At 35.8% G+C, this 144179-nt stretch overlaps 3 protein-coding genes and 1 long non-coding RNA gene across 8 annotated transcripts; 3 read left to right on the plus strand and 1 right to left on the minus strand.

Moving 5' to 3' along the window:
* Positions 1-40937: 40937 nt before the first annotated feature.
* rtf2 (replication termination factor 2) lies at positions 40938-66715 on the plus strand. Its single transcript, XM_058779258.1, has 9 exons — positions 40938-41107; positions 42336-42430; positions 43045-43138; positions 45281-45420; positions 48690-48768; positions 59771-59884; positions 60095-60146; positions 62956-63030; positions 66037-66715. Exons 1-9 carry the CDS (start codon positions 41039-41041, stop codon positions 66234-66236), a joined length of 918 nt encoding a protein of 305 aa, XP_058635241.1. The 5' UTR covers positions 40938-41038; the 3' UTR covers positions 66237-66715.
* Positions 49673-59753, minus strand: gcnt7 (glucosaminyl (N-acetyl) transferase family member 7). Of its 2 annotated transcripts, none has more exons than XM_058779257.1 (4): positions 58986-59753; positions 53049-54035; positions 52806-52901; positions 49673-52390 (listed from the first exon to the last, which is right to left on the minus strand). In XM_058779257.1, the coding sequence occupies exons 2-4, from the start codon at positions 53998-54000 to the stop codon at positions 52143-52145; spliced, it is 1296 nt and encodes a 431-aa protein (XP_058635240.1). In that variant the 5' UTR covers positions 54001-54035; positions 58986-59753; the 3' UTR covers positions 49673-52142. The 2 variants fall into 2 exon arrangements, with proteins under 2 accessions (XP_058635240.1, XP_058635239.1); XM_058779256.1 differs by having other exon boundaries at positions 56875-59753.
* A 1638-nt stretch (positions 66716-68353) lies between the features above and the next one.
* tfap2c (transcription factor AP-2 gamma (activating enhancer binding protein 2 gamma)) lies at positions 68354-80801 on the plus strand. 3 transcript variants are annotated; one of them, XM_058777783.1, is made up of 7 exons: positions 68354-68499; positions 72864-73319; positions 73403-73454; positions 75936-76158; positions 77921-78039; positions 79127-79268; positions 79469-80801. In XM_058777783.1, the coding sequence occupies exons 1-7, from the start codon at positions 68470-68472 to the stop codon at positions 79761-79763; spliced, it is 1317 nt and encodes a 438-aa protein (XP_058633766.1). In that variant the 5' UTR covers positions 68354-68469; the 3' UTR covers positions 79764-80801. The 3 variants fall into 3 exon arrangements, with proteins under 3 accessions (XP_058633766.1, XP_058633764.1, XP_058633765.1); XM_058777781.1 differs by lacking the exon at positions 68354-68499 and adding an exon at positions 71222-71547 and having other exon boundaries at positions 72861-73319; XM_058777782.1 differs by lacking the exon at positions 68354-68499 and adding an exon at positions 71222-71547.
* A 42328-nt stretch (positions 80802-123129) lies between these two features.
* On the plus strand, positions 123130-135581 carry LOC131541858 (uncharacterized). 2 transcript variants are annotated; one of them, XR_009271604.1, is made up of 4 exons: positions 123130-123384; positions 124160-124251; positions 129839-129972; positions 134831-135581. It is a non-coding gene; the product is annotated as an uncharacterized LOC131541858 (long non-coding RNA). The 2 variants fall into 2 exon arrangements; XR_009271605.1 differs by lacking the exon at positions 134831-135581 and adding an exon at positions 133519-133939.
* Positions 135582-144179: the final 8598 nt, after the last annotated feature.

Below are 144179 nucleotides of genomic sequence, written 5' to 3' on the forward strand. Positions count from 1 at the left end.
TGCTTCACTCTACTGGTCATCTTCAGCGCGCGCAGCTCAAATGCAGAACATTAATAACTACTGTCATGTACATAACGTTATAATGAGAGCACCACTGTTGTAAAAAATGAATTCTTAGGGTTTCGCTGACATTTAATGTTAACTATCTTTAAATCAAAACATAAAACATTATTTTTGTATCTGCGAGGCATCCGTTACACATTTCCCCTGTGTGTTAAAGTCAATTTTTTTGCCCCGCCCCCAAACATATGATTCGACTATCAGTCGAGTATCGGCATGATTCGAAAATTCCGATTCGACTGTGAAAATCCTTAGTCGGGGACACCCCTAATAAATACTATAGCAACTGTATTGCAATGTCTTAGCCACCCAGAACAACATCAGAACTGCCTAGCAACATGCTACAATCCACCCAGAACACTTTAGCAACCACATAGCAACACCTTAGCAACTGCAAAACTTAATACTATAACAATTGCATTGCAATGTCTTAGCAATCACCCAGAACAACCCTTAAAATGCCTAGCAACGTGCTACCAACCACCCAGAAAACGTTAGCAACCACATAGCAACATTCTAGCAACCGCAAAACAAAATACTATAGCAACCACATTGCAACGTCTTAGCAACCACCCAGAACAACCTCTAAACTGCCTAGCAACATGCTACAATCCTCTCAGAACACTTTAGTAACCACATAGAAACACCCTAGTAACCGCAAAACACTATACTATAGTAACCACATTTCTGTCTTAGCAACCACCCAGAACAACCTCGAAACTGCCTAGCAATATACTACAATCCACCCAGAACACTTTAGCAACCACATAGCAACACCTTAGCAACCGCAAAACAAAATACTATAGCAATCGTATTGCAATGTCTTATAGCAACCACCCAGAACAAACTCAGAACTGCCTAGCAACATGCTACCAACCACCCAGAACACCTTAGCAACCACACAGAAACACCCTATCATCGTGATGGCAGGTTTTGCACATGACTTGAAGTGGATGTCATAAAGCAGATTTCCTTTAATGTACTTGAGTCTCAGTGCTGCACCAATAAACACAGTAGAGCCCTTCCCAGCACTAATAAACTCTCAGTCTGTGGTGGTTCTGTGAGTAGTTCAGCTAACCCCTCACACACCGGCCGCTCGTCTCTCAGCGCCCCACCAGTGCCCCTCTTGTCCATGGAATGTGGAAATCATTTCCCCCTTAATTTTATAATGGAGGTGGAGGGGCGGCCTCCCTTTGGTTCAATTTTCACCAACACCATAAAACGCAGCGGTCGTAAGAACAGCGCCGACATCTGTTTTTTCCATCGCCGGGACTTTAATGATCAGGTAATAAAAGTTTCATTTGACAGAAATTACAACAGATGTTTCAGCCGATAAAGTTCAGATAGAAGCGATCTCTCCGGAGACCTCGCTGACCCGACAGGCCCACCTTCACTACATACCTCCGCAGCAAAAGCCACTGCGGTCACATCCAGTTTACTTCCACTTTCCAAAATAGCGATTTTTGCGTGTTTGTTTTTTAGCTTTGGAGTTTAAAGGGATAGTTCACTTAAAAATTTAATTCTGTCATTATTTACTCACCCTCCATTTGTTACAAACCTCTATGAGATTCTTTCCTCTGTTAAACACACAAAAAAGATATTCTGAAGAATGCTGTTAACCAAACAGTTGACGGTAGCCATTGACTTCCATAGTATTTTTTCTTCCATTCTATGAAAGTCAATGGCTGCCGTCAACTGTTTGGTTTCTACGGTGGCCCAGTAGTGCACAACACAACAAAATCTCCACAACACAACAGAAACAAGACGCAACACAACAAAATTTGTTTCCTTCAAATGCCTGCAAGAATGATCACTGTGTGCAGCGTTCTGAACAAGTTGCTGTAACATTTTAGCATTGCATTGCTAAATGTTTACAATGCGATGTTAAAATGTTACAGCAAGTTGTTCAAGAAGAGAAAATTACTTACAAACTAAACAATGGAAACCTCATTTAATCTATTGATGCACTGTGCACATTTACAGACACTTGCACACTGTGATTTGGGCTTGCACTGCTGTTAATCTGAAGAGTGGCTTCATAAACCTTGAAAAATATCATTGTGAAACATTTCTTAACCCAGAGTTTAAAATCCTCTTGTCAAGTCAAGTCACCTTTATTTATATAGCGCTTTTACAATACAGATTGTGTCAAAGCACTTAACAGTATCAAATTGGAGGATAGAGTGTCAGTAATGTATAATGATAAGATTAAACACTCAATTTTCAGTTAAAGGCATTTCATTATTGAATTCAGAGATGTCATTGTCTAGCTCAGTTTAGTTTAAATAGTATCTGTGCAATCAAATCGGCGATAATCGCTAGAAATTAAGTGTCCCCAACTGAGCAAGCCAGAGGCGACAGCGGCAAGGAACCAAAACTCCTCTGAGACATAATGGAGAAAAACCTTGGGAGAAACCAGGCTCAGTCGGGGCCAGTTCTCCTCTGACCAGACGAAACCCGCAGTTCAAAAGTTTATATTTCTATTTTAATTTTGTTGCAATTTCTAACAATAGTAGTATTATGTAGTTAGGTATTTTATTATATTTTAGTTATTTTGTTATTTTTGGTTGATATATCTGGGGATATATCTCTGGGGGTCATCCGGCGTCCTGGTCTCCGCCGACGATCAGGGCCGCAGACGTCACCTCCCGCGCCGACCCACCATCTGATCGGACACGGACCGAGAAACAGACTAGGAAAGAAACAGACAAACATTAGCGCAGATGCCATTCAACTTACGATGTAACGAGTACATCGTGTGTTATGGGGAGTGTTCCCGGTTCCGGTTGATCTAATTAATGCAGCCTAACAACTTTAACGGATTTGAATAATAGAAGCGTATTAATGTGTTATGTGTAAGCCAGGCTAAAGAGATGGGTCTTTAATCTAGATTTAAACTGACAGAGTGTGTCTGCCTCCCGAACAGTGTTAGGTAGACTGTTCCAGAGTTTGGGTGCTAAATAGGAAAAGGATCTGCCGCCCGCAGTCGATTTTGATATTCTAGGTATTATCAAACGGCCAGAGTTTTGAGAACGCAGCGGACGTGGAGGACTATAATGCGATAAGAGCTCGCTCAAGTACTGAGGAGCTAAACCATTCAGGGCTTTATAAGTAATTAACAAGATTTTAAAATCTATCCGATGCTTGATAGGGAGCCAGTGCAGTGTTGACAGAACCGGGCTAATATGGTCATATTTCCTGGTTCTAGTAAGGACTCTAGCTGCTGCATTTTGGACCAACTGTAGTTTGTTGATCAAGCGTGCAGAACAACCACCCAATAAAGCATTACAATAGTCTAACCTTGAGGTCATAAACGCATGAATTAACATTTCTGCATTTGACGTTGAGAGCATTGGTCGCAATTTAGATATGCTTTTGAGATGAAAAATGCAGTTTTACAGATGCTAGAAACATGGCTTTCAAATGACAGATTGCTATCGAACAGCACACCTAGGTTCCTGACTGATGAAGAAGAATTGACAGAGCAGCCGTCAAGTGTTAGATAATGTTCTAGGTTACATGTGGGGTTTTAGGTCCGATAATTAACACCTCTGTTTTTCAGAATTTAGCAGTAAAAATTACTCGTCATCCAGTTTTTATATCGACTATGCATTCCGTTAGTTTCTCAATTTGGTGTGTTTCACCGGGCCGCGAAGAAATATAGAGCTGAGTATCATCAGCATAACAGTGAAAGCTAACACCATGTCTCCTGATAATATCTCCCAAGGGTAACATATAGGCGTGAAAAGTAACGGCCCTAGTACTGAGCCTTGAGGTACTCCATACTGCACTTGTGATCGATATGATACCTCTTCATTCACTGCTACGAACTGATGGCGGTCAGATAAGTACGATTTGAACCATGCTAAGGCACTTCCACTAATGCCAACAAAGTTTTGTAGTCTATTCAAAAGAATGTCGTGGTCGATAGTGTCGAACGCAGCGCTAAGATCCAGTAGAACTAATAAAGAGATACAACCACAATCAGATGATAGAAGCAGGTCATTTGTAACTCTAATGAGAGCAGTCTCAGTACTATGATACGATCTAAATCCTGACTGGAATTCCTCACAGATATCATTTTTCTCTAGGAAGGAATATAATTGTGAGGATACTACCTTTTCTAGTATCTTTGACAGAAAAGGGAGATTTGAGATCGGTCTGTAATTAACTAGATCTTTGGGGTCAAGTTGTGGTTTTTAATGAGAGGCTTAATAACAGCCAATTTGAAGGTTTTGGGGACATATCCTAATGACAATGATGAATTAATAATAGCCAAAAGAGGATCTATGACTTCTGGAAGCAGCTCTTTTAGTAGTTTAGATGGAATCGGGTCTAACATACATGATGTTGGTTTAGATGATTTAACAAGTTTATACAATTCTTCCTCTCCACAGTAGAGAATGAGTGGAATTGTTCCTCAGGGGTCTATTGTGCGCTATCTGATGCGATACTGTAGTTGACGGCTGCAGGATACAATTTTATCTCTGATAGTATCGATCTTGGAAGTGAAGTAGTTCATAAAGTCATTACTGCTATGCTCTTGGGAAATGCCAACACCTGTTGATGCTTGATTTTTCGTTAATTTAGTTACTGTATTGAATAAATATCGGGGTTATGTTTGTTTTCTTCTAGAAGAGACGAAAAGTAATCAGATCTAGCAGTTTTAATGCTTTTCTGTAGGATAGGGTACTTTCCGCCAAGCTAAACGAAATACCTCTAATTTAGTTTTCCTCCAGCTGCGCTCCATTTTCCGGCTGCTCTCTTTAGGGCGCGAGTGTGCTCATTATACCACGGTGTTGGACTCTTATCCTTAATCTTCCTTAAGCGTAAAGGAGCAACCGCATCTAAAGTGCTAGAAAAGAGAGAGTCCATAGTTCCTGTTACATCATCAAGTTGTTCTGAGCTATTGGATATGCTGAGGAACTGAGATAAGTCAGGAAGATTATTTATAAAGCAGTCTTTTGTGGTAGAGGTAATGGTTCTACCATATTTGTAACAAGAAGTTGGCTTTACAGCTTTAGCTATATGGAATATACAGGAGACTAGATAATGATCTGAGATATCATCGCTCTGCTGCAAAATTTCAACGCCACTGACATCAATTCCATGTGACAGTATTAAATCTAGAGTATGATTTCGACAAATTCTTTAATAAAGTCTGTATGGTGCCCTGGTGGCCTGTATACAGTAGCCAGTACAAACATCACAGGGGATTTATCATTAACACTTGTTTCTTTGGATAACGTTATATGAAGCACCATTACTTGAATCTAATTATACTTGAAACCCAACCTCTGAGAGATACTGAAAATATTTCTATAAATTGTAGCAACACCTCCCCCTTTACCTTTTGGACGCGGTTCATGTTTGTAACAGTAATCTTGGGGTGTAGACTCGTTTAAAGTAATGTAATCATCTTGTTTTAGCCAGGTTTCTGTCAGACAAAGCACATCTAGTTTATGGTCAGTGAACATATCATTTACAAAAAGTGCTTTTGAAGAAAGGGATCTAATATTTAATAAGCCAAGCTTTATCATGTGTTTATCTGTATTATATCGTTTTTTATTTGTTGAACATCAATTAAATTGTTACTATTACTTTGGTTTGGATGTTTTCTGTATTTTCTAGTTCGGGAACAGACACAGTCTCTATAGTGTGATATCTAGGTGAAAAGTTTCTATGTGCTGAGAGTTAACTGACTTTGGTGGCGTGAGGCGGCTAGCAGGCGATCGGTTTAGCCAGTCTGTCTGCTTCCTGACCTGGGCTCCAGTTAGTCAAGTACAAACTCTAAGACTATGTGCCATATTTCTAGAGAAGAGCGGCACCACCCCAAGAGGGATGAACACCATCTCTTTTCAACAGGTCAGGTCTGCCCCAAAAATTCTTCCAATTGTCTATAAAGCCTATGTTATTTTGCGGGCACCACTTAGACATCCAGCCATTAAGTGACGACAGTCTGCTATGAATCTCATCACCACGGTAAGCAGGAGCGGACCAGAGCATATTACAGTGTCTGACATCGTACTTGCAAGTTCACACACCTCTTTAACATTATTTTTGGTGATCTCCGACTGGCGAAGTCGAACATCATTAGCGCCGACGTGGATAACAATCTTACTGAATTTACGTTTAGCATTAGTCAGCACTTTTAAATTTGCCAAGATGTCAGGCGCCTGGCTCCCGGTAAACAATGGACTATGGTGGCTGGTGTCTCTATTTTCACGTTCCGTACAATAGAATCGCCAATAACTAGAGCACTTTCATCAGGTTTCTCGGTGGGTGCGTCACCGAGTGGGGAGAACCTGTTTGATGTTCTGATCGAACGGAAGAGTGGTGTTTTGACCCGCGACTATGCCGCCTCACTGTCACCCAGTTGCCCTGCTGCACGGGCTCAACCGAAACCGAACAATGTACAGGACTCCTTGAGCTAGTCGCATCCAAAGCAGTATCTACAGCCCTCACATTCTTACTATCCTCAACTAAAGTTTGGATGCGTGTCTCTAGTTCTAAAACCTTCTCTGTCAGCCTAACTATTTCCCTGCATTTATCACATGTGAATCCCTCGCTGCTGACAGAGACAGATAAACTATACATGTGGCAAACAGTGCAAACAACAATAGCAGGAGAAGAAGCCATTACTCACCGTGATTGATGAATGATACCAACTTAACTTACCACTTACCACTGTTGTTTGATGAGCTCATGAAAACGGAGCGAGGAAAAATAAAATAATAATAGGCGCGAATAGAATGCAAATGGAACCACGAGTGACAAGCTAACGGGCTAACAAGCTGCACTCGCGGTTTTTAAAGGAGAACGATCAAATTAGTTAGATTAGTTTGAAAGATAACACCAGAAATATGGTGGGAATTAAGTTATATATTATCACTTTAGACAAAAGGGATTGAAAGTAAAGTAGAGATTCAATAAAAAGCGAAGGTACACGGAGCTACAAACACAAACCTCTCAGCAGCACAACAGACTGAAGCCAATGGGTTTGTAATGGGTTTAAAGGAGTAGTTCACCCAAAAACGAAAATTTGCTGACAATCTATTCAAATTTGGCATTACATCACTACAGTGAATGGGTGCCGTCAGAATGAGAGTCCAAACAGCTGATACAAACATCACAATAATCCACAAGTAATCCACACCACTCCAGTCCATCAACATGCGAGTCCATAATCCATAACATTGCTTCCTCCAGTGAAAAAGTCACCTGGTCTGAATCAGCAGAGAAATCTGCATAGATCAAACACCATTTACAAGCAAAAACAGTTCTAATCCAATATGTGGATAGATTTTGATGTGAAAGACAACAGGGGATGGACTTTTTCATGGACATTCTGACGGCACCCATTCACTGCAGATGGTCCATTGAAGAAGCAAACTCATCTACATCTTGGATGGCTTGAGGCCGAGTACACGATCAGCAAATTTTCATTTTTGGGTGAGCTGTTCATTTAGGAAATGTATTTTTCTCAGAAATCTGAGTGAAAGGTGTGTACAAATCTTCCGGTATGTAAAGCTTAAAAACAACTGAAGAAACGTTTCCAAGTATGCTCTGACAAAAATGCACTGATTCAAGAGTGCCTTGCAGGAAGGTATTTGATACAAACAGCACTATTATCCCATGAACTAATATTCAGTCTTGTCTTGTCGACTGATGTGAAAATGCCAGTCTGGAATGAGTGAAACATCGCGAAAAACAGTGCGGCTAAACAGACACTAAACAGAAAAATTACATTTGATTAAGGCTGAAAATTAAAACCTTAATCAATGTCAGACGTCAGTCTTAACTTTTGTTAGGCCTTCAAGTGGATTTATTGGCATGCTACACACTGTAACTGTACATTGCCAAAGTTTTATTAATATTACATAATATTTTCAGTAGTTTTAGGACTTTATTTCTTTAATGTTGACAATGTAGTTTTAAATGTACATGAATGTATAATAGAATGTTATTTCTTTGTCATTTTCACCATTTTTATCACATTTTATATCACACATAGCGTCTTCACTAAATGTTTTTAAATAGCACTGCAGAGAGACAAAGTCATTTTTAAAAGCCCAAATGATCCAAATGAAGTAATAGTAGCATGCACAATCATTTTAAAAGAGCAAAATGCTGTTTAATATAGTTTTAGATGCAGTATACATATCTATTTGCAACAATTAAATAATGCAATTAAAATAATGTTAATAATAAAATAAATTACTGTAAATATTTTTTTCAGTGCTTTAGATGTTTTGAGCATTTATATTCTGTTGCACATGCAGTGTCTTTTTTTCCCCCCCCTCACATTTAATGGCGACATCATTTGATTGGCACCTGTTCTGACCCGTTGAAATGAACAGGCCCCAGATGATTTATAATAAAGCCGGGCCACGAGCAATCTGAACGCTTTACGACAGATCAGGACTGTGTGAAAGTGCGAGTGTGTGTCTTTCACAGCGCGTCTCTTCTCTTTTCCCAGCCCAGCCCCAGAGGTGAGACAGATACGTTCACACATTTCATTTTGTGGTTCCCACGGCAGTCAAAAATGCACCTGACCCCAGGGCTCATGTACTGGGGGATTTTTTTTATATTTTGCTCTTAAAGGAGCAGCCGTGACTAATGCACATTTTACTGTCTCCATTATGCTGCTGGATATTATGAAGTTTCATGCAACATGACTGGATGTGTGTGTGGGGGGGCTCAGCAAAACACATCCTCTGTCACGTTTGTCCATAGGTGTACAGATATCTATGCATCCCTGTGGATGTGTGTGTTTTTATTGACTGTATTGTGGGGGCAGTTTACCCAAAAATAGCCATTTCTGTCATCTGTTCCAGTCTTGTATAATGAAGTGTTTTCATATAACTTCACCTTTTGTATTTGCCGTGAAGAACACTGAACCAGCTAACAGGGAACGTTCTCAGAACATTCTGGCAACGTTAAAAGAACATTAATAGAGTATTCATTCAAAGTTATCTGACTCTGCTTTTAATAATATTCTCATAACATTAGCACTGAAACAAAGGTACAAAAAAAAGTTTTATTTCAGAAATAATTTAGTTTGACATTTGTCTCAAGTTTTTTTCTACTTGTTTTAAAGTTTAAAAGTAATGTTCCCAAAATGTGAACAAAATTATTAAATGGAATGCTCTCTTAATATTTGCTTAAATAAATAAATACATTTTATAACACTTTACTTGAAGTTATATATATATATTTATTAAAAAATAATATATTAATTTATAATATATATTCTATATTTATTATTGATTAATTGATTTTTTCACACACAAACACACACCCATAAATAAACATTTAGATTTATATGCATTATATAATAATAGTATACAAATGTATTATAAATATAAATGTTTTTAATGCATTGAAAACATCTCATGAATAATTGTAAACACCGTTATATGCATTATAACACTTATGTATTCATTGTTACACCTTTAGAAAGTGTAATTAATTAGAGTAAATGACAAACAACCTATTTCAGGTGTAACAAGGAATCTGCGAATATTTTATTGCATTTCACTTAGTTACAAAGTTATTCATGAAAAGATATAACGTACATTATTAATACCTTTCAAGTGTTATCAAAAATTTTGAAAACATTTAAAAATGTTTTGATCATTCAGAGAACACTCAGAAATAACATTTTTTATAACTTAATGGGAATGTTAGTAAAATGTTCTTAGAACGTATTTTTGTTAGTTGGGGAAACTGTACAAGAGGGTGTGTAAATGATGATGGAATTTTTATTTTGTGTGTGTGTGTGTGTGTGTGTGTGTGGATGTATCTGTATCCTCCCTCAGGCAGAGGCGACTAGGAAATGAATAGAGGCTGTTCTCAATAGCTTTGTGTTTCTGTTTGTTTGTCCCTCTGTAAGCTGGGTGTAGGTAGGAGGGTCTCTGAGAAAGCTGGTGTTTCGCATGGCCACAGGCACTGAAGCATTGTTAACCAAACAATACAGCAGGTCCTGGCATTAACACGTCTCTGTTTAAGAGCTGCCAAACAACAGTTGCCTTCCCAACAGCAGCGCAGGACTGCAACTGAAACTTGCGGGTAAACCTTGATTTAAGAGCTCGCAATCTACTCACAGAAATACTGTTATTCAATACGCTGAAAAACAGGAGCAAACACAACAAACATGTAATGCTGCTCCATTTTAATATTAGATAAATGTTATGATAAGGTGTCGGTGCATATTTTTGCTGAACAGTTAGATCACATAGGAAATTAAAATATTTTTTTATTTTATTTTTATTTTTATTTTCTATTGTATTTTTGTTATATTTATTTTATTTATTATACATTATAATAAATAAATAAATATTTTATTAGATTTTTTTACTCAGAGGTTGATCTTTCATTGTTCAGAAGATTACTTTATATTACATTTAATTATCAACTTGTTTATCATATTGATTGATTATCCCTACCGATTATCAGTTTGATCTTTGATGATTAACTCTCAAATTTTTTAAATGTCTCTTTTTTATTCATTTATTATATATTAAATTATATTATGAAATAGATACTTTGTATATGTAATTATGCAGATTATGTATAAGTAATAATAAAAGGATTTTTATTGCATTAATTGTGCCTTGTAATGCACCTTAATGCATTGTATGATCTCATGAATATCATAAGTGTTACGATAAAGTGTGGATGCATACGTTGAACATTTGGATCACATAGGAAATTAAAATAGTTTTATTTCATTTTGTTTTTCATTTTATTATATTTATTTCATTTATATTATATTTTTATTTTATTTTGTAATAATTGATTATCGGTTATCATTTTTGATGATTAACTCTCAAATATTTAATAATGAAAAAGAACCAAAACTAGACACTTGAGACAACAACTGTCATCTAGTAATAGTACAGAGCTGTAAAATGAATGTAGAGCAGCTCAGATCATTAGATGAGAAATTATTGAGTTCACCTGACTCTGACTTGGGTCTCTTGATAACATTTGAGATGTCAAGGAGATCTAATGGGAAACTCCATATGAATCATGTGAGATACTATGGTCTTTTTTTTTCTTTTTTTCTGAGAATCAAGAAGATAAAATCTAATATCTGTCTTAGAAACTGTTGAGATATTAAAGAGCTCTTTCTTCTTTCACACAGGCTCTCAAATTCTCCAGAGTTTTGGATCGGTTCTATGCACTTTAGGAAGCCTTTAGTGGAGAGATGTGACGAGGTAAAAAAGAAACACAATCCTTATTGAATAGAAATGGTGGCGAAAAATGTTGGACTCAAACTTTCAGTGCTGATCAATGCCAAATTTTTCACTCAAATGTCAAAATCCTTTCAGCCTCTGTCAATACCAACGCTACTAACGGTGATCTTTGGCACAGCGTCCTTATGCCGTATCAATAACCTGACTGCACTAATAGAAAGACCTGGACACTTTAAACCTTTTAACTAGTCCTGTAATTAAGTTAGCCTGATCACAGTGCCATGAATTATTGATAAGTTATTGGATTCCTATCACCTTTGGAGAATTATTAATAATAGATCACCCATCTGGCAGCTGGAAACAGATGTAAACTCTCATTTGTTAACAATCTCTCAGTCCTTCAACATGAAACAAATCAAAGGGAGAATAAAACGCTTCTCTTATCATTTGTTTTCAATAGTTGTTCATCCAATAAAACCACATTCTTGTTCTAATTCATCTGTTACTTACTTCTTCTGACTTTTATCAATTTAATTAAGCAATCATCAGAATAAAAAAATCTACACGATTTCACAATATATATGTATATTAATATGTAGTCTAAAAAATAACTTTTGCACAACTTATTTTTACCTAATTTTCTTTCAATTTCAGTAGGCTGAATCACTATTAAATCACCGCTACTAATTATATATATTTTTCTCAGGATGTGTGTAATAATAAAAAAAAATATATATATAATATAATTTATTAAATTATATTATTATTATTTATTACACTATTTATTTGTATATTTCTGTGCCATTATAATAATAACAAAAAAATGATGTATTTTTAATTTTTTAAATTTAGTAGATGTGTAACATATAAGTCTGAGTCTGACAAATGTTAACATTTCCCTCTTTCTTTATAAATGAAAATGAGATGTTTAACTGCTCTCATTAAATCTTCTGTGTGAGGATTGACGGCATTTATGAAATGTGTGGTGAACCAAAGAACAAAGGAAAAATCTTTAAATAAGATAAGTTGACTTTAAAGAAATCATAAATTGTGTTGGAGTTGTGTCGGTCATTGTAGTCTTGTTCTAATTACATGTGGTTTGACAGGCGTTCCGGCATCTTCCCTCACACACACACACACACACACACACATAAAGTCACAGAGCGTGACCGCAGCTCCACTGGAGACACATGCCCGGTTAAAGCTCAAAGGACAAGCCGTGTTTGAACATGGAGGTCAGAAACTACACCCCTGACTGTACTGTCTGACTGACTGTACATTTTGTACATATATGGACTAATTTACCCATCATAGTATTTGTTATACACTCTCAGAAAAAATGTACAAAAGCTGTCGCTGGGGCAGTACACTTTCTACGTTTACACATTTGTGCCTTATTTACTCCTAAAGGGTGCATATAAGTACCTCATAGATACATATTAGTACCGTGATGGTGCTGCTCCAGTGACAGCTTTTGTACCTTTTTTGCGTTTTATGTTTGTTATACAGTGTTGCAAGCTTAGAAGTAAGCCAGTGTGATTTGGTTATCTTTTATTTGGGATCGTTTGTACATACAGTATCTGAAGGAATAGTTATGATTAAGAAAATAAAGTGAGCGCTCACTTTTTTTTTTATCTGCTTTGGTTCCGGTATTTCATTACATTAATTTTCTCCATAGGAACCACAAAACAAACAATAAAACCCGCAATAAAAAGTTTTAGGACTTCAACCAAACCAATCAGCTGTCGCAATCTTACAAACTTTAATTTGAATTAAAAAGTATATGAAATTACAAAAACAAAAATTAAAAAAACAAATACACAATATTTGAAGTTTTTGTGTCTATACGCTTTTGCCAAGGTATTATTATTTTAGAATTTTTACATTATTAGTATTTTACATTCATATTTTACAATTGAATGAACTCCTCCTCCTCACATTATGCAATGTTGATGTCATAATCAAATAAAAATATTGATACAATATAAAACTATTGACTTATTTATTATAGGCTATGAAAACAATAATTTAAGTTTATTAACTGCTATAAATATATCTGCATGGCTTTTTTGTTTTTTATAAATGTCAAATTTTATCAAATGAATCAATTATAATTATTAAGTGAATTTATAATTAAAACAATAACAAATATCTGCCAATGGGGTCAGAAAAAATAAGAATTTTCTGTTTGAATTAAGTTTACTTTTAGATATTTTTGTCTCATATTAAATATTAACTCAAAACAACACTTATACCTTGTAATTTTGTTTGAAGTAAATGTACTGATTTAAAATATTTAGATATTTGTACTGTAAATCAAGTCAAAAATATTGAGCAAGAAAATATATTTTTTGCCATGTGCACTGGGAATTTCATGATTCCAACATTTTAAAAGTATTTAAGTTGAAATACATTGACTTGTGTCTTCTGCAGAAGCGTACATCATCATTTAATAACCGCAGAGCTTCTTTATGGAGAAAATGAATGGTTTTACTTTGGGAACTCTGTCATGCTCTAAATACAGACAGAGGAATTTATAATGCAAACTGCAGGTGAAAGTGACGAGAAAGAAAGTACCTGACACAGGTTCTCATGGTGTGCAGGCATTGATAAGCCTCAGTGGGAGGAGTTTTCACATAGGTTTGAGTGACAAGGAAAGGCCAGAGAGAGAGAGGCAGAGTTTGGGAAATCTTCAGCCTAGAGCCAGTTGGCGAACAGGAGAGGAAATGCACAGAATGTCTTTTTCTTTTTTTGTTCTCACACCTTCGTATTCTCTCGTCACCCCGGGCGCTGAGAAGCGTCGAACACCCCCGCTCACCTGCCCAGCCCTCCCTTGTGTGTGAGAACAAAAATAGTCTAAGGTCTCTGTCTTTCCCCCTTCCTTGAGTTTCTCTCAGGCTCGCGCCAAAACCACCTGAGGCACGCTTCTTTATAAGACACTGTCAGAAATCAACTTACTCCCCTGACTCTCCAATCTGCTTTTGAGATCAATATTAATGCTTTAAGCTAATGACCTCCACGTGGCCTTTCACCCCCACTGACCCACAGTTCTGACATATTCACTAGTACTGACAACATTAGATCTGCTCCCAAACCTATGAGCTGCATTCTTACTATAAGCCATCATATGAGTTTCCAACATGAAGGCAGTCTCAAAAAAGACTTATTTTTTATATTTTTTTATATTATATTTTATATTTTTTTATATTAACTATTTTATTTTATTATTTGTATTGATAACTATTTATGGAAGCCCATTTGCAACATGGATCTGAATTAAACAAATAAAATAAAAAGGAAATTCTGAGGGAAAAAAGTTACATTTTTATTTTTATTTTTTAATTTCATGGGTAAAACAAAAACAAAACAAAAATAGAATTGCAATATAGAAACTCGCAATTTTGAGGAAAAAAAGATCTATTCCACAGTGGAAACAATCTTCTAAAACTGTATGTATATCACGTTCAAAGAAGTACCCATTAAAAAAGTTTAGAAAAAATAGTTTAATTAGAAATATATAAAATAGTAATGTATAAATTAATAATAAGTAAATTATAATAAATCACAACCCATAGTGTGTGCTATGTATTTTATATTATGTATATACTATTATAGTTTTAATATTGTGAATTTTTTCTATTTTCACTTTTCATTCTAATTTTGGTTTTAGTGTTATGTTCTTTTGTCATTTTTATTAGTTTTTATATTCCTGTTTAGCTTTATTTTTATTTTGTTTCTAGTTTTTTAGTAATTCAACTTCAAATTTTTATTTCAGGCAACATTTTTTTCTATTTTTTTGTTTTTACATTTTTAATAGGTTTTTTTTTTTTATTATTATTTGAGGTTTTTCATCGAATATATATGTTTCTTTATTTCAGCTTTATTTAAATTAATGAAAAATATTTTAATAGTTTTATTTTAGTTAACAACAACAGTAACCCTGCTGCGTATTGTAATGTTTATCTTAGCAACTGCTGCAAAAAATTACGAGTTTCCTACTCAGGATGCTCCCTTAGAAGGTACAATAGCTGTCTATACAGTGCCCTCCACTAATATTGGCACCCTTGGTAAATATGGCGAAGGTGGCTGTGAAAATAAATCTGCATTGTTTATCCTTTTTATCTTTCATTCAAAAAATTCACAAAATTCCAACCTATCATTGAAGTAAAACAATTGAAAGTGGGGGGAAAATCTCATTGTGAAATAAATGCTTTCTCTAGTTCACGTTGGCCACAATTATTGGCATCAAATTATTGCAACGTCCTTTTCCGAGGGTAACAGCTCTGAGTTTTCTACTATAATGCCTGAAGAGTTTGGAGAACACCTGACAAGAGATCAGAGACCATTCCTTCATCCAGAATCCCTCCAGATCCTTCAGATTCACAGCTCCATGTTGGTGCTTCTTCTCTTCAGTTCACCCGCTCATTTTCTATAGGGTTCAGGTCAGAGGACTGGGACAGCCATGGCAAAAGATTCATTTTGTACTCAGTGACCCATTTTTGTGTTTATTTTGATGTTTGTTTTGGATTGTTGTCCTGGTGGAAGATTCAAACACGGCCCATTATAAGATTTCTAACAGAGGCAGTCAGGTTTTGATTTTTTATCTGTTGGTATTTGATAGAATCCATGATGCCATGAATATGAACAAGATGTTCATGACCTCTGGCAGAAAAACAGGCCCACAATATTAAAGATCCAGCAGTATATTTAACCGTGGACATGGGGTACTTTTTTTATCCCTGTTTGTACTAAACTCATCTGGTGGGTTTGCTGCCAAAAAGCTCTTTTTTCAGTTTCATCTGACCATAGACCAGTCGTGTCTGATAACTGAATATGCTGGAGTTTGTTTTTGGATGAGCGAGGAGAATTTTTCTTGAAACCCTCCCAAGCAACATGTGGTGATGTAGGCGATGTTTGATATATATATTTTTTAGGTTTCTGACCCCAAGACTCATCTCTACAATTCTTCAGCTGTGATCCTTGAAGAGTCTTTGGCCACTCAAACTCTCCTCCTCACCGTGCATTAGGACGATATAGACACACGTCCACTTCCAGGCAGATTTTTAACATCTTTAGTTGATTGAAACCTCTTAATTATTGCCCTGATGGTGGAAATGGGGATTTTCAATGCTTTAACTCTTTTCTTAAAGCCACTTCACTAATTTGTGAAGCTCAACAATCTTGTTCTGCACATCAGAACTATATTCTTAGGTTTTACTCCTTGTGATGGATGATTAGGGGAATTTGGCCTTTGTGTTCCTCATGTTTATAATCCTGTGGAACAGGAAGTCATGGCTGGATAATTTCATGCTCCTAGTCACCCTGGTGTGCTAAAAAAGTAAATATGAATGGGAATATTTTACTCATAAGAATTTCTAGGGGTGCCAATAATTGTGGCCAACATTAATTGGAGAAAATCAATTATGTCATCATGAGATTTTCTCCCCACTTTCAATTGTTTTACTTCAATGATAGTTTTTTTTTGAGTGAAAGATCAAAAGGATAAACAATGCAGATTTATTTTCACAGCCACCTTTATCAAGGGTGCCAATATTAGTGGAGGGTATTTACTAGTATTTTTCATGTTTCCCACTGAAAACAAGTCTTGTTATATAACAGTTTCTGTATCAAGTGTTGGAAAACAAGACAAAAATAATGATTAGAAGGGATTTTTTGTCTCGTTGTCTCTCCTGTCTGACTGACGTTACCACAGCAGACGCTGGACTATCAGCGCATTTTCATTTAGATGAGCTCACAAAGGGAGTGCCCTTCCCTTTCTGGCTTCACAGTGAATTTAATTTCCTCAATAAAGACGGCTTATTTTCATATTTTGCTCCAGACATAACAATAAGTCGTTACTGTATGAGTTCAGTCAGGTCCAAACCATCAAAACAACTTTTAATTGTTTGCCAGACTAAGCGGCTGGTGGACGCAGTCTGAGCGACCTCTCGACCGCAGTTCACAGCTAGTAAAGCTTTGTTTTCCAGAGTGTTTGCAGGGTTTGATGAACTCGAAAGAGACCAGTGTTTTTCGACCTTCTCCAAAATGAGCAAAAATCTGAGACAGTGCAGAGATGATGTGGATTTAAGAGAGAGTGAAAGACAGGAGGGTGGAGTGTTATCATCTCAGTGGAGATGTTTATTCACCTACAACCCCTGTGCGGTTCAAGCCCTGAGATGGAGAAAGACCTGAATTCTGGGTGGCTATTGAAGAAAACAAAGGTTTTTGATGTTTACTTTCATTTGGACTCATGCAGATATAACTGAACAATCTTTTACTGCACACTTCATTCCCATTGCACTTTTTACTGTCCATTTGCCCCAAAAACAGTATTTTTGAGCATCTTTGTTTTAGTTGTGGCTGATGTTAACTAGTACTATTCTCCTTCTCCTTCTCGAGTGACTATCATTATGTCCAGAAGAAAACTTTGGGGAATTTCCCCATTGTTATGCTGTCATACACAGAATCCTGGCCGTGTCCCAAACACACAAAAGATGTTTTACGACACGAGCGACTGGGAAAATACCCACAGGAAAGAACAATCACACATGAGGTTCTGTAATATCGCAGCCGTTTCGTCTAGACAGCAATGAGATTCAATGGAGAACAAATGGAGACTTGATTCTCAGACGTTTTTTATGAGAAAAAAAGTCTAATATGTATCTCCTTTAAAGTTTCAGATCTCAACAATGTGCTCAGATTTGTCAAAATACCAATTACTGCAATAGCAATTTGAGATCTCAATATGATATTCATAAATCTTTGTTTTGTTGCTCTCTTTCCTTTCTTGCTTTTCATCCTCAATAAGCCAGAATTGTGGCTCATCGGGAGAAATATCAGCGGCTGAAGTCAAGCGAAAAGGAGCTCAGTCTGGTTTAGGTCTGTTATATTGTGTTACAATGTTTTCCACGTTTAAATGTTCTTGTCAATCACAGCAGCTGTATGTTGCGTGAAATGTTCAGCTTTACATGTCACTGTCAAAACAACTTATTGTCAGACAAGACCAACAGAAACATCAGACTTCTTATTGTGCCTTTTTTCTGTAACAACATTTAAACGTCCTTTAAACAAGATCAGCTTACTTGAGAAGTAAAACTACAGGAGAGATACAGAACTTTCAGAGACTCTGTGATTTAAAGGGCCAGTTCACTCAAAAATAACAATTCTGTCATCAGTTACGCACCCTCATGTTGATCCAAACTGGTATGACTTACTTTCTTCTGTGGAAAGTCAGTGGGTGCAAAAACTCTTCACTTATATTGTGACTGAATCCTAAAACAAGGTTTGTGCTTCACTAGCAAAAAATATCATAGTGATACCATGTTTTTTTTGGAGATGTACCATGGTAATTGCATATTTCTTTTGACATAAATGTGACTATTTGAGACATGTACTATGGTACCATGTACTGTATCATAACAGGCTATATGTGACCCTGGACCACAAAACCAGTCAAAAGGGTCAGTCTTTTGAAATTGAGATTTATACATCATATGAAATCTGAAAGTGAAAATAAATAAGCTTTCCATTGATGTATGGTTTGTTAGGATAGGACAATATTTGGCTGAGATAATCTGGAAAATCTGGAATCTGAGGTCTTTAAATTGTTTAAATTGATTGTCTTTTAGCAATGCATATTACTAATCAAAAATTAAGTTTTTATATAATTTATGGTAGAAAATTTGCAAAATATCTTCATGGAACGTGATCTTTACCATTATATCCTAATGGTTTTTGGCATAAAAGAAAAATCGATAATTTTTACCCATACAATGTATTTTTGGCTATTGCTACAAATATACCCGTGCTGTTGGTTTTGTGGTCCAGGGTCACATATTAGGGCTGTCAATAGATTACACTTTTTAATCGCGATTAATCATGATTAATGATGCAATTTCATGTGATTCAGTCATTTATGCGTTAAATGAATTAATCACATGCATTAATGTCTTAACGTTGACATATATATATATATATATATATTTATTGTAATATTGTGTATTTCTTTTTCCTTTCACTTGTTTTTATGATAATACAATAATAATACCTTGGAAATAGTGTATAAACAGAATAATTCCAATAAAGTACCTTAAACCGAAAAAAAGAAAGAAATTTGTAACCATAAAGTATCATGGTTTATATCAAAGTGTTGTCATTTATTTTACAAGAAAAAACACCTGTCACACCAAAGACTGAGCTGTAATTGCCGTTCTGATTATTTGACTTCCTCTTGAAAAAATGAAAAACTAATAAACAGAAAAAGCAAACACAAGCGTGCTAAAAGGCATCACTTCCACAAACACAAAAACGAAGACTGACAGGATGAGGAAGAGACCAGAGGGGATGAAGAAAAATATCAGAACGGTATTTGGCAAAGCAGCTCTTAAGTTAAGCAAACACGGTCCGTCTGAGCAGAACCATCTGTGGAGAGCGAGCGCTGGCATCTGGAGCAGAATAAAACGCCGCGTAATAGAAATAATAACCGGCAGGGTCTTCCATAAAGCCTCTGGTAAGGAGCTTTCCAGGCGGCCCATGTCACCACCCTGACACAGGGGATGATGGGATGAACGCACCCCGGTTCTGCCAAACGCACCGCTCGGGTAAAGTTGCCATGTTGGTTTTGGCGCAGCGCCCTTGAAGTCAGCGCCTCGGCGCTCCGCAATCTGGGCACAGGACTCCCGTATGGCACAGAAAAGCTTGCTCGCTCCATCACGGCGAGCGCCAAACCACGGCTGCTTCTCTGCCTCTTGCTTCAGGGCTGTTATTTTCTCGTTTATCCTCCTTACTGCACGATCACTCTCCTCCTTCACAGCTCACCTCCATTTATTCTGTCTCTCTCAGATAAACAAGCAGGTAAAATTCACTAAATTCAGACTGAAATATGCCCAAATTACAAGATTATTTAATCTCATATAAACGTTTACCATATGGCAACAATGGTTTTTACCACTGTTAAACCATAATAAATACATTTGGGATTTCTTTCAATGTGTAGCTTCCAGAATCTTTGTGGAAATTATGCTCAACTTTGTACATCTTTCCAAAGAGTACCATGGTATAACAATGTCTCAGATGATAATGCTATGGTATTTTGAAATATAGCCTTTTACATGTTATCATATGGTACTGAATACGATGGTACATTTTGAAAATACCATGGCAGTACCACAGCACTATCTGGTACTTGGTCAACATTTGAAGTGGATCAGAACCTAAAACCCAAAACCAAACTGCGTTATAGTCTCAGGACAACTTTGATGAATTTTTTTGATAAACTTAAAATGTTGACGATTGTATTTTAGGACATGTACCATGGGTTTTTGGCAGTGCATTGAAGTGCTATAGTACATGTATTTCCGTACCACAGTAAAGTACCATGGTATGACCATGTCTGACATCTGATATCATTACTATACTGTAATACCACTACTTACAAAAGGTACTGTTGAGGTGTTTTGGACATTCACGGTACTGGCATGCTTTTATTGGAAGTGTAAGTATAAAAATGATGGTACATGAATATCAGTACCATGGTATATTTCAGAGTGCCATAGTATGTGACCACCACAGTATTTACATAGTACTCCAAAAATAACATGGTATTTTGATAGTGCACGGTCCATTACTGTGGTAATTTATGTTTTGGTAGTTACTTTGTCAATTGACTCATATAAACCTCTGAGGCCAAGCCATCCTGAACATCTTGGGTCCCTCATCCAAGACACAGGAAGGAGGTTAATTGTCACTTTGTTCATATATTGACACTGTAGAGGGGAGGAGGAAAGAAAACATGTTGTTGGTGGTGAACAGTGTTTATAAAGTAATATAGTGAATGAGTAAAACAGTGGTTTTGGTTTTGATGCGTTTCAGGTCTTCTCAGTCCCTCAAAGTGTCTGTCTGCCATGATGGGCCGAAGGCCAGAGGCTTCACACTCCTCTGATGAATGAGAATGAAAACAGAAAGAGAGAGACATCAGACTCATAACTCAACATCATCACAACAATCTGGCTATAATAAAGCACCCTCCTCTGAATGAACGTTAGGAAAAGACAAAGAGAAAGGAAGATGACACAACGACTACAAGATAAAAGAGAAGTGTGAAAACATAGACAGACTGCAAAGAAACACCAAATAATGTGAGTCATGATATTGATGATGATTTTACAGTATATTTAATATTTATATTTATATTTAATTACAGTTCATAACGACCACGAATGTCAACAAAGGACAAAATAATACCATAAAGGCAATCTCTACTTCCTCACATGTATGATTTTTGTATTTCTGAAACCAGCAGTCAGGATGAAAGTGATGATGGTGTAATGGATCCGCCTCGTTCTGCTCTGCTTATAATAAATGTTATTTTTCTGGGGACAGAAACAATGTCCTCAGACACTCCAGATTTGTGTCTGTTCCTAAAGCTCACAGCTCTGTTTGCTCTGAAGGATTGTTTTAAGTTTTAAGTAGGGAACAGATTTGTAAACACTTCTTTAGGAAGAGATGGTGTTGCTGGTTAACGCCCATTTTACAGCCCCGGGGTAACGAGAGGCACAGGGTCCATAATGTATATTTATATAACAATAGTTTTGCTCGAGGTTACAGCAACAGAAAGTCCCTGCACTTTTGCCCAAATAATGGATGCAAACACATTAAGGATAATTCTAACAAAAACACAGTTCAATGTATATATATATATATATATATATATATATATATCAATGTATATAAAATCATAAAATGTATTTATTAAAATGAATACAAGACAGAAAGGAAATTTCTTTTCTAATAGGAAATGCACAGTGACTTTTATCATAATATATACAAAAAAAAAAAAAAAAAAATCCATTATCTTATCTTGTGATAAGTCTCTCTCATACACGTCATCATGTGTGGCTTGTGCTTAACTCATGTGTGCCCTTAATAAGGCCCATAAATGCCTTGATTTGAAACCCCAGAGCAGCAGGTCACGATGTAAGTGTTCGTAACGCCGCTGAAGTGCCTCATTCTGCTGGAAACACGCTCATGTGGAGTTGATTAAACTTGTGCTCCTTTTTGCCCTCAGTTGGGCTCTGAAATTCACCTTGATCCACGCACACACACATGCTCAGCCCCTGCCCCGGGGCAGTGTGATTGACAGCTTGGGGTTGTGTGGAGGGATTAAGGGGTGGGCGGGTCAGGAGGGGAGGTGGGATTAGGAGCGGTGAGCTTCATTAACCCGATTGTTTACACAAGCAGATCCCAAGCAATGAGAGCTTTTCCTTCCCACAAGATTCCCCTTCAAACCTCTGCCATTGTCCCGTCCGGGACTCGTCTGTGGGCCCATACACTAGTGTGGATGAGTATTTAATGCAGGGACCAATTAATGCAATATTATTCATTCATTAGATTTCACATCAATGTGACAAGACTTTAATAAAAATTCAGGCCATTTTCACCATAGTCGCACTGCAAGCTAAAGTACCCATTACAGATTTTCTGCTTTCTGATGTTTGTTTTCTGATTATTTTTAGGTTGATTAATTTTACATGTGACCCATATCATGCATATGTTTAGCACCATAAATCTGAAATCCTGATAAATTGTGAGAGGCATTAAGATGAATGCCAAAATGTTGCTCACCTTATATCATATATTTATATACCGTGATTTAATAATAATATTTATTTATTTCTTTATTGTTTGTTTGTTTACTTGTATCATATTATATAAAAAGAATAACACTTATTACCATTTTTGTGGTGTCTAAAACCATGCTATTTAAAAAATTATGGTAATTTTTATTGTATTGTAATTACTTCACATTGAGCGCTTTGTGTAAAATATTTGTTTTCTGTGAACATTATTAATAATATTAATATATATTTTTAAATATAATAAATCGATTCGTTAATTGTGTTTAATGCCATTGCTTTTAACACATTAATTTATGTATTTAACTCATTTTCCTAATTTGACATCAGTTCTGTGATTTTCTACAAATAAATCACATTGAAACATGTCACTGTGCAAATACAAATAGCATCATATAGGCAATTCATATTCATTCAAGATAAAGTGCTAAAAAATGATGTAACATTAAGCAAAAGTGTTTGAATGTTAAAAGGTCCTGAAAGTGTACATTACAGGCAGCTTTATTAACCCAAACCTATCCACACCTCCTCACAGACATCCCGGGCCTCTTTATATGTCAGTGAAAGGGGTAAGGAGAGATGAAGACAGCCATAAATCGAGCCCCATCAACCCGTCTCGGACTTCAAACGCACTGATTCACTCTCTAAGCGGGTCCAGCGCAGAGCCCCGGGGTCCTCCTGAGCCCTAAAAACAACACTGGGAGCTATTTACGCTCCGTCATACAGAGAGAGAGAAAGAGACAGTGCACGTGCATGTTTGCTCTCTTGCTAAATAGGCTTTATCTGAGAGCGTGGAAGCTTTCAGAGGTGCTGCTATCACCTCTCAAGTGGCTCTTTTGTTTAGGCACTGCAGGGCTGTTGTTTTCCTATTGCAGTGAAGTGGAAAAGTAAATTAGTCTTCCCTCCTGGCTGAAGGAGCGGTGTGAATGGTGTGTGTCGACAGGCAGGGTGTTGGACAGCTTTGGGTGGGCTAATGGGCCGATTTGCTGTCTCTTTGGCAGGAGCTGATGCATACTGTCAGCCCTTATTGAGATGTGCTCGGCTTCAAAGAGCTGCATGGCACTGATGCATGGAGGCACTAAACGTTTAATGCATCCTCCTCCGGGTGTTTTTTGTGTTGGTGTGTGTATGCACTCTACTGGCATGTGTGTTTGACATGTATCTGTTTGAGAAACTTTGTATGCTCAAATGTTTGTGAGTGCGTGCACGTGTAAATACAGCAATGCATAGAGACACTACACGTTTAATGCATCCTATTCTGGATGCTTTTTCTGTTATTAAGCATATGTATGCATTTCATTGGCTTGTATGTTTGACGTGTCGATTTCAGCAACTTTGCAGATGTTTGTGCATGCGTGAATGTTTAAGCGCAGCTATGCATGGAGGCATTAAATGTTTAATGGATCCTCCTTCAGGTTCTTTTTGTGTTAGTGTGTCTATATTGACTTGTATATTTGACATGTATCAGTTTGAGCAACTTTGCATACTTAAATGTTTGTGCATTCATGCATGTGTAAATGCAGCAATGCATGGAGACACTAAACTTATAATGCATCCTATTCTGAATGCTTTTTGTGTTAGTTTGTCTGTGAATGAGCTATATTAACTATCTGCTCTATATGCTCTATATTTGACATGTCAATTTCAGCAATTTTGCATGCTTAAATGTTTGTGCATGCGCACATATGTAAATGCAGCAATGCATGGATACACTAAATGTTTAATGCATCCTCGTCCAGGTGCTTTTTGTGTTAGTATATGTATGCACTTTATCGCCTTGAACAATATAAGTGAAATGTGCCAGTTTGAGCAACTGACATGCATGTCTCATTTCACACCCTCACTATGTAACAGGTTTTTAAGATCTCATCTAATTCTCAACAGCAGACCAAATCTCAGAGATCTCAGCAGATCCCAGTCCTCTTGGAATGTGGAATTCCAGACAGGAAAGAGGAATGGTGGAAGAGAAAAAAACCGCTTTAGGGACATCTGGTGCTGATTTGGCAGGGGTGCTGCGGACATGGCCGGGCTGGCGTGTTTTGACTGGAATACCAGGAGGAAGTTGCCATTGTTTGTTTTTGAATAAGTGAGGTCATTAATCGATGAACGTGAGGGAAGGAGCCTCGGTGCGAACTGAAAGAGCATAGCACCTCAAACTTGGGTTGACTGCCACGGAGGGTGGAATGCAAACAGCAGGGTACCCTCGTCCCCCCTTTGGATGAAAAATAAAACCCCTCGAGCTCAGCTAGTGAACGCACATCACAGGCCATGAGGATGATGGTCTGCTGGCAAATGCTCTTCATTCAACACTGAAAACAGGCTTGCTGCCATCAGCGTGTGCCGTCTGATGAACCTCACAGATGTTTACAGAGAATGAAAAAGCAAAATTGACCTTGTTTACTTTCTTAATAAATTCAGTGCAAATTATTATAAAAATACAAGAAATCATAATCTTTCAAATAAATATGAAATGTTCTCCACCTAAATTGTATTAATGTTAAGTAATAATGTAGCCGATAGCTTCTCATGCTCTAATCTAATCCTGATGGGTAAAATCAAATTACTAATGGAAGTATGTCATATCACATTTAATGCTTTGTACTGATGCTGTGAAATATAATAAATAATTTAAAATGTACTGATATTTAATTTAAAAAGATTATTTTCACCTAAATTGTTAAATAAATATAAAATATATAATCATGAATACATAAAAATATACAAGAAAAATAGATCTAATAATACAAAAACATTCAACTGGTTTGCAAATGCTTTTTTGTGTTAATTCTTTGAAATATTTTAAGAATCATTTTTAGTAATATGTAGGTTTTGTTGACATTCATGGGTTTTGGAGGGAAATAATCTAATAGCGTTGTTTGTTTGCACATGCTGTCTGTTGTTTTAGCACCCTATTGACTAAAGGAATTATGCAAATCAGGTGACAGTGCAAACACACCCACAAAATTAGTGCTGAATGCAATTAACATGACACAGTTACTCATCTTGCAGACTGGCTCGCTTCTCTACCATTTGATCTTCTTTTGCTAAACTGCTACTGCGATGATAGAAACAGAAATAGAAAACTGGGGCAGCCTAAATGTGCTTTATTCATAAGGGCAGTCAATAAGTCTCATTTACACAGAAGACATTTTCGTTTGTTGCATTCCTTGTTTGTATGTAGTTTTCAAGAAAAGCATCTGCTTAATGAATAAAAGTAAAAGTAAGGAATTATAATTTATGAAATTAATGACATAAATACTCACTGTGCTATACCAGCACAGAAAGCAACAAATTTAGTGGGTGATTAGTGAATAAAATGCATGTTTTCACATTTAAAGGTGGGGTATGTGATTTCTGGTAGCCAATGTTGATATTTGAAATCACCAAAACAAACACGCCCTACCCCAAAAGGGTCTCGCCCCTATTTTGATAGCTCCGCCCCACACATACGTAAGGCAATGATTAGTTTTGTGAAACAAAGCAAAACTCATTATAATCAGTGATGCTGTCTATACTGGATGGTGCGCTGCGCAGCGCGACATGACAAATCCCCGACAGTAAATTGCTTGCTCGTTCTATTTATAATGTACTGACACAAATTTCAAATGATTTTCAATGGTCGCTTTGTTGCGTCCAGTGTAGAAAGACTTTAGCTGTTGCGGTGCGGCGTCCAGTGTAGACACGGTGTAAGCCTTTTGATCCGTAGATGTTTTCCTCTTTTGTTTTTTATCCGCCATCTCTATCTTTCTGTCGTCGCTCGGCTCAGCTAATGTCCGTCATGTGCACTGATGAGCGCTCTCTTCTCTGCATCATGAGTAGACACGCCCCTTACTGCTGATTGGCTGCAAGTTTGTTTTGGTACTGGGCCCGACCCAGTTTTCTAAAGCGTTTTTAAAAAAATACATACCCCACCTTTAAAAAGCATGTGCTAAAGCATTTAGTGAGCTTGATTAATCACATATTTTGAACTCACTACTAAGTTGCATCTGCATCTCAGAAGCTTCATAATCAGTGTTGTCTTATTAGTATGTAAACTTTCATTTTAATTTGTTTTATTTTTTATATTAAAATTTTATTTTAATAACATAAACTTCATTTTTAACAACATAAACTCCACTAAATGTTGTTAAATTTTATACTGCATATATATATATATATTATTGGTGTCAAAATTAGCACATTAACGCAGGCGATACATTTTTTTCAGTTTAACGCATTAAAAATATTTAACGCAATTAACGCTGGGGCGGGGCTAGGGTTGGCCACCCCTCTCACAACTGCCATTTCTATCACTTTTTCTCTTGACAAGAAGTGCATTTATTCAGTCGCAGAATTTCTTTATGACCACATCAAACCGGAGACGTTTCAGACGTGCGCTCCAACTTCACTTCAGCGGCAGGCGAGAGTCAAACGAGCGCGGAAATGGTACTGCATTCGCAGTAAAAACATGTCTCTGAAATGGTTTTCAAAACTGTCCTGGAGCATCCTCTCATCTGTCCTCTCCCTAACACACTTGATTCAACTCGTCAGTTCATTAATGGAGACCTGAAGTGGGTCAGAAATGGTAAAAAGAGTTGAGAGAAAATATAATGCGTGTCAGATCCGCGTGATGTTCAGCAGCATCAGCTTTCAAAGAAATAGCAGCCAAAATAACCTAATAACCAGCTGCTGTGATTTCTGTTCATCAAAGGACAAAGAAAAAGAAAAAGGAAAAAAATAACTTTTATTGCTTTAAGGATTCATCTATATTTAATTTAGTATTTAGTGTTTGGTAACTTCAGTTTCAATTTCTGTATATTTCTGCTGAAGGGCACAGGTAAATATGACATTTATTATAATGGGTTTATGTGAAGATTGTTTTAAGTTCACTTAAATTAGAAGTTTTTTTTTTTTAAGTCTAATAAATGTTAAAATTGATATCTCTCAATTATACTGTAATGTCTAATGGCTATAATCAATGGTTAAATGTTAGGTGGGGGAGGCATTTTATAGAGAAATCAGTATTGGTATCAGTGATACTGGCCTTCAGTTATAAAAAAAAAAAAAAAAGATGCCATTAAACAAATATTAAAAATATATTGTCTTTATGTTGTTTGTACGTTCATTTGAAGATTGAATGTGGAATTATTGCAATATAAAATTATATTTAAAAACTTTAATGTTAGGTGAGATTAATCGCGATTAATTTCAGAAAAATGTGCGATTAATTAGTTGATGTTTTTTAAATCGATTGACAGCACTAATATATATATATATATATATATATATATATATATATATATATACACACAAAATCCATTTTATTCTATAAGAAATTTTTATTCTAAAAAATTGTATTAGATATTCTAATTTGATTCTATATTGATTGATTAATTGATTGATTGACTGGATGGATTGATTAATTTTTTGAAAATTGAGGCTACCAAAATGCACCTTGTTTTATTTGTCTCATGGTGATTAGTGGATAAAAATGCATGTTTTTGCACTTAAATAGCATGTGCTAAAGTGTTTATTGAATTTGCACCTTTTAGTTTGATTAATTACATATTTTGAACTCACTATAAGTTGCATCTTCATCTTAGAAGCTTGTTTCTGACATCACGCCGCTCTGAAAACATGGCACAGCCGTGATGCCCTGAGAGCCTGAACACACACAAACCACAAACCCAAGACGACTGCCAAAGCAAACGAACTGCAAAGCCTGTTTGGAGAGAGAGACGGGCGGCAAATACGCTCTCCAAAATCAAGGCCATCAAACCTTTCAAAATAATAATTTTGCACGCTGTCTAGTTCCGCAGACCTCTTCATTGTTCCACCATGACATCTTCTCTGTCAAGCGGCTGGATGGGAGCGGTGTGATGGTGGGCATGAAACCCCATATGCTGGCGTTCCTCCTCCAGGGCACACGGCGAGAGCTGAGGCTAATTGGTAAAGACAGATGTTTGATTTAGTGAGGTGTCGGCTGTGCTGCGCTCGCTGTAGTGATGTGTTTGCTTGCTGTGTTCCTTGAGTTTGGCTGTAGCTTATGGTTACTGTGCGTTCGAGTAAATGGAGAATGTGTGCTGGCGAAGAGCACGAGAGGAACAGGCAAAGAACATGAAGGACTGGGTTTTTACATTTTCTGAAGAGTGTTTGCCATGCTAAACTTGAAACCACGATGATTAGGTGGTTCCTTACTGGCCCAAGTCAACAGAGCCCTCCTTCCAGGTTTTTATATTCAGGGACTTCCCTCAATGTTAGTATAATGTCTTAAAAATAAAGGTTCTTTATTGGCATTGATGGTTCCTTGAAGAACCTTTAACATCCATGGAATTTTCCATTAATCAAAAGGTTCTTTATAGTGGAAAAAGTTCTTATGATTATTAAAATGTTCTTCACACTAAGGCCCTGTTTACACCAGTGCATTTAAAATGAAAACGATCATCGTCTACACTGGCGTTTTCACTGTGTTTCATAAATGATCTCCATTTACACTACTGAAAACACATGTCGTGAAGTGACATACAGCCAAGTATGGTGACCCATATTCAGAATTCATGCTCTGCATTTTAACCCAGTGCACACACACCCAGAGCAGTTGGTGGTTCGGTGCCTTGCTCAAGGGAACCTCAGTCATGGTATTGTACATTCACTCCCCCCACCTACAATTACTGCCAACCTGAGACTCAAACTCACAACCTTTGGATTACGAGTCTGACTCTCTAACCATTAGGCCATGACTTCCCATTTCCAATTTGTTGCACTCTGTTGATAAAATACTCGTAAATGATCACAGACTCCCACAACACATGATCTCTAAGTCAAGTTCAAGCGAGCTTTATTGTCATTCTGCTGTGAGTAGCCTTCTGAACACTTTCTTGCCAATTTTTTTTCTTTTTCCCCCAGCTTCTTTTTTTCTACTAGTGCTCTTATTTAAGATTGTGGATGCTTGTCTCTTGACAAATTTGTACACAAAGTTTCACTGGAAAACAAGAAGAATAAAGTTATTCATAGTTATTCAAGTTTTAAATAGAAGATATTTACAAAGTCATAATTATAATAAAAAAGAATACTTTCTTTAGTTATACAAGGCATATTTGTTAAATGAAAACTATGAATCAAACAGATTTGCATTTAAAATGGTCTTTTCATGTAATTCGACAAACTTCCGGCTTAGCTTAACTTAACTTAACTTAATTTAACTTAAGTTAACTTAAGCCACGCCCACTTCCGAATCCATTATTGCATAGTTTTATAATGCACTACAATACTGAGGTGCAGATAATTTGACTATTTGCAATAAGTAGTATAGATAGCAGAAAATCCTGCTATTTTAACAGTGTGAATAGAAACTATAGCTATTTGCACTTAGTTTAAATAGCATCTATTGCTGTTTGCACTTAGTGTAAATAGTCTTTATCGCTTACACTTATAGCTGTGGCCAAAAATAAAAACATTTTTAAAAAGAATGGATGTTTTGAACATTTAGAGAACATTCAGAAATAATGTTTTCATCACCTAATGGGAACATTAGCAAAGTGTTCTTAGAACATATTTTTGTTAGCTTTTGTTATTTCCCTGTTTATACACTGCAAAAAAAAAAAAAAAAGTATTTTTACTTTTTAATAAGTATTTAGTATTTTTGTCGGAAACAATTTAAGAATTTTTAGATATTTTGACTAGAAACAAGACAAAAATATTAAATAAGATAAGCCATTTTTTGCAGTGTAAATGTGAAGCTTCTTTGAAACAGTATGTATTGTAGTGCTGTATAAATAAATATGACAAGCTACATGATCTGCGGCATCATTCATGTCTGTAGCACAACGGAGTTTAAAGGCAGATCAGCACTAAACCAGCATGGAAACACTACTAGAAATGCAATAAAAGTAGTGAAAAAATATATTGGGGAAAAAAACTTCTTGGCTTGTCTTGCAGGGTTTGCTGATGAATGAGGAGCTCCAGGGGAAGACAGAGCTGGCGAGGTGAAGAGACAGACGCCTCTGAAGGCTTTTTAGCACTGAGGGAGGACAGGAACGCAGATCAACTCACCTTCATCATCATCATCCTCACAGTCTGCCAGAGCAACTTCTGCTGGAGTTTTTGGTAGATCCATGAAGCAACTCCTGCAGCTGTGAGCTCAAGCTAAACCTGCACAATAATGACAAAAATTGGTCAGTGTTCATTATTTTTTAGTTTTTTTTTTATATATTTGAATTTACATGATTTCATCATGTTCTTTGGTTCCAAACAAATCAATAATTAATACAATTTGGTTCACATATTCTCAGAAAACATGACAAACATGACTCATTTAGTGTGATATTTCACACAGGTGGGATCATAGCAATGGATCACTGAGAAAGAACGTCCTCAGAAATGGAAACACAAGAAAACATCCTCAGATCTTCTGAAGGGAGAAGGGAAGGTGTGTGTGTGTGTGTTCAAAACCCCTGAGTGAGTAATGACGTGTGTGGTAACATGACATTCATGATTTGAAAATCACTTCACACTTACAGACCATTAAAGATCTGAAATATCTCAGTATGTTGGACTGCTGTAACTGTGTTTGACTGGCAGGACTAAACACTGTTGATCTCGTAGCAGCTTTCTGACAACCCAGTAGTCACTGCTTGAGTTTCTTTTCTTTTCTTTTCTTTTCTTTTCTTTTCTTTTCTTTTCTTTTCTTTTCTTTTCTTTTCTTATTTTATTTTATTTTATTTTATTTTATTTTATTTTATTTTATTTTATTTTATTTTATTTTATTTTATTTTATTTTATTTTATTTTATTTTATTTTATTTTATTTTATTTTATTTTATTTTATTTTATTTATTACTGATATTTTCTTAATTCAGGGAGGTCCTGAAATTGAATTTTCTGCCATCTTTATTATTATTTTCCCTTAAATGTGTCAGGGTTAACACCCAATGCAGTAATATGTTTACTTTTATTCCAAACTTCATTAGTTTATTTGATTTGATTTTGTTTTATTTTATTTTATTGTAATGCCATACTTTAGGCTGACTTTCTGTGATGAATTCATGTTTTTGTAGGTAATATTTTGTTGTTTGAGAGTGAATCCCGGGAGGTCCTGAAATTGAATTTGCTGCCGTCTATGTTTTTTCTTATTTTTGTTCCCTGAAATGTGTCAGCGTTAACACCCAGTCCAGTAATGCCCCAAAAAAAATTATACGTTTAAATTAGAACCTGTTCCTTCATAACAAAGCAGGGCTAAATAAATAAATGTTATTTTTGATTTTATTTTAGCTTTTTTTTTTTTGAAACCTTATTGGATTGATTTTGATGCTGTTACTGGATAACAAGGCTACAATCAATCACTCAATAAGTTCTATTTAAATAATTGAAACAAGAAAAAGTATTTGTGTTATTTATTTATGTTATCGTTAGTTTTTTATTTTTATTTAAAACCTCAGTTTGAATGCGACACTGTTCCTGAAAAACAGGCAACCTTAAATAAATGAATAAATAAATAAGGAATTTTTAAAAAAGTAATTTATTAATGACCTTCTTTACTCTTAAAAATAGGTATTTTGGCTGCTCGTCTGTTTTATCTGTCAGCTGCTCCAATATCTTCCCTCTCCAGCAGCTCTTCTTATCTGCTCTAATGAAGCCGTCCGCGGGGCAAGCGAGCACAGGCCTGACCTCCAGCGATCCCTCCTCACCTCATCAAGCTCTCACTCATCTGGAGCAACAGCCGCCCCTGGCCAGCACAGGTGAACTGCTTAAATCAGCTTTAACAGACTGATGACTAACCAGCCAAGATGAATGGTGTGGGAAAGTGAGAGGACGTGACATTTATAGGCTCAAAGGCCCTAGCGCTCCAGAAAGAAAACAGAGAGAGGAGAAGGGTTGGGCAGAGGGGAAATACGAAAAACCTGAGCGGATCGTGTATGTGAGAGCAGTAAAATGTGATGTGTACAGAGGCTTGTTCGCTGTGAATCTGAACTGATGTCCACCTTGTGGCCGTACTCAAAAGATTGTTTACAGGCTGCTCTTTTCTTCATGGCTTAATTTAACTTTGTCTCAAATGAGAGACGAATTTAACAAGAAATGTGAAAGTTCATTTCGAAAGTTCAATTGATATCTCTGCCTTTTGATTGCAGACTTTCATATATTGGCAAATATGAGCTTGAGACACACACATATACATGTACTGCCTATAAAAGCATAATGTTGTTTATTGTTTTTATAATATTCTATATATTTATAGAAGCTTGTTTCCATCATGAAAAAATCTGATTTTTTTTTTCTTGCAATTCTGAGTTTATATGTCATTGTTCTGTCTTTTTTCCTCACAATTTTCAGAGAAAAAAGTCAGAATGGCAAGATATACTGTAAACTTATAATTTCCAGAAAAATAGGACAATAAAGTCTAGTTCCTTGTCACTATTGCTTTTGGCTTTTTCATTAGGCGTGCTATAAGGCACTGTTTTCTTTTCATTTACATTTCTTTCTGTCTTCTTTATTCTTCCATTTCCATTTTTTTTCTATTTTAAGTGCTAAACAAATAAATTTAATTGACACAATAAAAGCCAAGTTATATTGGATTAGTGTGTTCATCCTGTTAGTGTCTGTTGGGGGATAAAAGTGTTTACCAACTTTCTAACTAACTAGCTATGTTAGAATAGCCTGTTTAATGGGAAAAGTATAATAGCATATTAGGGTTGGACAGAAAGTGCAAAAGATGAAGACTAATCTTGTGTTTTCCCATGAAAATGCATTAGGCATTTTATAAAAAGGCTGTTGACAGTGTATGTATACATATGCATGATGCTATTGTACTTCTGTTTCTCTCTCTCAGTTCTGGCTGCTACTGATGATCTTCCTCAGCTACTCTCTACTCTGCTAATTTATTGACAGCCTTTAAAAATATTTACCCGTACACTTCCTCTTCCCAGTGGGCGCCTGGCCCATAATCCTCCTGCCCCTTTATTAGATCATTTGTCAAAACCCAGAGCTCTTTACTTGTCTTCTCTTTCTTTCTGGCCCCTCCTTCCCGCTGCTCTCCTCTCTTCTCCTGCGAGAGATCTGTTGTGTAACGGCGGTTTAACTCCTGCCTCCTTCTCCTTTTAAAAGAAACATTTACAGCTGATTAGTCTGTGCCGTAAAGAGAGAGCTGAAAACGTTTCTGCAAGACTAGACGCTCAATGTTATGAGAAACACATGGAAAGAAAGAAAGACAGAAAGATTGCTTGCAAACATTATGAATATTGGAAAAAATCCCGGGCTTTGCTACAAAATGTAGTGAGCTGCCTAACTAGATGGCATCATGGATACTAATGTAATTTGTTTTGGCCACAAAAAAAAAAAAAAAAAGCAAGAAAGAAAATGTGGTCTTTGTGAATAACTAACTAACTAACTAATTAAATATTATTCTGAATTTTTTTATGAGTATAAAAATTAAAATTTTAAATATTTTTCTTATGCAACTATCATAAGGTGAACTACATTTTGTTTAAGTTCTATGAAAATGACATTTAATATAATTGTTATTTTGCATTTTTGCAAAAATAAATAAAATAATAATAATAATTATTATTATTATTATTATTATTATTATTATGGGGAAACATGAAAAGAAAGGCCGAAAGATTACAAACATGAATATTGGAGAAAATCTGAGGCTGTGTTTCAAAACCTAATGAGCTGCCTAACTGGACAGCTGGACAGATGCTGCCTTATAAGAAAGAAATAGCTTTGGTCAAAAACAAGAAAAATTAGGTCTTTGTGACATCTTTGTCTTAAACACTGCAAACAAACAAACAAATAAATTACAATTATTTTTTAAATATTAATCAGTATTTTTTATGAGCATATAATTTGTTTTGGATTTGAATTTTTCTTATCCCACTGGCATACAATTAATTTTAATAAATTGATCTGAAAATGTAATTTTGCTTTTGCATTTGTCTTATTATTTTTTATTTATTTTTATTTTTTACAATTTTAGATTTGATGTTATATTTTAAGTGTTGAGATAAATTTCAAAATAATTTAACAACATTAATTAACACTATCACAAATTATTATTATTATTATTATTTCAGTGAAAATGGCAGATGAAAATGGCTCATGGCACAAGATGGCACAAGATGACACAATGGCCAAAAAATTTGACGGACGTGCACGCCAACCAACAACTAAAAACTTGCTCAGATGAAACACATGAACATTGATGTGAGCACCCTCTTAAGGCAGCAAGGCAGCTTACTGGAACAAAACGATGGTTTCATTTGTTTAAGACACCACAGTAAACACAGCAAAGTGTGAGTGTGATACACAACATCTAAACCACGTGGATATTCTCAAACAAGCGTCTTTCCCATAAAATGTCGTCCATGTTCATCCATCTGGCAAACGCACACCCGCAGATTCCGAGTATGGAGAATTTCCCTCTCAGTCTGAGAGCTGAATGTGGAAAAGCTCATTGATATGCAGAAGCACACGGCTCAGACAGGGAGTGCTGTTATTATTGGGGTGCGTGGAGAGGAGGTCTGGCGCGGGCTTCCACACACCAGCGGCTCTGCGCATGTCCACGACGCTCACAAACACACACACACACTCACCCCGGCCACAGGTATGTCCCGTGGAGCGTCGTGGGTAACCCCTGCCCGGCCAAAGAGCTGTCAGAACCCCTCTGCTGTCCCGTCAGCCTAACTAGAGTGGAAAAGGCCTGAGCGGCCAGTGAGGAGTGGGGGGTTGAATGGGTTTCCCTCTGTATTTCAGGCTTCAGGCGTCCTTTATTAGCCAATTACGAATACGCCACTGCAGTGGAAAGAGCGCTCTTGCAAAGACAGATGAATTACGATTTCGTCTTGATGAGGGAAAATTGGTGCGGGCGTGCATCATCCGTAGGGGTATCATATTTGTTGGAAATGTCTGTTGTTGGTGTTCCCATTTTGGTGATACAAAATGATCTGGAAAACTTCAATGACTGGACTATGTTACCCACAATGCACCAGGATTCAGCAGATGGGGATGCTTTGCAAGCATGCATTTCTAATTGAGATGGTGCACACTTTGACTAATGAGGATCTAGAGAAAATAGGAACTTTGCAAAAGTGAGTTTTGAGGGAAGAAAGAGGGTGGAATGATGTTCAACGTCTCTTTTCCCCCAAAAAACCTTGGAAACTTGGAGAAATGTGTGCCAATGTCTATTGTTCTTACTGTTATGATTTCTTAAGGCAAGACCCTACATGCTATAGAAGCCCGTTTCTGCCACTGAATTAAAAAAAAAAAAAAATTAAAACAGCTTATGGCGACTTTTTATCTCACGATTCGGACTTTTTTTCTCACATCTGTGAGTTTGCATCTCGAAATTTTGACGTTATATCTTGCAATTCCGGCCTTTTTTTTTGCAATTGCTTGTTTATATCTCAGTTATCACAAAGGAAGTGCAATTAATAGTTAGTTATAAAGTTCAATTAAGGGGAAAAAAACAAAATATCGAAACAAAATGAAATAAGAACTTTATTCAATGTACAGATTTCTGTTCTGGAAATGTATGAAAATGTATGCATATTGAATTGTGTAATGGCTCGATGGCATACTGTTGGGTAACAAAAATATGTAGGAATATACTGGAAAATATAATGCATTATATTAAAGAATACATTTACGTATATGGGAAACTAGAGCTTATATTTTTGAAATATATTCATACACATACAGTACCATATTTTATCACATGTATATTGTGAAGTGAATATAACATTAAAGGCATTGTGATATAAAAGTAAATATACCGTCACATATTTGTCAATATATGAAAAGCGGCAATGTACAGTAATGTTCAATATATTGTAATATATTAAAACAATATATTATTCTGTATATTTTCAATATACATTAAATAATTTAATATACTACTGATTGTTAATATATACCAGTGATATTCTGGTCTCTAGATATGGGTCAGGTATAATACGGCTCAATTAAGTCTGTGGTGGGGTTGGCCATTTTTATGTCGTAAACATTAGTAAGAATCACCAATATTAATTGTAAATGATTCATAGGAAATTGAGCCTGTAGGAACGAGCACATTCTGGAGCAAATTACAGTGACGGCGGTTTAATGACCTCCTAAAAAGTCCACAAATATGTTCAAATTTGCCATAATAACTGACAAATTGGCTCTGTACTTCAGTTATCCAGGTGCATTCAGAGGAAATAAGGCACAGAAAGCCTCTCGTTTTCAAAGTGTCTGCTGTGAAACGCACATGGCCCTCCACATTTTGATGGACTACTTCTTGAAACCTAATCAAGATATGCTTTCCCCTCCCTGAACGCACTATGAGGCTTATTATTTTAACCCTGAATGCGCTGTATGATGTCTATACCGTATCTGCCGGCCAAGATTTCTTTGCTTCCTGCTTAAGCTTAAAAAAAAAATCAACATTCCTCTGGGCTCCCGATTTTGGGCTGCTCGAAGCAGCAGAAGACTCGTGGAGTCAGGATGGGACGCAGCCAGTACAAACACCACGATGCCTGGCCAATTAGACATGCTAAATGCATTTGATTCAGTGCCCTGTGAACCCTGATGTGTTCAATTAAACACGCCTCATCTCAATGCGGCCGTTCAACCTGATTAAGCTGAACGCTTCAATGGCACGAATGGGGTTTGTCGATTCTCTTGAAAGTCATTTTGCTTGATAATATGGAGTTTTAGGCTCACTCAAATGAGGTTTTCTTGTCATATAAAAGAGTTCTGATTTTACATGCATAATTTGACATATCTGAGAGTTAAACAGGATATTCGTTGAGACAAAAATAGCATTATCTGATTTTATCTGAATCACTTTTAGCTTTTTTAGCCACTGCCGATAAATGAAATTATTTTGCACTAAAAAGAATTTCTCTATTGACAGCATCTAAGCATATTCTCGCATTCACATGCAGCCCTGTATTTTGATGAAATAACATATTTTTGGTTTTGCATACAACATGTAATTCACATTAATGTCATTATATTACAGTAGATGTTTCACCACTGACCATTTTTGTACGTCAATTAAAAACAATTCAAAAGTCTAGGGTTGATATGCTTTTTTATGTTCACCAAGGCTCCATTTACTTGATAAAAAATACAGTAAAAACAGTAATATTGTGAAATATTATTGCAGTTTCAAATAATTGTTTTCTATTTGAATATATTGTAAAATATAATTTATTCCTGTGACGCAAAGCTGAATTTTCAGCATCATTAGTGTCACGTGATCTATATAAATGATTCAATGTAAATGTCACTTTTGATTAGTTTGTGTTCTTGTGTTCACTTCTTCCAAACAAACAAACAATAACTTTCTAACCCCAAACTTTTTAGTGCATAGGCCTATTTGACATAAACATCTTTATATTATAGATGTTTCACCACAGACCAGTTGCTTGAAATAGACTGCAAATAGGTCTGATATAGAGTGATCAGTCACATGATGCATTACTGTTTAGGTGATTGGCTCAAAAAAAAAAAATCTGCTTTGAAAAATCAGTTTTGATTTCATGTTGACTTCAAGCTAAACTCAATTTGAAGGGTAAATGTAGTGGCAATTAAATTGAGATAAATGGCTGTACTTTTCTGAGCGCGCTCAGACGTGAGTCTAAGAGAGTGAAATTGTTTATTACAGCTTGAGAGCGCAAGAAAACGCATATGGATCTGCACCACTGTGTTGAAAGACACTTTAAAGTATTTGAAAGAGTGTACTAACAGATTAGAGCACTCCTTGATCTAATGAAAATCCATATTGCAAAACATTTAGCCATGAGAGAGGCATACGTAATCTAATAAGACACGTAACACAATTTCTGAATTACTGGTAGAGCAAATAGATAATGGAGATGAACTATATAGGCCTTATTTGATAATGTCAAATATAATGAAAAATTCACCCATGCATATTCTCATATTCATTATTTTTACACCTCATATTAGAAATATAAACACACACTGGCGTTAAAACCGACTTAACCATATCCATTGTTTTACACCATGCCATGCACTGTAATAAATTATACAGCCACAGTCGTACTTTACATACCGCTGCACAAACTAATGGTCACTCTGATGTGCACGTCAATGTTAAATCAATCAGTCGTTCCTGAAGGCACAGGAAATAGACTTTATTAGCACTCACCTCCTCTCCTAAGACAACTTTTAGCTCTCATCCACACAATTAGACTAAGTGGCCTGTCACTGACCATTTCGATTCATATTCATTGTCCGCAGCGTCAGAATTGCCATGAAAACGCTGAATGTCCAACTGCGTCTGGCCGTACACTCAGATAAGGAGTCGGTCAAGCCATTCCCAAAAGATATCAGTTAGTTAAAAGGACGAAACAGGCAACTTAACATGCATTAAAAACATTTTTCAAGCTTGTAGCACAGGTCTCTTACAAAAGGTACTGTGGTGGAAATGGGCCTACATGCTCATAAAACATGGTATTACCATGGTGCAGAGGTACAAAATACACGTTTTGTTCATTTTTGTGTAAAGTAAATAACCACCACAACAATTTTGTATATACTGTACCATGTTTTTGCACATGAAGCCTACCTTTCCAGATATCAAAATAGAACGTTCTGCTAAGGTTTCCACTATGGAAACGTTATTTCTGAATGTTCTCTGAACATGTTTAAATAATGTTTAAAGACAACATTAAGGGAAACATTCCATTTAGTTTTTTCAAACATATGGGAATTGCTTTTGAATGTTCCCTTAAACATCTTCGAGGAATGTCTTACAGGCTCAGCACCCGCCTACCTGCACTCACTATTAAGAATCTACATCCCCTCCAGAAGCCTGAGATCTGCTAGTGAGCGACGCCTCGTGGTACCATCACAAAGAGGCTCAAAATCACTCTCCAGAACATTCTCGTTCACCATTCCTGGCTGGTGGAATGATCTTCCCACCCATATTCAGAGTGCTGGATCCCTGTCAATCTTCAAGCAACAGCTGAAAACTCATCTCTTTCGACACTACTTGTCTTCACCCTACACTGAAAAAAACAAACAAAAAAAACTCTTTCTCTTTATTTATTCCTTCCCTTGCTAGCTTTGACTTATTTCAACAATGCCTGAGACTTGGTGTTACAAGCACTTCGTTTGTCGGATTGTCTCTTCAAGATGAATCGCTTTATGTATTCCCCAGTTATAAGTCGCTTTGGATAAATGACTAAATGTAAATGTGACCCTGGACCACAAAACCAGTCTTAAGTGTCAATTTTTCGAAATTGAGATGTATACATAATCTGAAAGCTGAATAAATACACTTTCAATTGATGTATGATTTGTTAGGATAGGACAATATTTGGCTGAGATACAACTATTTGAAAATCTGGAATCTGAGAGTGCAAAAAAAAATAAAAAATCTAAATATTGAGAAAATCGCTTTTAAAGTTGTCCAAATGAATTCTTAGCAATGCATATTACTAATCAAAAACGACGTTTTGATATATTTACAGTAGTAAATTTACAAAATATCCTCATGGAATATGATCTTTACTTAATATACTAATGATTTCTGGCATAAAATAATCTATAATTTTGACCCATATTTTTGGCTATTGCTACAAATATACCCCAGTGATTTAAGACTGGTTTTGTGTCCAGGCTCACAAATGTCTCATAAAAAAATATAATTATAGTTTTTGTGCTAACGTTTTGCCACTATTAATAAAGTATAGATAACTTTAAATGAACGTTCAGAAAACGTTCCCTGTTAGCTGGGCTGGTAGTACTATGGCATATTTGGTATTCATTTCAAATAACCGTGGTACCATTTCATTTAATTATTTTTCTTAGTGTTGTGTGTCAGGATAAATGACTAAAGAACAATATCTCTGAAAATATCGTTGGTCCAATTTTATTTTAGCTCCAAAATGTAGTCATTTAACCGTTTGTGAACGATCACTTCAGTTATATTGCCGCGTTAAAACCATATGCATCGATCGCCATCTAGTGGTCCCTGTCTGAAGCAGCATCTAACTGAGGTGTAATGCTTAAACCGCTCTCTAGGCGGCGGTGTCTAAAAAATACACGCAAACTCACCGCTGACGCTCTTCACTGAAGCTCCTCGGTTGTTTACAGTTTTGCCGTTTAGCTTCAGTTCAAATTCTCTCGGTAAAACCGTTTGAATCGCATTTTCAGCATGGGATGCGACGGCGGGACCATTCCCAAAAGACACGAACTGGTTAAAGGACCGAAAAAGGTTGAAAAGGTAGAGACGTTGCGCTAAACGCTCGATTATTGTCATAAACCTTATGAAGTTAGCATCTTAGCATGTCAATAGCTCGTGAGTTTAACATCTGTCTTTTCTTCAGCTGCTGTAGAATTTCAGTAAACTAAGCATGATTGAATGTGTCTTTAATACACCTTTATTTTCTGGACATAAACATGCTATAGTACTGAAACTCACGAACCATGGTGTTTAGATGGTGTAATGTAATCATGGTTTATGAATTTCAGTGCCATGGCATATTTCAAAGTATCACAGTATTACCATCTTTACTTTGTAGTACCATGGTATTTCTTGAAGTTCTGTTTACTAATTTATTACAGTATCAGTGAGAGTGTTAACGAAACAGCGCCGTCCTAAATGTTGAACTACTATGATTTCATTTATTTGCATATTCATAAACCCTAGTACAGATATTTTTCATAAGGGTTTATGAATATGCAAATAAATACAATGCGATTCACAAATAAATGTTAAAAGTTTACACACACACACACACACACACACACACACACACACACACACAAAAACATATGCACACAACTAAAATATTGTATGTGACCCTGGACCACAAAACCAGTCATAAGTGTCAGTTTTTCGAAATTGAGTTTTCTACATCATCTAAAAGATGAATAAATAAGCTTTCCATTGATGTATGGTTTGTTAGGATAGGACAATATTTGGTGCAAAAAAATCTAAATATTGAGAAAATCACCTTTAAAGTTGTCTAAATTAAGTTCTTAGCTATGCATATTACTGATTAAAAATTAGGTTTTTATATATTTACAGTAGGAAATTCACTAAATATCTTCATGGAACATGATCTTTACTTAATATCCTAATGATTTTTGGCATAAAAGAAAAATGGATAATTTTGACCCATACTATGTATTTTTGGCTATTGCTACAAATATACCCCAGCGACTTAAGACTGGTTTTCTGGTCCTGGGTCACATATTTAATGTTAAATATTTTAATATTAAAAGTATAATATTTATAATATTTGGAATTGATTTCTGTAAACGTGTAGCTATTTTAGCTCGCAAACTTTACAACATCAATTTATTGAATCTGTATTAAAGCTTTTTGTGAATGCATTTAATATTTGTATTAATTGCAATTACTTAAATGCCCTAAATATTTTTATGGGCCCTCTTAAACCAGACATTTGTTGTTGTGGTTCATAAATCTGAACTTTTGTGTTCTACAGGTAGATAAAAACGCAGAGCTTGCTGCCAAATGGAAGTACTGTGCGTTGAGTCAGGAGAAGCTGAAGCGGCCCATAGTCGCCTGTGAGCTGGGCAGGTACGTTATTAAATTATGCGCATGTTTTTGCTTATAAAGGTGATATACCATTAGCTAAAGCAGTTGTTATTTATTTATTCAGTAAGTGACCATATGATAAGCTGGATCAGTGCAACGTAATTATCGTTATATTGAAATGGGATTCATTTTGACAGATAATGACTTTCTGCCTTACATAACCTCTGTTCTTTAGATTTACCATTATTATTGCATAACAGCCAACCATTGTTTAGGTGTGGTATCTGAAATAAGATCAGACTAACCACCATGAATGGATCCTCACGAAAAAGATCCACAGTTTTCAATAGAATTTGAATTTTTTTGAATAAGCTTCTTTTAGCGACCAATAAGAGTGCTGAATTCACAGCTCTGGTTGGCATATTTAAATTTTTACCATATTTAAATCCATTCTGCTGAATTTCACTCGTGATGTTTGAATCAATGTGAAAAATTATGGTATTAAAATTATGAAAACTATTTTACCTGTACTAAAAAATATTATTGCCAGTATTTCGCATGCGTCTACAATATTTCTGTCAAAGCAATGATACTATAGTAGTGAAACCATGGTGAATTTTGCATTTTCTGCTTAAAAATAATTTTTCTTCCACCAGACTGTATAATAAAGATGCGATCATTGAGTATTTGTTGGATAAATCAGCGGAGAGGCCAAACACTGAGGTTGTTGCACACATCCGTAGCATCAAGGTCAGTAAACGCAGACAAATGATCATCATACTCTCAATGACAGCGTGTGGGGAAAAAAAGGGTTTCATCCGGTTATATGCCTGCACATGATGTTTAAACTGTATGTTTTTAATTTCATCATTGACTATGTTTACATGCACCCTCATAATGCACTTTTAAGTGATTTTAGCAATATTGCAATTAAGCTTTCCCTCATGTAAACACAATACTTCAGTCAAACTGATGCAGTTAAGCTCATAATCATAGTAACCATAATCACATTAAAATATGTGGCGTATGACGACTGAAAAAAAAAAGCATGTAAACAGGAGTGAAAATGTTTGCTTATGTCATGTAAATATCTAACTGCAATTAAGTCTTGATTATTGGAAATAATCACATTATCGGTGCACATGTAAACGTAGTCACTGAGATACTGTCATAGTTTTTATTAATACGTTTAATTAGTTTTTATTTTTATATTTTCCATGACTGTCGTATATACAGTGGGTACAGAAAGTATTCAAAATTTTTCACTCTTTGTTATATTGCAGCCATTTGCTAAAATCATTTAAGTTAATTTTTTTTCCTCATTAATGTACACACAGCACCCCATATTGACAGAAAAACACAGAATTGTTGACATTTTTGCAGATTTATTAAAAAAGAAAAACTGAAATGTCACATGGTCCTAAGTATTCAGACCCTTTGCTGTGACACTCATATATTTAACTCAGGTGCTGTCCATTTCTTCTGATCATCCTTGAGATGGTTCTACACCTTCATTTGAGTCCAGCTGTGTTTGATTATACTGATTGGACTTGATTAGGAAAGCCACACACCTGTCTATATAAGACCTTACAGCTCACAGTGCATGTCAGAGCAAATGAGAATCATGAGGTCAAAGGAACTGCCTGAAGAGCTCAGAGACAGAATTGTGGCAAGGCACAGATCTGGCCAAGGTTACAAAAACATTTCTGCTGCACTTAAGGTTCCTAAGAGCACAGTGGCCTCCATAATCCTTAAATGGAAGACGTTTGGGACGACCAGAACCCTTCCTAGAACTGGCCGTCCAGCCAAACTGAGCTATCGGGGGAGAAGAGCCTTGGTGAGAGAGGTAAAGAAGAACCCAAAGATCACTGTGGCTGAGCTCCAGAGATGCAGTCGGGAGATGGGAGAAAGTTGTAGAAAGTCAACCATCACTGCAGCCTTCCACCAGTCGGGGCTTTATGGCAGAGTGTCCCGACGGAAGCCTCTCCTCAGTGCAAGACACATGAAAGCCCGCATGGAGTTTGCTAAAAAACAGAGGATCCCCAAATCCAGGTGTGAAAAACTTGTTGCATCTTTCCCAAAAAGACTCATGGCTGTATTAGATCAAAAGGGTGCTTCTACTAAATACTGAGCAAAGGGTCTGAATACTTAGGACCATGTGACATTTCAGTTTTTCTTTTTTAATAAATCTGCAAAAATGTCAACAATTCTGTTTTTCTGTCAATATGGGGTGCTGTGTGTACAATGAGGGAAAAAAATGAACTTAAATGATTTTAGCAAATGGCTGCAATATAACAAAGAGTGAAAAATTTAAGGGGGTCTGAATACTTTCCGTACCCACTGTGTGTACAGTGATTTACAGAAGGCACCCACTAAAATGTCATTCAATGTAACAATATTTTCTATTTAATATATTCTATTAAGGATCACAGTGCAGCTCTAAAAGCTAATTAATTGTAATTTTAAATCTTCATAGATCTTTGCCACTATCATTTAGATCCCATTTGTCAGCTAGAAGTAATTAAAAATAAGATAGTATGATCACTTATTTGACTTGTATTTTGATATTTGATTTTCACAAAAGGTATTTGAAACATTAAAGTAGACAATTTACTTCTATACAATTCACTTAATATGGTTTTGATGCATATAAAATCACTTTTGTTGATTTAATTTGATTCGGACACCAAAATGGGACATCCTGTCTTTGATCCACATATAGTTTTTATTCACTTTTATTTAAGTTTCAGTTTTAGCTATTTTAGTACACCCCAAATGTTGCCTTGACAATTAGATGAAAAAAAAGTTTTTAGTAAACATTTCTATTATTTTATATTACACATTTTTTTTAGTAGTTTTAGTTAAATCTAATAAGCCTGGTGTGTTTGACAGGACGTGAAGGAGCTGAATCTGACAGATAACCCGGCGTGGGAGGGTGAGAGGCACAACATTAAAGGGGACTGTTATGAAGACATGCATTGTGCCATGTTTATCTGTCCTGTGGTTGGTCTGGAGATGAACGGAAAACACAAGTAGGACCACATCTTGTTCAGCCCACTTTTGACTTCAACCACAGCACAACTGAATCATACTTTAACAGGAAAGACCGTAGTTAAAGAAGAAGTGTGTGGTGTTAGTGTACTTCCCTCTATGTCAGTGTAATGTGAAGACTCAACTTTAAGCGAGCTAATCACTTCTGAAAGACATTTGGTGTTCAGGAAACTTTTTGAAAAAACAAAGCAAAACTAGTGGTGCCTAAATGACATGATTCACCTAAAATAGAATTAAAAGTTCAAATAAAGTTTTAGCCTATACACTGAAAATGTAGTATAATACATTGGTTGGTGGTAGTTTGGGTGTATTTTTTGTCACTATAAATTTCAGTAATGTAAAAATATCACCTGATCAGGTTGAATAACATCTCAAATAATACACTTTTTTTTTTTTTTTTTTTTAACTGCTTTTTCTCTGTTTTTTACTTTTAATTTTTTTTCTTTACATTTTGCTTTCAAATCATCAAGCCAGTTTGCTTGGTAGACTTGCAGTATTATTTGGACAGTAACTGTTTCTGCATAGACAAAAAAATATACACTTTCGTGTACAATATGGTAAATTGCTCATTAGTTAATGCATTAGGTATCATGAAATAACAATGAACATGTTCTATGGCATTTGTTAGTTTAGAATGGTCATTGTTAATGCAGTCATGGCCAAAAATATCGGCACCCTTGGTAAATATAATCAAAGGCGGCTGTGAAAATTAATCTGCATTGTTAATCCTTTTGATATTTTATTAAAAAATTCACAAAAATCTTACCTTTAATAATAATAATTTAAAATGGGGGGAAATATCATTATGAAATAAATGTTTTTCTCAAATACACGTTGGACACAATTATTGGCACCCCTAGAAATTCTTATGAGTAAAATATCTCTGAAGTATATTCCCATTCATATTCACAATTTTGAGCACTCTAGGGTGATTATGAACATGGAATTATCCAGCCATGGCTTCCTGTTTCACAGAAATATAAATGGGAGGGAAAACAAATCCCAAATTCCCTTAATCATCCGTCACAATGAGAACAACCAAAAAATATAGTTCTGATGTGCAGCAAAAGATAATTGAGCTTCACAAATTTTTACATCAAAAAGTTGATGTATTTCACTAATTCCATTCAAAAAGTGAAACTTGTATATTATATTCATTCATTACACACAGACTGATATACTTCAAATGTTTATTTCTTTTAATTTTGATGATTTTACAGCTCATGAAAGTCAAAAATCAGTATCTCAAAATATTAGAATATTATTTAAGACCAATACAAAGAAAGGATTTTTAGAAATCTTGGCCAACTGAAAAGTATGAAAATGAAAAGTATGAGCATGTACAGCACTCAATACTTAGTTGGGGCTCCTTTTGCCTGAATTACTGCAGCACTGCGGCGTGGCATGGAGTCGATCAGTCTGTGGCACTGCTCAGGTGTTATGAGAGCCCAGGTTGCTCTGATAGTGGCCTTCAGCTCATCTGCATTGTTGGGTCTGGTGTCTCTCATCTTCCTCTTGACAATACCCCACAGATTCTCTATGGGGTTCAGGTCAGGCGAGTTTGCTGGCCAATCAAGCACAGTAACACTATGGTCATTGAACCAGCTTTTGGTACCTTTGGCAGTGTGGGCAGGTGCCAAGTCCTGCTGGAAAATGAAATCAGCATCTCCATAAAGCTTGTCAACAGAAGGAAGCATGAAGTGCTGTAAAATTTCCTGGTAGATGGCTGCGTTGACTGTGGACATCAGAAAACACAGTGGACCAACACCAGCAGATGACATGGCAGCCCAAATCATCACTGACTGTGGAAACTTCACACTGGACTTCAAGCAACATGGATTCTGTGCCTCCACTCTTCCTTCAGACTCTGGGACCTTGATTTCCAAATGAAATGTAAAATTTACTTTCATCTGAAAAGAGGACTTTGGACCACTGAGCAACAGTCCAGTTCTTTTTCTCCACAGCCCAGTAAGATGCTTCTGACGTTGTCTCTGGTTCAGAAGTGGCTTGGTAGCCCTTTTCCTGAAGACGCCTGAGCGTGGTGACTCTTGATGCACTGACTCCAGCTTCAGTTCTCTCCTTGTGAAGCTCTCCCAAGTGTTTGAATCGGCTTTGCTTGACTGTATTCTCAAGCTTGCGGTCATCCCTGTTGCTTGTGCACCTTTTCCTACCCAAATTCTTCCTTCCAGTCAACTTTGCATTTAATATGCTTTGATACAGCACTCTGTAAACAGCCACACCTTTCAGTAATGACCTTCTGTGACTTACCTTCTTTGTGGAGGGTGTCAATGTTCGTCTTCTGGATCATTGCCAAGTCAGCAGTCTTCCCATTATTGTGGTTTCAAAGAACAAGAGATACCCAGAATTTATACTGTAGGGATGGTCATTTATTCAAACTCAAATGTAAATATTCTAATATTTTGAGATACTGATTTTTGACTTTCATGAGCTGTAAGCTCTAATCATCAAAATTAAAAGAAATAAACATTTGAAATATATCAGTCTGTGTGTAATGAATGAATATAATATGCAAGTTTCACTTTTTGAATGGAATTAGTGAAATAAATCAACTTTTTGATGATATTCTAATTATATGACCAGCACCTGTATGTAGAAATTAACATTAAATTGCTATATTAATAAATGCAGTAAAAATATTATTTATTGTTGAAAATATCATAAACAAAAGATTGTAATCTAAAACCAGCTCTGCTAGAGCTTTTCTCTAAACTAACTTTACTTGATGACATTTTGCACTAAGGTTTAGTTTGTTAATAGTAGTTAACTACATTAGTTGATGCTAATTTCAGTATTTGCAAACACATTTTTAAGAAACGTGAATGCAAACATTGAACAACTGTATTTTTATTAACTATAATTTTTTTAAACAATGAATATGTAGTTGTTAATTATAATAATAATAATAAAAGTTATTTATTTATATATATATTAATATAATTTTAATATTGAAGTCACATTGTTCGACATTTTGTTATCTAATGACATTTTAAAATGTGAATGTGATGTAAATGGATTTTCCATTCATATTTAGTCCAATACAGTAAAAATGTCAGTACTGTTCCCTGTGGTAAACACAAAAAACCCTATAGATACTCGCTTAAAGTTTAAAGCTACCAAGTGGAAAGTATATGTTCATCGTTCCACATTGTTAAATGTCTCTTGATATCTTCTTGTTTCCATGAGATGGTTGTTTTGGTTGTAATCACAGCGCTGTTCTGTCTGTCTTGAGGTTTTTATACCTGCAGACCTGTGGGTGTGTTTTCTCCGAACGAGCGCTCAAAGAGGTGAAGACTGAAATCTGCCACAAGGTAGGTGAAAAGCAGCGTTCTTGATTCACTTCAATCTTTCGCGTTTCTGTGGCCTGTTATCAGTCTCTTCCTTTTGTCTTTGTATAGGCGCTTTATTACAGCAGCTGTATGTTAATAATGTTCCTGAAACCTTAGACCATAAATGACCAGAGGCATAATATAATTCATTGTTTACTTTATGAAAATTGTCCACATACATAATCTTAGTTAAATGTCGATCAAAGGTCAGAGATAATGGTTTTCAATGGATCTTAATGTGTTTTCATTTAACGTTCAGTTTTTCATAACGGCTGTTTTGTTTATCTGCTGTCCTGCTTTGCAGTATGAGTTTTTCATAGAGCTTTTGTCTATATGTTTATGCTAATGCACATAATTACACAAATAATTTACAATAGAAAACAGCTATTTTTACTTGTAAAAATATATATATTTCTTATTTTATCCCTAATTTGCACCACAGAAATAAATTCTATTTTAAAATAAATTACAATAGAAAACAACTATTTATACTTGTAAAAAAAAAATATTGCTAATTTTATTCCTAATTTGCACCACAGAAATAAATTCTATTTTAAAATAATTTACAGTAGAAAACAGCTATTTTTAATTGTAAAAAAAAAAAAAAAGTGTGTGTGTGTGTATATATATATATATATATATATATATATATATATATATATATATAATGTATATGTATGTATATATATATATATATATATATATATATATATATATATATAGATATATAGATAGATAGATAGATAGAGATATTACAGTTTTACTGTATTTGTGATTTAAATAACAATCAAAAACATAAAATTAATTAAACACAAAAAATCTAATTATTCCAAACTTTTGAGTGGTATATATTAATATATTATTGGCACTAACGAATCAGATTTCTATATTAAAGCTGTACTTTCAGTTTGAGAGGGTTACCAAGATGGCCACTTTGACAGTATTTACAATGTAATGTGGCACACTTTTAGGTGTTTTATTGCAGACCGTGAGTCACAATTTCACCCTCTAGTCTCTCACATATATCTAGTCTGACAGTTTCAAATGTGGATGTGGATAATGAGTTGTTATCATAGGTGAAGATAAGCGCTGAGTTAAGCAGTCAGCAGCTCTGGTTGTGTTTTTCTTTGTCCAGGTGATTTGTCACCTTTCTCGTAACGTGTGCTCTTTGTGCTGTGTTTACGCTTGCGATTGGACAGAGTTGGACCGTGGCTAATGAGTGCGACTTGTCTTTCATTCTCAGTAGTGAATCATTAACCTCCCAGTCCCCTGGCTCGGTTTAATTGGTTTCAGGCTCAGTTAGCTTCCGTTTCTCTGTGGCATTTGTCTCAATTAATCTGAGCATTAAGGCGGAAATAGGGAAACTGCATCCTGCAGTCCATCTCCTCTCCAAACCGGCATAAACAGGTCAGATGTGCATGGCGTGCTGTGCATCGGCAAACAATCAGCTGTATTTGAATATAGAATATAAACCTCTGAGGGTTATTAATTTCCAAGCAAATTTTTAACTATTCTTGGTGCTGTTAATCATAACCTGTGGTTATGTATTGCGTTACATGTGTCTAGGTTTTGAATAGGCATTTTTCATTCTGTCTTTAACAACAGGGAAAGCTGACCAGATTGGAGGCTTCAACCTTTTTTTTTTTTTTTTCTTCTTCTTAGTAGTATCACTTAGAGCACAACTCGATTGAGGACTGTGGGCTGAAATAGATATTAAAATATATTTGTTCGATTTTTAACATATAATTTATTTTTTAATTTTTTATTTTTAAATCTTAAAATTAAAGTTATACTTCGGTGGCATGTTTTTTTTTTTCCACCCAAATTTTCATTTTATTTTATTTTTGATTTCATATGCTAAACTTTTTAACTTGTATAATAGCATTGATGCAAATACAGATATCTTAGGAGACTTTCACGTGTGAGTAGTACTTGGTCACCTGCTTTCTGTCCACCAGGTGAAATCTCAATGTTTAATAGAGTATGAGCACATCTCTCCTCAAAAAACACAAATTGAGAAATCATTTTTGTCTGTATTGCAAATGGATTACACATGGCAGTATATACCATCTGCTGTAATAGCACTTTGTGGTTATATTTTTGACTAAATGTCTATTAGTGGTCATGATGTAAATGTTTATGGCTATAATATAGGGATGCACCGAATATTCGGCCACCGAAAATTTTCGGCCGAAAATGGCCCAAAAGTGCATTTTCGGTTTTTGGCCGAAAGACTTTTATCACCGAAACAATACAGCCGAAATGTTGTGATGAAGCAAACAGAAATCGCGACCTGCACGTGCTTGTCTGAAGCAACATGTCTGCGGTGTGGACGGATGTTTTCAAATGGAGCGCCATTTAATACACAGAGCCGTAGTTCACTGACAAGCTACGCAATATCACGTTCAATATCGCGGTTTATCGCGGAAACTTCAATGGTTTCAGCCAAGAATTTTCATTTCGGTGCATCCCTACTATAATATGTTATTTTGTCAGCATCAAAAAATGTACATTGTTGTTAGCAGAGTATTGTTTTCTATCCAAGTTGCTAAAGAGGCACATTTAAGACCACAATGGAAATGAAAGTGCTTGATGTGTTCAGCTGTGGTTTTTATCAATTCAGTGCAGTTGACAGCACTGAAAATGAAGCACAAAAACTGAACATTATGAACACTGAGAATATCAGTGTTGAAAACAAAATTAACTTGAGCAGATGTTCATAATTTGCATACAAATTTACATATTGAAAAAATGCGGCTTACATTATGAAAGTATTACAGTGGCATGCCATAATGATGCTCACTAAACTTTTGACAAACGATTGGCTCTGTACGTCAGAAATTACAATATTTTCACAATTTTTAGTCAGTTACTGTGTATATCACAGTATATTGTCCTTTGATTGTAATAGCAGTATTTGTTGTATCTTGGATTTCGTCAAGGATTTTCATTCTTTATTATTTATCCACTTTAAACAGTGCATTATGCAGCAGTTAATAAATAAAAATAAATAGAAATTACGATTACTATTAACAGTACAACAGTTATATTACACTTCACTCACGTAACGATCAGTGTTCACGTTTTCAACATTTATACATCGCGAGCTGCATTGCCATGCGACGTGAATATCGACACAACAACTTTACACCGTAAAGCAGAAAATGTTCCAGCGAGGTTTCTATTATTTCTTCCTTCATGTCTACTGTGTCCATGTGAGATGGTACTTTGTCAAGAGGAAATAGTGTTTGCTCAGATATATATGTGAAATACAGGGTTTTGAGTGCATGCAGGAGTTTGCAAGCCTGTACGTAATGTGAATTTCACTTTCTTTGTGACGTTTCGTGGGTGTTTGCTCAGACGCAGTCCCCTGGTTTTAAAATGAGTGTGTTGTTGATGACTTCGACCTCTGTGGTGAGATGCCATGATGGTTGTATGGGAACCATAGCGTGCTGGAGAACTTTATGTCGGTGCCACAATTCTAGACAATCCAGGGCTTCGGGGAAGTTTGCGGTCTCAAATTTATTCGCAAACATGCTCTCTTTTTCGATAAGCCACGGCAAGTCGCCAATCCCGTAAACACAGATATCCCTGATGTATTGTCCTGTAGAAACAAAAACAACGGTTTTGGTATCCATAGACACAAGATTGCAGTCCTATGTTTACATGAAAAACAGACTGCTGTTGGGAAGATCTATGGTTAAACGGTCTTAAATAAATGCAATATTTATTTATTTAAAAAGTCCTAATTATCCCATTCTGCAAATTAAGGCCTAAAAAGCTAATTAATCAGAGCAGAAAAACGTAAATTCATAAAGTCATTCCATGAAATGTTACATGCACTGCATTTTTGTTTTGTTTTCCAACACAAATACCTTAAGCCTTTAAACAAGATATATTTATTTGGGATGCAACCTGAACATATTCAGACTTGTTTTCTGAGAAATTGTGAGTTTATACTTAAAACAAGAAAAAACAACAACAACGACAAAAAAACACACCCACACACATTTTTGTACCTTTACAGCCCTGGTGTACTGTTCCTTCTTGGTCCCTCCATTTGATTGCACGAATGTTACCTTCCCATTCGCCATCTACATAACTGCCAGGTGCTTCTGAGTAAACATGCAAGACCAATTTCATGATTGGGAGACCACATGCTTTCTGTCATCTATTTTTGTTATCTTGCTTAATCGCTGACTGGAATTGAGTCAACATGCATTTAAAGCAAACATACTCATGATTATTGCGTTCTGACTTACCTTTCATGTGGTTCAGCGTCACCCAGTAATGCTCATCTGGGCTGAAGGTGTCTCTAGACCACTCCAGCAAGTCTTTGGCCACCTTGTCGTTGAGGACGAACTCCACAAACGGTCTCGTCAAGGAATAATAGGCAGTCCCGAAGTACATCGTCAGGTTGTGAGGAGGTGGCCCCTTCTTTTGACCCTTGCCTTTTGGTGCCACATGGGTGCCCTTTACCTCTTCGTACTGAAACTCAGTCCTGTGCTTCATAGCGGGTGGCTGCTTGATTCCCGGCGTCATGTTCCTGTCTTTCCATTCTGGTCCTTGCATATACCGGACTAACTCCAGGTTGGTCTGGATTGGGAAGTCCTGGCCGCACAGATTTATAGCTCTCTTCCATTTTGTAGGATACTTCAGCAGGTCTTTCATGCAGTTGAGGTCAGCCTGCAGACGGGAAAAGCCAGCGTAAGTCACTTTTTCATTAACGGATGCCACAAAGACGTTTGGGAAACACCCAGCTAGGTTTCGGATGCTCGTCTTGTATTCCTCCGGTGCTTTAGCGTCTATGTGAATGCAGTAAACATTCTGTGGCACATAAATGGCTCTCAGTAGCCGCACAAACGTTTCCAGCTCTTTGTGTATAGTGATGATGAAAGCCAAAGGAAAGTCGTCTTCTTCTTTGCTCAGTGGCGCCGTAATAAAGTGCAGATCTGACTGCAATAGAGTGCAGTTTGTGTCCGGTTTGGTCTCATAGCTGATTTTCTTACAGTCTTTTCGCTGCCATGTAAACCCAGGAGTTGCAGGTGGAAGAATGTCACAGCTTTTGGGGCCTGGCGTGGTTTGGCTGCTCAAGTCAGTTGAGGGAAGCAGGGTGTTGGGTATTTTGGCTTTCAGGTAGATGGCGGAACATATTAGGATGCAGACTCCAAGGCAGAAGAGAAAACTGCACTTGGTGTTCTCAAGCTGGACCATAATAGTCCAGCATCTGAAAAGCAGCTACAGACCTCCTGAAACAGAGCAGAAGAGGAAAATATGAATAGAGGAAATTGTTACAACACGGGGAAGTGCTCAAATACCCCTTTATGTTAATCATTAAATAAGCACAGAACCAAGAAACGGTTCGTTAATCATGCTGATAAAGAAGTGAAAGAAGTCTCTTCTGTTCATCAAGTTTCAAAATACAGTGAAAAGGACAGTAATATTGTGAAATATTATAATTCGAAAGAAATATTTCCTGTGTATGTTAAACACATCTAGATATTTGAAATACTTATAATCATTTCAACATTTTTTTTTTTTTTTTTATCAGTGACATTGAAGTGAATCATGTCTCTACATGAAACTCAGAGGAGCTTTAGAGCACATGTTTTGGGTGGCTCCATCTCAGATGTGTTGTGAAATCATGGACAGAATTCATCATATCATTACATACATGGACAAACTTATTTTTTGAACCATTACTCCATTACTCAAGAGCATTTGTTGACTCTCATAATGACGCATAATGGTGCGGTCCCCTATCATACCATTTGACATTAACGCCAATTGCCTTTACATTTCTTGGAGGGTACAAAAGTCTTTTCCCACCTGGATGTAACTCTGTTGTGTCACTCTTTTCTAAGCGCAGCAACCCTTGGGTTTCCTTTTAATAGCACCCTAGAGAGCTGCGTTCACTGCTGGAGGTCCCAGTTGCTGGACACAAATGAGTTTTGGATATTGGTTTTGCGAAGTCATTTAATGAACCCTCAGGGGTTTATAAAACACGCTGACATTGTCCATTGTCACCTTAAAGAATGAAAAGCACACACCGTTCTATCAGCATCATGTAGTGTGTTCATTGTGTGACTTATTACACTTTAGCTCGAGTTTAAGATATTGCTATCAAATCAATTCTAGTTTAAAGGCATCCAGAAGATTGCAAAAAAATGGTGTGATGAGATTTCAAGAGCTACTTTTGGATGACAGCACTGTATGACATAATGGTTCCTTAGAAGGTGTGACCGAGTTTCACTAAAGATTTAGTGTCTTTTAGTGTGATTTAATGTGGTTGGCTTAAAGTACGGTTTTTTGCGACCAAAAAAAAGATTAAAAAAATGGGGTATGAAATGATTTTTGAGTATACTTAATAAAACAGTTTAAAATGATTTAACAACTTATTTCGCTTAGTATGTTTATGCTTTTAAGAGCATTATACTGCATCACCCCAGAATAATTTTACTATTGTAGTGAGACTATTGTAGTTTTTAATAATATTCTTATTTTTATATTTTCTGTTTTCATTTATTTTTGATTTATTTTAGTGTGTGTTTTTGGCATTTTATTTTCATTTTCTTCATCAGTTCTTTGTTTATGTGCGACACGAGCATTGCAAGTTCTGCAGAAAATAGATCAATATGGCAGGATGCTGTGGTTTTGCTTATTGCTTCTAGGTAGAAAACAAATGTAATTCTGTTGACATGCATCATCAACATCTTATTTAAGAAATATAATTGCCCAGGTGAAAAACAAGTACACGTCTACTAACACTAAAAATGATCCTTTAGTACTTCTTAAGATAAACTTAAGATCATCTAAGTGTACTCAGCTGTGCTATTTTGAGACACCATGAATATGAACTAACATGCGCTTTTAACATACCATCTTTGTATTTAAAAAATGTATTTAGCTACCACTTGTAGTACACTTGAGTGTACTAGTGTATGAAAGATGGCTTCAAGTGTACTATAAGTGGTAACTAAATACATTTTTTTAAATAAAAAGATAGTATGTTAAAAGTGCATTTTAGTTCATATTCATGGTGTCTCAAAATAGCACAGCTGAGTACACTTAGATGATCTTAAGTTTATCTTAAGTACTAAAGGATCATTTTTAGTATATTAAGTACTTTAAGTACATTATGGAAGTGTACTTGTTTTTCACCTGGGTGTTCAAATGCGAACACCATGAGTTATAAAACATTTTGCATTATTAAAGTCCTCTAAATTTATCTTCTTGACCAAATTGTAGCATAGGGATGTTGATGCACATTTGTTTTTTGGGTAACATAATTAAACAGTAACCGATGACTATAACTGATGGCTGTATTATACAATATTGACTGTTGTTGTTCTTTTGTACAGAGTGATGAAAGAAAGAATCCAAGTTGACACCTTGTGTACTCACCACTTAGCTGATACATTTATTAGGAATAGCATTATCATGAATGGTTATGGGTGAATTGTAAGAACAGTAGTCCGGCCTTTGCAAATTTACTAAAGAAAACTTGTGCAACTTCTACTTTAGTGGAATCTTTTACATCAAGCATAACTTGAACAGTAAATTTAAATCAAGTGTAGTGCAAATGTATAGAGTTTTGTAGTCTAGGAAGTCTTGACTATTGATTGATTAAGGAAATGTTTAAAAAGCACATGAACTTGAACTTTAAACTCATTCCAGAGTGGCGTTACTGTATTAATCACAATGCTATATATTAATCACTTCCTGAACTCTTAATATGTATGCTTTCACACAATCTCAGTGCCATTACATGTTTTTTTTTTTTATAGAAAGATGATTCATTTTCTAAATGTCTCAGTAGCTGTTAGATAGCAAATGAACTAAAGCACCTTCTAAGATAACGAGTATACAATCAAACCTCAGGCTTCAAGAGTAACAGATTGGTATCACTAACAACGTGTATTTTTTCAACTCTGACAGTATAACCAGCCTTTATACATTAGAATTTTTTTTTTTTTGTAGTTAAAAAGCAAAATGGCTCTCCCCTACACATGTTTTGGTTTCTGAAGCATAAACATCAAAAGTGCATTAGACACAGGCTAATAAATCCATGAGTCAGAGTGTGCTTACCTTTCAGCTCAAGCCGTTTCCACTCCTTCAAATAGGAAATGGGATTAAACATTCACAAACGCGCTAACATCCGCATGACCTCTGTTTAAAAGGCTCCTCCGTGAGCAGAAATCCCTTCCGAGTGCTTACTATCAGAGCGTCTGTCTTTCTCTGAGAGAGAGTGAAACTGCTCAGGGTGTGAGCCGATTGTTGCTGTTATGATGTCGATGTGTGTGACTGTGGGCTTTGGCTGCTCAGTAACACTCCCCATGGGAGGACAGGAGGAGGAGCCTGAGCAGGTGAAAAACGGTTGGCCCAGCCCTTGTTGTAATTTGCACCTCTTTTGCTTTTTAACACTCGTATCTCATGAGAATCGTGTTGTCGTCAAGCATGGCGTTTTTCATCTTTAGCACAATGTCTAACCAGTTCTGTAACCTGTTGTATTCAGCAGAACTGGTTTGATGTTTTATGTGGTTTCAGATTTACTCTCAACTAAAGTGGTTTTATTGGTCCTGAATGCCTTTCATGCACAGAGGCAGTGGGGAATTAGTTGCAAAAATTTGTAAATGAATACTTGCTAATTCTGTTATAATTAGGTCAGTCCTTTTACTATGTGCATTTTGCCATTCAAAAATAACAAAAGAAAAAAAATTGCTACTTTAGCAGTCCATATAATAGTAGCTTTGTGTAAATAACAGGCTAGAATTTTACATTTTTATTGCAGAAATGCTTGTTAAATTTGGAATAATATGCATTGGAGGAAATTGTGCACAATAAGATCAGGAATGTGGGAATTAGTTATCAATTGGTTCAGTTTTAAACAAATAGTTGTTGTCATTTACTCACTTAGTTAGATTTTTTGTATTTTGAATTTGAATAAGACTATCAAGCTTAAAAAATAACAAAGCTAAAAATATATAGTAGCCTAAATAACTGGCCAAAATTGTGCATTTTTACTGCAAAAATGCTTGTGGCAATTATGCACTTCTAGTTACTTTTAGAAACGTGGGAATTGGTTCAGTCTTAAACAAATAGTTGCCGTCATGCATAAAAATGAAAATTCTGTCATCATTTAGTTGTTTATTTTGATCACTTTGCATTTTGAATGTGAACAAGGATGGTCAAGCTTCAAATAACAAAAAACTCAAACAAAAATAGCTATTTTAGCAGTCCATATATGTATCTGTGCAAGTAGCAGACCAAAAATTTTAATTTTTATTGCCAAAGTGCTTTTTAAATTTGCAGTAATGTGCATTGAGGAAGTTGTGCACAATCAGATCAGAAAGTAAATCATTTTGATTTTCATAATGACTTGATTACATTTTTAAACAAATAGTTGCTATCTTTTGTAAAAATGTAAATTTTGCCATCATTTTGTCATTTATTTTGATCGTTTGCATCTTGACTGTGAACAAGGAAATTTGGAATAATTTGCATTGAGGAAATTGTGCACAATAAGATCATGAATGTGCATTCAGAAAGTACTTGAGTCAATTTTAATTACTATCATGCATAAAAATAAAATTCTGTCATCATTTAGAGTAGATATTTATTTTGATCATTAATATTTTAAATGTGAGCAAGGACTGTCAAGCTTCAAAAATAACAGTAAAAAAATAGCCTATACTAAATTTTATAGCAAAAAAAATAAATAAAAGGGAATTGTGCACAATATGATCTAGAAAGTGAATGGTTATGGTTAGTGATTTTTGTATGGTTTCAGGTTGACTAAAGCAGTTGTAGTAGTCTTAAAGAATGGCTTTCATACACATAAGTAAGGTGCAGTTTGTTGATTTAATTCTTAAATTAATTCTTAAAATTCTGTAATCATTTAGTTCTTTAGTCATTTGCATTTTGAATGTAAACAAAGAGTGTCCACCTTCAAAAATAGCTACTTTAGCAGTCCATGTAAAGCAGCTTTTTTTAGAAACAAGACCAAAATGTTACATTTGTGTTGCATTTTTTGTTTAATCTGCAATGACGTGCATTGAAGAAATTGTGCACAGTAAGATCAGGAATGTGTAGTAAGGAAGTAAATATTTTGAACAGTTTTGATTTTTATGTTGACTTTAAAGCATCAACCAGATTTAGTTTAATAGATGCTGCAGATTTTTTTCTCTCTCCAGCTTTACCTTCATAATCTTCATCTCTGTTTGCTCTCTCCACCTCCTGTTCTCTTCTTCAGATGCTTGCTTTGCAGATAAATATGATTCCAGATGCATTGGCTCCTTGTTTTTTCCCGACCTGAGCGCAGAGACAGAAAGCAACTGACCAGTAGTGAGCCCGAGGGCTGGCTGCCTTTGCGTTTGCTGATGAGTGAGAGAGATTAGCGCTCTTGTGTGTGAGAGTGCTGCTCGTGTGCAAGACAATAGCTGCTGCTGAATGCCTGTATCATTGTGTGTGCATTTGGCTTTTGGTTAACTTAGTCATCAGTGCAACATTTTTCTGCTTTTCAGGCAAAGCCATCATACCTGCTTTATGACCTGTTTAGTGACATATTAGCAGTTCTCCAGTTTGTGCACTTTGCTTTCAGACAGTTTTTTTTTTTTAGGTAATTGTGTATTATGATAGTCATAGACTACACTTACAATTTTTAAGTTGTAAATAATGATTATTGGAGCGTGTTTTACAAGAAAATGCTTTTTCAGGTTTTCTACCTTAAAATTTTACATTTAATTCAATGTGTTACTTGCCATTTCTTTGTAATTGTTTTTGTTTTTATTTTGGATTATTTTAATTTATTTTATTTTGTTTTTTATTATCCGTATGTTTTTGTCTTTCTTTCTTTTCTTTTTTTTCTTTTACTTTTACTTTGGTTTTTGTTGTTGTTGTTTTTTGTGCCAAAACTAGTCATTTAACAGTATTTTAATTTTTGCGTAATTGTAATATTCACGTTCTTGTGTCTTTTTTTTAATAGTGTGGAGATCCTTTTCATGAAGACGACCTTGTGATGCTGAATGGGTCTAAAGAGGAGGTGGAGAAGCTACAGAAGGCTATGGAGGAGCGCCGATTAAAGGCTAAAACTGCAAAAGTAAATTGATGTCTTGCTGATATAGAATTGCAGTGGTCTTTGGGATGTGCTTGGTGGAAGCTAAGATTAAAATTCATATTCTAAATGTAATTTCTAAGAAATGAAGAAATGAAAATGCACCCTCAGCAAACTGAATGATCAAAAACTGCTTTCACTTCCTTTCTTTTCCCTTACTAACACTTTAGGCATTTTAATTTTTTTTCTGTGCAGAAATCAAAGAAGAGCAAAGATACTAAAGTCTCCAAGTCGCTGGATTCAACAGGTACAGTAAAACATACTGTTTGCATTATAAATCACATTAAAGTTTCCGATCAGTGTGTAGAATTTCTTGTACAAAGGATCAGCAAAGCAGTAGTTGACCTAGAAATGAAAATTTGGTATCATTTACTCACCCATTCCAAGCCCTTATTCATTTCTTTCTTTTCATGTGAAAGACAGTTAGATGGAGTTTGAAATTGTATTTCCTGTAAAAGTGTAAATACATTTCATTGTCCACTGATAATCATCAGCGCTTCACCACAGCTGTCAAATGTTTTTTTGTTTTTTTTTGTGGCATGTCACAATCAGTCATGTGACGGATTATTCGATGCCACTGTCTGTGATGTAAAATACTGAGCAATGTCAAGACAAGATATTTAAACATAAATGTTACATTTAATATTATTTTACTATTATTTATACACTGTTATAGATTGTTTTCATATTGTAAATTACATTTTCTTTTTAGATTTTTATTTTTGAGCTTTGCATTTTTAATAATTGCATTTTTAATTACATTTTAATAATTACATACACACACACACATATATATGTATATGTATATATATATATATATATATATATATATATATATATATATATATATATATATATATATATATATATATATATATATATATATATATATATATATATATATATATATATATATATATATATATATGATTTATTTGGTTTTGTAAGACTTATAATATAAGTCATATGAGCTACTTTTGTGATGCTGTTTTATCCATTTTAAAGCTGTTATACAGCAGTTCACCATCCGCTTCAGTTCTGCTTTAAAGTTCATTGTTTGAGCTGTTGAGTTATGATTAGGAGTGAGATTAGGAGACTTTTCTAAGTAGAAGAATGTTTAGATTTGCCTCACAGCTGTAATTCCTGTGGGTGGATGTTTCTGTATGTAAACAGCCCCTGTCCATTTGCGCATATTGTGTGAAAGTTGTATCTGGTTTATCGGCTTTACTGGCATTGCATCATCAAGACAGCTTTGTTGAAAGATTGAGAGAGACTTTAAAAGAATGAGACATTCAATCTCACTAGTCTCATGTTAACACCTATAATGGCACAATAGACCTTTATCAGTGTTCTCACTGTAAGGACATTGATATCGAACAGCATTAGATTATAATTAACTCAAAAGTTAAAACTCAAGATAACTGCAAATGCATACTGGAACAATGTGAAGCTTGTGATGAACATTTTAAAGAATAAAAAGCACTTCCCTGCCAGAATTGCCCGTAGACCTTCATTGCAGGTGGAGTTTTTAATAAACCGAAAGACGAGTTAAACGAGGTCCGTGGTAATTGGAATTACATCACAGGTGCTGTGGCTAGATATTGAATCCATAACATTCCTTTCATCTTTATTACCAAGTACGTGAGGAATTAAGGTTAAACTTTGTGTACAAATGACTGACAGGAGTTATCAATGTAGGACAAAAGTCAATATTCACTGAAGCTTTTTATCCTTCAGTATGAATCAGGCTAAAGTATAGTTGACGTGATTATCCGTGAGATAATCACAAATCATCTGAGGTTATCAAAACTATGACAAAACACAGACACAAATACAAATTCAATTAAAATTGGAATGAAACTGTAATTATCCATAACTTTTTATTGATGCATTCAGAGAAGGGAAAACTGCCTGCCTTTAGTCGTGCTTAAATAGATGTTGTCTTTAAATTTCTTATATATGCAGCAGTCATTCATTTTTCAGTTGTCAGCTATAAAATATTTAAAGAAAAATAAAACACAAACATTCTTTAGACATGTTTCTCTAAAGACAGCCAGATATCACAACTCAAATCCTCTTTGTTTGCCCGACTGAAATGGGGAAGCCACACTGGCTGCATTTACTGCACTTCATAAATGTGCTATGCCATGTTTCCTGTTTCCTGTTTGCTGTTTGAGTGTATATTAACTTTAAAACTTTAACTTGAAAATTTAAAAAAAAATGCAAATAACTACCGTATTGTCCCGAATATAAGACAATGTTTTTTCCTTGGAAATACATCTGAAAAAACGCGTTCGTCTTATATTCGGGGTCTAGACTTTGACATGTCAATAATACACCCACAACAATAGGTGGCGCCAAAAACGCATATAACGAGTGTGCCATGAAATATGTAATATAATGTGTGTTGTAAAGATCGCGAGTGAAAACAAAACAAAAAGAAAAGCTTACAGCGGCACGAGTCGTGACTGTCATGTTAGCCTGATGGGACCAAACGTCCTCTGTAAGTGATTTTAAAACATAAGACAGTACCCAGATTTGAAGACTACAATAAGATTTCACGTCTACTGATAATAACATTTTGGTAGGCTACTATGAGATGGATAGCCTAAATGTTATATAAATCAGATGGGCTACCTGTTTTTTTTATGGTATATCAAAAAGTGTATATTTTTCAATGTCATTGTTGGTACATTTTACCAGTGTTTACCATACTTTCAAAACAAAAATTAAAATAGGAAAAATATGCAATTTGAAAATAATTTAAGAAAAAAAATTGTTTTACAAAGAGAAAAACAAACAAACAAACAAACAAGAAAACAAGATTTGGTTTTCAAAAAGCCTTTTTCCAAAAGGTACATCTGGAAAAAGGGGGGTCGTCTTATAATCAGGGTCGTCTTATATTCGGGACAATACGGTAATTTAAAATATTAATAAAAACTCTAATATCTCAGTGATACTAAAATAGCACTGGTTTGAACTACTAATTGTAGTAATTTATTAAACTAGTACAAGTACTAAATATTGTTTTCTCTCTCTCTCTCTCTCTCTTGCAGGAAGCTGTGACACCTCAGAGACTAAATCTTTACCACTGAATGGAGAAGGCAGCAGTGGAAGCTGCAGTGATTCAGGTATCCCAGCATGCCAAGAGTACACAAGGGCTAGATGCACATGTTAAATGGAAATGGGTGTAAATGTTTTTGAAAGCACATTCATATCAGTGTTGGTTTCAAAAATGTGGAGTCTGTAGATGTATTTCATGACTTCTCCTTAGGGGTGGGAGAAAAAATCGATTCTCTGATGCATCGCGATTCTCTCTTCAACGATTCTGAGCTTGTTTTTTTTTTTCAACATATGGCACGTGTGCGTGCTAGAGACGCAGCAGGCTTCATTGCACAGAATTTGCGCTGTGAGACACGTGCACATTGCTTGACAGTGTGTGCTTCCACCTGCCGTGTTTTACTTTAGATATGCTTTCATTTATACCGTTTGGAATGCAGTACTATTGGATGCACGAAACTCGCACACAGACTTTCACGTGTGCTTTGTGTTTGTTTGTCCTGAAGCTCGATTGCGTCTGCGGTTAAATGCACTTGCAGTTTTGAATACTTTTATATGAAACTGATACACACACAGTCAGTTATGTTTTCAGAGCAGGACAAAACATCTGATATATCGAAATAGATCTGTGCATTAGTCTGAATGCAACCTGTTAAAGCTGCCACTGTTTATGATCTCATCAGTAATAATCAAACGGCAATAATGATGAGGAAAAAAAAAAACATAACCATTGTCTGTAAACTTTCGGATACTTAAAGAACACTTATTGTAAATATATAAAATATTATATAAAATTTGTATTATATAATAAAAAAAAAAATAATAAAGTAAATTTTGCACAAAATAAATTTGATATAAAATTTACGCATGGTGATATCGAGTTGATAGTGATAATCGTAATTGAATTGAATCGTGAAACCAGTGAAGATTCACACCCCTAGCTATGTTTAAGACGGCAGTACTGACACACAGAGATTCCAACTATAAACAAAAAGCATTGAAACTGCAATTTTGGTTAAGATGTAAAGTTGTAAAGAAGTATTTGCACAGCAGAAGAATTAATTGGGGAAAAAATGTAGATCAAGAATCGTTTTGGAATCGGATCGTGAAGTGCCTGAAGATTCCCACCCCTACTTCTCCTCTTGGTAATCTGATGCAATTTCAATTTCAAAAGAAATATATTGCTGCATTAATTCCCGATATTATGCAACATGGTCAGGTCATGTGAAACCATGGTGTTTTTACATAGTAGGCAGTAAACACACTAAATAGTGTGCTGAAAGCAGCTTATGGTAGTATGCATTCGTAATATTCATCTGGACAGTAGATGGCAGCAGAGGAAGTGAACTCATGTTAGGTTTTACGACTCCAGCACAGGCTTTAATGTTAGTGAATGAAAGGTTTTTATTTAACTGAATTGACCTTTTGCTGGAGTATATGATGCATATTAAAATAATTATATATACTACTGTTCAAAAATCTGGGCTGAGTAAGATTTAAAAAAACTTTTTTTTTAAAAAGAAGTCTCTTATGATTACCAAGGTCAAAAATACAGTAAAAACAGTAAATATTGTCAAACATCATTACAATTTAAAATAACTGTTTTCTATGTGAATGTATTGTAAAATGTAATTGATTGCTGTGTTCAAAGCTGAATTTTCAGCATCATTCCTCCAGTCTTCAGTGTCACATGATCCTTCAGAAATCATGCTAATTTGCTGATTTGCTTCTTTAAGAAACATTTCTGATTGCTTCATGTTTTTGTGAAAGCTATATCTGTCAACCTGTATGTGCACATTAGGTTTAAAGGCTATAATCTAGAAAGTCTTTAAAATAAGAATATAATCTTGTGCAATGAGGACAGTCATGCAGAATTATGAATAAGGGCACATGTAATGTTAGTTTGCTGAAAAAATGCTGGCCTCAGGCCATCGAAGAGTGTGTTTGTTCATGGGGACAGATTTGGAGAAATGTAGCATTCCATCACTTGCTCACCAGTGGATCATCTGCAGTGAATGGGTGCCGTCAGAATGAGAGTCCAAACAGCTGATAAAAACATCACAATAATCCACACCACTCCAGTCCATCAGTTAAAGGGATAGTTCACCCTAAAATGAAAATTGTCATTAATTACTCACCCTCATGTCGCTCCAAATCCGTAAGACCTTCGTTCGCCTTCGGAATACAAATTAAGATATTTTTGATCAAATCTGAGAGCTCTCTGACCCTCTGTAGACAGCAATGCAACTGAAATGTTCCCAGGTCCGGAAACTTAGCAAGGGCATGGTAAAATAGTCCATGTGACATCAGTGGTTCAACCGTAATTTTACAAAGCTACGAGAATACTTTTTGTGCGCAAAGAAAACAATAATATAATTTATTCAACAATTCTTCTCCCCGAGTTATAGTCTTCTGCCATTTTGAAGAGTATCCATTAAATGTAAACAGCGTTGTTTACGTTGATTTACGTTGTTTACGTTTAGTGGAGACTCTCCAAAATGGCGGAAGACGGGTAACTCGGGGAGAAGAATTGTTGAATAAATTATTTTTTGTTGAAAATAATCCATAATGATGCTTCCTCCCAGTGACAAAGTCCATCTCCTGTTGTCCTTTCACTTCAAAATCCATCAACATATTGGTTTCAGTCTGTTTTGTCTTGTAAATGGTGCTTGATCAGTGCAGATTTCTCTCCTGATTCAGACCAGACAACTAGTATTATAGCTGGAAGCAATAGTTTGAAGTTTAAAATGTTTTAATAATAGATTTCTTTCTCACAAATATGCAACTTCTGTTGTGGTGTGGATTATTGTGATGTTTTTATCAGTTGTTTAGACTCCCATTCTGACGGCACCCATTCACTGCAGAGGAACTACTGGTGAGCAAGTGATGGAATGCTACATTTTTCCAAATTTGTTTCAATAAAGAAAAACAATTTTTTATCAATTTTCAGCTAATTAAAATTTTTGGTTGAACCCATTCCTTTAAGAATGGATGTTAAAGATTGGTCTGCCTCAGGAGAAGTCATGCATTTGTTTGTTCAATAAGTCAAGCTGTGCTTGTCTTTTTTTCCCACTCAGCTCCGGGACCATCCACATCCGGCGAGTGCTCTAAGACGTTAAAGGCCCCCGCGGGACCCATCGCTGGCAGTAAGAGATCGATCCAGGAGATGAAGGACAAATCTGAGACCTACAAGTCGATCTTCACTTCCCACAGCTCTGCCAAACGTACCAAAGACCAGATGTCCAACTGGGTCACACACACGCCTTACCACTTTTGAATGTGTTCTTCTTAGTGAAGCTCGCTCTCTAGTGGTCAGGCTTTGTAGGAGCAACATTCTGGCTGGTGGATTGATGTATTGTTTTTAGCCAATTTATTTTTTCACCATTGCATTTTATTTACCTTTATAAGATTATCTTAATTTAGTTGCATGCTTAAGTGTTAATTTTCAGTAAACCCATGTTGGCTTGAGTGTTAAATGTCTTATCCATTATCATTTTTTGACTGGATTGTGCTTTGCAGCAGCATCTTGTTTTTAACCACTTTATTCAGGTTTAAACACGAACTGTATTGCAGTAAAAAACAAACTTAAAGGCAGATAACTTTGTTTTCCTCCTCAGGAGCATAAATGCATGTTCCTAAAACGCTTGATCGTTTCTTGTTACAGTATCACAGAAATAACCTACTAGTTGCAGTTGTTATGTATTGTACTTTTAAACATGCATTATTTGTGAACACAATAAAGGTCTGATCAGGGGCTTCATGCACTCATGATTTTTGAGGGGGCACTTGGGGGGGGGGGGTTGGGTGTCATGTGACACAGCAGCCAGGATAGCAGTGTATAACTGATATAGGCTTGTGTTTCATTTATTTATTTTTTTCTTTTTATTCAAAATATTTCCAAAACGTGTTAACTATATCAGGAAATTTCTCGATTCTCAAATATGTTTAAGTAAATGCGTTTTGCACCTTCATAGATTGTTATTTGATCAATAAATGGTGATGGGCAAAGTAGACTAATAGTGTAATCTATTACCTACACATAAAACCCTGACTTTTTACTTAAATGCCAGATATGGGTGTCATGGCATAAAATATATTTTATACGAATGACTTTATTTAATGTGAATTTAATAACAATATTGTAAGTTACTAATTATAACACTTTCATTTTACATAGAGCAAAGAACATTTACATCCAGTCTATCCAGAGTTCAGGCACTCTCAAAAACTCCCATTAAAACCACTGAAGCTGTTTACACTGTGAAATGAATATCTTAACTTACATCTGCACCTTCTTGTTTCTGATGAGAGAATTGGACAGATAATTCAGTCAGCGAGCAAGTGAACAAAACACCGCGTTTCAGTGATGATTCATCTGAACGTCTCTGATTGGTCATTGCATTATAAGCTCAACAGAATCGTGTGTGATTGGTTACAATGCAGCGCTGAAAATATTATTCGGCTATTTTTTTGTCTTTTGGAAGCTGCGTTCAAAATCCACTTGGCTCAGAGATCTGAGGAGGCACTTGAAATAGGCATGACGCCTGTGGGTCCGATCTCCGAGAAATCATGCGCGGTTGCTGTATATTTGTCGGTAATGACCCTCAACATTGCTTTTGACCACAGGGTGGCAGTAGATGTCCAAGAATAAGCGCTGCCGCGGTCAAACAGTATGAGATCTGATGTGGTTGTCTGTTTCTTGGCTTTTTGCGGTTCCCCATACTCGTTTATGTTCATCCGACAGGTGCATAAATAAAATCCAGACTCTACATTTTCAGGTATGTGTCGTAATTCCTGTGTGCGTGAGAAAGCTTGTGAAACAGCTAGCCTGAGTGCTTGGAATGTCAAACTTAAAAATGAATTGAATTACTCGCGGTAGCAGAATTTTATGCAACACGTTCTGTGGAACATGAATGCCAGCTGGGGAAGCTGTTCCTATTAAGGCATAATTATTTTAATTAAAAACTTTAAAGTATACAGTAAAGTCTTGCAGGCGAAATTAAACCTCCAAGGCTTTCTTAAAAGGTTTTCATTACTATCACTCAATAATATATTCAAGGTTCCCACCGTCATAGAAAAGATTGAATATCAGGTAATTTTGTAATATAACTTCAAATACAAGTTATACACTCACACGGATTTGTATGGGGGAAAGTCTTAGCTCTAAAACATCTTAATTGGTACAGGCTCTCTTAAATGAAAACGCATTAGTGGAAAGTCTAAGTGTGTGTGTGTGTGTGAATTCTTTAGATCGTCTTGACTTGTCTTGATTTTTAATTACTGTGGACGTTTCTTTAATTAAAGCGCCGTTGTGCAATAGTGTGCTGCTCCACAGAGCTGAAGCGATGACTAATCATCCTCATCGATAGGAATGCAGCGGCCCCCTTTCAGGTGTTCTGAGAGTCTGCGCATGCGCGCTGCGTGCCCTGCGCATCCAGGTGTATGAGCGGCGCGAGCGCGGCTGATGAGAGCATTCGCTGCTTCACAGCGGGACTGAACAGCTGAAGCAGATGTCGCTGCTGGAGAGGCTGGACTGGCGGGTACGTTTCCATTAAAGTCTTATTGCTGTTAATGCCAATAGGAAAAAAAATATATATATATATTTTTTGGTACGGGGGGGCGGGGGGAAATTAAATAAAAATTCCACATTTGTCAATTACCGATACATTTTTGTTAAAGTATAGTAAAGGGCTTAAATTCGCGTAAATTGGTGCCTGAACTTTTGCTTGCGTTTGCAGAATGTACAGCCTAAAGCAAGCAGGGTAATAATAACAACAACAGCTATTAACAATAATAGCAATAATAAAACAATAATAAATAATTACCAAATTGCGGTGCTTTTATTTCTTCAGGTGTGAAACTCAGCACCTGTCTGAACATTTAAAAGCAGGACTTAGCAGTTTTATTACATTTTATGAATTTAGCATACTTTGAAGGAAAAAACACGCGCTTTATCATTGCAAAATGTATAACACGAGAAGAGAATTGTTGGGAGAATTTTAACTCCCAGTAATTTAACCAATTAAAATACTGAAATCATACGTCTCTGTAAAAATAATATAGCATGTACAGGCTAAATAAATAAATAGTAAAAAAAAAGACAGCAACGTTTAACTCATTGGTTATTATTTGATTTGTGCATCAATCCGTGCATCTGATTCAGCAGATTCTCTTCTTAAATTGGATTTCTTAAACTTCCACCTAAAAGAAAAAAAGCTAAAAATGTAATGTTTGATCAGACGATGATGGTTCCAGTGTTTCGTGTTGGTTACACATTTGTTTAGATGATAGGCTATACATAGACGCAAGCACATTTTTAATTGTTAGCTGTATTATGCAACTGTTTGATATTTTATAATAATATATTTACGTGCGTTTTTATTAATTGCATTGCTTAAAATTAAATGCGGCCGTGGTTAAGATGGTCGTACAATAATTATGAAGTTAGTTTAATACAATTATTCATGTAAAGAATTTAAACTGATTTGAATTCTTTTTTTTTTCTTTTTCTTTTTTTTTTCTTCTTAATGTTACAACCTGCATTCTGTTTCTGTTAGGTTGTTTTTGGCATTCATTTACACAGTTTTGAGTAACTTATATATTTCAAAATTACTTAAATTTGTATCAGATAAATGGGGAAAATATATAAAGGTATGACGGAAAAACACTGAGCTACAGACTTCAAAGCGAAGAGAGTTACAACCATCTCCGGTTTTCAGTCACACTAATTAAAACAACACACAATATTGTTAGCCTATGTGTTATTAAATAAATAATTAAACACAGCATGTATATTATCTTTTAAATTGTACTTTTCTATATCTTGTAGGCCTTCCTGTGCCAGCGCATCATGGGCCTGCATGATCACGGATTGTTATCTTGAAATGCGCCTCAGTTATTTATTTATTTTTAACGAAATCAAATAATCCGTTTAATTATTAACATTTTTACTTATTTCTTATTTTTGAGACAAATACAATAAATGATTACATGCTACTAGGCTATATGCTGATTTGCTGATTCCGTTCACTTATTTCAGACTATTAGTTTTGAGCTGAAATAAAACGCTTACGGTGAATGACTTACAATTAATAGCTGTCTCACACTGATGATTCATCAGTCAGTTATTAAATCACTCTGATTCCGTTTTGCAGAAACGACGCAAAACGAGAATACAGTCTTCAGGTTAGGCCTAAATAATAATTGTTGTCTTGTACGACAATTGGCATTCATGCATATTATTATTGCCTGAGTCGATGTTTTGCTTGAGATTTCAGCAGGTTACATAAGCAGATGTTTCTCCCTCGGGGTTACAGTAGAGTCTGACAGTAACTTCATTCAGATCACAGAGCAATCAAACTCGCTCGTGCGCTTCATTTATCACAGTCCAGCTCGAGCCGCGGGCGCTTTGACCCACAATACATTTAATTCACCTGCATTAGCAGACAGGCGAGTCTAAGCCGGGATTAAGTCTTTTTTTCTTCTTTTTCTCTTGCTATCTTTTTGTTTATCTCTAATGTAGATATTTTCCACTTTAAAATATTTAGCTATTATTATAATCCATTTTAATTAATTTTCTATTGTAAGCTAATTAAGCGAAAACGCGTAAAATACACTATTATATAAAATATACAATTGATTTGTAGTCTAAAATTATCAGTGAAAACGTTATCATTATTATTTATTGTTATTATTATTTATTTATTGCTTTTTTCACCCTAATTTACTGCGTTTGTTTTCTTTACAACGTATATAATCAGCATTAAAATTGAGTGGAATATATGACAAATATGTTTTCGTTTGTACAATTTTTGCACTTCAATTAACATCTATCTATCTATCTATCTATCTATCTATCTATCTATCTATCTATCTATCTATCTATCTATCTATCTATCTATCTATCTATCTATCTATCTATCGTTCTGTTGTTCTATCAATCGTTCTAATGTTCCATCTATCTATAGGCGTATTGTTCTTATAATTGCGTAAGTGACATTTAATTTTAATTAGAATTATACATATTACCATGATTTGTTTGTAGAGCCCCCCCCCCCCCCTTCTCTTCAGTAGATGGCAAATCTTCGCATCTTTTGGTCCAGGATTAATTTGCCCTCTGAACAGACGGACAGTTCCGCGATTGGTCCGTCGTTCTGACAGTAGCCAATCAGCAGCAGGTTCTTCGCTCTGACGTAGCAAGCGCGCAGTAGGTCACCGCCCACCGCTGGCTCATGCAAATATAGTAGTGAGAGTCCAGAGAGAGTCAGTGAGTCGAGCCTGAGCCGCTCTGTTGTCCGTCAGAGGGAGTCGAGTGCTTCTGTTCAGCGCGTCTGTTTGGACCGGAACCCTCCAATTCGTTTCGTGCAAGAAGTTTGTGTCGCGAGCTGCATGATATTCTCTTCATTCATCCTCCTCCTTCAACACTGAGTTGATGCTTCACTTCTGCGCGGCGCGCGCCGGACTCTCTGGATTATATTCTAGACCGCAAACAAACATCAACACAGATACACACGTCTGAGATCACGCGCGGCAAAGACAAAATGTTGTGGAAATTAGCAGATAACGTGAAGTATGAAGATGACTGCGAGGTAAGAGGAAGAAGCGAACCCAAGCGCGCTTTTCATGTGCAGACATCTGGTTGAAGAGCAGATTTTATTGGAGAATTAAACACATGCATTGTCTGTTTATAATTTAAAATATGGAAATTCGGCATTGTTCTTCTCCCAAATAATATGGGAAGTTAACTAGATATTAGAAGTGTTCATTCTTATTGTAGCATAAAAAATATAGGCTACCTATAGGCTAAGCCATTTTCGTCTTTTACGAAATATTTTAAATTTGATCTTGCGCAAATAAACAGAACTGTAGCCTACGTGACGACGAAATTGCGTTCGTTTCCCTAAATAATATTTTACTTAATGTATACATTTGCTATAGTATTTTCATGAGAATTTACTAAAGCAAATGCATAATAATATTATGCAGCTGATAATAAGTAAAATAATAATAGTAATGACAACAATAATCAAAGTATTAATGCAATTTAATTCAAGACGCAATTATTGCACATTGTAGTTTTAATTGTAGTCTACAGTTTTAATTTTCACACATACTGAATCTTTACAATGTGATTCCGAAAAAAAAAGTTAGGCGCAATATTCTTCGCTCGCGCAAGCACGATTGTTTCAAATATCGGGTTTTAGTATGAATATGAGAGAAAACTCTCAAGTGCAATTCATGTGGTCTCAATTAAGCTGTCTAGAAATGGCCCGTCGCTCATTGTCATTCATGTGTCTCTGGTGACAGTAACTATCAAGAAACTTTGCCAGACAATAGGAGTCATGAATGCACACTATACAGTCCACTCAAAAGACGACCAGTTGATGCTGAATTAAAAAGAGAACAAACGACTTTGTAAAAATGTTTGGTTTGGTAACCTTACATGTGCGTTGCATCTAAATTAACAGGCCAAATGCGTTCGATGTGACTGAATACATAGTTAAATGAACAAAAGTGCGTTTAAGTGCTTAATCAGATCTTTAAGCCAACAAATTCAAGTTTTTAACTTTGTTCTAAGGTTTTTGAGCTTGCAATAAATTTTGCATGATTAACTAAAGAACATGCAGAGTTCAGTTTTTAATTTGCATGAAAATGTTTATGATTTGTTGACTATCCGTGAGAATTGTGCCATGTTCAGGAAAAAGCAGGATTTTGCCATTTTAGATTTGAAAAATATGTTTTTATTTTTATCTAACTCAGATATTCCAAATTTAAGCATTTATACTTATGCATTTGTCAGATGCTTTTTCTCCAGAGGTATTCATGTGATCAGAATGTGGCAAAAATCAAATTAACTCATTGTTGTGTGCATGGTTTCAAAGTGATGCACTCTCTATTTCAGCAGGAAAGACATGATGTTAGCAGCAACGGAAACCCCCGTTTACCTCACATTCCCGCGGTGAGCCAGCACCTCTACAGCCCGCAACCGTCCCTCTCGCACTCCGCCAGCTCGGACTTCCAGCCGCCGTACTTCCCTCCCCCTTACCAGCCTCTGCCGTACACCCAACCCAGTGACCCGTACGGCCACCTGGGCGACCCGTTTAGTGTCAACGCAATACACCACTCTGCAGCATCTAATCAGCAACAGTCATGGCCTGGACGGCAAGGTCAAGAGGCCATCGGGTCCCACGGCCGCAGCGGACTCGCAAGCCCCATTCTGGGCCTGGAAGGGGGCTCGTCCGGGATGCGGCGGGACGGTTTTAGGAGACCGGAGCTGCTGCCTCCACACATTCATGGAATCGATTCCATAGGTGATAACATCGGTTTGCACGATATAGGCCACGGATTGGATGATGTTCAGGTGAGTTGATGTGATTAGTGATTTTATAATTATTTATTTGGGATTACATGGATAGTGATGCATTTCCGGGTTCTTTCTTGCAGCAAGACGGTGATCACAGTATTGTAATTCCTGATCATACAGTCATCAAAAAAGGTTGGTTGCATTTCTATTTTCTAACATGCATTTATCTTCAGGTTGTTTTTAGGTTCAAATTTAAATGGGAAATTTAAATATTGTATTACTCTATTAATTTTACAGCACAATAGCATTATTAAATATATATTTATTTTGTGTAATATATTTAATAATAACCACAATAAAAAACATAATATTATTTTATAGTAATATTGAATTGGTCAAAAACAGTGGGAAAGTTGACTGTAAAAACTTGAGTGGAAAGAGTTTTTATTATTACTGTTGTTGTTGTAAAACTCTGTTCACTCTATGGTTTCAGTTGTTTTTTGTAAAAAGTAAATTCAGCTGTCTAATTTAGATCTCATTAGAGCTCTTTTAGAGCTTATTATGCATAATAACTATAAGTGTAAGGATTATGCTAGGCCTATTTAAAACAATTTTATACGAAATTTAGCATTTCAGGACTTTTCAAATTTAATTAATCTTCTATAATTTTGTGAAGCATGTTTTAAGTAAAATAAGATTGTGTTCTAGAACTATAATGTATCATGATTCTTTCAAGCTGAATCATTTTGCATTAAACGTATGCGGCTTGTGTTAATAATTTTATATTGACCCAGGTCTTTTGAAGGAATTGATCAGCTACCATGTTAAAGACTAAAATCTTGCACCTTTGCTGTTTATGTGGAAAAAACAAAGTCAGGCTCCAGATTTCGGCTTGTCCGAGCCAACGGTTTAGGTGGGCGGAGTTGAGGTGGTGCTGGTTCATACATATATCGCTAATCCTTTTGGTCATGTGGTCCATTTAACTAATCTGGCATTGATCCGCGGAGCATTCTGCCACTCTTTCAGCATGAATGGAAAGCCAAAGAAAGGATTCCTCTCAAAATGGCAGACCAGCCAAAGTTGTAGATGTTGGGCAATCCTTAAAATGGTGTGTTTGCTCAGAGAGAGGAGGCCTAGGCCTGCTTTTTAGTCTTTTGAAACGGCACTGTCAGAACGCGATTCTGCCCCACTACACACACACAAACACGCACAAGGAGACAAGAATCAACTGTAGTTGGGGTGTGGCTGCTTTTAAACATGCATGGGTATTTTGTTCAGTCCTATGCTGTGACACGAAATCGTCTTAAATAAGCACAACCAAAAGACAGTTTTGAACGTCTGTTTGTTTTGTGCGATTACTAGCTGCTGAAATGAAGGGTTTGTATCATTGGGTTTCAACAGGTTTTGCTTTGGGACCCTTCAGGACATTACATCAACCCAATTCAACACTAAAACTGTGTAGCATGCAAAAGTAAACAATAATGTCTTTACATTTGCAATGGAGTAGCATTACAGTGTTTGTTTAAAGCAATTTAGTAACCTTCTTTTATTTTGTTTGGTTTCGTTCATGGTTTTTGAGGTTGAATGCATGCATTTTGATATCTGTTTAATTTGATAGCTTCTGCCAAGTTACAAATGCATGAGTTTAATTGAGTTGGACCCATGACCTTTCCATAAAAAACAAAACAAAAACAAAAAAACATTTCTCCAACCTTTTAAAAGTTTATATTCCAATTTATTTTGCTGTGAAAACTATGCATGGTCACATATTTAGTTGCATTTTATAATAAGCATATATCAGAACCCATCAGAGTTGAGAACCACTGATTAATTAACTTAAGTTTTGTTCTATGTTTGAGATTTAAACCTTTCAAATAATAATAATAATAAAAAAAAAAAAATGGTAAGGAGGAAAGTTGAAGATGCACTAATGCAGCATGTTTCACGGCAAAAAAAAATCAATTTCAGAGTCTATATTTTTGAGATTGTTTGGTGGTCTTTACCCTTTCCTGCAGTATAATTAGGTGTGTTTGTTTGCAGCGTCTGTATTATGTTGTGGTCAGGAGTTGACTGACAGATTATGGCATTTATTTTAGTCAGTCAGTAATTTAGATTTTCTTTCGAGTCACCAAAGTGACTTGCTGAATTAATGTCTATGCCAATATTTTAGTCGACATGATTATAGCATGGATGACTGTTCTGTCCAATTCTGGTTCATATCAAAATTTATGTCACATGTTTGGCTCGAATTTATTCCATCTTCATCTATACCATCCTAGCTTCTACTTTGCAAATGCATCTGAAAATATTCACTCTTTTTCTAAACAAAATGGTGAAGGTAAACCTTGTGTTTTCTCCTTACAGTCAGTTCAACTTCCTTGTAAAAAAAAAACAAAAGTGAGTGCAATCAAAATCAGAGCTTTCTTATCTCAAATATTTCTCATCAAATTCTCCCAAGATCAGATGAGCTGAGCTGTTATATTTTTATAGCTTTGTAGTGGTAATGAATATTATTTGTCTCTATTTTTATACATCCTAAAGTATTTTCAGTGAAACATCTGAGACAAAGTTGGTGCTCAATTGTGTTGAAACAGAAGCTCCTGTTATTAAAAAGCTCCTGTTTGTTTGTTTCTCTGGAGCTGTTTGATTGACCAATATATTTCTCATCTCCAGGTCCTGTGTCTCTGCCGAAGGGAAGCCCGTTTGGGATTCCCTTTCAGAAAGAGTCCCTGCTGGGAATGGTGTCAAATCCCACTGAGGTCTTCTGTTCAGTACCTGGTCGACTCTCTCTTCTCAGCTCCACTTCCAAGTACAAAGTAACTGTTGCAGAAGTTCAGAGACGCTTGTCCCCACCGGAGTGTCTAAACGCTTCCCTGCTCGGAGGAGTATTACGCAGGTGAGCAGCTATTGCACATTCATATTTGAAAATATGTTATGTATGCATGTTATGTATGTAACCTAACCCTAACAATATAAATGCACTCCAAAAAAAAAAAAAAAAATGCATGTACTGTACAAAATGTACTGTACAAAAAATGTTCACTCAGAAGTAGCTCGTAAATTTCACAGTTACAAAGTAGAATAACTGAAATTGTGTTTTCTTGTAAAACATACCCCAAATAACTTCAAAACAACAACAACAAAAAACTTTTTGAGTGCACTATATTTACATGTAAGACTTGAGCAAATAAAAAAGGTTGGATGATTATCATGAAACCAGTCAATAATATGCCCAGGTCATATTTCACCCCAAATCTAAAGCCTATTTTAAATATCATTGAAAAATACTCATGTGGCATAACTTTCATAAATTACACACATTTTCACCGCAAATTTTCATTACCATAATGTACAAAAATAATGTATCAATTAAATATAAATAATTAAATATATATGAAGAAAATTATAAGATATTTATATATGATAGTCTGAGTTACTTTTAAGTTATGCTGATATTAATTTTTTTAAATGTTTTATTAGTCATTTTACTGTAGTACACTGAAAAAATTGTCTGTGCAAGTTAAAAACCTCATAAGAATCACGTTTGAGAATATCGAGAATGGTAAAACTCTCAAAAGTATACATTGATGGAAAAAAGTGCTTAATTGTCATGCAAATTTATCCAAAATGCAAAAAAAAAATCTGAATGGTCTTAAAAAAGCTTCTTTTTATTTCAGCAAAATGTAATTTCTTATGTTTTGTCTCTTGATGGGTTGAAATGAAACTTGAATGTTTTTGTGAGATTCCCCCTCTCGCATTTACCAATCAATGGAAACAAAGAGTTAAATGTGTGAGTTTATCAATCTATGCAGGTTCATGTTTTGTACCATCAAGCTCCATTAGTGTGTGTATTGATGAGATGATGCTGATATTAATTTGACCCTTTGACCCATATGCCAACATGTGCAGTGTTGGGGGGAAAGATGTCATCAAAGACACAGTCTAATCTCATTGCCCCTTATTACTGGGAATATTTTTCTGTTCCCATGTGTCTGACGCAAACACACTGATATTCGTTAAGTAGGTCATATAGCACAAGGGCTGGGAGGGGGAGGTGTCGGATGGAAAAAGGGGGCACTTACTCATGCCTCCTGCTAACAATCCCTTACCCCACATGTGAAGGGTGATGCCAGGCCACAACTCTAGTCATGCATATCACAGAGGCCCAAACAGCAAGTGGGGATTTTGTCTGCGCTTGTATGCGTTTTTGTTGCGATGCATTTTAAACACTTGAGCTGTGACATCATTTTATTTCATGAGCCTGTTTATCCATGTGAATCTGGGCCCAAAACCTCTTTCCATATTGGCCTCTAAGTCGTATAACACAAACAAAACAAATAAAATCCATGTGTTTCACCTGCAGTAATTAAGCCTTCGCTAAGCTCTGCTCTCCTGGTTACTGCTGCTTGATCAGAACATGTTGTTGGAATTAACTGGAGATTTCAGTAAAAAGTGCAATTTTCTGAAAATGTGCTCATGCAAAATTTTTAAAGATTTGGAAAAGTGAAAAAAAAAAAAAAAAAACACTGTGCATGTCCATCTGGGTTTTCTAGGAACCGTACAAAAACACATCTGATAATATGATGGCAACTGTTTCTAGCATTGGCAGGTTTAGCAAAAGGTCACTAATGACACTCACTGTTAATTTTATTATAAAGGGCAAAGTCAAAGAATGGCGGTCGATCCTTGAGGGAAAAACTGGATAAAATTGGACTGAACTTGCCGGCAGGTCGCAGAAAGGCCGCTAACGTCACCTTACTAACTGCTTTGGTGGAAGGTAAGTACTTTATGTCAGTCACTTTTCCACTGTTGTTACTGTAAAAGTAGTTTTAGCATAAATGCTAAGGACATTAGCATATTTCAGTCATTGCAACAACAAAATCTGTGGAGGATGTCATGATGTTAAAGACTGAAATACACAACATGACTTTTGCCCCGATTTACAGTCTGAACAAGTCAATGTTAGATGCTGAAAAGCAGTTGGAATTGACAGAAAATCACTAAGTGTATGACGAAATTTGATTTTAAAAGTTACTTGTTGCATTAAATCTGTCTAAATTGGTTTAAATGGACCGCAACAACACGGAATTGTGCTAAAAGCTAAAACAAATGCTTTGGCTTGATATTTATTTATTTATTTTTTTGAGGTTTGAACATAGTGAACTTGTTACCAGGCCACTTTTTGTTCTGTCGAAAGTCTAGCAGTGGAACTAGTGATAGTTTAATACAGAGCCAAAAGACTTTGCGATCACACGCAAAGATCGTCTATGTTAGCTCTACTCATGTATTGGCAAGCTGTAATTTCTTGACATTTCATGTCCACCTTTTCACATCAGTATAGCTAACCAATGAGTCACAGAGACATTAGCGCAAAGATCACGAGTTAACTAGCACCAGGAGCGATGCAGACTACTTTTAGCTTTCTCTTTTAATGTCACCATTCTCACCACTAATGGGAGCATGGGTCTGAAGCAGGAGCATGACTAGAAGGCGTAGTTATTTACAGACCTTCAAAGCTGAATTAGGGCTTGTTATCACATGTTCGCTAGCCAAGAGGAGAGACTGACCTTAAAGACGATGACTGTGAATAATGTGCTAGTCTATCAATAAGAGCCTGTTGGGTCTGGGGGACCGTTAGACGCCTTCAGCTACAAAGGCTCATTAAAGACATGCAGTGTGACCACCGCCGTCCGCAAAAGAGAGAATCTATTCATCTGAACTCATCTCAGCTTAGAGAGGAAACGATTCTTTTCGTGATGCCATTTTGAGTCATTTCCAAGCCGATGGATCTGACGGTGACTCATCTTTGCGGTGCAGTCATATGCTGCGTGAGTCACCTGATTCTCATCTGATCCTGTCTGCAGGTGAGGCCGTACACCTGGCGAGAGATTTTGGGTATGTCTGTGAGACAGAGTTTCCTGCCAAGGCCATCGCGGAGTACCTCGGCCGACCGCACGTGGAACGCAATGAGATCAACTCTCGCAAAACCATGCTTTTGGCAGCCAAGTGAGTAACCATCCCATTTCTCATAAATCCCAATCCCATTAAGGTTAGGGAGGCCAAGCCCATTTTGATGGAGCCATTAAGCAGTCATCAGTCTGGAAACGAGTCCCCCTGCTTCTGAGGGTGTCTCCACCTAAGCAGAACAGGCTTCTGAAATCTCTGCTTTATGGTTTAATACTTTAACTGGTCATCTAATCTTTCAGGCAAATCTGTAAGGAGTTCACCGACTTGCTGACTCAGGACCGATCTCCTCTGGGAAACTCTAGGCCGGCTCCCATTCTCGAGCCAGGGATTCAAAGCTGCCTGACTCACTTCAGCCTCATCACCCACGGCTTCGGCTCTCCGGCCATCTGTGCGGCCATGACCTCGCTGCAAAACTACCTCAACGAGGCGCTCAAGCAGGTGGACAAAATGTACGTGAGTTCGACCGGAGACTCCTCGCAGGCCTCTTCCGACGGCTCCAACAAAGTAGACAAGATGGACAAACACAGAAAGTGAGGCTGAGGCCGAACTCGATCGGACCATTTGAACGCAACAACCGTTTTTGTAGCGGAATGACGTTTTTCCAGACCTGACTCTTCGTCGTCGTCGTAGTTGTCGATTCTGTTTCCGTTCTGCTTTGTTTTCTCACAATCAAGATTAAGCTTAAATTTGAAGCCCTCTTGGTTCACGTCTTAGTCTTCCAGCACTTTCTCCTCCACAAACACATTTCAAAGCCTAGCCTCAGTCGAGACAGTTCTTTATCAAGCGGCGATTCAGACGGTCATCAGGAAGTTGTCTCTCAGAGGGGAACTGCAAAGAGGAAGTTGTTGAGTTTCCCAAAGACACCATTTCAAGAGCTGACGTGGATTTAAACCGTTTTCTTTCACTACCAATCTGGGAGGAGGAAGTTTGGTTTCTCTGTGTCCTCCTCCTTGGTGCTGACCTCCCAATGGACCAAGGATGTGATTATGTTTGAGACATTATAACTTGTTCTATGCTTGACTTCATTGGATGCAGTGTTATTGTTCTTCTCTTTGTGGGAGTGTTGTTGGCATGAGTGACTTTTGTGTGCATGAGTGTACATGATTTCCAAACGACCCTTTATCCACTGATCAGTGGATTCTTCTATACGAGAAATGCTCAAGATGTATTTGGCTTAAATTTCCACTGAGAACAATTAAAGAGACCTTTGATTAAGTTACCACGATCAAATCAAATATCATGCGGTTGGGTGTGTGTGCATGTTCGGTTTTGTATGAGCGTACAACCTTGTTGTTCATCTTTTTGATGCATTTACGTCAGACTAGAAGTTAAATGTTCCATTTGTCTTTCCCCAAATGTAAATATTTTCTAATTTATGTTGTAATTTAATGGGATTTGTAAATATTGGTACAATTATGGTGTTTGGTTCCACTTTTTAAAAAAAAGATGTGTTAAGCTTTTATAAAGGGGTTTGTTTTTATCATATAGTGGTTAGGCTACGGGATCGATATTCTTTATAGAAATGTGTAATATTGGTTTAAAGCTGTAGGAATAAAAACTCAACACTCTTGATTTGCGTCTGCCAAGACTCCCCATTTATGACGTTGAGTTGTACACTTCACTACACGCGTGCCCTGCCAGTGAGGCATGTCAAACATGGCCAATTCATGTGTATAAAGATTCCTTTTTAAAATAAATGTCAGCAATGCTCACAGAAAGAAGAGTAGTAGTCATCATTGCGCAAAGCAGGTCAAACGAAGGCTTTCCTCGGAAAAGAATAGTGGGCTTTCACCCTATTGAACACCTGTCTTATACCTGGATTACTCTTTAAATGTTTGTGTTACTCATTTGCTAGAAACAGACAGTTCCCCTCTTTTCATAACCATGCTTATCTCGCAAATTGGCGTGACAGGACAGCAGTAATGTTTGTGTGAAGTTTCCGCATCTCTCTTTTCATATTTAAATCCACTACTGTGAAACTTGCCGTGCGGTTTCAAATGAAGTGACAGGACTGTTGAGAAGAGATAAACAAAGCCATGAGAGAACATTGACCTGATGCTTTTCTGTTTTATTTACTGTGCTGCTTTATTATTAATGCAGCATGTGGTCGGTTGCGAAACGGTTTATTCATAGCCTTTTGTTCGTAAAGTTAGCATGTAGATCTCACTTTGTTTAAACCTCAAGATTCAAATGGCTGATACACCGCTATACAGATGCAACTATCATATCTCCTTATCAAAACTATCCCCTATCTTGTCTCGTTCTCACAGCAAACGCTCCCAATTTCTCATATGCAATGAAATCGCAGGTGTGTGTGAGCAAATGTGCGTGTTTGTCTCCGTTGAGTGACTGACTCATGCAACTGAACTGACAGTAGAGCAAGTGTGAGCTTCTCCCTCAGAACCTGTTGGACCAGATGTGTGGCTTTGCCGCGCGCCCACAGTTGGCTGTAACCGCCTCCACTTACTCGGATTCTTTTCCTGCACAAGGCTGTAAGTTGAGATACTGCAACTTTGATGGACCTGCTTTGATGGTCGGCTGTAGGTGTTGGTGGCAGAACTTCCTCTTCTACCTGAAAGGTGTTGATCGATGCGAAATGCGGACGCAGAAAGACACACACCCACATCAACACACACTTCGAACGTCCTGTGATGAGATGCCTACACGGAAGTGCTGGAAAAATATTGCATCTCTTTAAGACACTTTGTCCTGAGGATGCATCGTGCTTGTTTACACTGGCTGAAAGCCAAGTCTGAAAATGGCAACTAATTAAATTAAAAACATATGGAGACAAACATGAGGCCCAGACTCTGATACAGCTCTGTTTAATAATTACATTATTTGTCTTCATATTAAATCCTTAACAGATTGCTACATTTTGTCCAGTGCAAAATTTTGGCGCAACAATGCTTGCTCTAAACCATTGCTTACTGGGACAAGTCAAAGATCCCTTTGTTAAGTTCATTACTTCAGGTTAAGAATTTGTTCGAATCACTAACCACTAATCACCCCCTGAAAATGAGAAGTTTTTCATAGTTTACTTGCCTTTGTGTTGTTCCAAACTTCTTCTGTGGAAAAATGCATCAGACACCCCCAATCAATTGAAAGTCAATGGGGTCCAATGTTGTTTTGTTCCAATGACTTTCAGTGCATGAACAAAAAACAGTTAAAATGTTATTCAAAATTTCAGGGTTTTGTTTTAATATTAAATTTACATAAACATATAAACAATTAAATCAGTCCTTACACTTAAAGGAATAGTTCACCTCAAGTTGTTCCAAAATTGTGTGAATTTCTTTCAGCTGTTGAACTCAAAAGAAGATATTTTGTAGAATGTTGGCAACCTAACAGTTCATTGACTTTCATAGTATGGCGAAAAAAATACTATGGACGTCAATGGCTACCGTCAAATGATTGGTTACCAACATTCTTCAGAATATCTTCTTTTGTGTTTAGCAGAAGAAAGAAACTCATATGTTTGGAACAACATGAGGGTGAGTAAAAGACGACAGAATTTCCAGAATTTCCTTTCAATGGTCTAGATTTAGTTAATAATAATATCTTAACCTTAATATTTCATATTATTTATCAAATCAATACCTGAATAAAATGATATTTAATTAGCCAAATAGCCAAAGGCATTGGGCCTCTCTAAGAAGCCGTGTTGCTATGCTAAGCTAACATTAACAGCATCTCATGTGCTCTGGTTTTGCATAAATTACTCTTAATATATGCAAATATCCTTATTAAGATGCACACAGCTTATTTGTTTAAGGCCAAATCTAGGTTTCTTGCAACCCTTGATTAGATGACCTATGCTAACGCAGATCAAAGGCAATAGCGGAAAATATGCTTCCGGATTACTGCAGAGCTTTTTTTCTTTCTGCACATAAAGAAAACAAATCTATTCTCAAACACATAAATGTTGACTTGCTAATGCTACATTTGTTGTCTGTGCTTGAATAAACTTGTAGCATTGTATTTTTGTGTTTAGATTGGCACTGCTGTTTGCTGTCATGCTTTTATTTCTTGAATCCTGAGGCTATTTATATATTTCGGAGAATCTTCTCTTCTAATAGTAACCTACTTAGTTTTGTAACACATTTCCATATTTGCATTTCTGCAAAAAGACATGCATCTCGACGTGTCACAGTCTGGTTTGCGTTAGCAGTCATTAGCAGTGACACTGATGGAAATAGAAACGCCAAACCACTGCAACCGCTCTTTAAGACGCTCGCTTTAAATGGGGTTTGTAATTCCAGTGCCTGGATGTTTTTGCGCACTCATTCAGAAAGATGTTTCCGAATAAGCCCTTGTGTTCAGAACATTAGCAGCACATGTTTGACTTGGATGTCGTCGTACAGATGGTTTGCGAGAGCCAAGCCGAGGGGTTTCTTGCTGGTATGAGGAAGCCAAATAATGGGAACATAAAAGTCGTTGGAGGGAGGGATGTGTGTGCGTTTAACGGGGGGCAGGAACAACAAAGAATTCCTGCAGAAAATGCTGGGAATGAATTTAAATTACAGACGAGGAGGCATTCTTCTGCATGTTTAGGTGAAGCAGAAGCTTCCAGGGAGGAAATACAGACACTGACGGGGGTTGATCTCAAAGAACAGTCCCATGCGCGCCAGATTTTACTTTCTTTAAACTTCTGTATTTGTGTTTTGGAAGGGAATCTTTGTTTGGTGACCAATGGAAGACTAATGGGAACTACGGATAACTCTTTATCGTTACTAACCCTAGGCCAAACCCTAAAGCAAAGCTTGAACAGATAACTGAGTAAATTCTGTATGATAGTGTTTCTTGTTAAGTATTTTTTTTGTTTTTGAAAAAAAAACAAAAAAAAAACAATGATCTAACAGAAAATGCATGAAAGATTTAGAATTGTTCATTAAAATAATGACTTTCCATTTTATTTATTTATTTTTTAAATAACATTTTTATTTTTTAAATAGCCTACATTTTAAGTTTTTTTTTTTTTAAATAACCAAGAGGTGGACAAACAAATTGGATAATTTTAAAATATTTTTTAAATATTTAAAAATATATTTAGTTATTTGAAATTTGTAGTAAATCATAGCTGATACAAACACTACACAATAGTTTCTTGTTTCTTAATAATTGTGTAAATTCTGGTAGTGTCACTAGTGTGTGTGTGTGTGTGTGTGTGTAAATTCGTAAAGTGTTGAAAATTTTTTTAAAGATATAATCCAGTGTGGAAATGCAAATAATTTTTAGTTGTTTTGTTGTTTAAACTAAAATAGTACACTATGGTTTCTGTTACCGCTTCCTGATAATGGAGTAAATTGGTAGCGTTACTTGGGTAGTGTGTGTTTATTTAAAGACAAATAGAAAATTAGATAATGTTAATGCATGAAGCATTATAAATGTAATACAATTAAATTTAAATATTTTTTAAATCATTGTTTTTCTTTTTTTAAATGAATAATCTAATGGACACATACATCTTTTTTACTTTTTCCCTGATAAATGATTTTCTTCATGTTAATTATATTAGTAGCAAGTAATAAAGGTCAAAAATACTGCACAATGACCCATGTTGGGTATTATGGGGGAATTATGGATATGGTTGTAAGCTTTCTCCTTCTCCTTCTCCTTTTTTCTTCGACCGTTCTGTGGGAATGCGATGGTCTGCCTGCGTCTCCCAAACACCCCTCCCTCCCTCCCTCCCTCCATCCCTCCCTCCATCACAACACATACCGCCAATTAGCCTGCGCTATCACTAACGAAGCCGCGGCCTCCTCACCCCTCCAAGGCAGACAGCAGATGTCCGTGTTTCTGCGGGAAGCGTCCGTTCCGTCACACCGACAGAGACAGCAAGATGGCTCTCGCTTTCTCAGAAACGGCCATTACCTACTTTCCTGTGCAAGAAATTACTCCACGGCTCACAAGACATATCCAGCTTAATTAAAAGCATCTGTCCCGCCTAACAATACGTAGCTAGTCCTGTTTATTCTCCTATAATGCACTAAACAGCGCTAATCAAAACAACCTGGCTGAATTCCCTGGCCAGCCTTGAAGCCATTATCAGATGCAAGGGATTTCTGTTTTCTAAGAGTATTTTGTTCGTTCTTTCCTACAAAAACCCTCTCTTGTTTTAAGGAATTGTCTCTAATTGTCTTAAATTTGATGCACAAAAACAAGGCCATGGGGGTGCATGTACAGTAAGTCTGTTCAATAGTTTATGCAGTCTCATTTTTACAAGCTATGTTTTGTCCACTCCAAATTTTAGATGTATTTTATCAGTTGAACTATTGACATCAAGTCTTGTTGCAAAGCAGTCAGATTGTATTGATTGGACGGTTGATGTTAATCCAGCATTGTTCGCTCCACCATATGGTTGATTCTCATGGTCCTGGGACGCTTATTTAAGCCGGGATGCTTATGATGTGACGGACAGGACGATGTGAATGACTGTTAGTAAACCACCTGTCATTGATGACGCATGTTGATCCTTTATTTTGATGATCACTTTGACTCCCTTTTGGAAAAGGTACATGTCCTCTATGAATAATGATTCGTTGAGTTCAGTTATTTACACTTCTTTTACAGTTCAAAAGATTTTTTTTTAAAGAAATTATTATTATTTTTTTTTAGCAAGGACACGTTAAGTTGATCAAAAGTGGCAGTAAATATATTTAAGATTTCTGTTTCAAATAAGCGCTGTTATTTTGAACTTTCTATTTATCGATTAAAATGTATCACGGTTTCCACAAAAATATTAAGCAGCACAACTGTTTTCAACACTGATAATAATCAGAAAATCAGCATATCAGAATGATTTCTGAAGGATCACGTGACACTGAAGACTGGAGTAATGATGCTGAAAATGTAGCTTTGCATCACTGGAATAAATTTTATTTTAAAATACATTCAATTAGAAAGCAGTTATTTTAAATTGTAAAAATATTTCACAATATTTATTGTATTTTCAGTCAAGTAAATGTAGCCTTGGTGAGCACGAGATCACTACTGCTAAAACCAAACATACTGTATATTACAGTAGTAATATACACAAATGTTTTATTATATTATATTATATTATATTATATTATATTATATTATATTATATTATATTATATTATATTATATTATATTATATTATATTATATTATATTAATTATATTTGTGTATTATGTTAACAATAGTGCATATATTAGTTTTTTTTTTTAATTTTAAGAAAAGGGTGTCTAGAGATTCTTTCGCAATCCAAGTTGTGCAATCCAAATTCTTTTTTTTTTAATGCAAAACAGGTCTATAGTTAGTGCCTATTTACATGTGCCTTCCAGCAAATCAATGAATGTTGCATAATTTGATTAATATTATTATTTTTTTAAATATATATTTTAAAACCCTATTACATTCATATTTATTTAAAAATTATTTAATTTTTTTTTTTTTTTTTAATTCCACAATTTTTTATGTTAGTGATCCAAATTAGTTTCCTCTTCCAGCAAACACATCAGCATTGTCTATGTTGTGACAAGTAACAATGTGTTCTCTGCTTTGTACTCGTCTAAATACAAACTCGTCTAAGTTTGTATGTCGTCTAAAAATGCTGTTACAATGTTCCATATCTAATGTGTGCAATTACAACTGTTCATTATATATGTGTTTTAAGCCCCTCCCTCCAAGCTTTTGTTTTGACTTCCTGTGGGTGGAATCAGGTTTTAAATAGGACGTCCAGAGCCTCCCGAACACACCCTGCTCATCCCAGCATGGGACGCAGTATTTCTCCTTCTTGATTTGACCTGCCGTGACTCAGATAACATGACACCTCTCATTATCTCACCATCTCTAAAACCAATCTCATTTTCCACATGAGTTTGAAGAGGCTTCGAGGAACCAAACCAAACGGGTTGTTAAAGACCATAATTGCACCACTATCAACATTATTTTCCAGCATCATCAATCAGAGTTGCACAAGCTAGAAAACTTTGGCAGTGTTAGATGAGTCTTTGTGCCATGTATTCATGGCGGACTGATTCAGATTCAGATTTGATTTCTCAGGTTGCTCTTTTAAAGCTCAGAAGACATTATCGCTGACTCTAAAACTCTTGCAACAAATGTAAAATAAATCTTCATGTGTCTAATTCGGTTAAATTTTGCTTTGCATTTCACCAGAACTCTCCATCTTGGCAGCAAACATGTGGCAAATCTCCCTGTCGAGATACAGGTGTAAGTTGGTTCGGGTTGTGCTGGAAAAACACTTTGTGGTTTATTTATAATAACAGTAACAGATGTGAACCTGCAACTGCTAAATGTGTCTTCATTTTGATCGTTATGAATAATGAAACGCTATTGAATAATCCTGGCTAAATGTGCCCTAACATGGAAATTCCCAAATTTAAGGGAGTTACTTGGCTTGGATTATAACTGGCAAAGCTCTATTGTCATGCAAAACGTTGCAACGTTTGATTTTTTTTAGACTTTGAAGATTATTAACTGAAACACAATAACTCTTACTGGCACGTGTCCATGAAAGATGGTCCAAAATGTAGGCAGCAACATCTTGCTGTCTTCTAAAATCCAATTCATGCAAGATGGTGGAAGGAGTTGAAGAAATATTTACATACATTAAAAAAAAAAAAAAGTTTGCTTTGAATTTGCTTTTTTTTGTTTTGTTTTTACTCAAAAGTTACAATTAATCAGCCAATATTTTTGTGTGCCATGCATTTTCTTTTTTGCTGAGTAAACTGTAAAGTTGAGGAAATTATTTCCAGCGTGCAATATGCATCAGATCTTCTGTTAATTGACTATAACCATTAAAGGAATAGTTCACCCAAAAATGAAAAATGGCTGATAATGTACTCTCCACGGGCCATCCAAAATGTAGATCAGTTTGTTTCTTCATCAGAACAGATTTGGAGAAATTTCAACAATGGAGCATTCCATCACTTGCTCACCAGTGTATCCTCTGCAGTGAATGGGTGCCGTCAGAAATAAAATGTTTAAAATCTTAAAATGTTTCTTTTGGCTGGAGTGGACTGGAGTGGTGTCGATTATTGTGATGTTTTTATCAGCTGTTTGGACGCTCATTCTGACGGCACCCATTCACTGCAGAGGATCCACTGGTGAGCAAGTTATGCAATGCTAGATTTCTCCAAATCTGATGACTCTAATCTAATCTACATCTTGAATGACCTGAAGGTGAGGATATTTTCATTTTTGGTTGAGCTATTCCTTTGAGACTAGGTGATTGTATCTATAATTTTAAGATTTATGTTTAAACACTAAAAAGCAGCTTCTGAAATGTCTGATGATGAGCAGGTCTGGTTATAGATGTATAAGCCAGACATTCAGCTTTCATGAAGCAGTTGAAAATCCAGATGTATGTCAAGTTGACCTGGAGATTACTGAGCTAGCTCACTAAGCCAGGTACAAGGAACGAGATCCCGCGGCAAGCACCGAATGGAAGGCTGTATTGGAAACTATGAGAGAGAGAAAGAGAGAGATTAAGAAAGACAAAGAGAGTGAGGCACAGCGCCTAAAGGCGTAGACCAGTCTTTATGGTTCAGCGAAAGGTAAAACTCATTACTCGTTCTGCCATCTTCAACCAGCTGTCTAACTTGGCTAAAAAAAGGTCTCAAGGCCTTCCGCCTTCATACTGATAACAAGCAAATTTGGAACTAGTTGGGTGAAAAAGACAAAGCAGAATAGACTAAAATTAGCATGTGAGGAATTGCTAACAGATAGATCTAAACGCCTTGATGTGAACAAATTCAGGTTTACTGATAAAGGTTTTCAGATGAAGATTTTATAGCTTTTATTGTTTTTATTTCATAGATCACTATGTTTTTTTTTTTGTTTTTTTTTAACTTAGGTTTTGTTTTGTATAAATTAAATGTTTCTCCACTGTAAAAATAATTTTTTTAAACAAGAAAATACTGTACGTTTTTCTACTTGAAAATTTCACGTTTTATTATTTTACTTGCTATTTCTTTCTTTTTTCTTTTTATTTCTTTCTTCTTTTTTTTATTAGCAATGTATGGGTAAAAATTGTGTCTATGCCATTTTTTTTGTTCAAATTGTAAAAAAATCTCAGGAGAAACACTGAAAAAAAAGAGACTTACAGTAAAAGAAAGATATAAATAAATTATATATATATATATATATATATATATATAGATAGATGACATACACATGCATGTATATATTTTAAAAATGTTACGTTTATATATTAAATATATTTACGTATATATTAAATTATTTATTTGAATATAAATATATGCACGTAAATACATGTCAATATTTTCTAAATGTATGCTGTATGTGTGTCTTTATATATACATAATAAATATACACAGTACACACACATATATTATGTAAACAAAACCTTTTATTTTGGAAGTGATTAATCACGATTAATCATTTGACAGCACTTCTAATTAGTTTTTTCAGTGTAGATATAAATCAATCAATATAGATATAAAATAATTAAATATTTGCAAAAATGTAAATTTGAGTTGCAATCTTATCTGAAACACTCTTAATTTGTTTTACATGTAATATTATCAGTGTCTAGATACAATTGAGATTGTAATTTTGTCATTCTGTGTTGTTTGTCCAATTTTTCCACAATTCTCATTCATCGACGTCATGCAGAACGTCCATTAAGTAAAATCCATTCATTTCTCCACTTTCTAATGGGAAGAGTTGAAGTTTCCTTCGAGAACCGCACAGTTTAAATGCACTCATGTGAATACCAAAATTAGCAGTGACTTAAAAGTAGGGCTCTTTCCTTCAAGCTCTCACAATAAACAAAAACAACAAATAACCACTAAAAAATGACATCTGGTGCAGTAAACATGCCACACTTTGTCTAAAACCTGGAATGAATCTTACAGACATTAAGTGTTTCCAGTCTAGGGTGAATCATGGCTCAACCACACTCATTTCCTGTATGTGTTTATCTGGGGGGTGTGTTAGCTGTCCGGGCTTGTTTTTAGCGCAAAACTGGATGGAAAGAGGGAGGATGACTGTAGCTGCAGTATCACGTTTGTTTTTTTTAAAACAAGAGAATGTTCGATTTGAAAATTCAAATCGAAACCAACACAAAAATGGAAATTCCGCGCTCAGTTACATCATGGAGTGTTCAGCGGAATGTTCATGTTTCATGGGCTGTAATGTTCCAAAAATCATCAAACGAATCACAAAAGTATCGCATTTGATTACAAAGTGACAGTTTTATTTTTAGGGCAATCTGTAATAAAAATGCGAATCACCGCCATGCAGGATAGGCTAGAAATGTAATTGACATTTTTGTTCAGATTCAGAACTTGAGTACGTGCTGAACAGTCCCTGTAGGTCAATGGTAGTGAAGATAGACGGTGCCAGTCTTGTGGAGTACCAAGCCCATCTTTTTCAAACCACAATGTAAAACAAGTAAATGCAAAGTATATTTATAGGCGGTGGAAAACAACCCTAAATACATTCGGCATGACAAGATGATGCCTATAAATGTGTTTGCTATACCATAGATGTACCGTGTTTACTCTGGCTTTTGTTTAGGTGCTGTTTGACATTGTATCAGGCCACATTCCAGGGTGAAGATTTCTGGCAGAAGGAGCTGCATGCTGTTGAAATCTGTCTATGCCACCTTGTCAGAAAGTTCCCGTCTTTAAATAACAATGAGAATGAAGGGAAAGAGCAAATCCTTTATCAGATCTATCAGAATGATACTCCGTCCTGTGTGTGTGTGGATGAGGGCGAGACTGCCGTTTCATTTTTAAAGGAATATTTCACCCAGAATGAAAATTCTGTCATCATCACGTCAATCCAAACCCGCATGACTTTCTTTGCAGCCCGAAACACAAATGAAGATATTTTGTAGAATCTCTAAACTCCTATTTTCTAGAATATATTTTCTTATAAATAATTTAGCATTAGCATCGTATAACATTTCACATTTTTTCTTATTAGAAAGAAAAATACAAAGGGGGTGAATGAATGATGACTGAATTTTCATTCTTGGGTGAACTAGTCCTTTAAAACAAATGCATTGCTGAGTGAATAGACTAAACATCTGGGAAGCCAATATTTGTGGTTCACTGACATTCTCAGTGTTTTGAAATTCAACTCCTTATAAAATGTGCTGGAATGTAATGGGGAGAAGAGAAAGCGAAATCGAGCAGCTGTACAGTGGATGTTCCTGTAGAGTAGACTGGCACGCCGGACGCAGGTTTGTTCTCACTTATTTGTGCTTCAACCAGCATGCACCTGTCCGATCTCACTTCACACGGCTAAACAAGCGTGACTGTTGCACACAAAGTCTGCTGACACAAACACTTCTGCAGACAGATACGGCTGTATCTGACGAACAAAACAAACACAAGGAAAAAACAGATACACAGACATGAGTGAGAAAGAGATGAGCAGATTGTCAAGTAAAACAGTTATCTTGGAAATGTCTCCAGCTGTTCTCAGATTAGATAAGATACAAAACTCAAACATTTCTCATCAAAATCTCCAAAGATTAAATGATATGAGCTGCGATCCACATTACTACTGTATCAGGGCCAAAGTAGCCTGCTTTTTTATTTCCCAAATTACAGAATTGCTCAAATACAGCTCATTAGAAGTCGTTTAATAATTCAGTGGTGCCATTTTAGTCATATTTGCGCCACATAAGTTTACAATCTGTTAAACTGACCCTGACCTTGCTAAATAATAATCAATAATATTTTTGTGAAATATATTTTTGGAATTTTTTTAATGTTTTTTTTTTTTTTTTTTAATATAACAAAACTAAATATGTGGCTTTAATCACGGTTAATCGTTTTTTTTTTTTTTTTTAAAGTAGCTTTAGGGAACGGTTCCTAGTTCATGAGTTTGTGAATCTTTTTACTGAGTCGATTCATAAGAGTCATTTGTTCGTGAGTTGCTGTTGCTTGCGTGCAACTTTGTCGCGCCGAATGTCTGTGGAAAGTTTTACGCTTTCTCGATTTTAAATGATCGTTGCGAACTTTTACTTTGAACATTTTAGCTCCCGAACTCTGAGCTTTATAAATCACCTTCTACTTTTGTTTAATGATGAAAAAGAAGGACTGGATCGACGTGAGTGAGGCTGAGTAAATGATGCCAAAACTGTCATTTTTCAGCGAATTTTCACGTCTTTCAAAGCAAATGTGTTGAAAACATTTTGGTTCTCCTCATTGAGCAATGTAAGCACACATCAGTTGTCAGACAAATCATTCTCTCCTTTTGTGTGTCACTGTCACAGCAGCTCAGTTGATCTTTAAGACAGTTACTATGAATATAACAGCTACTGCGGCGAAGAGAGGCAAGAAAACCAGAAAATCCGGTTTGCAAAAGTGGGAGTCCCTCCCAATGCATCTTTCACAGGTATGTATGTGTGTGTGTGTGTGTGTTTTCTCTTTATCGCAGGTAAATTAGAACTCGACTCCTTTTATGTTGTGATGGTTTGTCATTGTCTTGGGTGTGAGAAACAAATCCAACTGTACAGATGCAATGACTCACTCATTCAGAGGCATCATGGGCTGGGAAGCACACAGAACAAGGTGTGCTGGTTCTTGGCAGATGTTTCAGAGCAAGGTCGGCGCAGATCAGCTATTGGGAAATCGCATTCATGGGTGGTGGTGACAAACACTGAAAGACATATTGTTTATGATTTCCAGTGAACAGTTGCAGAGATATATTACACTATTACTAATGAGAAATTGTAGTTGTCTTCCAAGTTGCATTGCAATAAGTGCTTTTCTTATTCAGGATTTTTGTCTTTGTTTTCCAATATGATTGAATAAAAAGTATGTCTACTTGTGAAGCAAAACAAGAAGATATTGAGTCTTGTTTTATGCTAAATTAAAGTGTCCTCCAGAGGCTGTTCCAGAAATGTGGACAACTTAATTATCTTTCCTCCTAAAAAAAAAATCAGTTTTTATAAAATTTTAAGCCAGTTTATGGAAAAGGCAATTTCATAAAGCATTGAGATGAGCTTATGCATTTTTGAAAAATTTGGATTAAAGATAGTGGAAGAAGCAAACAATATTTTTGAATATATAGATATTTATTAGAAATATAATTCATTAAGTGCTTAAATATATTGGGACAAAAATGGTTTAACCCAAAATATATGCAAAATATTACAATCAAGCTTCACTATAAAAATTATAAATACATAGGGTTAGTGAAATAACCCTAAGTTTAAAACCTTGGCACATATATATATATATATATATATATATATATTTTTTTTTTTTTCTTTTGCAGGGTTGGTAACTAAAACCATAAACATTTTTGTTACTTGAAATAAAGTAACTGAAATAATTTATTTTCATTTTTACTTTTGAATTTTTGTTTTAAATTTTATATTCCAATGAAATAATTATATATTATTTAACTGAAATAAATAAAAATATATAAAAACCTTAAACTTACTTGATTTCAACCAGTTTTTAATGCAACTAATGTTCTCGTTTTCATTTAGTTTAGGTTGATGTTCTAAAATAAGTCAAATGAAAACTGAAATAAAAATGAATAAAAACTATATACAGTAGACATGTATTACAAAAAATGACAAAAACACAACAAAATTACATTTTTTTTAACTAAAATTAAAATGAAAAATTTATTAAATATGAAAAAAGTATTAATACAACTATAATAACATCTCAGTGATACTAAACACTGGTCGCTTGTTAGCTGCATGATTTGTGCTTCAGACATGAATGAGACCTCAAATCTCATGACTTTTATGAATATGTGCGCATTTTTCTAAGTCCGATAATTTTTTTCTGGTGGATGATAAAACAGGCGGTAACCGCACTGCAACGCCCTGGCAGCTGCCCACAACACCCTAACACTGTGTGGAGGAGTTTTGCAAACACCACTCACGTTTTCATCAGAAAATATGATCTAGTTCTCACATGATTATACTCTGTATTTAAACCCAGCCGGTGTGTCGCGTAGCGTCCTCAATAGCAGCAGAAGTATGTGGTCCGTGAGAGAGTTCAGGTCTGAACGTGTCAAGCTGTGACATGTTTTGCTGAATTTGCACAGTACATTTAATAAGGCGAGATGTGTAACCCTTTACAGGCAGCATGAGAGAAGCAAAGCCCTTAATTCCTCTTAATCGACTGAAAGGATTTACAGAACCAGAGAATACAAATGTTACCGGATGTTTCCAAAATATGTGGCGTTAGGTGAGATGTTAATCAAGGACAGGCTCTCTGTTCTCTGTAATTAAAACTGCCACTTGTATGTTTTTCCCCCTTGTTCTTTCTTTCCTTCTCTTTTTCTCATCCCATCATGGTCTGTTTTATTTATTCATGGTTAGTTGGTAAGTAAAGGCGCACTTCGTGAATCTAAGTGCACTCAATGACCTCTGAGTGTTGGCCTTCTGTCAAGACATGCAACAAAACCAGAAGTTATCTAGAGCTATTAAAGACATTGACTTTTGATTAGGAAAAGACAAGACAATGAATTAGACACTTAGCCCAGATTGCTGAAACATCCATGTAATCTGTTTCCTCTGGACAATGTCATTTTTGGAGCTCTTATCTACATTCCCAAGACGTCCCTTTTGGATGTTAGAACAATATTCTGCAGCTGTATTCGCAATGCTTCATGTCTCGTTCACATTGGCGGTGATTAAATTGCTCTGTATTGCCAAGTCTCCATATTTCCGGTTGCTAGTAGGCATTCATACAGCTGGCTAGTCTAATATAATTGATGGAATGCCAACTAACCATATCTTTGCAACTTTGCACACTTTTCCGTTTCGGAGGTTGAATTTTATTAAAGTGGATTTCATCTTTGTCTTTTCCTTTTTTATTAGGATCAGAGAACAACATTTCATCATTTATTTTTGCTATTTGGTGAAATCATAAATTTTCCCAAAAAAAAAAAATTATTATAATAAATATTAATATTAAAATAATAAAATATTGAAAATGTATGTTTCGCTCCTATTTAGACAATTAATAATAATAAAAAGCAATAATATAAAAAATAAATAAATATTTCAGATTTGAAAGTGTGAAACTGGGACAAATAACAACAACCACAATATTAATAACAATGATAATAATTCATAATTACGAGTGAAATAATCAGAAACTATTTCAATATTTTATTGCGTTAAATTGATGATTTCTAGAAATATTTTCTATACACATTTAGTCTGTCCCTCTGTTGTGGCGTCACTGTCTCCACAAGCAACAATTTTGCCCCAAGTAATGATTTATGTTAGTGTACTTGTTTACGAAGGAGACGTCAGTGCCAGCGAAGAGCTTGAGATGAAATATGAGACATGCGATGTGGGAGGAAAACAAAAGACAAATACAAAAAGTAAATATCCCTGGTGAACAGAATTGCATTATTGTGCATCATTTCCAGTCAAGCTGTAGTTTGTCAAATGATGCCATTTAAGTGTAAAAATAGTATCTAACTGTGCAGATTTAGGATGCATAAAATGTCAGCTATAAAATTAGGACCTTTAAAATTTCCACCACAGAATGCATAAAATTAAATGAACTAGTTGCAATGTTTCAAGCGTTTTTTTCTTAGCTATTTCTTTTTTTTTAGAGTGTTTATGTTTGCACAAAAAAATAAAAGATGCTTTCCAGATGATGCCATCGTTCACAGATGTTGATCTAAAAAATGGTCAAATACCTGCTACTTTTATTTCCATTTCAGTCCACTGTTGTTTATTTTAGACATTCTCCAGTCTACAGTATCATTGTGTTTGTCTTTTCCTCTTGTGTGTGGCACGAATGCTCTTCTCAAAGATTTCTGCGTGTTATGCTAGGCTAGACCGTACGCTATGCTAACTGACAGAGCCTGTTTTGTGTACTTGGCCTACAGGGTGAGGTCACGCAAATCTGGGGCAAGACAAGGAGGTCAGAGGCAGTTGAACTGAAAGCGTGTGAAGGTGATCTGCCGATACACGCTGTTTGTGTTTGTCTGTGTGTGTCTGGGGGGATGAAGCGAAGGAAGTGGATGAAAGAGGCAAAGCCAGGCCAAGGGTGGGAGGGGAGCTGCGTGTAAACATCCTGCGGGCAACAGGACTCGTCCTGGGAAATATTTGTCTTAGCTGGTAACGCAGAGAGGCAGCCAAAGCCTTCATCTGGCCCTCAGCTATTTTCTCAGAAAATCTGGAGGGACGAAGGGCGGAAAGGAGATGGACAGAGAGAGAGAGTACAGTGATGAGACAGAGTAAATAGCAAAGATATCATTTACAGTGGGAACATCCCCACATTTGTCCCCACCACAAAATTTGGGAGAAAAGTGTTTTGTCTTGTGGCATTGGCATATTTTTTTACACTTACACTACCATTAAAAAGTTTGGAAACATTTTTGAAAGAAGTCTCTTCTGCTCACCAGGGCTGCATTTATTTGATTGTTTTGTGAAATATTATTACAATTTCAAATAACTGTTTTCTATGTGAATATATTGCTAAACGTTATTTATTTTCTGTGATGCGCCGCTGAATTTTCAGCATCATTACTCCAGTCTTCAGTGTCGCACGATGCTTCAGAAATCATTCTAATATGCTGATTTGCTGATTATTATCAACGTTGAAAACAGTTCATATTTTTGTGGAAACCATCATACATTTTTTCTGGATTTCATTTTATCTGGATTTTTGATGAATAGAAGTTCAGAGGAACATCATTTCTTTTATCAGTTTAATCTGTGTTGAATAAAATTAATAATAAGCATTAATACAAATCTTACTGACCCCAAACTTTTGGTAGTGTATGTATTCAAAATATCCAATTAAAATAATGTTTATATATTATATTTTATGTTATAATATTATATATACTACCATGTTTTGCAGTCATTTAAAGACATTTTAAGCATTTAAGTTTTTCAAAACGATTCATTTCAGGATCAGTTCATCACATAACATTATGATATTGTAAAATTATTGTGCACACATTAAGCTGCATGTCTGATATTGTGGCAAAAGCCATAAAGTAGAAGTTAATGAAAGTAAAATGAAGTAAAGTACGTAAAATTTCAACTATAGTAAATATCCTTTTTCTAATAATTATGATATGTGGCATATTAATTTACACCCTGTTCTCCCACACAATTTTTTGAAAGAAAGTGACGCCTTTGGCAAACGTCTGTGGTTGTAGACCAATCCAAGGGGGCAAGAGGAGGAGAGGAAGATGGATGTAGACAGGCGATGTTGGCGTTGTGGGCGAGTGTCCGGAGGGCCGGTGCTCAGGCACCGAGGGATGACGGGCATCATGGGAGCCCGAGGGCGGCAGCGAGCAGTGCTGGGTGTTTAGGGCTTCTGGAGGTGGAGAAAACGACCTGCAGGTCTCATCTGAAGAGCTTTGCAGAGGGCTTTCGGGATCTCCTCTGACACTCGGCAGGCTTCTCGAGGCTGATACACACAAACGCAGAAGGAAACGATCACTTCTTGTAGATCTCGCACACGGTACATGCTTACACACGGTCATACGTGTGGACAAGCGGATAGATCACACAGATTCAGCTGCACAAGATCCTCATTATTAAATAAAACGTGACACAGAGGAGCATGTATTTATTTCCCATGTATGTCTGTAGGCTCAAGCCCTGTGGCGTAGCTGTTCCTTACACTGAGGAAATGACACAATGCATTCCTATTAAACCCAATAAGATTATCTTAGAATATGTGGAAAATGTTTGGTGATATTCGGCTCATATTTGTGTACACTTTTGCTTAATTAATATGTTGTCAATTTATAGAGAGCACAGTGGCTGATATAATGCAGATAAATATTTGTAAAACAATTTAATAATCAACAATGAGATGTCAAATATTTGTGAATGTTTAAAATAAATATTTTACATTATCTATTAAAATCGTAGTATTTATTCATTATTTATTAGAATATTATTTATTAATATTTTGAATTATCCTTTGTTTTTCATATTTTCAGTTTTCATTTTAAACTTAAATGTCAATTTTATTCTCTTTTTACAATATTTCTAATTGACTTTTTATTATATTTTTCACCTTAATAATATGAAGAAAATATTCAGAAAAATATGCAAAGAAATGAAAAAAACATGAGATCATTTTTGGCAGCATATAAAATGGTGTGATGAGCAGGAACTGTTTAATTTTCACTTGCTTTTGTTTTGTTACACAGATGGTGACAAGTGGCTGAATATGTAATAGATTGGAAAGGTGAATATGGAATATTGTGCTGATGTACAGAGTTTTGACTGTTGAACAACTGTTAAAAAAGTTGAATTACAAAAAAAAAAAAAAAAATATATATATATATATATATATATATATATATATATATATATATATATGCAAAATATATTTCAGTGTAACAGAAACTGGATGAGATGTCCTGCCACATACTGGGACGGGTTTATGTACTTGGGATACATTTTTCCTCATTTGTAAAAAAAAAAAAAAAAAAAAAAAACTAAAAAAAGAACTATATGTGTGTGTGTAAAGTAAATGGTGTTTTTTAATTTCAGAATTGCTAAATGTTTTCTATAAAATGGCAATTAGAGTCAGTTCTTATTATTGTACAGTATTTTATAGTATTGTACAGTTATATATAGTGCTGTAAGTCTTTTCTTAAAAAAATTTGCCACCTTAATCATTTTAAATAGCACATTCCTTGTAATCATTTGCAGTTTATTCTTTGAAAAGGTTTTTGATCAGTCACTCTTCACTTACATAGCAATGCCTTACCACAGCAAAAATCATTTACTTTTCTTAAGAGTTAGTGTAGAAATCTGGTTGTAACCTCTGTGTTGTACTGAGTCATTTTGAGACAGTGCTGAGCTAGAGAGAGACGTGTTTAAACACGCAGGGTTTCACTGGAGGAAAAGTGACAGAATGGAAGAAATTAACACACACACACACACACACACACACACGCTACATGAGTAAGTAGGCCAGTTTTTATTTACAGGGTTTATTGCAACAAGTCTGTGTATTTGTCTTTACTGCGACTAATTTTAATATTTTCACTTTCTCATAATATCATCTTTATGTCCTAAACATATGCGTCTTACGCTGAGCATGAATTGCAGTTCAAGGAAGCAAACCAAGCCAATTTATCACAATTTGTCTCTTCTAATCGTTCTCATCTGGAGCGCAGCAGCACTTTTTGCAATAGTGCATGCCATAACATCGTCCCTGACTCCTTTTTATGACAGAGGAAAGTGTCATAGAACTGAATCTCATAGACAGAAATAGTGTAGAAACTTAAGTTTCGTTGCATGCTTGTGATCTCGAGCTGGGTGTTAAATAACACAAGTAACTCAAATCCACTACTGTTACAGATATGGCAAGTGCAGCAGCTCATATTTACATTATGATTTTGTTGTTTGTTATACTAATATTGATATTAGAGAGGCTTTAAGTTCAGACTTAAAGGAAATGAAAATGAAAATTTGCTGAAAATGCACTCACCCTCAGGTCATCCAAGATGTAGATAGCATTTAATCACTTTCTCAGGAATGCAGTGAATGGGTGCCGTCAGAATGAGAGTCCAAACAGCTGATAAAAACATCACAATAATCCACACCACTCCAGTCCGTCAATTAATGTCTTGCAAAAAGTTGCAGATTTGTAAGAAACAAATCCATCGAGACAATTTTAATCCCACAATCCATAATAACGCTTCCTCCAGTTAAAACGTCCATCTCCTGATGTCTGTCACATCAAAATCCACACGCATACTTATTTAGAGCTGTTTTGGCTTGATCTGTGCAGATTTCTCTCCTGATTCAGACCAGACCACTTTTACACTGGAGGAAGCGTTATTATGAATTTGTATTTTGGCTGGAAGCATCAGTTTGAATTTTAAAATGTCTTAATGATGGAGTTCTTTCTCACTGATATGCAACTCAAGACATTAACTGATGGACTGGAGTGGTGTGGATTACTTGAGGATTATTGTGATGTTTTTATCAGCTGTTTGGACTCTCATTCTGACGGCACCCATTCACTGCTGAGCAAGTGAAGCAGTGCTACATTTCTCCGAATCAGATGAAGAAATAAATTCATCTACATCTCGGATGGCCTGAGGACGAGTACATTTTTAGAAAATGTAAATTTTTTGGGTGAACTTTTCTGTTAAATTAATATTTTCTCCCAAAATGCTAATTGTGTTATTCTACTTGGTCTACTGATTTTCTTAGTATGTACAAGTAGTGTTTTGATGGCGCATTTTTATTTTTGGTGGACTATTCATTTAAATGATTGCTGGAACAGAATGTATCTTTGTGTTGTTTGAAATGTACGGCTTCCTCTTCCGACACACAAGCCCTTTTAAGCTCTGTGAGTGGAAGGGGGGCATATTATGCAAGAGCCTGTGGTGTTGGAAGGGCAAATTACATCGCTGTCTCTTCCAGTGAGCGTCATATTGTCACACACACTGCTGTCCTTCCCCAGAGCTCAGTGTAACCCTGAAGAACACACACACACACACACACACACACACACACACACACACACACACTACTTATCGGCACAGAGCAGTCATTGCACACCATAAAACACTATTTCTGTTAAAGTGTAATGGAGTAAGACAGGCTGGTTACACTGTTGGAGGACTAACATGATGAAGAACTTTACCACCAGAGTAGTTTGGATGTCACAAAACCTTTGTTTAATCGCCAGTAAGGCTTAAAAAGGAACAATCCACCAAATCAGAACAATCTGGACCAAAACCTAGTGCGCTGCCTTGATTTTTACTCCTTGTTACCTGCTTGTTACTTTCTAAGGCAGAATTCTAGCTAATGGAATTTAGGATTTGGAATGTTGTTAGGCATTGAGATAAAAAAAAAAAACATATTACACACATAATGGGTAAAATATTTCATAACTAAAAATATAAAGTTTTAGTTACTAAAATTTAGATTTAGATATTAGAATATTTTACAATAATTTGTATTTTTTTTTTGTCATTTGTTTTTAATTAAAAACCATTATTGTTTTTTAATAAAAATATGTAGTCTATATAGTTTTTAGTTTTTAGTAATTTCTATTTCAATTTTAGTTGTTTTAATGCATCAAGTTAAACTACATGAAAATTAGATTTTTTTTTATTTTATTTCAGCTAACATATATTTTAGAGCATGTAACATTGTATTTTCTTTATGGTTTTATTATTATTTAACTGTAATAACCCTGGTATGAAATGTTTGATAATTTTTATATATAAATTTTTCTCTAAATGTTTGCTATTTGAAATTATTATTATTACTAAGATATATATATATATATATATATATCAACCTGTTATAATATGGAATTGCATGATGCAAAACTAACAACATAATACATTAAACAAACATAACATTTTAGGCAGTCCATTTTAAAGTAGATTGAACTATTTTATTGCTAATTTTTTTCATTATGAATGAAATACATTTATAATCAACATTTTTAATCACCACAATCTGCCATCTGAATCCCCGCCCCCACCCCCACTAAACTTGTACTTTATAATTTGGCTAAAATGAATTGTCTTAGGATGCCGCATGATGTTGCAGCCTACATTTTTGATCAGTCTTTGCATTGGGAGTGCACTTATGGTTCCATGAAATGCTGTCTAGGTAGGCCGCTGACTAGGATTTGAAACGCAGCCGTACTGTAAGAACATGGAAGGTCAAAATCTTCCAGTGAAATAGAAAACAATTCATTTTTATTATCTCTCTATCTATCCATCTTTCTGTTTCCCCTTTGGCCATGCAGATGAGTCTTGTGAAGATTAATTAGTAAATTAACTGAGCCTCCCTCAGGACTTTAGCCACGCCTCCTGCCGAAGGAGGTGCACTCAATTAGATCTAAACAGAAGCTTTCTCAAGTTCCTGTGGGGAGGGGGACCTTTTAATTGAATTATCATTACGCCCTGTCCTGATTATTCTCTTTGCATTGTCCTCCATCGTGTTAGACGTCCTGCCTTCAGCGACAGCTCATGAGTTTAATGTGAGTAGAGAGGGAAACACACAGACACGCATGGAACCTCTCCTCGGCTGCGTGACCTCAGAAATATACAGTATGGCACTGTGTGAATATGTAATTGGATGTATTCTATATAATGCAAATGCTGAATAATATGGACATTTGCCTACTTTTCAGCACCAGTATTTTGATTAACTATATATATATATATAGCAGGATCTTTTGCTCTTGCTAAACATGGAACATGTTATCATTTCTTACATGTAAATGTATGACACATGCACACAGATGCAGGTTGAGGCATGTTCTGGCTCCTGTGTGGAGTCAGTGTGCTGCTGGCTGACAGGTGATATACTGCATTTTCTGAAAATGTGTTCACCCTCAGGTCTTCTAAGATGTAGATGAGTTTGTGTCTTCACCAGAAAAAATTTGGAGAAATGTAGCATTGCATCACTTGTAACCCACACCACTCCAGTCCATCAGTTAACATCTAGTGAAGCCAAAAGACGTTTTAACTTTAAATCGTTGCCTCTGGCCCTTTGTCCATAATCCATAATAATGCTTCCTCCAGTGGAAAAGTCCACCCCCTGTTGTCTTTTCACACCAAAATCCACCAACATGTTTATTTAGGTCTGTTTTGGCTTGTAAACAGTGCTTGAGCTGTGCAGATTTCTCTCCTGATTCAGACAGGCCAACTTTCACTATACAGAAACCAATATTATGGATTATGGACTCATATTTTAGCCATAAATAATGGTTTTAAGTTAAGAGTCTTGATGGATTTAGTTTCTTACAGACATGCAGCTTTTTATGGATTATTGTGATGTTTTTATCAGCTGTTTGGACCCTGGTGATTCTGACGGCACCCATTCACTGCAGAGGATCCATTGGTGAGCAAGTGATGGAATGCTACATTTCTCCAAATCTCCCAGTGTTCTACATGAGAACATAACTGAAGTCGCCATGGTTACTAAATAGATGCGATTCCAAGTTCCGAGGGATGTTACTATAAAACTTTCTCCAGGGAACCATATAACCAACTTAAAAAACCCCAAATGGTACTCGATAAGAAGAAGAACCATTGACTCTCCGACCATCCCGTGGCTCATGGCCCTGTGTAAATTTAGATGTTTGTTCCTCTCTGCGGTGATCCGCGAGGCTCCTTCTGCGATGGCCGACAGTGTGTCTGCTTTCAGTCCCTCTACATCTGCAACTGATCTCCAGCAGACCAAAGATTCTCAGAGAGCGAGAGAGAGAAAGCAAAAGGGAGTAAAAGAAAAAAGGGGAAAAAAGTAGTTTACAGCGCATTGGTACATCCTGTCTTAATGAGAACCCCCATCTGTCCCCAGCAGGACGGAGAAAGGGCCAGTGCTGCGGAGAGAAAGGACAAATAAAGGAGGAGAAACCGAGGAGCCGAGGAAGGGGCGGCTCGGCTCTCAGTCGCGGGGGCCCCGCGGTGACCCCTGCGTATAGACGCTTCTCATTAGCTTAAGCCGGGGAAGCTTGTTAACCTCGCTAATCGCAGAAGGAGCTTGCAGAAAGAGCTGGAATTTACTGCCAGTTTTTTCCTCATCAAAGGACAGCATGTTGCGGAGAAGCAAGGGGGGCGAGTGTGTGTTTAGGGAAGGTGTGGGGTTGCGTTGACGAGACCGCCAGATAATAGCGTCCCGTGATGGGAAGGAGCGTTCGAGGCAGGTGTGAGAGTTTTGGTTGTTTGTGCATGTGCAAAAGCAAGTATCAGGAAGCGTTGGCTTATGATTTGCAGGGAGAATGAAGCAACCAGAGTGTGCATAGTTGCTTTGATGATCGAATCAAGTGTTGCGAGAAAATGGCCCAATTCAAAAAAGTCCATTTTCATGTCTCAGACATTTTAGCATGTTGCTTTGCATTACCAGGTTGTTTTGAGTGTTTTTGAGGGAATCTTTCGGAATCTCACGATTCGATTCAAAAATCGATTCTCAATTTTGAATTGAATTTCGATTCTATGTGTGCATAGATGTGATTTTGGATTTGATTCTAAACTTTGAGTAAATTGAAATTTCACTAAATTTATGACATTTATAATGTTACAAAAGATTTCGACTTCAAACTTTTCAACTTTCTAGCCATCAAAGAATCCTGAAAAATAAAATGTATCATGGTTTCCATAAAATATACTGTTTTCAACGTTGATAATAATCAGAAATGTTTCTGAAGGATCTTGTGACACTGAAGACTGGAGTAATGATGCTGAAAATTCAGCTTTGATCACAGGAATATATTACAATATATTCACATAGGGGAAAAAAAAAATCAGATTGCAATAATTTTTCACATTTTTCCTGCATAATGAATCAAATATATGCAACATTTGGCGAGCATAAGCCACTTCTTTCAAAAACACAAACTTTTAAACAGAAGTGTATTTTAAATAGATAATAAATTTTATACACATGAGAAAAAGTGAAGGTTTGTAAAGTGTTGGGCGTCAGAATGAAGCAACCAAAGGCCAATGAATCAAGCCGTTAAAGTTTTACGAGCGCAGCTCAACAGACGGGATGGCTTGCGTGTTTTTTCTTCATTTGAATGCATACACACTTTCTAAAACAAATTGTCAGCCAAGTTGAACTCAACACATTTTCTTACCAAAATACACAACTGCAGGTTAGTAAGTGCAGCTAAACTTCATCAAGTGCAGTTCCAGTGTTAATAGTGAAGTGTTTCGCTCCTGTCATGCATGAACATCTTCAAGCCTGCAGCGACTTGTCTTGTTTACCGCAGGCATGAGGAACGCTGCTTCTAGGAGACTTTCCACCGCTCACCTTTTGCATACCTCTAACGGTGCGTCACTCGCAATACTGCTCATAGATCGGTTTTAATTTGCATTCAGAAATATGCCCATCGTGCATCACTCATTTAAGAGCTGTTTCAGACCAGATTTACGGTTCAGCGACTGGGTTTCAGTGCATTGTGGGAAATGTTGTCAGTAGGGCTGTGTGCAGAGGGCGGCTTTTGTCGCATTGTAAACTCTGAAATCCCAAGGCGAAGACAGAAGTGTGTGCAGAGAACATGTAATCCATATGCTGAATCTTATCTGTTGCTTTTTGAAATCCTGCCTGTCAGTTTTGGGGAGGTTGTTGTTTCACAGTCGTCAGAGCAGGAAGAAAGTCACCTTAATGAAGCGAGAGAGTGGGATAAAAAAAAAAACCATATGCGTGTGCAAACATACAACATGAATATACGTGCATGTTTGTATAAAATGATAATCACACTTTTAACTGCAGCGCCATGTATTCTTATTTTTCAGAATGACTCATGGTTATTGGAAATGGATAAAAACTTGAATACATACCAAAACACTGTGGGATTATCTTATTCATATACCATGATATTTTATGACAGAAAAAAAAAAGGGAGCGCTTACTGGTTAAATAAATAAATAAACACATAAACGCACAAATAAAAAAAACATACGTAAATAAATAAAAAAAATACTTAAATGCGTGAATGAATGAAATAAAAAATAAAAAATGCTAAATAAAGAAATAAGTATTTATTTATTTAGTAACATATTCATTCATTCATTCATTCATTTCTAATGTCACTACCATCATTCTGTCTGAAATAATACATTTTTAACCAACACATGTAGTCTTTTTTTAATGTCTCAAATCTCATGTATGTTCAGGAAATGTGTGAGGTGTAGCGAGATGTTTAGTTCATGATATGGCTCTGAATTCCCACTTCTTTTGAGATTTTGGGTGTTGTTTATACTTATGAGTTATATTTTCCTCCTCTGTGCACTTATCGCTTGTTTTCATCATCACAGAAAACATCAAATAAATAATTGTCATCTCTTTGTGTCAGAAAGAGATGACAGAGGTTACGCTCAACAAATAAAAAAGATTTAGAAGAAGCAACTATTTAACCATCATACAGTGTGTAATATAAATAAATAAATATGTTTTGACTGTTTATATATATATATATATATATACAGTCATGGCCAAAAGTATGGTAAAATATGTATTGGTAAATATGATCAAAGAAGGCTCTGAAAATAAACCTGCATTATTAATCCTTTTGATCTTTTATTTAAAAAAATCACAAAAATCTAACCTTTCATTGAGCTAAAGCAATTGAAATATAAATAGGAGGGAAAACAAAGGCCAAATTCCCTTAATCATCCGTCACAATGAGAAAAACCAAAGAATATATTTCTGATGTGCAGCAAAAGATAATTGAGCTTCACAAATTAGTGAAGTGGCTTTAAGAAAAGAGCTAGAGCAGTGAAAATTCCCTTTACCACCATCAGGGCAATAATTAAGAATTTCCAATCAACATAAAATGTTACGAAACTGCCTGGAAGAGGACGTGTGTTTATATCGTCCTAATGCACGGTAAGAAGGAGAGTTTGAGCGGCTAAAGACTCTCCGAGGACCACAGCTGGAGAATTGCAGAAAAAAGTTGAATCTCGGGGTCAGAAAACCTTTAAAAAAGTTTTGTCAAACAGCACCTATATCACCACATGTTGTTTGGGAGGGTTTCAAGAAAAATTCTCCTCGCTCATCCAAAAACAAACTCCAGCATATTCAGTTATCAGACACGACTGGAACTTCAAATGGGACTGGCTTCTATGGTCAGATGAAACTAAAAAATGAGCTTTTTAGCAGCAAACACTCAAGATGGGTTTGGTGAACACAGGGATAAAAAGTACCCCATGTGTACAATGAAATATACTGCTGTATTTTTGATGTTGTGGGCCTATATTTCTGCTGGAGGTCCTGGACATCTTGTTTAGACACATGGCATCATGGATTCTATCAAATACCAACAGATAAAAAATCAATAAGTGACTGACTCTGTTAGAAATCTTATAATGGGCCATGTTTGGATCTTCCAACTGTACAATAATCCAAACACAAACCTCAAAATCAACACAAAAATGTGTCACTGAGCACAAAACCAAGCTTCTGCTGGCCATTCCAGTCCTCTGACCTGAACCCTGTAGAACATGAGTGAACTGAAGAGAAGAAGCTGTGAATCTAAAGGGTCTGGAGTGATTCTGGATGAAGGAATGGTCTCTGATCTCTTGTCAGGTGTTCTCTAACCTCATCAGGCATTATAGGAGAACATTTAGAGCTGTTAAACTGGCAAATGGAGGTTTCAAAAATATTGAATAAAAGGGTGCCGTTAATTGTGGCCAGTGTGTATTAGAGAAAAACATTTATTTCATAATGATATTTCCCCCCATTTAAAATTGTTATTATCCAATGAAAGGTTAGATTTTTGTGAATTTTTGAAATAAAGGATTAAAAGGATTAACAATGCAGATTAATTTTCACAGCCTTCTTTGATCATATTTACCAAGGGTGCCAATAATTTTGGCCATGACTGTATATATATATATATATATATATATATAATTTTGTACACATACGTAATTTTTGTACACATGTATTATTTTTTTAAATGATTAAACAAATAAAGTAATGGTGTTACTTTGACATTTTTGGAAGGCCCACAAACAAAATTACTGCAAATGATTCTGCTCCCATCATTTATTGAAATGTTATTCTTATTGTCAGCTGTCTATTAAGCAATTGGAGCAGCTCCGTTTTGACAGTTCTCTGTCCAGACACACTGCCTGAGCGTCTCTGAGGGGCCCTGAGGGTCACTGTCTCTCTCTGACCGTCTGATGCCACCAGCACCATGCGTCTGTCAGAGCTGTCAATCACATCAGAAACACAACATTCCTTTGACCGTGACAGCGCGAGAAAGACACTAGCAGAGCAGATCCTGATGCTTGGTTTCAAATAACTTAAGTCATGACTGAGTTATATATTTTGCACTTTATGTTAAAACAAAATGCACATTATTTAGGGTTTAAAAAATTAGAGCAAATCCTCTTTTATTTGGCTATGTAAAATTGTAAAATTTACCCTCACATAGTTCTAAACTTTTATTACTTTTTTTTGTCTATAAAATGATAATAATTATAAAAAAAATGGTTAGCCATGTATTTTGAAAATATATGGATACATAATGTACTGTATGATTACCATAATAATATACTGAGATATTTCATCTGAAAAAAACATGGTAGTGTCATAGTGCTTTTTGGTAAGTAAGTAAATAAGTAAATAAATAAAATGTTATTTATTTAGCTTTTTTGGTTAGTATAAAACACAATAAACTCACCTATTTAGATAAAAATGCATATTTATTTATTTATTTAAGAATATAGACAGCCATTTGGGTAAACGCATGACAAAATTGTAATTTTTGGGTGAACTATCATTTACTCTCATTTCCTTGTAACCTGTATTACATTTTCATATTTATATATATTTTTTTTTTCTCAGTGTTTTTTGGACTGTAAAATTACTCTATTAATTAATTACTTCAAAATATCTTTACACATGAAGCTAGGAAAGAAAGAAAAATGGACAAAAGTCATACAGACAATCATTAGGGTCATGCATGACAAAATTATAATTTTTGGGTGAACTGTCATTTACCCTTGTGTCATTGTAAACTTGTACTACATTTGATTTATTTTGATTTCTCACTGTTTTTGTGCATAAAATGACTGTAATTACTTACAAATATTTTTCCACAGAAGAAGAAGGATGTAGGAAAGAAAGAGAGATGAAAGTCCTATAGACAGTCATGAGGGAGCAAATGCATGACAAATTTGTAATCTTTGGGTGCACTTTCCCTTTAACGTTTCTTCCTTTGAAGGTGATATAAACTGTAGAGCTTGCGTGTGGACTCTTTTGAGGAGGGTTGTTCGAGGACAGGGAAAATGAGTGCTGTGTGTGTTTGGAGCCAGGGATAATCAGGGAATTACTCTGGAAATGTCAGTTTCATCTGGATTGGATTATGGAGCGCATCCTCACGTGTGCCACTGCTCTAAACGCGCCTCCAGCACGCTAGAGACAATATCTCGGTGTGTGCTTTATTAATCAAGTCTGCAAATAAAAGAAAGAAATAATTAGAATTAAAAAAAAGAAAAAAGAAAAAAAGAATATGGAATGGATGACTTTTACTGTACATTCTGATCACAGTGCAAAAAAAGTGATGCTCTTCCTCAGTATTTTTTGTTTTGTTTTCCGGTACAAATGTCTAAAGATTCTTAAATCCAGATACATTTACTTGAGAATCAAAATGACGTAAGAAGTCTTGTTTATGCTTAAAACAAGAACCTCCCAATGGGCTCCTGCTTAATTAGAAGGGAAACGAGTTTACGCACACCACTGACAAATATTTGTTCTTGTTTCAAGCATAAACTCACTTAATTTAGATTTTTTTTCCAGAAAACAAGGCTTCTCATCTTCATTTTGCATTTTCAAGTATGTATCAAGTAAAATACTGAGGAAGATATTCATTGTTTGCAATGCATGCAACATTTAATGCCTTGGAACTTTTGGCCTTAATCTGTTGAAATTCAAAGTAATACTTTTTAAGACCCACAAAACCCTGGTTTTAGGCCTGTTTTAATATTAATACTGTTATTTAATTATAATGCCTCCAATTCTGTACATAAGCATTTGACAAACAACATGGAAAAAATAAATAAAAATAAAATAAAAGTTGGACCATATTATGGTGATATTATGTTTTTTTGTGGATATATTTCATTGCAATACCATGTTTAGACCTTTATTATTATTATTATTATTTATTTTTTTTGCAGTTTACTTAATAGTTCTGCATTGTAAGAAATAATTTTTTTTTTTTTATAGTTTCAGTTTTATAGGCAGTATAGCTTGTCATGGGACATGCCAACTATTTGTCATTATTTTTAATGTAATATTTGTTTTTTGATCAGGCAAATTTATTACATGCAACATGCTTTGAATACCAAATTGCAATCTTGTAAGAAAGAATGAAAAGAAAAAAAGAAAGAAAATAAAGAACAAGCTGTCAGCGCACTTGTCACTTCTAGCTTGTCATGTTATAAAGGAAGCGTATGTAAGCCTCTGGCACTTTGACCTTTAGGAATCCAAAGCAAAGATTTGCTAATTAACCAAGAGCTTTCTCTCTCTCTCTTGCACACACACACACAATTTCTGTCTTGTTCATTAGCGAGACACGCAGATTAGAAGATTAATCTGCATAAATGCAAATGACATTGGGATTAGGTTTGCTCAGCTCTTGGAGAAAGCACATTTAAACGTCAAATGTCATTGACTCCTTGTTTTTATGGCATGAACTCGTTTGGTGAGAAAGCAACTTGTCATAATGTCATTGCAGTTATTCTCACGAATATTAAAATCATAGCACTGCAATATTTGCTCAGATCTGACACTAATTAGTGGGACACAAAGTGTCTTAATTAAAACATAGTGAACATGAATAAATTAAAACAAACGAACCTTATGCATTGTGTCTGATTTTCTCACGTTGCACAAGAGAGCAGTGAATCTGGTTCTTCTCAAGATGCAAGATTACGCGCAGCACGCTAAAATAATATGAAACAGGCCACGCCATTAGCTTCTATTTATTTGTACACATTCAAAACACACTAATTCAAAACGTTTGTAGCAGTTACTTCTGTTATTAGGAATAAAAAGAAGGCTATGCTCTTGATCTTATAATTAATGCTGCTGATAATAGGGACTGATGTTTCACATATATCTAACTGTATCATTTTTTCCCACATGTACATCAATATGCAGATGCTGTTTTAATCTTCTATTTGTTCCAGTGTTAATTGGTGTAGCTTAGGGTTGATTCAGTTATATTAATTAGTTTTTCAGTTACATTAAGCATATTTGTAAGTTATAAAACATTTTTCTGTTGTACACCGATTATTGGCATCAACAGACATTTATAATTTATAAGATTAATATGAATAAGTAAAAACATTTTTAGTTACTTTAGGGTCAGTAAGATTTTTATAAAATGTTTTTTAAAGAAAAAATTATACTCGCCAAGGCTGCATTTATTTGATTAAAAATACAGTTAAAGGTGTAAAAATGTGAAATATTATTACAATTTAAAATAGCTGTTTTCTAAGTGAATATATTATAAAATTGAATTTGTTCATGTGATGAAAAGCTGAATTTCAGCATCATTACTCCAGTCTTCAGTGTCACGTGATCCTTCAGAAATCATTCTAATTTGCTGATTTGCAGCTTAAGAAACATTTATTCTAATTATCAATGTTAAAAACAGTTGTTTTGTGACATTATAAATGTATTTACTGTCTGATTTATTAGTAGTAACATTATAATTGACAATTTTCCTAAAATATGACCTTTATTTTCACAAAAGTGACTATTAAATGAATAAATGTTAATACAAATTTTTAAATAATGTTTAATTTGTTCCTTTTTCTAAGGCATTGCGACCAGAGGAGAACGGAAGGAGAATTAAATTGGAGGCCTAATAGAGAAGCGGGCGTTTTTCAGTCCAGTTCTAAAGGAATGTTAAATAAACACTGTGCTTTTGTGTCCTCGCGCCGCTGGTGCTCCAATAACGCCACGGACAGCCGTGTGAAAAGGTGGAGTGAGGACGGAGCGTTTACAGCGCCTGGTGGAGGGTGTGAATGGGGTAAGGAGGAGAATTGGGTGGTTGTGTTCATTAGCTCTGTGTGTGTGTGTGAGAGAGTGTGTGTGTGTTTGAGGGTCCTGAGAAGCATTTGATCTCCAACCGAGGGCCCACTGAGATGCACTAGCTAATTATCATGATCTAATGGATGCTCCGCATGGACGGAGCCAAACCTGAACTCCCACTGTGAGCCTCCACACACACACACACACACACACACACACCACACCCTCTTCACACCCAGGCTGTGATACACACACCAGCAAAATGAATGAATAGAGTTGAGGTCACTTTCAAAGAGACAGAAACGAGCTGTGTGCTACCTAAATTGACAGCTGCCTTCTGAGGGAACATCAGTGTTGAAGAAGTTACTTTGAAACTGTGAATCTACTCATAATTTAAAGCAATTCAACTACAGTCAAACGACCCTTTTAAAAAAGTAGTCACTAGCTATAAAAAAATAAATAAAAATTGCTAACTACATTGAATCTATTTAAGTGAGCATAATATATTTTAAATGTGTGTGTATATAATTCAATAAAATTAATAAATTATTAGTAAATTATATTATTAAATAGTTATATATTTAAAAGATATAGTTAAGAGTATTTAATGCATTTTAAGTGTATTTTAGGTACATATGTTATTTATACTTAAATATACACACATTTAAAAGATATTATAATCACTGAAATGGATTCAGAGTACTTAGCAATTTTTTTATGAAATTTGTGACTAGTGACTACTTTTTAAAAAGAGTCATTTGACTGTAGATGAATTGCTTTAAATTATGAGTAGATTGACAGTTTCAAAGTATAGCAGTGCACTAAAAAACACCTTGACCATCTTAACAACTCCTTAGCAACAACCGACAACACCCTGGCAACCACATAGCAACATACTAAAAACATTTAAAACATCTTAGCAACTGCATAGCAACACCCTAGCAACCAAATTACAACATGCTAAAAACTCACAGAACAGCTAAGCAACAGCATAGCAGCAAAACTGCATAGAAACAACCTGGCAATCACATAGCAACATGCTAAAAACATTTAGAAAGTCTTAGTAATTGCATAGCAACACCCTGGCAGCCGCATAGCAGCAAAACTGCTTAGAAACAACCTGGCAACCACATAGCAACATACTACAAACATTCAGAACATCTTAGCAATTGCATAGCAACACCCTGGCAACAGCATTGCAACTGCTTAAAAACAACCTGAAACCACATAGCAACATACTAAAACATACAGAACATCTTAGTAACTGCAAAGCAACACCCTGACAACAGCATAACAACATGCTAAAAACATTTAAAACATCTTAGCAACTGCATAGCAACACCCTAGCAACCAAATTACAACATGCTAAACAGAACAGCTAAGCAACAGCATAGCAGCAAAACTGCATAGAAACAACCTGGCAACCGCATAGCAACATTCTAAAAACATTTAGAATGTCTTAGCAACTGCATAGCAACACCCTGGCAACAGCATAGCAGCAAAACTGCTTAGAAACAACCTGGCAACCACACAGCAACAAACTAAAACATACAGAACATCTTTGTAACTGCATAGCAACACCCTAGCAACCACCTACATCATAGTAGCAAATTTACTTATAATTTCGTCAGGAAATGAAAAGCTGTGGTTGTAGCGGCTCACGCTAATTTACTGTAGTAACTGTGGCCGTTTTCTCGTTCTCGTAACTCGAGTTGGCAGCAGGCGTGTGTGGGACGCCAGAGCAGGAGTCCAGAGCCTCCAGGTACTACATTAGCGTGTGTTTGTGTGTGTATGTGTGTGTGTTTCCATGACTTGTGAAAAGTGCCGTGCGTGGGATCGTAAGCGAGAGGGACAGTCGTCAGAGCGGCGGGTGTGCGCGCCAATGACACCTGTCACCACAGCTTACTGTGAGGACCTGCTGCTCAACACCTCCAGCGCTAGCCTCACTAGCCTCATGCCACAGCTGGGCCGATGGGAGGCGGGGCCGAGTTTACCCCGCCCCCGAGCAGGGTTTACGGCCACGGACTGGAGAGGAAGGCATGGGATGGAGGAAGAAAACACGCCGCGTCCTTCAAAACAACGTGCCCTCGAGAACAAACACAAGAGACGAGAATATTCATTTAAACTTTGCAACATCATAATAGATGGAGGGAATTCACAAATCTGGAGTTGTTTGTAAATACTCCAGGAGGACAATTGCTTTTTCATGGCAGATGTTTTTTTCCTGCAATTCTGTTGAAGCAATAAAAATAGATTGAGATGAGTCAGTAGTTGTCGTAAGTAAGAGAACATTTGATGAGAAATGTTTGAGTTCAGAATGAGATCTTTGAGCTTTGATTGGAGACTTTGGCAAGTCTGAGCACAGTTGATCTCTTCTGAAACTTTAGAGATTACATTTAGTCATTTAGCAGATGCTTTTATCCAAAGCGCCTTACAAATGAGGACAACGGAAGCAATGCGAGTGCTATAACAAGCCTCAGTTAGCTTAACACAGTATATGTAGCAAAGTTTGTTCGTTTTTTTATATTATATAATAAATAAAAAGAAAACAGAAAAGAATAGAGCAAGCTAGTGTTAGAGGCCTTTTTTTGCTTTTGTTAATTGTATAATAAATAAAAAGAAAACAAATAGATAGAATACAAAAAGATGAGAAAAGCTAGTGTTAGTTTTTTTTTTTTTTTTTTTAAAGAATGTAATTAAAATAGAGAGAGCTATTAGACTAGAGGGTGAAATAAAGATGGAAGAGATGTGTTTTTAGCCGATTCTTGAAGATGGCTAAGGACTCAGCTGCTGGGATTGAGTTGAGCAGGTCATTCCACCAGGAGGGAACATTTAACGTAAAAGTCTGTGAAAGTGATTTTGTGCCTCTTTGGGATGAACAATAAAGCGACGCTCGTTTGCAGAACGTAAGCTTTTAGAGGCACACTGAAGTAAAGAATTTAGGTAAAGGGTTGCAGAGCCAGTGCTGGGTTTGTAGGCAAATACCTTAAATTTTATGCGAGCAGCTATTGGTAGTCAGTGCAAACTGATAAACAGAGGTGTGACGTGCATTCTAGAGATAATGAGGTTTTAGGAGAAAAATCACCAGGTTAGGTCTTCATGCAATTGCTTGCGAGAATAATTAAATGAGATCTCACTTGCACTTTTTGTGTGGGCAGAAAAAAAATAAAAATCTCAGAGCTTACTTTTTAATAATTCAGAAGTTTTGAGGAGTTTTCAGTTTTGTTTCATTTCAGTATAAACTTTGTCTTAGATGTTTCTCCTAAAATTCTGTTGGAGATATGACTCAGATAGACTCAATAGTTGTCATCCAGTAAGAGTATAGAGATATAAAATGAATGTAGAGCACAACATTTGGTGAGAAATATTTGAGTTAATATTGAGATCTTTGACTTTTGATTGCTTTTGGTATCTTGGCAAATCTGAGCACAGTTTGAGAACTTGTTGAGATATTTTCTGAAACTCAGAGGAGACGTGAGATTTTAGGAGGAAAATCAGCAACTTAAGTCTCCATTTAATCTCATTGCTGTTTGGAAGAATCAGTTGAGATGTTAAAGATATCTTATTTGTAGTTTTAATTTTGTATCAGCAGAAATGTCTCAGAGGCTCCCAAGTCTTTGATTTGTCATTTGTTTCAATTAAATACAAACTTGTTCTCAGATGTTTCTCCTGAAATGCTATAGGACACATACATAGACAAATAAATTGCCATGAGTTGAAAAGTTGTCATTTAGTAGGAGTATAGAGCTATAAAATGAATGTGGAGAGCAAATCAGATCATTTGTTGAGAAAATTGAGTTCATATGGAGATCTTTGACTTTTGATTGTAGACTTTGGTATCTTGGGCACAGTTTGAGACATTGTTGAGATCTTTTCTGATCTCTTTTTTTTGGGGGAAAAATCAGCAGTTTAAGTGTGTCTAATCTCATTGCAGTCTAGAAGAATCAGTTGAGATGTTAAAGATATCTCATTTGTTGTTTTCATTTTGTATAAGAAAATAAATATTTCTCAGAGTTTACAAAGTACACGAGTGCTAACTTTGTCTCAGATGTTTCTCCTAAAAGTCTGTATAGGAGAAGTGAAAGACTCACTTTTGAGCACATTTTGATACATTATTGAGATCTTTTCTGAAACTCTAGAGGAGACACGTGAGATTACTGGGGTCTCAAGAGAAAACAAAATCAGCATCAAAAGTCTGCATAATCTCATTGCCGTCGATTTTCCTTTTGCTGAGAATTTTCTCACTGAGGTTGCTCTTTAATAGCTCAGACGATTTAACAGAGTTTTGTTTTTGTTTCATTTAGTTACCACTTTTGTCTCTTGAAATTCTGTGGGGGAAGTAAAAGACACTCACTTCTGAGCACATTTTTAGACATGCTTGAGATCTTTTCTAAATCTCCAAAGTAGACGTGAGCTTTTTGGGGTTTTTATTCAAAGGAGAAAATATTCAACTTCTACATTTTCTCTCTATTTAATCTCCTTGCTGTCTCGGAGAAGCAGTGGAGACATTAAAGAGATCTCTTTTTTTTCCCCCCTGACCAAACTACTTCTTAAACATCTATTCCCTGGTTTTATTTGAAAAACCCCTGATGGCTTTCCCCTCATTAACGCAAACACAGTGGCTTATAAATGCGATGTAATATTCTGAACGTTGTTGTTGGTAAGGGCTGTAAATGTTGGTGTCGGGCAGCGCTGGGATGGGGGTGAGAGCGAAGAGAGGGGGAGAAAAAAAGCTTGTTTGGTTCAGGAACCATTTAACAACTTCCTCTGGAAATTGAAAAAGGAAATAGTTTGGGGAAGGGTTGCAGGAGGGGGGAGAAATGAAGCCCATATGAATTCCAGATGAAAAGTCGTACGCAGGGACACACAGAGATATTGATGGCAGGCGCAGACGGAGCAGTTCAGGAATCGTGTGTGTGTGTTTGGGGGTGGTGAGGCTGGTGTTTATGAGGTCATTTACCAAACTCATGTTTTCAACATTTCCTCTTGACTTAAATTTTTTTTGCTTTGTTCTCTGCTAATTGTTTCCATCCCAGCGAGACGAGAGAGTTTGAGAAATGTGCTTTCTGCAATTCTCTTGCGCTTTCTCAATTACATCTACAGTCCAGGTCTTAGAGTTCAAATTTTGCATTTGTCTGATTTAAAGCAATTTGCAAATGATAATCTCAGCATAATAAGAGTGTAAAGTTTATTTGAAAAAAAAAAATTCAAAATTGACGCTATTAGCTTTTTAAAATACATGCTCTTAGTGTTTTTTTTAACCCATCATCTCCAACCACCTTAATGTAATGTAATCTATTCATGTTTATTCTTGTTGAACAGCTCATTTCACGGTAAAATTTCACAGTAAAATGTGAATGGACGATTTTAATATGCATAGAAAAATGCCTCAGTATTTGGTTTGTCTCTTTTGCTTTAGTGAACTGAAGCTACATGAACAAAACCTGACGATCATGTTCTCCAGCATTATTTGAGATCACTTTTCTGAAAGCATCTTGAGCTTCAATGGAATCAAGAAAAACTGACCATATGTGCAAACGGTAACAGTGATTTACTTACATTTCATTAGTGCATACTATTTGTAAATGTTCTAATTTATTTTATGAAATATTTAATTTTATTTATTATTATTATTATTTTATAATAACTTATTATTTTAAAATATATATTTTGTCTTGTATTACTATTTTAAAATATTTCTGTTTTATTTTAGAATGTATATTTTATGTGTTATTATTTTAAAATAAAAATAATTAAGTTTATTTTTAGTTTGTTTTAGATTTCTTATATTGTTGTTGTTATTATTATTATTATTATTAGCTATATAACATTTAAAAATAATTTTGTAATTTTTATTGTTGTTTTTTTACATGAAAAAAAATCCAGTTTTCACTGTACACACGCACGCATGCACGCTCACACACACACACACACACACACACAGGTTTCCATTTTTTGTGGGGACATTCCATAGGCGTAATGGTTTTTATAGTGTACAAACCGTATTTTCTATCGCCCCAAAACCAACACTACACCTAAACCTACCCCTTACAGGAAACTTTATGCTATTTCAGATTTTCAGTACACTCCATTCTGTGTTATTTATACACTTGTTTCCTTATGGGGACCAAAGAAATGTCCCCACAAGGTCAAAATTTACTGGTATGACTATACTTGCGGGGACATTTGGTCCCCATAACGTGATAAATACCAGGTACACACACACACACGTACACACACACACACATACACACACACGCAGTTATTAGATTATCTAATTTCTCAAATTGTTCAAATTAGATAATCAGAAATCTAGTAGAAAACAACCCAACCGCTGTATGACATACATCGAGCAACAGTCGTTTTCTGATCTACTGCCCTGATTATTCATGAAGCGTTTCACTGTCTGGTTTACAGTAAAGCTCCATCATATGAACTGCTTTTGTTTGCACATGCATACATCCAGATCATTCAGAGCATGTGCACAGTGACAGACATCTGTCATGCTTTTAAGCATCAGGGTTTTTGTCTTTCTTCATTCAACCACTTATTGATCCTTCACACGTTCTAATGTGATTTCACGTGCTTGTGGGAAAAACCATAGCGTGTGTGATGAATCATTTAGTAGCCTAATCTATGCAAAGTTATGTCATGAGTATGTAAAGCTGGTAGCTGGTAACTGGTAACGTTTGTACTAAATGTGCAAATATAGCAGAAAGGAGCTGTTGCATAAAGAAAGGAATTATGTGGGATGCATAACCAGAATTTTATTCACCTGAAAAGGAGGTCAAAAAATAACAGCAGAATTTTATTTTGTTTTTTGGAGAAAAAAATCATTAAAGGCCTGAAACAACAATATGAGCATCACATTTCTGCTTGAACAGAGCATTTCTTTAATGCCAAGTTCACACTGCACGATTTTAGCCCTGATTTTCACTCGCCGACAGGTTTTGCGAAATCGCCGGCAAATCGATTCTTGTTCAAGTGATTGACAATCAGGCAGTGTAAGTTATCAAAGATGCGATCTGAGAGAATCGCCAATGTGTCGCCAATGCACGTGAAATATTTGACATGCTAAATATCTGGAGCTATTGGAGATTTAAAATCCTGCTGTGTGAAATGAGTTCTGACTGAAGAATACATCGGTGATGACCTACGGCAAATGAGAGAGCAAGATACAGGGCAGAGGGAAGCTCGGGAGGACCTTTTATATATATATATATATATATATATATATATATATATATACTGTATATATATACACACTGTTAGACATTTCAAAGGGTTTTTACAGTAACTAAGTTACTGTAATTAAGACTTACAGCAGCAAACTGTATTTAATTTACAGTTGCAAACTGTACTGTTTTGCAGTAAATTACTGTAAAAATCCAATTCATCAGTATACTATAATTCACTCATTTTAATATAGATTTCATTAGATTTTATAATTTTTGTATAGAATTAATTTTATTTTTACTGTACATACGGACTACTGGCATTCAGTTAAAACAGACACAATAATTACAAAATATCAAATGCTTTATTTAAGACTTGCATGTATAACACTTAAAAATAGTCTTGCAATGCTGGAACAGTGCATCTTCACCATTTCTCCTGTCTTAGGACGTTTTGCAGTGCATTATGTTGTATCCTCTGGATTCATCCTCACAAAGAATCTTTAGGCAACAGAAACATAATGGGGAAAAAGTACATAGCCATCTGCAAAACCCAGGTGCTGCTCCAAAATGTGGTCACCACCTTTGCGCACCATCCACTTTGACAGAAATGTCTTCTCTGAAAAACAAGTAGAAGAAATAACACACTTTTAAAAGGCAAATCTCATATAGAATACATAAATCTCTCAAAACCATAGTTGTTCTCTTACCGTGAATTATCAGTCTCAGGGTGGCTGGCATGCTCATGTCTTTCTTGATGCTTCACTGCAAAAAAAAAAAAAAAAAGGAAATCTTAAATTCCATTAAAAACTATAAACTAATTCTAAAACTAGAAAGGCAGCTAGCCATAAAACTTGTTTAACCTAGCTAACATACGATTTTATTGTCTAAATAGGCTACTGGCCAACATTAACTACTAACACTTGAACTAAATTTCACATTAGTTAACCTAATGTTAATATAAGATAAGCGTTGCTCGTTAAAAATAATTTCAATTTGGTAACTTAATTCAATAAGCTGACAAAAGTCGTTTGAAATGACAGCGCAGTTTACCATAGTAAAGTTTGTTACCGCCATGTTGATGGGTAAATGTTACTAGCGGCGCGACTCGATAAAAAACAATATAGAACCCATTATATACTATCTACAGTGGATGCGGACAGTAAACTGATGCTGCTGCGGCGTTGTAGACACAGTGTTTGGCATATCGTGTCAATCCAAATGTAAAAAATGAGAAAATAAAACAACCTCAATAGAATGGTGCCAAAGAGGCCATTGCAGCAAATACAGTAGCATAAAAAAAATACAGTAAGTCTCTGTATGTGGGGTCTGACGTCACAGAAAATTCCCATGATGCAAAGGGTATTACAGTTATTTACTGTAAAGGGAATTTGCAGTATATACTGGGTGATATACAGTAAATAACTGTAGAAATTACAGACATGTCTAACAGTGTATATATATATATATATATATATATATATACACATATATATTTATATATTATGTTATATAATATATTATGTATATAATATGTTATATAATATATATAACAACATGCCTACATTTTTGCATTAGAATATACAGAACAGGTAGGCTACATATATACAAAATATACATATATATACAAATCTGATCCATCATGCAATGTGAACACAGCAGCGAATGAATGCTACCCCAGATAGTCGTGCAGTATGAAAACAACGGTGATCTGATGACTTTGAAAATCATGCAGCGTGAACTCGGCATAAGTGTCACGTACATTTTTGAGATTAAAAAATGAATAAGACTGGATTTGTGTGCATTTGTTCCACAGTTTTGCAGACTGGAAATGTGAGACTGATTCAATTGATGCAGAAAGCCTTCGGGCCTGAAGGTACAGAGTTTGATATGGAAGCTTTCAAGCCAAACAACATACTTGTACGGTGAGCGTTTGACTTCTGTTTAACGTTCACTATTTACTTCCTAATCTATGAATTTATGCTGAATGTTCACTTTAACACATGCAAGTCTTGGTCTTCTTGCTTTTATTGAAGCTTGCTTTTGCATACGTTTGAGTCTTCATAAGCAGCTCTTTTTGTATATGTGTAGATATAATACACAACTTTACTCATTCGTGTATTTGCATTTAAAGAAACAGTTTTGATGTTTCTAGCTTTAACACAGCATTATACCTTACCTAAACTACTAAACCAACTGAAAACAACCAGTCACTAATCACTTTAAAACAGGATCAAAGCCAAGCGTAGAAGATTGATGAGGATAAAGGGTGCTTGCCCTGAGGTGAAGGAGCTGTTGTTTTTTCTTCTTCAGTCTCTTTGGTGAATGTTTCATTTTTATCAGACTGATCAGAATTTCAACTTCAAACGAGAACTTTGTACTAAAAAGAGCCTGTGTGTGTACATGTACAACAAGACACTGATGCTGCTTTCAACATGCAGCGCGTGAGCAAACACCACTGAATACTTGCCGTTTTATTTGAAATGAAAAATATCTCAGTTCTCACATCTATTGAGCAATGGATTCTACATCTCCATATATTAGGTATTTAAATTTAATTTTTTACATTTCAGAATTTGAAAAATTGTACTCACAAAGAGGAATGTTTAGCCAGTGACATATTTTGGAGCTGAGAGATAGGTTCATACGCTAAATATACAAAACAAAATTACAAAAAGTTTAAAATGAAAAGGGAAAATATAAAAATTTTAATAAATAAATAAAAGTATCTCAGTGACACTAAAATAACACTGGTGCAAAGGCTCTATATTGTATGACATTGTATGATAATTTTTAACTTATTAAAAGGTATGCAAGAAGCTATAAGCCATAAGTATGTGGTCTATCATTTTTATTTATTTATTAAAATTTAAAACACAATAAATGTAATTAATCAAAACTAAATCTAATATAATTCAAAATTATTTATAAGAAATATTACATAGGTTAAACTGTTTTTAGGTAAATGAGTGAAATATGTGATTCTCTGTATAGATGGTCAGATGAAGCTGAAGATGCTCTATGAACATTTAAAATCCTGCTGGAGAACATGATGATCAGCGTGTGTTCATTTCAGCTCCAGATCATGCCGTCATTAAAGCAGAAGAGGAACATAAAGAATAATAAGAACTCTCTCACAGATAAAGTGACCAAACTCATCAAATGTCATCAAGCACCTCATTACATCTGCCTTATTTAACTAAATTTATATTCCTGCAGTACACTGATTATTACGTGTGTGTGAGAGCGGTCCGTGTTTGAGTGTGGTGAACCTCAGAGTTCCCCGTGTAACCTGAATGTGCTGCGAGTTCCCAGAGCTCGACTCCTCCCGGATCCACGCACACATCCCGCACAGGGACAGTTTAATGTTCCAGCTGGGATGAGCAGCACTTGTTCAGTCACACACACACACACACACACACACACACACACAAACCTCAACCTATTTAAATACACAGTACTTGTCCTTAAGAAATTACACCACACAATATGCCTCAGTAAAAAGTACAATGATATAAAAATATATGAAAGTCTTATATAAATGAAAATAAAGATGACAATCTGATTGGGGGACAATCTTGAATGGAACTGAAAAATTCAAGAACTTTCAAATGACCATGATATAGAAGTAAATAATTGAATATATTTCCATTCTTAGTTTAAGAATCGATATTTCTTTTTATATTTAATTTTTTAATAGGCCTATTCATATTTTATTTAATTTTTATATTTTAGAACGGATGAATTAATTAATTTCTATGAATTGAATTAAACAATTTATCAAAAAACTTTTTTTTAAAATATAAATTATATTTAAATGATGTATGGACTTTCATACATTTATAACTTTTAATAAATATTTATTTTAGAATAAAGTATTTATCTAAAATATATATTTGAAGACTTTTTAATATATAAGTTGACTTTTATATAGACTTTTATAATTATTTATATAAATATTAGAAGATAAATGAGCTATTTTCACATTTATGTACAAAAATAACCAAACAAACCATCATCGTACTATGGTATTTTAGACATGCAGTATTCTGTATGTTGGAGTATCGTGTGAATACCATGGTATATAAATTTGATAATCAAAGTACCATGGTTTTATTTCGATAATGAAAAAGGTAGTAAATTTAACATAATAATAAATAAATAAATAGACAAAGCACATTGAAAATGTAACGGCGACGTTTTGCGTCATTATGCCCTGGCGGGAAATGACAGGAATTAATTAAAGATGACCTTGTTGAGGCCGTCATTTCCACTCAGCGGACAGTCGGATGGCAACCTTCGCTTACTCACATTTGTTTTAATTTACTGCCGTGGTAATGGTTGTTATAAGGCAGCCGTTGGCACTAAAGCCTCCTCATTAATTAAAAGAGCATCATGGGTTGTGAGAGGCTCAGAGGCAGATGTTAAGTTGCTCAGGGTTGTCAAACTCTCGAGTACGGAGGGGAATCGTGTGTTTATCTGTCTGGAATAACCTCAAGACATGGATATTGTGAGCAGCACTTCTATATTCTGTCAGATGTGTATAGGATTGAACATGATCTGGCCTCGATGCTTTAGATAACGCTTCAAGTTACAATTCGAGCTAATTGAGAGAGTTTTTAAGACATAAATGCACTTATTTAGGATTTGGTACGATAACTCCTAAAAAGCAGAGATTAAATGGAGAACGAAAGGACTTTGCTAGAGTCTCCTGTTTCTCAGATGTTTCTTCTTCAGTAAGTGTCTCCTAAAATATCTCAGATTTGTCTTCAATCAAAAGTCAGAGATCTCAAAACAAACTCCCACCATTTCTCATCATGTGATCAGAATGGCTGTGCACATTCATTTTATTGCCTCATACGTACTGTTTATACTTAATTATATACTTGCTGCATGTAAGCTGTCGACTCATTTGTGTGTAGTTTATTTGTCTCAATGAATTTTAAGAGCAACATCGGAGTTAAATGAAACATAACTGAGAACTTTGTTACATTTTATAATCTATGAGCAATATAATTTTCCTCTGGGCAGCAAACACAAACTATAATCACATTTCTAGATTTACCAGATTCCATGCTCAACAGGCCTGTGTCATAATATAACAGCCACTTTTATTAAGCAGCCTAAATTAAAAATGATCTCTATGTATTTATAGTTGTCTCTTCCTATTGACTTGATTTAGGCTGTTTAAATGAGTTCCTGCCAAAGCCAGTTTTATAAATATTGTACAGATTAAAAAACACAGATAGGACTTTATTTTTCACTTTGTTTCTTCTCAATTACAGTCGTTTACAGCTGAAGACCACCGTCACAGAGAATGAGAGCGCTCTCTAGTGGTCGCAACTAACTACAGCAACACCTCAGCGCTTTTGACAAGGTCAGTTTTTACTTGCTTTGTATATTTTATGTGCATATTATTAAGTGCACGCAAGTAGCAACTATTTCGACCAGCCGTATTTGCTGATTTATTTTCAAACTGAACATGCGTTGGCATATTGAAATATAGCTCATTACAAATATCTTGTTCAAGGATAGTTTGCATGAGGGAAATCAGCATGTCCTGCAGTGTGACATGCATTTAAAACTCTTTTAAAATTTGTGTATTTGACAAAAGGGCGATTTTAAAAGGTATTTTATGTATTTAAGGTATCTAAATGTATGCTGCTGTTCAAAAGATTTTGTTGTTGTTAAAAGGAGTGTCTTTTGCTAAACCAGGCTGCATTTATTTAATCAAAAAATTGTCAAATATTTTTGCAATTTAAAATAACTGTTTTCTATGTGAAAATATTTTAAAATGTAATTTGTTTCTGTGATCAAAGCTGCATTTTCAGCACCATTACTCCAGTCTTCAGTGTCACAAATCATTCTAATTTGCTGGTTTGCTGCTCAAGAACCATTTCTGATTATTATCAATGTGCTGCTTCATGTTTTTGTGGAAAGCGTGATACGGTTTTATTTTCAGGATTCTTTGAAGAATAGAAAGTTAGAATAGAAAAGAGCAGCATTTATTTGAAATAACATTATAAATGTCCATACTGTCACTTTTGATCACCTGATCTGAATCGCTATGCACATTCATTTTATAGCTGTATACTTACTGTTTATACTTAATTAAATACTAGCGCATATATCAACGCATCCTTGCTAATTAAAAGTGTTCATTTATTTTTGAAAAATCCAGTGCATATGCATGCATAAATGAACCAGACCTTGAGGTACGTGTAACAACACAAATGCAATAAAATATTCTATTGAAGGGGCGACGACAGTGAGCGCAACAATAGCCGCTACAAATGGCTCTCCAATCGGAATTCCAAGGTTGTCCCAGACCGATTGTTTGCGTGATTGAGGTGAGGTCAGCCGCAGTATGACTTCTGCTCCTCACAGAGTGTTTCAGGCTGGGTCGCTGAATAGCCGTCCCGGCCTGTAATTACCGGGTCCATTGCCCGGCCTATTGTCATGCATAGACGAGCAGGCACGACCCAGGGAGCACAGACAACATGCCAAACTAAATGTGGGGTGTGGCGGGTCACCTAGATCACCATCTCTTGATAATTACCCACAAGCCTCAGTCAGTAAAGGTGGAGGGGTCTGGGGGAAGGCGCAGGTTCCCACACAAAAGAAAAAAAACGACAATAAACACATAGCTACATAATGACTCGTCTTACCTTGCCTTTTTTCTCCTCCCTTACAATGGAACTTACTCATTTCTTTTGCTTTATAATTACCATGAGTGAGAGCAGGTGGGGTGAAGGTACCAACCCTTTAAAGCCCAGATTGACTTATGATAGGAGGAGAAGATCGCTTTTGTTGAAGGTGTCGGCTTTGCTCAACATCCACATTTCAAATCAATTTCAAATGAATTTATACGAGTGATATGTTCGGAAACGGGCAACGGCGTTTGATCACGGGATGAAAGCGGTGGCACATCCCGTTTCCTTAAACTTTATATAAGGCGTAAAACCACTTTCTACCGTCCTCAGGGCAGTAGTTACCAGGTGAACCCAAAGAGTATAATTAACCAAGACTGTTGCAGTTAAAGAATATAAAGCGTGTCAGAGAGGCTTCTGTCAACTTTGGCCTTCGGCAGAAAATGGGGATTAAATTAGTCAGAGGTTCCTCTTTGTGTATGTGCACGTAGCCAGCAGGCCTGTGTTACGAAGATACGGCTAAATAGATGGATAGATAGATAGATAGACAGATCAATTGATAGATCAATCAATCCCCTTATTACATTTTTTTTCGAGACTTGTTATAGAACTTGCACATCATTGCTCTTTTGTTGATTTGGATTGCTTCCATTGTCCTCATTTGTAAGTCGCTTTGGATAAAAGCGTCTGCTAAATGACTAAATGTAATGTATTAAGAACATTTCTTCTTAGCAAATATTAGAGGAATGTTCCAATCTATAATTTTGAAGACGTTATGAGAATGTTAGATTTGAATGGTTTTTTTTTTATATTTGAAGCATGTTTTTTTCTTGGTTATGTGAATGTTAGTGTAAAATTTAGTTCATTTTAAAACCAATACAAAAATGTTATTTTTTAAAATCTATTTAGAATGTTTATGCTTGGTTATGTGAACATTGGAGAAACATTCCATTCTATCATTTTGAAAATGTTACATTTGAATGTTCTCTTAATGTTTAAAACACAATTTTTATATTGAAAGAATGTTTTTAAGAGGAACATCATTTTAAAACTTTATGTTAAACGTTTAAAACTTTATGAAAACGTTATTTCTGATTTTTTTTTTCTTGGTAATTAAATTGTTAGAGGAACATTCCATTTTAGCATTTTGAAAACCTTATGAGTGTTACATTTGTATGTTCTCTCAATGCTTAAAACACCCATGTTTCATATTTAAAGAATATGCTTTTTCTTGCTTGTGTGAACGATTTTGAAACCGTAATGATAATGTGATTTTAAATGTTCAAAACATCCAGAATGTTTCTTCTTGGTTATGCAAACATTGCTGAAACTTTCCATTCTATCACTTTGAAAACGTTATGAGAATGTTCTGTTTTTATTAATGAAAAACCTTATTGAACAGTTCTGAACAAGTTCTTGGAACGACAAGCAACATCACAAGGGCGTTCCGGGAACATTGTTCTAAGAATGTTTCCTCCCAACATTACGAGAACGTATATCAAATATTAATAATGTTTGAATGTTCCCTAAACCTTATTTTAGGAATGCTTGTCCTAACGTTTACGATAGATAGTTGGATTCAGATTTCTCCAACAGTCCACCACAAAAACAAAGAAGAACGAGGCAGAAGAAGGCAGCATCTAAACACACTGACATTTGCTTTGGATTTAGGCAGGACGTCTCATGCAAGCTCTCTCATCTGGTGAGGATTGGTTGAAGTGCACAATGAGCCTCTGTCCCATGTACGCTTTTGTGTTGTTTTGCCTTTTTTTTTTTTTTTGTAAAGTGGTGGCACATGAGGAGGGGCGGGCTGGACATTTTCCCTCCATTATGTTTTAATCATCTTTGTTTCTAGCAGTTCAGAGAAGCTTTTCTTCTCCTGGCTCTGTTTCATTCTTCACCCGCCCCTCTTTTAATCGGCTCTGTCAACTCAAAGCAGCACAGTCAGATACGATCCCTTTTAGTGTTTATTTACCCCTAAACAAGCAGATAAGCATATGAAGAGAAACGTCCCGAGGGCTGAGAGAAGCCAATCGCAGGCGCTTGAATTAGCCCTGAATTCGAGAATACCTGAAACAATACATGATGCAGCAGAACAAAGGCCACGGAGACGATTGTTGTTTGCGTGTCTCAAACAGGCAGCTGCGTGGAGAGCAGGGAAGGTGGTTTGTAATAAAATGAAGCGAGGTGAGACGTTGTTTAAGTCAATTGCCAGCACCGGGAGCCTAGCGTGACAGCTCTGACTTTGTAGACTCCAGCTCTGACTGACAGATGCGTTTGGTTGTCTTCTTTTGTCTGAAGAACGGATGGGAATCTGTGAGAAGGGGACGGGTCCGGTTGCCTCGTCTCATGACAGAACTGCCTCTGGCCTTCGCTGAGGATGCGACGTATCTTTTACAAAGTCAATCACAATATTTCCATAACATCTCTCTACTTGAATACAGATATATTCATGTGCGATACTGAACTAGCCCAGAGAAAATTTGTATTCTTGAGAGGCTGCTCTTTTAAAACTCGAAACCTTTCATGCAGAAAGCCTATGCATCATATTTAATACCCAAATTTAGGCCTTTAATGATCAACGTGATCAAAAATTCTGCATGCCTTCTGATTGACTTTTTTGGTATAATTGTACAAATGTCCACCTTTAGCTTGTGCTTCATGTGTCCTTTTGCTGTAAAATCTTTACTGATTTTTATAAAGTAAATGCAAGAGTAACTTTGATATTGTTAGTCATATTTTGAGATGAACACTTATTGAACTGAAGCAAAATCATGTTCAAATATAAGCCTCAAATATGATCATCTGGTTTTTGAGGAGCGTTTATTTGTTCATCTCTTAATCATCATTGGGATTGCATTGCATTAAATGTTTTGATCATTTAAATATCATCTTACTAAGATATATTATTGGAGATACAGTGATGACTGACATTGAGTGATGACAAGATCTTATTGATTTACATTACAAGCATCAGAATTTCATACTTTTGTCCATATAAATACCAGCATCTGCAAGGGTTTTAAAAAAAATTTTTTTTTAAAGAATCTCCATAGTCTTACTATATCATGCCTTATGAGCCATAAAAGCCAGATGTATATAAAAAAATAAATAAAAATAAAATTATATATATATGCTGACTTCTGAACACATACATAACTTTTTTAGATTTTTTTTTGTCTAAAGGTACAATAAATTGTCATATTTTAAAAAAAATGTTTATTTAATGTTAATTATTTAATTAATTATTTAATGTCTGGTTTTACATGTTACATTACCAACTTGACTCAGATTTTTCTTCTAAAAGTCCTTTAGAGAAATGCAATTAATTTCATGAGAAATATCTTGAGATTGCAGACTTTGCTATATTAGCAAGTCTTTTTTGATGTTGATTACTGGCTTTTTCTAAGGAGAAGCATCTAAACGATAGACTTTTGTCTCGATTTGTTCTCCATTTTATCTCTGTGCTCAGATGTCTTTTGCATGGTTATCTTTGCAGCTTTTATCACCATGTTTTGAGCTGAGACATTCGAACGTTAAGCAAATCCTCACAATGAGCCACAAAACGTGTACTTCCAGAAGAGCTATGCATTTGCAAGTTGCAAATGACGGTGCAACTTGCAAAATGAAGTCATCAGTAAATGTAAATTACAAACCGCTTCATATCTGTATGCATACAAGCTGAAAAGTTTTTAAAATAAAGCTTCAGGAATGCATGGGTTTAGTCAATGGACCAAATATGTCACCTATTTTAAAAGGCTTTTCTTGTGAAGTAAGAAAAATAGGGCTGGTAACCACATCACGGGGTAATTGCAGTTTGGCAGGTGTGCTGTAATGAGCAGAGATAGAGCACCCAACAGGATGCAAATGAATTTTGGCCCCGGGCTCTTCCAGCGCGATGCATTCAAGGCAATTAAGACTCTGCCACTTTCTACAACAGGGGTCAGATTCCCTACAGATCATCCCAATATGACATGAAAGATCTAAGAGAGCAGCTCGACGTGTCAAAACTTGACGCGAACCGGGGTGGCGATGAAAAGGAAGAGTTGGATGAACTTTGATAGACATCAGAAATCTGGGAAACAAAAACAAGGTCGAATTCTGCCAAGAAAGAGGAAGGATAAAAAAGGAAGGCCGTTTCTTTTGGAGATTATGCAAGCATGTTTGGATGGGAAGGAGTTCAGATAATAATGAAACAATTAAAGGCTTTAAGGGTGACCTGAGCTGGAAAACTTTTTTCCACTCCACCTTTACATAAATCAAATGAAGAATGCAAAAGTTAAGGACCTGAAATCTCTCTCACTCTCTTTATAGGGCTTGACTGGACTGATTACGCGGTCACCCCACCCCGAACCCTTTCCTTCCCATGATGCCTCGGGCTACGACGCCACACCCCGCGACAGCGCTCCCCCCTCCTGAGTGGGACGAGCCCTGTGCAGGTGGGACAGGTAATTAAACTTTTACATTGACTCTCTTCTCTGGTGTAAATCAGCTTACTGACACAGATCCATTCTGCTGGAAATGATGGTAGGATGAGGGCTGGAGCAGTTCAAACTAAATTAAAAAAAATTAAAAACTTTCGTTATTTACCCACGCTCATGTTGTTCCAAACTCATATAACCCCCAAAAAGGAGAATCTTCACATAACACATATTTCACTGTGGCCAGTAAAGAAAAAAAGCTACTCTTTAATATTTAATTTTTTATTTTTTTGTACTATATTTTTTATTTTTTGCTGTATACAGACTCAAAGTACTTCATAGGTTTGAAAATGTTGAAAAATGTATTTTAAAAAAGGAATAAAATTAATTTTTCAAATAAATAATACTAATGAGATACAAGATAAATAAAAATATATTAATATAATTGATAACTTTCACTACTATACCTGATAATAACTACTTATCAAAATGAATATATATAATTTTGTAATTTATTAAGCAAATAATTTGATTAATTATGGCAGTTGACATCAAATAAAAAATTTTGTAATAAAAGCTCAAGTTTAAAAAATGCAAAAAAAAAAAACTTTTTGTTAAATTATAATTATTCTTCTTTTGACTAAAAAAAAAAAAAAAAAAAAAACATCTTTCTCATCTTGCTATTTACACAAAGCAGTCCAACTGTTATGGGGTCAGATGGATTTCACAGATGGCATATTTTGTTCTAACAGGGTTTTGTAATTGGAAATCATGTATTTTAGTGTTGACATGATTAGCATGCTTCTGTTTGCTTCAAAGCTGTCTTTCTGCAGCTGTGTTGACACTGATGAATTTACTAGTGAAGAGCCCGAGGCAGACCGTCACATCAGTGGGAATAGCTCACATGCCTCGCACTGCCAAAGCACAGCTCAGCTCCGTCCGTGTTAAAACTGGATGAATGATGCCTTGTTTCTTTCATTTGACCTTTTTTTTCTCCTGTAGGTTTTGATTTGAAACCTGTTTGTTAGAAGAATTTTTTAAACATGCATTTCAATTAAACAAAACCCTCAAATATTGTGATCCAAAATGTATCCGGATGGAAACTTTAAAAAAAATAAATAAACAGCCTAATCCATTAACTCTCTCCAAAAATCCTATAACCGTTAACGAAAGAATGTGTTGACAGCCTAAAGCAAATATGTACATATTGCATAAATATGAGTCAAACAAAACCCCCTGAGATGTTTGCATATATATTTAGAAGGCTATTTATATACATTTAAAAAAAAAAATTAAAAAAACACATTTATTTGTTGTTACACACACCCATCTCACAATGAGCAGCTCATTTGCATCATGCAGATCATGCTATAAATTTCTCACAGAATATGAATAGGGAGTCATTTGAATCAGCTGAATATGTAAAATATCAGTTTAGCGTTTATTCAAAGAAAAAAAAAATGAAATATGATTACTTATCTAGTATTTTGAGTCTGTAATAAAACAAGAAATAGACTTCGTTATATTTGTTGATTCTTTGGAACAGGTAAAGTTCAAGGAAGAGGAAATGGTATGACAGGTAAAGATCCCTGTGTCTGATGAGTGCAACATCAAAACCATGCCGATGTTCATGAGTCGGAGGCGTTTGCATACATATATAATGACTATAATGAGCTTGCCTTCCGGGTTCAACCCTTCAGCTAAACACGGCTTGAGAATCAGACTAGATTTTCATGTTCACATTATATATATATGTAATATAAATGCTTCGTTAACTAGCAGAAGACACTAACCAGTTTTAAATTCCAGTTGCACAGACGAGGACCGTTGTAACACTGCGTTACAATGTGCCCCACCATTATTAAACTACGCTATTCTATGACATTAGTAATGCAATTTACACTATTTACTTTAATGCATTTTAATAAGAAACGACGAGAAACAGGTGAATAAAGACTGACAGTCAATGTTTAATATTCAGAAATTATTATTTCAAGACATGTAAAGCATTTTGGCTCGTTTATGTTGGCCGTCCCATGGCTGGTTGCAATGTGTTCATTGTCCATTTTTTTTTTAAAAACGGCATTATTTTATAAAAAAAATAAAAGATAAATAAATATCGTGACAAAATATTTTAGTTTGACTTGTGTATATTGTGTATAGTTACAACATGCCCCTCAGATGTTACAATGTACCCCACCTACGGGGCATGTTGTCACATTTAACTTTTTTTGTAATTACTGTGGATGAAAAATTATATTCTGAACCCCATGTGGATTTATACAAACCGAAAAAGTCAAAAAGTGTTACAATTTGCCCTGCTCTCCCCTACATATTATTTTCAGTATTCTTTCAGTTTTGTACAAATAGCTAAAACTAAAAACTATAAAGGCTTTTAAAAACAATAAAAATAATAAAAAACGACAACACAAGAAAAAAATTACTGTAACTTTAACTGAAATTAACACGAAAGCAGAAAATATACAAAAATAGCATGTGTATATATATATATATATATATATATATATATATATATATATATATAATTGAATAACATACATGTACTGATCATACTTTTTTTTTTCCACAGTGTACTTTCTAGTGACCCAGTCTTTTACATAGAGTATTGTTGTTATGCGTTTGAAGGACACTTAAGCCTGTAGAAATGCAGTCTGACTTAATTAAACCGCTGTGAGTTCGTCAAAGATGCTGTCAGTTTTGGCAGGTAATTGGTGTGTGATTATCTCGCTTCTTGGCTCATGCTGAGCCGATTGTGAGTGTCACTCATTAACGCAGGACGTTAAAAAGATTCTTTAAAGTAGTGTTTAGGGAGCTGCCCCGACAAGTTATGCAGGGCGAGAGGTTAGTAGTGAGTGTGTGTGTGTGTGTGTGTGTGTGTGTGTTTGTCTGTCATTATGTGTGTCAACACTGTCATACGGTGTTGAGTCTCATTTAAACAAACTCCCCATGCTCCACTTAACAGCTATGAAAAGTGTTAAAAGTGTAAAGTTTGACTAAAAACACCCTCTGGGTTTACAGTCATTGTTTTGTTTTGAGTTTATTGTCTTATGAGGACAATACGCTTTATTAGATGTCACGCACGAGTCGATGTTCTGCATGTCAAACAAATAAAATATATAAGCAGGATCGCTGATCTGATCAAGTGTTTAAATTAAATGTTATTGTAGGAAAATTCAATATGAGTAATTTTGTTTTAGTTATATGTATGCATGATGCACTTTTATTTATAAAATGCAAATACTCATTTGAGGTATCAGAGTGTTTAAATATCTTTTGTGAAATGTTGGCAATTTTTTTTGATGGCAACCATATTTCTTATAAAATAAGAAAATATCTTTATAAGAAAAACACTGTATCAAAAAAAACACTGAAAAAATGTAAAAACAATTTTAACTAAGAAACTGCAAGTAAATTTCACAATTAATTACAAAGAAATAGAAAGTCGTACACTGAATTAAGCATGGGATTTTAAAGTTGACCTTTTTATATACAGACTTAGTAAACTTTATTTACAACTTTACAACAAAAAAATATATATATTTTTTTTAACAGTGTATATCCGCATATGGCAGAGTCTCTGTGTGGCCCACTTTTTCTTTTTTTTCCCAGCGGAACCACAGGACCCAACTTATAATTATGCTCTTTGAGCACATCCAGGCCTTACTGTAGTAAAAGCCTTTCTCATGAGGGCCTGCGAGCTCCAGATCTGTCCTGCGCTGAAGAACTGTACGTGTGATGGAACATACTGACTCAATGAATCACCGGTCGGTTTTATTTACAAGAAACTGTCATGCTTTTGAAAACGAAACAATAACTTTAGATACCAGCTTATTATATCCTTTCATGCTGCATAACAATTGTCCAGCTTTCCATAGTTGAATGAACGTGTGTTCATTCTTCAAACAGTGTGAACATTCATCTAAAGTCGCATATAAATAACATAGTTTCCACATCTGTAAGATCTCTCTCTCTCTCTCTCTCTCTCTATATATATATATATTCTCCATGTAATCTAATTTTTGTTGCATGAAAACCATGAAATATATATATATATATATATATATATATATATACACTGTATATTACATGGAGAATAAATTGAAACTTTGTCTTATGTAAGTTTGAGTAATTTTACAGCTGTTATCCAACAGTATCAACAATTATGACACCACTGGATTATGAAACCCACTTAATGTCAATGAAGTCATTTATGTTTATTTGTTAATTATATTCACATTCACTTTATATTCACATTGATTTCATAACTCTGTACTTGTGAACTTAATGTTAGTTAATAAAAATGTTCATGTTAGTTCACAGTGCGTGAACTATAATGTTAACAAATAATGTTTTAGTATATGTTGGGATTAGCATGAACTAAGATTAATAAAGGCAATGCAATGCAAAGTATTTATTCATTGTTAGGTCCTGTAAACTAATGCTGGCTAGTGAAAACTTGTTGTAAAGTGTTATCATTTCTCTCTTCAAATGAGAGTAAATGACCTTATATCCACATTGTTTTTAACCCTATAAAGCCCATGACCTCTGAAACAAAATTGTTACTTGAATTGAAACATGATCTGAAAACTTCATTAAATCTCCAGAGTTATGAAAACAAAATAGTATCCAACTCTATTCAGGGCAGAGTTTAGTAATAGAAGCTGGTCGTGTGCGAGTACAGCGGTGTAAATGCTCTGCTTTCTCACACTAAATAGTGCTAATGTGGTTAGAGCTCTTTCTAGGGAGCTCGTCCCCACCCTCCTCACCGCTCCTCCCTCAAAGTCTTCTCCTCTTCCTCACGTCTGTATGAAAATGTGCCTTACGTGTTGCTAATAAATCAACGTGACTAATCATGCCTTTGCAGTTTGATTCATGGCTCGGCTGACAGGTCAAATTGCCGGTGTGGATCTCTGGCACGGAATGAGAAGAAACTGAGCTGGTTTGGTCCCGAGGCGATGGATGGGGGGAGGAGAGCGTGCTGGTGGGAAGCAACCCACTGCGGCTTTCTATTCTTTCTGATTTATGCCTCCTCTGATGTGCAAAAAACAAATGAAGAAGCGTCATAAATGCTCTTTCTCTCTCCGTATATGTATTGGCTGTTTAGCTTCAAAGTTTGTAGAGTTACCAGCCTTCCTTTCTCAGATACGCTTTGTTGTGTAAATCTACCTTTAGGTTCTTCGGTGAGAAAACGAGTGGGAAAAAAATGCAATGTGCTGTATATACAGAAAAGCATAAAGCGTATGAACTTCGCTCTCTTGTTATGGAAATGAGATTTGACTGAACTGAAAAGGAAGTGAAAAACTATATCCTGGTCACGTGTGAAAACTGGTTTGAGATACCTGGACTGAGTAATCAAAAATATTTGGAGGATGTAAATTCAAAAAAAGCCCCCATGAAATCAGAATTGGAGTTTTGTGGTTTGTAGTGCATTGATATGCTAGACCAGCGGTTCTCAACTGCTTTTGCTTTAGGACACAGATGTCAAGTTATCAAAACATCCTGAAATGCAAACATTAAAAATGTAATAAAACTGAACTGCACTTGGTTTTTTTAAATGCCACAACTACTGTGCATCTGAATGTTGTCAAATGCTCATGATAGCATATTAGTTCTATTTCCAGTGCACAATTTATAATTGTACTATATATTTTCTGTATGCATGCAATGGCACTGCTGCACTTTCAAAAATATGACGATACTGCTTTTTGACTTGTTTGAGCAATTTGACTTTTCATTTGCAGTGTAAAAAATGGACCAGCAAAAAAAAAAAAAAAACAATCCACAAAAATGTCATTCAAAATATCCAGTTAAATCTCTCTCTCTCTCTCTCTCTCTATATATATACATACAGTGGGTACGGAAAGTATTCAGACCCCCTTAAATTTTTCACTCTTTGTTATATTGCAGCCATTTGCTAAAATCATTTAAGTTCATTTTTTTCCTCATTAATGTACACACAGCACCCCATATTGACAGAAAAACACAGAATTGTTGACATTTTTGCAGATTTATTAAAAAAGAAAAACTGAAATATCACATGGTCCTAAGTATTCAGACCCTTTGCTCAGTATTTAGTAGAAGCACCCTTTTGATCTAATACAGCCATGAGTCTTTTGGGAAAGATGCAACAAGTTTTTCACACCTGGATTTGGGGATCCTCTGCCATTCCTCCTTGCAGATCCTCTCCAGTTCTGTCAGGTTGGATGGTAAAGCGTTGGTGGACAGCCATTTTAGGTCTCTCCAGAGATGCTCAATTGGGTTTAAGTCAGGGCTCTGGCTGGGCCATTCAAGAACAGTCACGGAGTTGTTGTGAAGCCACTCCTTCGTTATTTTAGCTGTGTGCTTAGGGTCATTGTCTTGTTGGAAGGTAAACCTTCGGCCCAGTCTGAGGTCCTGAGCACTCTGGAGGTTTTCGTCCAGGATATCCCTGTACTTGGCCGCATTCATCTTTCCCTCGATTGCAACCAGTCGTCCTGTCCCTGCAGCTGAAAAACACCCCCGCAGCATGATGCTGCCACCACCATGCTTCACTGTTGGGACTGTATTGGACAGGTGATGAGCAGTGCCTGGTTTTCTCCACACATACCGCTTAGAATTAAGGCCAAAATGTTCTATCTTGGTCTCATCAGACCAGAGAATCTTATTTCTCACCATCTTGGAGTCCTCCATGCGGGCTTTCATGTGTCTTGCACTGAGGAGAGGCTTCCGTCGGGCCACTCTGCCATAAAGCCCTGACTGGTGGAGGGCTGCAGTGATGGTTGACTTTCTACAACTTTCTCCCATCTCCCGACTGCATCTCTGGAGCTCAGCCACAGTGATCTTTGGGTTCTTCTTTACCTCTCTCACCAAGGCTCTTCTCCCCCGATAGCTCAGTTTGGCTGGACGGCCAGTTCTAGGAAGGGTTCTGGTCGTCCCAAACGTCTTCCATTTAAGGATTATGGAGGCCACTGTGCTCTTAGGAACCTTAAGTGCAGCAGAAATGTTTTTGTAACCTTGGCCAGATCTGTGCCTTGCCACAATTCTGTCTCTGAGCTCTTCAGGCAGTTCCTTTGACCTCATGATTCTCATTTGCTCTGACATGCACTGTGAGCTGTAAGGTCTTATATAGACAGGTGTGTGGCTTTCCTAATCAAGTCCAATCAGTATAATCAAACACAGCTGGACTCAAATGAAGGTGTAGAACCATCTCAAGGATGATCAGAAGAAATGGACAGCACCTGAGTTAAATATGAGTGTCACAGCAAAGGGTCTGAATACTTAGGACCATGTGATATTTCAGTTTTTCTTTTTCAATAAATCTGCAAAAATGTCAACAATTCTGTGTTTTTCTGTCAATATGGGGTGCTGTGTGTACATTGAGGGAAAAAAAAGAACTTAAATGATTTTAGCAAATGGCTGCAATATAACAAAGAGTGAAAAATTTAAGGGGGTCTGAATACTTTCCGTACCCATTGTATATATGACCCTGGACCACAAAACCAGTCCTAAGTCGCTGAGGTATATTTGTAGCAATAGCCAAAAATACATTGTATGGGTCAAAATTATCGATTTTTCTTTTATGCCAAAAATCATTAGGATATTAAGTAAAGATCATGTTCCATGAAGATATTTTGTAAATTTCTTACCATAAATATATCAAAACTTCATATTTGATTAGTAATATGCATTGCTAAGAACTTCATTTGGACAACTTTAAAGGTGATTTCCTTAATATTTTGATTCCAGATTTTCAAATAGTTGTACCTCGGCCAAATATTGTCCGATCCTAACAAACCATGCATCAATGGAAAGCTTATTTATTTAGAAAAATTGACACTTAAGACTGGTTTTGTGGTCCAGGGTCACATATATTAGTGCTGGGCAACGATTATTCTCATCCAAAAAAAAAAAAAAAAGAGTTTTTGTGAACATTATATATATATAAATAAATGAATAAAGTAAGTTAATTAAATGTATTTACATAATTTAGAAATGATAATTTGCATATATATATATATATACACATACACATATACATATACATATACATATACACACACACACACACACACACACACGTGTATGTATGTGGGTGTGTCTTTTTTTGAATTAATCACTTGTATGGATCATTCATTTGTATGTCACTTTGGGTAAAATTGTCTGCTAAATGAATAAATGTAAATTTGAAATGTATCTAAAATGTGAATGAATTAAATACAAGAAAATGTTTTCATGTCACAATCAATGAAACACCGGTTTGAAAAATAACATTGTAGACTACAGCCAAGTGTACACTGCGAAGTGTGCAGAAAAATAATTCACTATTTCACTTCTGAACATACAGCCAGCATAATGACATCTACCAATCCAAAACCTATTTAAAATGTAAAAGTTAAGCCTTATCACATGTTTTGTGAGAGTTTGTGTTCACGTTTCATCATACACTGTGGTGCCTGTTCTGCTAATGCTGCCTGAGTTTACATTGATTTTAAGAGATGTGTTAATCTCCAAATATACTGTGAATAAGGGCTTGTGTCATTTAGTCATCTAAGGCCTCGTGAAGGCCGTTTCTGAAGCAAGGAGACGTGGGAATATTTAGTGTGAAATGATACGTAATTTAGCTGCGCTACAAACCGTTAGATGTGGCGAAGACTCGGGTCGTATCTCTTGCAGAAATTAAAGGAACATACAAATTAACTTGTTAAGGTCTCTGAGGTCTTACACCCCGTCCCACATTCACAGTAACACATGTGGCTCAAGCAAATTAGCATGTCGCTGGCTAACCCCAACCCTCCCGCGTCTCCCGCTTTCTATTTCCACCCGCTCTGATGTAAAAGCCCGTCTTTACGGTGGAGTTTTACAGTTCATTGACTCGACAGCTTGTTTACATGCAATAAATTGATGTGAAAATTGGCGCTGGAGCAGCCGGTACATTTGAAAGCCATTAGAGGGACACTGATGATGGAGCGGCTTTATAACCTCATAAGACCTTGCTGACTCAAGCTTTCAATTATCCCGGGGTGAATAAATCAACTTTAACATAGTTTGGTGAAAAATGAGCACTTGCGGTCGACGTTGTAGGTCGGCGAGGCTCAATATTTCCAGAGTACCGTATCATGGTCGGCCAAACCTGTTGGGAAGAAAAAACACCAGCCAGATCTGTTATATCTCAATCCTTTCCCCTATAGACTGCGGTGTGATTAAATGGAGAGAAAATAATGAAAAAAATGATTTCTCGTACGTTTTACAAGAAAATACTTTCAAAATATTTCACATTTAATTGTGGTTTGTTTGTTTAATTCAATGTGTTACCAATACATTTTTTTCAGTGTAATCTCACATGCATAATTTTGACTGTCAGTCATTTCTCTTTCTTGACCAAATTAGCTTCAATAACAATTTTGCATGTCAAAAGAAAAAAAAAAAAGTTAATAAAACAGACCCTTGAAGTACATTTTATAAGAAAAATACTATTTCAGCCTTTTTTTTTTTTTTTTGGTAATCTCCTTTAGTGTTTCAGAAGAGATCTCAACCATGTCTCAAACTATGCTCAGTCTTTCCCAGTCTTCTTAGACCAAATTAGCTTCATTAAAAGTTCTGCATGTCAACACTGAAAAAAGAAAGATTATTAGAGAACGTTTTACAAAAAAAATAAAAATAAAATGTTTTAATTTAATGTTACCATTTCTTTGTAATTATCTGTGTATTGTACTGTACAAGCAATTTCTAAAAAAAAAAAAAGTTTGTCATTTTTTTTCAGTGCTGTTGTGTTTAAGTGCATAATTTTTATACCTAAAAAGGATAAAAATATGTAGACAAAGTTTATTTGTAAATAGAATGCAATCTAATTCATGATACTGATACTGTAATTTTATAAAGCGCTAGAAGTCCCCATCTTCATTCTTTCTACTTGTTTCTATTTGTGTAATTGACTAGCAATTTCTAAGTGTAAATAGTTTTTTTATACCTAATAAGGACAACAATATCTGCAAGAACGTTATGTAAATGAAACACTGTCTGATTCATGATACTGATAGAAGACTGTAATTGATGCCAAATGCACGCTATTATAAATAGTGTGGAGCACTAAAAAGTCCCCATCAACTCTCTGCGGTCTCCGAGTGAATGGTGATTTTGTTGGAGGCCTTGCATGTGGCATCTCAGGCAATTTGTGTAGATGGCTCAGAAATTTGTTTTGCGTCTTAAATGTAAAACAAAAAGCACCGCACCAGGAAATAATGGATTTTCAGAGGAGGCTCTGGTGTGGCGCACAGTAAAAGAAACGCTCGCATTGTTACATCCAGCGTTTCCATCTCACGTTTTTCCAATTACCGCCCGCTCTGAAAGATGTCAGCGTTGTATACAGAAAACATGTTTCCACTAAAATCATGTTCTCTGCTGCCTCGAATGGAGTTTGGCTGGCTCAGAACACAGCCGGCCTCCAGGGCTCTCCGCGGTCCGTTTTCCCACAGAGAAACAGAGTCTGACTGACAAATAACAGGGCCCAGCCGGCCCTCGGGCTGAGATAGGCCTCATGGTTGGTATCGGAATCAGGAGAGCCGTGGAGCTCGGGATCGGGACTCGTGGATGTCCGTACCACCATGACGGCTCGACGGGAGAGCCACAATGCGGGCTGCTCTTCAAACGCCTGTCTAATTTAGTCATATGACGCTGAGAGTAAACGGCCCAGACAACAATATGTCATTTTAATGTCATTACAGATGTTTTATTCACAGAGTTCTGCGGTCGGGGCAGGGATTGTGAGGACTGGGAGGGTTTTTCCATCCTTTTCTTTTACAATTAATTTCACATGTCGCAGTCTTGGTGTGCGGCCACGTCTTTCTAGTGTAAAGTAGCAGAATGATGCGCTTTATACGCTCATAATGAACTGCAAATTAAAGTACACCGTGGCAGAGTTAAAAAGGACTGTTTTGTATCAGAGTTAGATATGGTGTGCACAACTGAAAGGTCAAATGTATGCATGTCAAATTATATGATTTAGTTGTTGTTGTGTAAAATAAGTATTGCATATTCAATATTTCATTAATAAAAAAACAGACAATAACTTAAACATTTTTCTTCGACTGTTACGTTATTTGAGAATTTTGGATCGATCAATCAATCAATCAATCAATCAATCTAGGTGGCGTAACTGTCCAGAGAATCATCTTGAAAAAAAAAAAAAAAATTAAGAATAAATAAATAATATTGTGAGTTACTTTTATTTTTGTGCATTTAGTTTTTCTTATTTCTTTAAAAATCAGGGATTTATACTATTTAGACAAATTTTCATCACATAAAAAGTCAATGACCTCTTTTAACTGAAAAAAAAAAAGAAGAAAAAAATCAAATGACTGTGAAAAAAAAAAAAAAAAAAGTATTTCTAAGAACTGGAAACATGCATTTTAAATATATCTATTTATTTGTTTTTTAAATAAACAGACTTTTAAACTGACTTTTATCCTGAGAAAATGTTTGAAACAAAGTTCTCTGACCCTCCTATAGACAGCAAGGATCCTAACACGATCAAGGTCCAGAAACGTAGCAAGGAGATCGGTAAAATAATCCATGTGACATCAGTGGTTCAACCATAATTTTACGAAGCTATGAGAATACTTTTTGTGCACGACTTCATTCAACAAGTATCCAAGTATATGGAGAGTATCCACTGAACCGTAAACGATGTATGCTGTTCTGTCAGCTGCGTCACGCGGATACGTTGTTTTCGTTCAGATCAAAGCGCAAACAACGTAGAAAACGTATCCGCATGGCGCAGCTGACACAGAACAGCGTACACCGTTTACGGTTCAGTGGATACTCTCCAAAATGGCATCAGAGTTACGCAGAGGAGATGAATTGTTGAATTAAGTCGTTATTTTTTTTTCTTTTGCACACAAAAAGTATTCTCATAGCTTCGTAAAATTATGGTTGAACCACTGATGTCACATGGATTATTTTACCGATCTCCTTGCTACGTTTCTGGACCTTGATCATGTTCCTTGCTGTCTATGGGAGGGTCAGAGAGCTCACGGGATGCATCAAAAATATCTTAATTTCTGTTCCGAAGATGAACGAAGGTCTTACGGGTTTGGAACGACATTAGGGTGGGTAATTAATGACAGAATTTTCATTTTTGGGTGAACTATCCCTTTAATCCTCAATGCTATAATTGAAAATGTTTTTGCAGTGAACAATTATAGCATACTTAATTTAAACAATCAAAATTACTGTTTTGTAAAGATTTTTAAAAAAATGTATCCATGTGTAATCAATAGAGCGTGCTTCAACACATTAAAGTCTGTTGTATGTTTTCTCGCGTCTTCATGCATTTCAGGCGACACTAAAAACAATCTGCGTTGAGAGAGCGAGTGGATGAGACGCTGACTGTTCTAGACAAAACGCAAGACATGACTTCAAAGTTGAAAATATCCTCTTTTTTGTCTTGTGTTTGTCTCCACATCCTACAGTAATTCAGATTATGACACAATGTGGCATTCGCTTAGGAAACAAACCTCATGACAAACAAACCTACCCAAAAACCAGCAGAGAACGCCTCACAGAGACAAAAATACAGAAGACAACACTGTTTGGTCGAAGCTTGATTAAAACCATTGAGACTGTTTCATAATCGTCTTCAAAAAAAAAAAAAAGTTGAGTTGGATCACAACATACTACTTCAGTTGATGTTTTTGCAAGTGTCCATTTAGTCTTAAAAGAAATCTCTAACTTTCCAAAATACAAAATACAATTGTCTGTAATCAAAAGTTAAAAATCCCAATATAAACTCACAGTTCTCATTAAAAGGCAAATGATCTACACCGATGTATGCACTCTTACTGTATGACAACCATCATCTATTTTTATTCTAGATTTTATTTTATATTTAAATGCTTTTAAACTAAGAGAGAAACATCTGAACATCAGAACAGATGTAGAGAACTGTAGCATTGCATCACTTTCTCAGCAATGGATCATCTGCAGTGAATGGGTGCCGTCAGAATGAGAGTCCAAACAGCTGATAAAAACAGTCTTTTTTGGCTTGTAACCTGTGCATATTCAGACTAGATGGTTTTTTTTGCATATTCAGACTAGATTTTTTCTGCTAGAGAAAGCAATATTATGGATAAAGGACTATTATTTTAGCAATAATCAATGGTTTGAAATTAAAAACGTCTTCATGATGGATTTGTCTCTCACAAACACACTTTTGGCTTCTCAAGTTGTTAATTGATGGAGTGGTGTGGATTATTGTGATGTTTTTATCAGCTGTTTGGACTCTCATTCTGACGGCACCCATTCACTGCAGAGGATCCATTGCTGAGCAAGTGATGTTATACTACATTTCTCCAAATCTGATGAAGAAACAAATTCATCTACATCTTGGATGGCCTAAGGGTAAGTACATTTTCAGCAAATGTCCATTTTTGTTTGAACTATTCCTTAAAGGAGCAATAAAGTGCTTAAGTAAGCACTAAGCATATCCCTATAAGACCCTATTAACTGCATAGCAATGCTGCAAAAACACTGCAGACTGTTTCTCATAAACAAATTCATGCAATTTGAGATGCCACCTAAAGACATGCAAATCTGTATCCAGTCACAGGTCAGTCCTGAAGACTGTGGTCATCTGGGACATTAAGAGGGTGTTGGAACCGGAGCTCAGAGGTCATTCGGGATGGGGATTGGGGTTGACCACACTGTGGATCTCTTTCACTGGTGTCTGACGTCGGAGTAAGAAGCTATTGTCCAATCTGACCCTGCTTGCAAAACACAACTGCTCCGTTTCTTTATCATTTACGTCTGGAGCACAAACGGCGCAGGATGAATTACACACTGAGCTTTAATAATAGAAGTTTTCACAAACTTTGGAGATTTTTACATTTGCATGTATCGTACCTTCAACTTTATGCACAATAACCATCAAAGCATGCAAGAAAACACAGACTCTTGTATTCCAACATTCTTCTTGAGTCTAAATCCAGTTTTCCATGATGCAACTCTCACACAAACACACACACACTCTCTCAATGTGTTTTTAATCTCAAATCCCAAAGCGTGCAAAATGTACACAATCCCTTGCAGATCCTTTTCTAAAGGGCAGAAACGGAGACGAGAAACGAGAGCCACGTTTTCTGGTGCCCTGGGCCGAACGGATGGAGAACGTGAAAAAAAACACAGAAGAACATCCACAAAGAGACAACCGATGATGCATTTTGTCTCTATGAGGGTTTTAT

This window comes from Onychostoma macrolepis, chromosome 06, assembly GCF_012432095.1.
Source record: "Onychostoma macrolepis isolate SWU-2019 chromosome 06, ASM1243209v1, whole genome shotgun sequence".
In the NCBI taxonomy this organism is placed as follows: domain Eukaryota; kingdom Metazoa; phylum Chordata; class Actinopteri; order Cypriniformes; family Cyprinidae; genus Onychostoma; species Onychostoma macrolepis.

Excerpts from the sequence above, each read along its gene's own strand:
- rtf2 (XM_058779258.1), top strand. The coding sequence starts at position 41,039 with ATGGGATGCGACGGCGGGACCATTCCCAAAAGACACGAACTGGTTAAA. Across the intron at positions 45,421-48,689 it reads GAGATGAACGGAAAACACAA|GTTTTTATACCTGCAGACCT; the intron begins GTAGGACCACAT and ends GTCTGTCTTGAG. Across the intron at positions 63,031-66,036 it reads TGGAAGCTGCAGTGATTCAG|CTCCGGGACCATCCACATCC; the intron begins GTATCCCAGCAT and ends TTTCCCACTCAG.
- gcnt7 (XM_058779257.1), bottom strand. The coding sequence starts at position 54,000 with ATGGTCCAGCTTGAGAACACCAAGTGCAGTTTTCTCTTCTGCCTTGGA. Across the intron at positions 52,902-53,048 it reads GACGCTGAACCACATGAAAG|AAGCACCTGGCAGTTATGTA; the intron begins GTAAGTCAGAAC and ends ATGTTTACTCAG. Across the intron at positions 52,391-52,805 it reads AGTACACCAGGGCTGTAAAG|GACAATACATCAGGGATATC; the intron begins GTACAAAAATGT and ends TTGTTTCTACAG.
- tfap2c (XM_058777781.1), top strand. The coding sequence starts at position 71,500 with ATGTTGTGGAAATTAGCAGATAACGTGAAGTATGAAGATGACTGCGAG. Across the intron at positions 71,548-72,860 it reads AGTATGAAGATGACTGCGAG|CAGGAAAGACATGATGTTAG; the intron begins GTAAGAGGAAGA and ends TCTCTATTTCAG. Across the intron at positions 78,040-79,126 it reads ACTAACTGCTTTGGTGGAAG|GTGAGGCCGTACACCTGGCG; the intron begins GTAAGTACTTTA and ends TCCTGTCTGCAG.